The 140985-nt window shown below is 47.4% G+C and overlaps 4 protein-coding genes and 1 pseudogene across 14 annotated transcripts; 3 read left to right on the top strand and 2 right to left on the bottom strand.

Moving 5' to 3' along the window:
- Positions 1 to 5974: 5974 nt before the first annotated feature.
- On the bottom strand, positions 5975 to 6290 carry LOC127188503 (elongin-B-like). The gene has a single exon (XM_051144939.1). The coding sequence runs from the start codon at positions 6284 to 6286 to the stop codon at positions 5975 to 5977; it is 312 nt and encodes a 103-aa protein (XP_051000896.1). The 5' UTR covers positions 6287 to 6290.
- A 9852-nt stretch (positions 6291 to 16142) lies between these two features.
- Positions 16143 to 27453, top strand: LOC127187505 (cytochrome c oxidase subunit 4 isoform 2, mitochondrial). Its single transcript, XM_051143491.1, has 4 exons — positions 16143 to 16249; positions 18107 to 18271; positions 22085 to 22216; positions 27233 to 27453. Exons 1-4 carry the CDS (start codon positions 16150 to 16152, stop codon positions 27367 to 27369), a joined length of 534 nt encoding a protein of 177 aa, XP_050999448.1. The 5' UTR covers positions 16143 to 16149; the 3' UTR covers positions 27370 to 27453.
- A 10743-nt stretch (positions 27454 to 38196) lies between these two features.
- Bcl2l1 (BCL2 like 1) lies at positions 38197 to 89948 on the bottom strand. Of its 7 annotated transcripts, none has more exons than XM_051143486.1 (3): positions 89800 to 89948; positions 87646 to 88321; positions 38197 to 39183 (listed from the first exon to the last, which is right to left on the bottom strand). In XM_051143486.1, exons 2-3 carry the CDS (start codon positions 88207 to 88209, stop codon positions 39046 to 39048), a joined length of 702 nt encoding a protein of 233 aa, XP_050999443.1. In that variant the 5' UTR covers positions 88210 to 88321; positions 89800 to 89948; the 3' UTR covers positions 38197 to 39045. The 7 variants fall into 7 exon arrangements, with proteins under 7 accessions (XP_050999443.1, XP_050999442.1, XP_050999444.1 ...); XM_051143485.1 differs by having other exon boundaries at positions 89686 to 89833; XM_051143487.1 differs by lacking the exon at positions 89800 to 89948 and adding an exon at positions 89461 to 89550.
- An 8350-nt stretch (positions 89949 to 98298) lies between these two features.
- On the top strand, positions 98299 to 98397 carry LOC127188766 (uncharacterized; annotated as a pseudogene).
- Positions 98398 to 99968: 1571 nt separating this feature from the next.
- Tpx2 (TPX2 microtubule nucleation factor) lies at positions 99969 to 137638 on the top strand. 5 transcript variants are annotated; one of them, XM_051143483.1, is made up of 17 exons: positions 99969 to 100120; positions 112227 to 112399; positions 114288 to 114410; positions 116450 to 116576; positions 117692 to 117823; positions 118699 to 118824; positions 122670 to 122791; positions 123519 to 123670; positions 125531 to 125699; positions 128329 to 128467; positions 129758 to 129974; positions 132037 to 132132; positions 133092 to 133268; positions 134220 to 134366; positions 135305 to 135416; positions 135985 to 136172; positions 137452 to 137638. In XM_051143483.1, exons 2-17 carry the CDS (start codon positions 112294 to 112296, stop codon positions 137557 to 137559), a joined length of 2241 nt encoding a protein of 746 aa, XP_050999440.1. In that variant the 5' UTR covers positions 99969 to 100120; positions 112227 to 112293; the 3' UTR covers positions 137560 to 137638. The 5 variants fall into 5 exon arrangements, with proteins under 5 accessions (XP_050999440.1, XP_050999436.1, XP_050999435.1 ...); XM_051143479.1 differs by lacking the exons at positions 112227 to 112399; positions 116450 to 116576 and having other exon boundaries at positions 99975 to 100120; XM_051143478.1 differs by lacking the exons at positions 112227 to 112399; positions 114288 to 114410 and having other exon boundaries at positions 100007 to 100120.
- Positions 137639 to 140985: the final 3347 nt, after the last annotated feature.

Here is a 140985-nt window from a genome sequence, read left to right as displayed (position 1 = left end):
TGGCCACTTCCCCCGCCATCCAGGCACACTCTGGCTTCCACATTTCCCTCTCTTCCTCTTTGGCCCGAACCCAGCCCATCTGGAGGCCGGCTCCACAGCGGCCTGGGAGCGTTTCCATCAGCTGGGCCCGAGGAATGCGGAGCTATTTAACCTGAGCATCCCCAGGTGTACGGAGGCGCCTTGCTGTCTGGGCCCGCCGACTTTGGCACGGCCGCGCTAGACAAACAGCGGCCGCCCCCGCCCTGCCCCTCCACCCGCAGCTGCAGCCCGGCCTGGGAACGGGGCGGGGGCCTGCAGCTTGCATAAGAGGCACCAAGGAGGGGGCCAGAGGCCACCAATATGTGTGCATATCCCAATTGTGTGTGTACCCCAGACCAAGAACCAGAGGCCACCAATGTGTGTGTGTGCATACGCGCATGTGTGCGAGTGTGTGCGTGTGTGTGTGTGTGGTGTGGTGTAAAAGAGAACCTCAAACGCAAGGCCAGAGGCCACCAACGTGTGTGCATATGTATGTGTGTGTGTGCACAAGCCAAACCCTCCTCTTTTGGAAATCATTAACGTCTCAGCCCCTCCCAGACATTGTGCTGCTGGGAGCAGAGCACAGAGTGACCAGGAAGCGCAGGGCTCCTTGGGTGCTGGACTCAGGGTCTCCTTTATCTTATTTAACAAACACACAGTGCTGAGCATTTGCCAGGCCTTATCCTATCTTGGGTCTTAGACAAAAGGCCAAGAAGTGATTAGGCACTACACTAAACATTTAAAAACATCAACTTATTTAACCCCTGAGTAGCCCAATTCAATCCTATGTTCATTTTGGTTACGCTTAGCCTTGAGTGCTGAGCCATCTCTTTAGCCCCTTAAGCTCATTTTAATAGCAACAAGAGTAATGATTGGCTAACCTCTTTGTCAATACTGGAGAACCAAACCGGAGCCTTGAGCACACTAGACAAACACCCTGAGACCAGCCACATCCCAAGCTCTTGCTTTTTTTTTTTTTTTTTTTTTTTTTAGACAGCATCTCACTCTGTAGCCTGCCCATATGTAAGCTGGCCTGAAATTACATCCTCTGCCTCTGGGATTGCAAACTGAGCAGGAGGATCAGGAGTTCAAGGTAATCCTCACCTACATAGCAAATTTGAAGCCAGCCTGTGGGCTCAAACAAGAACAAAATCTGACAGGAAAGGTAGAAATAGCCCAGGCTCTCTCAGTGCTGGGCGGTGGTGGCACAGGCCTTTAATCCCAGCATTTGGGAGGCAGAGGCAGTCAGATCGCCAGTTCGAGGCCAGCCTGGACAGCCAAGACTACACAGAGAAACCCTGTCTCAAAAAAAACAAACAAACAAAAAACAAACAAAAAAAAAAGATGTCCTGGGTCAGGTTCAGTGTAACCTGCCTTTGGGAGGACACAGGTGACATAGCTAGACATAGGTCTTAAAACCAGGTGGAAACCAACTAAATTCTATGGGCAATCTGGTTCTTTCTGGAGAGTGAGACACCATGACGCTCTGATGTGTACATGCACCCTTACCCCTGCTGCTTACACACGTACAAGCCCACTCCTGTCTGGGCCCTGAGCAAATCATCCAGGCACAGTGTTGCTGCAATGCTGGCTCTCTGCAGGTGCTGCTGTACCCCTCCCCCAACAGGTGCTGTGCCTCTGAGTGTTAGCCTAGCTCCTCCTACCCTCTTCAATGCTTCTGACACTGAGGCCAACCTTAGACCTTGTTTGTTTGTTTGTGTTGTTCTGTTCTGTTCTGTTTTTTGGAGACAGGGCTTCTCTGTCTAATAGCCCTGGCTGTCCTGGACTTGCATTGTAGGCCAGGCTGACCTTGAACTCACAGAGGTCCACCTGCCTCTGCATACCAAGTGCTGGGATTAAAGACATGTGTCACTATGCCTGGCAATGGCAAGTTTTCTTTTTCTTTTCTTTTTTTGGTTTTTAAAATTTTTTTTCTTAATGCCATTTTTTGTTTGGTTGCTTGCTTGCTTGGTTTTTCTTTCTTTCTTTCTTTCTTTCTTTCTTTCTTTCTTTCTTTTTTTTTTTTTTAGCCAAGGTCTCAGTTTGTAGTCCCAGCTGGTTCTGGAACTCACTATGTAGATCAAGCTGGCCTCGAACTTAACAGAGATCCACTTGCCTCTGCATGCAGGGTCCTAGGATCAAAAGCATGTGTCACCACACCTGGCTTGTTTTGTTTTTGAGACAAGGTTTTGCTTCGTAGCCCAGGCTGGCTTTGAACTCAAGGTAGTTCTGCCTTAGCATCTCATTGCTAGGATTGTAAGTATGTGCCAGCCAATGCATCCAGCAAGAGTATGTACTCTTACTAAACAGAACTACCAACCAAGGAGGATTACCTAATGCCCAGGGTCACATAGCTGGGTTCCCAAGTGGTAGGCAGACCTCAAATCCTGCCCGGCTGGTGAGTCACAGGGCCAGGCAAGAGCTGGGTGAGGCTGGGGTGAGGACCTACTTTCCTGGAAAAGGAAGGGAAGAGGAAACCAAGGCTAGGAGGAACCATGGGGGGTGGGGGGGGAGAGGAGCGCCGGGCGGGGGGAGGGAGGGAGGGAGAGCCGGGAGAGTGAGACAGGGAGGAGCAGGGGAGCAGGGGAGCGGAGAGGAGCTGGCATGGCTCCCTTATCTCTCTGACCCCACCCTAGCTGGCTCTGCTTCCTGCCCCCAACTCTTGCAAAACCTCCTTCCCAGAGCTGCCCCCAAGAGAGGTGCCCCAGGCCCCTACAGGGTTGCATCAGGGCCTTGTGCAAGGAGCGGTTAGGAGAGGATGAGAGCATGGCCGTGGGCCAAGAGGGAAGCAGGAAAGCCAGCCCCGGTGCCGCTTCTGACAGGCCGTTTGCTTCTTCCGCCCGCCTTCCAAGCATCCGAAGCTTTCTCTCCACTGCTCGGAGAGGTCCAGGCTACGCTATAGTCACTTCTCCCTGGAAATGCTGAGAAGTCCCAACCGTTACTTATGCTGTAGTTAGAAAGCTCTTCCCATGCGCAGGGGACAAGCTTCAGGAACTAGGAATTCCGACGAGACTTCATACCTAGTCTGGGAGTTACATTCTTAGCTGGAGACTGACAGTGAATGAATATGCTCACAAGCAGCCAGAGATTTGTTTACTCTGCAATTACCCAAGAAGCTTGCATTTCAAGGCTCCTCATTCTCCCCCCAACCCCCAAGTTTCTCCTGTTTTGCCCTCAACCTCAGAGATCCACCTTTCTCTACCTCCCAAATGCCACCACTGGCAAGACTCCTCACTTTTTCATTTCGGTTTTTTGAGAGAGGGTTTCTCTGTCTAGCCTTGGCTGTCCTGGACTTTGTAGTCCAGACTGACCTCGAACTCACAGCGATCCACCTGCCTCTGCCTCCCGAGTGCTGGGATTCCAGGCATGCACCACCACACCCGGCCGCTCCTCACGCTTAAGAGTTTGAATTTCACAGGTTTCTTTATGGGGCTTGTAAAATTTGTATGTTGTGTTCTTGTCAGAGGCTCCACAAACCTAGGTTGTGCCCTGAAGACGAGGAGAGGAAGACAAAAGAATCACGTTTTTGTGTCTGTTGTATTTGTATTCCATTCTTGGGTTTGAGACCCTCAGGATCTCTAAGCCCAGAGTGGGATGGGGAAATTTCCTGAGAGATAAAGGAGTGCGCCCTCCCTCCCTCCCTCCCTCAGCAGCCTTCCGACACAAGCATGGGCTGTGTGGACTCAGGTTTTTCTCTGGCCACTCGCGCCCCCTCTCGGAAGAACTGGAACTGCGCCCGTAGGGGCATGAAACCTGCCTGGGTCCCGCAATTAGAGAGGGCCTGAACCGTGGCGGCCTCTAATGGACTGTGAGAGTATTAAATTATTAAATGCCTCTCTCTCTCTGTGTGTGTGTGTGTGTGTGTGTGTGTGTGTGTGTGTGTGTGTGTGTGTGTGTGTGTGTGTGTGTGTGTGTGTGTGTGTGTGTGTGTGTGTGTGTGTGTGTGTGTGTGTGTGTGTGTGTGTGTGTGTGTGTGTGTGTGTGTGTGTGTGTGTGTGTGTGTTTCCTCTGCCTGGTTTATATGCAGCCTTGGCTGTTCTGAACTCCCTTTGTAGACCAAGTTGGCCTTGAACTCACAGAAATCTGCCTGCCTCTGCCTTCACTGGGTGCTTGGGCTACAGGCATGCACCACCACACCTGGCAGGGGGACACTTTCTCTTCAAATCATAACACAGACTCTGCAGGGCTAATGGTGTATGTTGGGGTGGAGCACATGCTTTTACATGTTCTAAGCCCTAGGTTGGAGTGAGGTTCAGCACAGAAATGAGGCAAAACAAAGTTAGAACCATTTTTGTTTGTTTGTTTGTTTGTTCGTTTTTTCAAGACAGGGTTTCTCTGTGTAGCCTTGGCTGTCCTGGACGCACTCTGTAGACCAGACTGGCCTCGAACTCACAGTGATCCACCTGCCTCTGCCTCCTGAGTGCTGGGGTTATTGTTGTTTGTTTGTTGAGACTAGGTCTCACCATGTAGCCCTGGGTAGCCTGGAACTTGCTATGTAGACTTGCAGAGATACACTTGCCTCTGCTCCCAGGCCCTGCTCCAAAGTTTTTTGTTTGTTTGTTTTTTGTTTTTGCTTTTGTTTTTGTTTTTTTGTTTTTGGTTTTTCGAGACAGGGTTTCTCTGTGTAGCCTTGACTGTCCTGGACTCACTTTGTAGTCCAGGCTGGCCTTGAACCTACAGCGATCCACCTGCCTCTGCCTCCCGAGTGCTGGGATTAAAGGTGTGCACCACCACGCCCAGCCTAAAGTTTTGCTTTATTGTTGAGGTAGGGTCTCAGTCTGGCCTCGATGACCTGGAATTGATACTATAGTCCTGGTGGCCTTGAACTTGAGATGACTCCCCTGCCTCAGCATCCTGAGTTGGCTCAGGGCACTAAGTTGGGGGTTGTTTGTGAGAGATCATAGCAAAGGTGACCTGTTCATTTGCTCACTGTGTTTCTGTGCCTAAAGTAAGGACTCCCGACTGTTCTGCCTGCTGCCTTGTGTCCACTGACTGACACAAAGTCGCTGCTCCATAAACGTGTTCTGTGAAAGAAGGCAGACCCGGGGTTTGAGAGATGGCTCAGAGATTCAGAGCACTGGCTGCTCTTCCAAAAGTCCCGAGTTCAATTTCCAATTCCCAGCAACCATATGGTGGTTCACAACCATCTATAGTAAGATCTGGTGCCCTCTTCTGTACATAATAAATAAATTGGTTTCTCTAAAATCTTTTTTTGTCTGTAGACTTTTTGCTCATATGGCAAGACTTAGCAGTTGGAAAAGCCAGGCAGTGGTGGCACACACGTTTTATCTCAGCATATGGGTTAAGGCAGGCAGATCTCTGTCAGGCCAGCCTGGTCTACAGAACTGAGTTCCAGGGCAGCCAAAGCTATACAGAGAAACTCTGTCCTGGCATGGTGGCATACCCCTTTAATCCCAGTACTTGGGAGGCAGAGGTAGGTGGATCGCTGTGAGTTCGAAGCCAGCTTGGTCTACAAAGTAAGTTCAGAACAACCAAGGCTACACAGAGAAACTCTGTCTTGAAAAACAAAACAAAACAAACAAAAAGAAACCCTGTCTTGAGTTTCTTGGCCAAAAGACTGGCCCACGTGGGACTGGGTTTTTTGTTTTGTTTTGTTTTTTTGGCTTTTTCGAGACAAGATTTCTCTATGTAGCCTTGGCTGTCCTAGACTCGCTTTCTAGACCAGGCTGGCCTCGGATCTCACAGCGATCCACCCGCCTCTGCCTCCCGAGGGCTGGGACTCGTGTACCACTACCGCCCCGCAGGACTGGGTTTTCAATCCTAATTGATTAGTGTTCAGTTTGGCCAAACAACAGGACGGTCTTGCAAGCTTTCTGAAAAGTGAGCAATAGAAAATCAGCCAGGTAGACAAGCCAAATCTTTTTTTATTGGGGGAATGGGTCTCTAGGGGGTGGGCCTGGGGCCCTCACTGCACAGCTTGTTCATTAGCACTGTTTCAAGAGTCCAATCGCTTCCTCATATCTGGAAGCTCTGGAGGGCTGGAGAAGGGTTCAATGCACAGGGCTTCAAAGGCACCATCTGCTCGGAAGGCCAGGCCCACTGTGGCTGGGGCCTGTGGCTGTGCGGTCTGGCTGGTGAAGCCACACTTGCCCAGAGTTTTCCTGTCATCAAGGAGCTGGTTGTCCTTGTACAGTCGCTGCTCGTCTGGCGGCCGCTTGAGGATGCCCTCGACGATGCGCTTCAGCTCCAACACGGTGCTCGACTCCTTGGCGTCCGTGAAGATGGTAGTTTTGTGGTGCCGGATCATGAGGAACACGTCCTGAGGACGGCGAGCCCTGATCAGTGCTATTTCCTCGGCCCCCGGAGCCCCCGCCGGCCCCGGCCCCATGTCGCCCCCACACCCCCCGCGGCCCCATGCCCCAACTCCCCACTGCATTCCCTTGCCCCCGCGCGCCCACTCACCATCAGGGTTTCTCTTGTAGTCCTGGCTGTCCTGGGACTCGCTTTGTAGAACAGACTGGCCTCCAACTCGCAGAGATCGGCCTGCTGCTGCCTCCCAAGTGTTGGGATTAAAGGCTTGTGCCACCACATCCTGCCAGACCTGTCTATTTAAGACGCAGACCTGAGCTGGGCGTGGTGGCACAAGCCTTTAATCCCAGCACTCGGGAGGCAGAGGCAGGTTGATCACTGTGAGTTCGAGGCCAGCCTGGTCTACAAAGTGAGTCTAGGACAGCCAAGGCTACACAGAGAAACCCTGTCTCCAAAAAACCAAAAAAAAAAAAAAAAAAAAAAAAAAAAAAAAAAAGCCGGGCGTGGTGGTGCACACCTTTAATCTTAGCACTCAGGAGGCAGAAGCAAGCAGATCACTGTGAGTTTGAGGCCAGCCTGGTCTAAAAAGCAAGTCTAGGACAGCCAAGGCTACATAGAGAAACCCTGTCTCCAAAAACCAAAATAGAAGAAGAAGAAGAAGAAAAAAAAGAAAAAGAAAAAAGAAAGAAAGAAAGAAGAAGAAGAAGAAAAAGAAGAAGAAGAAAAAGAAGAAGAAGAAGAAGAAGAAGAAGAAGAAGAAGAAGAAGAAAAAGAAGAAGAAGAAGAAGAAGAAGATGCAGACCTGCCACACAAGTGTCCAGCTCCTTATCCAGCTAGGTGGAGTTTTGGACAGTCCTGAAGAGATCCTGGCATTGAGGAGAGGGGAATGTAAACTGTGAACATCTGCAGCCCACGAGCCGTGGACGAGGGCACTGACAACAGCGCTGCTTCCAACGTGCTGTGTAGACCCTCACGACATGCTCTCCTGCACCCTCCTCTTCGTGTTTTGACCTGCAGACTTTGGAGAGAGAAAAAAAAAAACCCTCAATGTTTGCCAAACCTCCTTAGGGAACCAGGTCCAGTTTGGGGGCGCTCACTCACAGGCACCCCTGAGGCTATGTTTGGGTTTGGCGTAGCCTTCCAAAAGCTTCCCGAATCCAGGGTTTGGTCTTCAACTACCAGCACAGCTGTAGGGGTGACTCGAACCCAAGGCCGTGCTCATCCATACCTTAAGCTACTGCCACCACACCTGGCTTAGATTTATAGTTTGATGATGACATCATTACAGGGTGATATAAGAATAGTAGGTACTTGGCCAGGCATGAGGCGAACACCTTTAATCCCAGCACTCGGGAGGCAGAGGCAGGCTGTGAGTTCGAGGCCAGCCTGGTCTACAAAGTGAGTCAAGGACAGCCAAGGCTACACAGAGAAACCTTGTCTGGAAAAACAAATTAAAAAAAAAAATAATGCCGGGCGTGGTGGCACACGCCTTTAATCCCAGCACTCGGGAGGCAGAGGCAGGCGGATCGCTGTGAGTTCGAGGCCAGCCTGGTCTACAAGTGAGTCCGGGATGGCCAAGGCTACACAGAGAAACCCTGTCTCGAAAAACCAAAAAAAAAATAGTAGGTGCTGCCTGGTTGGAGAAACTATGTCACCGAAGGATGTGACACTGAATGGCATATCTTGGACCTGATCCCTTCCTCTGTCTGTCTGTCTGTCTTCTTACTGGTTGCTATGCACTGAGGGCATCTCTAGCCTGACACTGTATTCTGCTGCACCATGGGCCTATAATAGTGGAGCCAAGCTGGGCGTGGTGGCGCACGCCTTTAATCCCAGCACTCGGGAGGCAGAGGCAGGCGATCGCTGTGAGTTCGAGGCCAGCCTGGTCTACAAAGTGAGTTCTAGGATAACCAGGGCTACACAGAGAAACCCTGTCTCAAAAAACAAAATTGTGATAAAGATGCTGAAGTGTAGCCCTTCACGGTTGATGGCTTCTGGTGGGGGTGGGGGGCTGGAGGAGGCCTCAGTTATCTTGAAGGGGCTGGACACTGGGGCAGTCTGACAATGCTCCAATGAGGATATGGGCAACACAAATTGGACTTGTCTTTTGTTTTGGCTGGGAGAAGGAACAAGGGGGGGAAGGTGGACCTGGGAGGACTGAGAATGGAGTGTGATCAGGATACATTGTATTCTATTCCCAAATAATTAATACAAATATTATGGTATGGAAAAAATATATGCCTCTGGAGTTTGAAAGGCAAGCGTCTTCCCCCACCTCTGCAGTTCATTTGTTTTGGGCTGAGGTACGGTCTCACTACTCCCAGGCTGGCCTTGAACTCCTCCATCTGCTTTTGCATCCTGAGTGCTGAAGTTACAGGTGACTCATAGCTGGGTACCCTAGCTCCTAGAGACAGGCACTCCTCCGGGATCCTAGAGACAATCCTCCGAGGTCCTTCCAACTCAGGTCCTGCAAAGCAACTCCTCGCTGCACGTTACTGCCTCCCCGCAGTCACGCTGCACTCTCACCTCCCCGGTCCAGTCCACTTGACACAAGAGACCCTCTGAGAGCCAGGCCTGTGCTGGGGACCTCAGGGCAGTATCTCACTTGACACCTGCTCAGCTCAGTGAGTGCAGAGCTGGAATCACCCCATTTTATGAGTGAGAAAGCTGAGGTGCTGAAGGAAAAAGTAGCTCTGGGTGGTATCGGGTTGACAAGTGCACTTCCAGATCAAGTCACTATGGTTGGTATGACTATGGCTTTTCTTGCCTTTTCCTTCTTTTTCCCTTACGTCTGGGGGTCTGGGCACACTCCTGTCATGGTGCACGCATGTGGAAGTCAGGACAGCTTGCACAAGTCGGCCTTCTCCATTCACCACGTGGGTCCTCCGATTGGCAGAGTGCCTTTACTCGATGAGCCATCTCCAAAGCTCTTTATCTTTTGAACAGGGTCCTCTGTTGCCCAGCCTGGCTTCAGAATGAGTAGCCTGGACTGTTGGCTCTGTTTTTTTAACAATTAAACTTTATTATACAACCCAACTAGCTTACACAAGAAGGAAAAAAGGTTAAAGGGACAAAAGACTGAACCTTCCGGTATCCGTTCCACGGGACGGGTCCATAGGTGTCTCTCTGGCCCGCATGCTGGTCCGGCCTGTTCGCTGCTCCACACACGCTCAAGCCCTGGCTGAACCTGTTGTTCTCTCCTCCCCACCTGCCTGAGTCACATGGGAAGGGCGGTCTACTTCTCTCCTTGAGGGTCAATTAGAAAAACAATAGCCCAGTTGGGGTTCCCAGGTCTGTTTCCTGAATTTCAAGCCCAGGATGGCTCCACTCAGTTTGTCACAAGGTATTCATGGGGTGCCCCAAGGGTAAAGCCTGCCAAGACTGCTTCCACCTGTGACAAAGCTTAATCTTTCCCAAACTGGACCACTTAATGAAACCCTGTCTTAAAATAGAAAGTCCAAAAGATGGACTCAGTGGAAGAACACTTGCCTAGCATGTGCAAGGCCATAGGGCCAAGCTCTAGTTAAGAAGGCAAATCGGTGTGTGTGTGTGTGTGTGTGTGTGTGTGTGTGTGTGTGTGAAGTATGGAGACATGCGCCTAATGCCCCATGCCAGGGAGGCAGACACAGAAGGATCCCTGGGCTTGCTGGCCAGCCCAGCCCAATCAAGAGACTCCAGGTTCAGTGAGAGACCCTGTCTTATAAAATAAGGTGGAGAGTAATAATGGAAGACACCTGCTTTCAACCTCTGGCACACATATGAGCATATGCTCACACAAATACATACATGCATACATACATGCATATACCTCACAAATTAAAGTAGTAATATTTGGGGCTGGAGAGATGGCTCAGTAGTTTTGTTTTGTTTTTTTCTACTTAAAAAAAAAATTTTTTTTTTCCGAGACAGGGTTTCCCTGTGTAGCCCTGGCTGTCCTGTACTCACTTTGTAGACCAGCCTGGTCTTGAACTCACAGAGATCCACCTGCCTCTGCTTCCTGAGTGCTGGGATTAAAGGCGTGCCCCACTGCATCTGGCTCTAGAATTAACTTTTGAAGAACAAATTGTGCTGGAGAATTTCTTCCTGATTTTCTTCTGAGTTTGTTTGAGGTAGAGAAATGCTTTTGTTTGTTTTTGAGGCAAGACCTCCCTATGTAGCCCCAGTTGGAACTCGTTGATATGTAGATCAGGCTGGCCTTGAATTTACAGGGATATACCTATGTTCGCCTGCCAAGTGCTAAGATTAAAATAATTCTAGTACCACCTTCCTCAGGCTGGATTCAATTCACTTTTGTTTGCTTGTTTATAGGCAGGGTTTCTCTGTGTGGCTCTAGCTGTCCTGGAACTAGTTCTGTAGACCAGGCTGGCCTTGAACTCAGGGATCTGTCTATCTCTGCTTCCCAAGTGCAGGGATTAAGGGTGTGCACCACCACCACCCAGCTACAACTCACTTTTAAATGGCTCATGGGCCAGAAGGTCTCTAAAGAAATTACAAAATAATTTGAACTGAATTAAATATATAAAATAACAAAATTTATAAGATGCATCTAAAGCCAAACAGTTTTATATTATCAAATGCCAATTTAACAAAAAACCCAAAACAACAACAACAAAACAAACAAACAAACCCAAAAAGCAAAGGTCGCCGGGCGTAGTGGTGCATGTCTTAATCCCAGCACTCTAGAGGCAGAGGCAGGCAGATTGCTTTATAGGCCAGCTTGGTCTATAGAGCCAGTCCAGGACAGCCAAGGCCTGTCTCAAAACTCTGTCTCAAAAAACCAAAAAAAAAAAAAAAAAAAAAAAAAAAAAAGAAAAAGAAAGAAAGAAAAAAAAAAAAGAAATGATTCCAGCCCTCAGGCAAGTCATTGTGAATTCCAGGATATCCAGGGTTACACCAAGAAACTCTGTTTCTAAAAACAATGAATGAATGAATGAATGAATGAATGAAAGAAAGAAAGAAACAAAAAAGCTTTAAAAAATATTTATTTATTATTTATATACCTGCATGTGTGGCCACACCTAGAAGAGGGTATCAGATGTTATTATAGATGGTTGTGAGCCACCATGTGGTTGCTGGGAATTGAACTCAGGACCTTTGGAAGAGCAGTCAGTGCTCTTAACCTCTGAGCCATCTCTCCAGGCCCCAAAAAGCTTTTTTTTGGACAAGGTCTTTCTATACAGCTTTGAGTGTTCTAGAACTCGCTATGTAGGGCAGGCTGGCTTTGAACTCACAGAGATCCACTTGCCTTTGCTTCCTGAGTGCTGGGTAAAGACATACCCCACCACATCAGGCTTAGCTGACTCTTTCTACAGGTGTCCCCAAGACTGAGCTTTAGTGCCCACAGAAAGAGGACAAACCCCTCCCTCCTTCCCTCATAGATACTGGCAAGAGTACAGTGTCCACATGGAGCGTTCCCTACTCTGGTGCCCGCCAGGCATTTGTTGTTGTTGTTTTGAAGTCTCATGTAGCCCGAGGATGGCCAAGAACTTGCTATGTGGCTGAGGATGACCTTTAGCTCCCTATCTTCCTGTCCCCACTCCCAAGTACCCAGGTCACAGGAGGGCACCATAAAGACCAATCACATCAGGAATATCCCAGGCACATTCACTCCCTGGCTCAGGACCCCAGAGTGACCTGATGTACAGAGAGTCTGTCACAGGTCCAGGACTCACAGAGGATGCTCTTCGATGGCCCTTCAGGCACTGTGAGCCAACGTATCTACCATGCCGGGTGGAGGGGGTTCTGTTTTCACTCTTCTCCTTGGCCCCGCACAGAGCTTCCAAACCAGATGTTCCTCATCAGAGCCTCCTTCTACATCACGGCCTGGAGTTCCCACAGAGGCTGGTGGGAAAGGACAGGGAAGAACAGAGGGTCATGTTCCTCCTAAGCCTTCCCTTGGGAGGCCCTATGGGAGATGGGAAACTGAGACCCAGAAATGGCACTGCTCTCCCAAGAGCCCACAAAGAAGCGCCTCTTCCTAACACAGCCGCCCACCCATTTGGGAAGACTGAGAACATGCTGGGTGGGGTGGCAAGGCCCTAGGTTCCATCACCCGCGGTCAGGACACGGGTGTGGAGCACTGTTGCGGGGAACTGGGCTGTGGCAGGTAGGATGTGAGGATGTGAGGTGTGCTTCATCAAAGCTGCAGAATAGAGAGTCTTCCTCTGCCTCCACCTCCAGGGCCTACTCCACACCACACCGGGTCAGTCTCCAAGAGGGAAGGCAAGCCCTTGGTGTCTCTCAAATCTAGAAGTACCTTGGTTGGAGGGGAGGAGCAGCTCTCAAGAGTGACCACTAGCACCTTGCAGGACGGCACTTGGTGCTTGGTGGAGGAAGGGGGGGTATTGCAATCCCAGGTGCATCCTGCCTAATGCTCTTTCTAGCATCTTCTCCTGATGCTTTGCAAGCTTATCTTTTCCTGAGGACTAGACCCCTTCCTTTCAGTAAACTGGCTTGGACAGGCTACTGGAACCCTGATGGGTTCCACGCCATGGACACAAAACCAGGATACAGCCATTCCAGTGCACAGTGGAGCCACAGCCCATGCCTACCAGTCTACTGGCAATCCTTGGCCTCCCTACCTGAACCCATGCTCTCCTTGACTTCCACAGTCTTTCCACTCCTGGCCTTTGGTCACTTCTCACTCTCTATTTTAGGTACTGGAAATTGAACCCAGGGCTTTGAGTATGTTGGCCAAGCACCACTAAGCTGAACCTCTACCCACACACTCTCCTCCTCATCCAGCCTGCCTCCTATACTCTTCCCAGTCCATGGCAGCTTTCTTTCTGCTCTGGAACACACTGGGGTTGGGTTGTTCTGCCTCTGGGTTCCAAGAGGCATTGCCTCTGCCTGGAACTGGACTGTGAGCCTGTAGGAACGGGATCGAACTGTTCGGTCTTGTCACTGTAGACTGGTAATGAATGCAGTTGCACTGGGTCTCAATGCATTCTTTTCTTTAAAAAAAAAAAAGAAAGAAAGAAAGAAAGAAAGAGGAAATAAAAGAAAAGAAAGTGAGAGAAAAAGAAGAGTTTTGTCTTGTGTTGAGTGCTGGCATCCAGCTGCACATGTCTGGGCTGCAGCACCCTGCTCTCCAGCCCCTCTAACCCCGCTTTGTTTTTCTTCTTGAGGCAGGATCTTTTCATGTGGTCCTTGCTGGCTTGGTAATCAGTATGTAGCCCAGGCTGGCCTTGAACTCTGTGATCCTCCAGCTTCTGCCTCCTGAGTGCTGGGATTATAAGCACATGTCTCCATACCTAGTTCCATGCCCCCCTTTTAAGAGAGGTCTGACTTTGTAGCCCAAGCTAGCCTTGAACTCAACAGCAGATAAGAGCACTTGCCGAGCACTCTGACAAGTTCAATTCTAGACCCATGATTCCTAGAAATCATCCTGTGTCCTCCTGCACCCTCACTATGGCACATGCATGCCCACACTCAGATACACACACACACACACACACACACACACACACGCACTATGGGGATGCACACATACATACAGTAATAATAAATGTATTTTGTTTATTTATCTTTTTTATTGTTATTGTGTTTTCTTTTTTTAAAAAAGGATTTATTTATTTTATTATGTATACAATGTTCCACCCGCATGTATGCCTGCACACCAGAATAGGGCATCGGATCCCATTATAGATGGTTGTGAGCCACCATTGGTTGCTGGGAATTGAACTCAGGACCTCTGAAAGAGCAACCAGTGCTCTTAACCTCTGAGCCATCTCTCCAGCCTTTTGTGTGTGTGTGTGTGTATGTGTGTGTTTTCAAGACAGGGTCTCTCTGTGTAGCTTTGGCTGTCTCAGACTGCTTTGTAGACCAGGCTGGCCTGGAACTCACAGTGACCCACCTGCCTCTGCCTCCCGAGTGCTGGGATTAAACTGCTTCACTGACACAGTATCAACAAATAATATTTTCTTTGCTTGCTTTTGTTTTTGAGGTGGTGCCGCACTATGTAGCTTTGGCTGGCCCGGAACTAGTTATGTTGACCAGGCTGGCCTCCAACACATAGAGGCTTGTCAGTAGATAATTACTAAACATAGCTGAGGTTTTCCTGGTAATGAAGTATGCTATCCAGGGAAGAAAGCTGTATGAGGTAGGAACCAACCTTTGATCTCTGTCATGGAAGAGAAAACTAGAGCTCAGAGCTATTAGGCCATTTGTTGAGAGTCTCACAGCTCAGGTGAGAAGTCCAGGGGAGGCTTAGAGACAGTGTCTTGTAGCAAAACCTGTCCTGGAGCGTTGTGATTCTCCTAGCTTCACTTCTGAAATCCTGGCACAGCTGGTGGCGTGTGGCTGAGGGAGGCTTTCCCTGCTCCCTTACCACACCTCTCTCAGGGTGGAGGGCAGGAGGAGCGCCCACAGCGGTACTTGAAGGCTGCTTGGGGTAGGAGGCCAGAAGGCTAACAAGATATTGCAGTCACGCTTTTAATTTCAGCCCCACGGAAGTAAGGTAGCTCAGGTCTAGTCGCCGCTTCTATAGTGAGTTCGAGGTTAGCCTGGATTACACGAAACTCTGACTCAAAACAAAACCAGAGAACAGTCTTGGTGAGATGGCACAGAGGGAGAAAGGTGTGGCGGCAGGGACCTCCTCCTGCTCCTCTGTCAGCTGGGAGTCTGCGGTTGGGACAGGGCGGGCAGTCACAGTCCCCACTCTTTTCCCCCCGCGCCCCTGGGGACTTGGTCCAGCAAAGCGACAGAGGCGGGACATTCCCACGCGGGGGTGTCGGGTGGAGGCGGGGCGTGCTCTGGTCCCCTCGGTCTGGTTTGCCCTTCCCTCCCGGGCATTCAGCAGAGCAGCAGCTCTGGGTAGCTTTGCCGCCTCCATCCTGCAGTGTGAGTCCTGCCGGAGGGAAGGGTGGGGGCGTGGGGGTGTGGGTGGGGTTCCTGGCTGCCACCTTGAGCCTCTGCCCCATCACCGCACAGCCCTCCCTTCCTGGGTTCCCCCACTGACCCATTCTACTCATCCTCGTTCATTTTGGGGGGTGGGGTGGGGTTGAGGCAGGTTTTCTCTGTGTAGCCTTGGCTGTTCCATCCTGGAACTCACTCTGTAGACCAGGCTGGCCTCCAACTCCCACTGATCCATTCTAATGCTGGGGTCCTAGTCCCGGGCGTTCCTTCTCTCCCATGAAGTGGAGTCTCCTCTTACCAGAGAGTGGGCTGGCTCTTCTCCTAGAAGTGCTGCCTCTCTCACTCCTGGCTCAGTTTGGTCCTTGGCCTCTAAAACCCCTGGGATGCCAAACCTTGCACGTCCCAGAGTGATGGCAGAGAGCAGCCTGCCCCCTCCTCCCGCGGCAGAGCAGGCAGAGCGCACGTAGGCAGTCAATTAAGGAGACCTTAGAGCAAGACACTGAGCATCTGCTTAGAGACCTGGGCCAATGGCCCTGCGGGGAGGAGGCTCAGGATTTTTCACTGGGGCAGACAATTAATGGGGCTCCCAAGTTGGCTGATGTGAGACTCTCATCAGAGTGGAGGGCCCCCAGTCCCAGACTGTTCAGATCTCACCCGGAGGCTTGACTTCCTCCCACTTCTCTTCTTTAAAATTTTTATTTATTTTTATTTTATTTTATTTTTTTCTTCTGACCATCTGCATATCAGATGTTTACATTACAGTTCACAACAGTAGCAAAATTACAGCTATGAGGTAGCAACAAAAATAATTGTACAGTTGGGGGTCACCACAACGCGAGGAACTATATTAAGGGGTCACAGCATTAGGAAGGTTGAAAACAATTGGTCCAGAGGGCATCCCCCCCATCTACTCCCATGGTGGTATTAGACAAAACCGGAAGGGTCACGCCCACCTCAGTAGCAAATCAGAGTCTGGCTGGGAGGCAGCGTAGTGCAGAACCTCGCATGTCTCCCATCCTGCAGATGCTTTCCAGAGCTGTCAGGAGTCTGGCAGTGAGGACAGGCGGACTCGGAACTCGAGGGACCCACAGCCCGGGAGGCGCTGGTAAGTCTCAGAGCCCAGTTCCCAGCCCAGCTCCAGAGCTCTGACAGGGAGCCCTGATAACTACCTCACATCACGTCCTTTGATCCTGCTCCTGAGTCATGGCCATGCTCCTGCAGCAGACGAAGCCCACTGAGGAAGGAGAGAGTAGACCCCTTCCTTCTGGATCTCATTAGAGCCTGGCTCCCACACCTGAGACCTCTAAGCCTTTGTGTCCTGAGGGAGTGGGTGCTACAGGACGGGGAATTCTTCCTTCCAGACCGTGGTGTCAGGACTGGTCAGAAGAAAGAGGTCTAAAGCCGATAATAGGAGGAATCTCCAGGTGCTCAGTATGTCAAAGATAACATTTGTTGATCCATTACAACCCCAGCACTTGGAAGACTGAGGCAGGAGGATTACTGTGGGTTAGAGTCCAGCTTGGGCTATGGAGTGAGACTGTCTCAAAAAGCCAAAACTACAAAAAAAGAGGAAGAAGACTCAGAACCAAGACTGCTCTGAAGTTACTCTCCTGCCTCTGGGGTCAGCAAGCAGGGAGTCTCTAGTGAGATCCTCCACTTCCTGGTCTTGCTCAGGGCAACCGGCTGTCTGCACAGAGCTGAAGCCTACTTACCGAGGAAAGCCTCTAGAGAGGCTGAATACTAGTGTGACAGGCCTTCAGTGATTTAAAAAATTTATTATTAGCCAGGTGGTAGTGGACACGCCATTAATCCCAGCATTTGGGAGACAGAGGCAGGCGGATTGCTGTGAGTTCAAGGCCTGCCTGGTCTACAAAGTGAGTCTAGGACAGCCAAGACTACACAGAGAAACCCTGTCTCGAAAAAACAAATAATAATAATATATATATATTATTGCTTGTATGTACAATGTATGGGCATTGTATGCATACAGTATATATAAAGGGCACACTACACCCTGCTTGTAGAGGTTAGAGGACAACTTTGTGGACTCGCTTCTTCCATCTTGGCATTGGTTCTCAGAATTGAACTCAGATCATCAGGTGACTGTGACAGCCTTTGCCCCCTGAGTCATCTTGTAGGCCCTTTCTTTTTCTTTTCTTTTTTCTTTTGGAGACAGTTCCTCATGTGCCAGGCTAGTCTGGAAATTGCTATGTGGCCGAGGACAACCTTGAACTTCTAGTCTTCCTGCTTCTACCTCCCAAGTCCTCCAAAATGGTGACACAACAGGCATGTTCCACCGTGCTTCGTGGTGCTGGGAGTCAAACCCAGGCCTTCTCACACCCCCAGGCTTCCTGTCTACTAGGCCAGCACTCTACCAACTAAGCTAGACTCTTGGCCCCTCATCCCTCAGAGGCCCTTTGGATGCACTATCTAGAAGCTTCCACTGAGGTATGAGGCAATCTCCCTCTGTTGCCCGTATTTTCTAGATGAGGCTGTTCAGATATAATTGTGCACAGTGACTTGAGCGTCCAGCTGCAGGACAAACCCAGCCATCTCAGAAGCCCTCTGAGCGCGTGCACAGCCGTGCACAGCCATGCACAAGGTGCTTTATAGTTTGCACGGCAGTTTTGCCCGGATCTCAGTTCCCTCTTAAGGCCCTCCTCACCCCTAGAGACAGCCTTACTAAGGCTTAGCTCTCCCCAGAGTACACAAGGTTTTGCAGCACAGAGGAGGTGACCGGCAGCCCTGGCTGTGCTTCTTGCTTCATGGCACAGTGTATGCGTCTGTCAAATCATCACATCATCTGGCTCAGAGTAACATGTGGCCAAGAAGCCAACAACTCACCTGAAAGCCTTAAGCTGGCACACAGCGAACAAGAAATGTATCACCTGTGATTCAATCAAGGTTAAAGATAGGTATCTCTCAGGCAGTCTGGACACAGCTCCCTCCCTTGTCCCTGCAGCTGACAGCCATCGGAGGATGTCCCCCTATGTTGACTGCTATGCCCAGCGCTCCTATCCCATGCCGAATGAACCCTTATCCACAGAGCTCAGTGAGGAGCAGCAGGCCCTGAAGGAGAAGGAGAAAGGCGACTGGGCTCAGTTGAGCCAAGCAGAGAAGGTGGCCTGTAAGTATTGGGCCAGGCAGGTTAACTGGCTGGAAGGGAAGGGGAAGGCAGGAATGGGGGAGGGGCGGGGAGTCAACTCCCCCTTTTATTCACTGAACCTTCCTGTGGAGATCCCTGGACTGACCTCACAGTGTGAGGCAGGATGCATATACAGCTAAGGTGGGAAGTCTCTCAGGGAATGCAAACCCAAAAGAAAGATGGCGTTCCCCAGGAAGACTTACTGGGGAATATGAGTGACAGGGTGAAGGGTGTCACAGCAGCAGGTGTGGAGGGCCCTTATGTAACTAAGTGGGGCACAGAGAGGCAGCTGAGGTAGGCAGGGAGCATGTAGCAGGAAGGCTGTGTGGCCCTGGGCTGACCTTGGCTATCTGGAGGCTATTTGCCTCTTTCCGGGGACATCTTTTAATTCTGGGGGTGTTGATGGACAGAAGATGGCAGGCATGCACACTCACTCTCTCACTCTCTCTCTCTCTCTCACGCTCTCTCACTCACTCTCTCTCACTCACTCTCTCACTCTCTCACTCTCTCTCTCACTCATTCACTCTCTCTCTCACTCTCTCACTCACTCTCTCTCACTCTCTCACTCTCTCTCACTCTCTCTCTCACTCTCTCTCACTCACTCTCTCACACACTCTCTCTCACTCTCTCACTCTCTCTCTCACTCTCTCACTTTCTCACTCATTCTCTCACTCACGCTCTCTCTCACTCTCTCTCTCTCACTCTCTCTCTCTCACTCACTCTCTCACTCTCTCTCTCACTCTCTCACTTTCTCACTCACTTTCTCACTCACGCTCTCTCTCACTCTCTCTCTCACTCACTCTCCCTCTCTCTCTCTCTCTCTATCTCTCTCACTCTCTCAGTGTCTTACAGCATCTACTACAAATGCAGACCCTGACAATATGGTTGGGAACAAGCCGGGCTATGCCCTTGCTTTGTAGACTTACATACTCAGCGCTCTGCCTGGCTCCTTTTTCTTCCCTCCACACCCCCCACCTCCCTCCAGCTCTCCCCAACCTCCTCCTTCCTTCCTCTCTGCTCTCTTTCCCTCTCTGTTTCTCCCTCCTCTCCTTTCTTCTCCCACCCTTCCTTCTGTCCCCCTCCCTTCTATATAAGAAAGGAAAAGCCCCTGTTTCCGTCTTTACCCAAATGTCACCACTCTAAGGATGTCCCTGTACCCACCATTAACTTGCCAGCAGCTGGTCCACAGTCATAGGAAACTGAGGCTCAGGAAGATGAAATTGCTGACCTGGCCACACAACTTAGAGTTACTAGGTATTGGTCAGGACTTGTTCCCACACAGAGGGCACCAGGACCATACACTGCCACACCACACACCCTGGGACGGTTGGTGGGCTACAGCCTCAGAAGGACGCCGGTGCTCTCAGCACACATCAACTGGGCCTTGGACCTCAGGCCATTGGGTTCCCTCACTTTCCGCACATCTCCTTCTTTCTCTCTACTCCTGCCTGATGGAGAATCCCTGTGGCAGCCAAACTGCCCAACCCAAGACAGTTCTGCCCAGGAACCAGTGCCAGCTCTAAATTTCCTCCATACAGACATTTCAGAGCTATTTAAAGTACAGAGAAACACTGTTCACATGGGCGATACTCTTTTTTTCTCCCCCCCCCCTTTTTTTTCCTTTCCATCTGAGGAGTAAAAATTACTAATGACTTTATTGTAAATAAGACACAACCTCAAATTTATACAAAACAAAGCCTTCCTCAAATCCAATCTGTATGTATCAACAGTGCAGAATCATCATTTGTTGAGTCAAAATGGTGACTCATAACAGTGTAGACTCATCTATAGATTTTAATTCACAAATATATATGTACACACATATCTATGTGTCTTGTGTATGACAACTATATGAAAATAGTCTCAAAAATATATATATTTTGAGACATGGTTTCTCTGTGTAGCCTTGGCTGTCCTGGACTCCCTTTGTAGACCAGGCTGACCTCGAACTCACAGAGATATCCCTGCCTCTGTCTCCCTGAGTGCTGGGATTACAGGTGTGTGCCACCACAGCTCTTAAATAACTGCAGGAAGGAAGGGAGGGAGAAGGCAGGAAGGGAGGGTCAGCATCTCTTCTGATGTTCTCCTGACACCAGGTCCTTGCCATAGAGCCATCCCTTGTCCCCTCTACTGCCTGTTCACTCTGTAACTGTTGACGCACGCTGTGGCATCAAGCTGGGTAGCAGGCCACGATAGCCATACCAGAGCCTAGGTACGCATCTAACTGTGACTAAACTTCAACCATTACTAGAAGGTGCACAACTCAAGCAAAAATAAATCTTTAAGCTGGCAAGGTGACATACGCTTGTAATCCCAGCCCTGGGAACGGCTGAGGCAGGAGGATTGTGGGTTCTTTTTGTTTGTTTTTTCAAGACACGGTTTCTCTGTGTAGCCTTGACCGATTGTGGGTTCAAGGGCAGCCTGAGTTGTGTAGTGAGATTCTTCTCCAAAATAAACCAATGTTTTACAGTTTTAAATGCATAATAGTACAAAACAGAGCCTCTGTGTGCAACCAGTGATCTACATGCTGGGGAAGCTCGCTGACCAGAGCCTTTGTTTGCCCAAGGGTCTGGGGAGAGTGACCTCTACAAAGTAGATAAAACTCTCAGTGTGTGTGTGGGGGGGTGGGGGTAGAAAAATCCTGGTAAAAATTTGCAACATTAAAACTTGTTTGTATGCCTCTGTGTCAGAAACCCACCCTCCTTGTTCAGTTAGAATGGGCCCAAATCCAGCTAGGCATGGTGGTGCATGCCTTTAACCCCAGCATTTGGGAGGCAGAGTCAGGCAGATCTCTGAGTTCAAGCTCAACCTGGTCTACAGAGTGAGTTCCAGGACAGCTAGAGCCACACAGAGAAACTCTGTCTCAAAATAAAAACGAAATAACTAACCCCGCTATCACCACCCAGCAACTTTAATTTCAACTTGACTTTCTCTGTTTGATTTCCTAAACTTGGGTTCAAGATCTCTGAGAGGCTTTCTGAGCCTCCCTAATAGAGGGAGCTCGCTCTCCTATCTCCACCTCAGCATATTTGGTGTCTCCCCTCTTAGGTTCCACAAGGGTAGGAATTATCATTCAACGTGGTCACCACTGTGCACAGGGTTGCCATGCTCTCTGTATGCAGAATGTACTTTATAAGAATCTGATGGAGGGCCAGGCATGGTGGCAAACACCTTTAATCCCAGCACTGGGGAGGCAGAGGCAGGTGGATTCCTGTGAGTTCGAGGCCCGCCTGGTCTACAAAGCAAGTCCAGGACAGCCAAGGCTAACACAGAGAAACCTTGTCTCGAAAAATGGGGGGGGGGGGGGTGAGGGAGGAGGAAGAAGAAGAAGAAGGAAAAGAAGAAGAAGAAGAAGAAGAATCTGATGGATGAGCCGCCTGTGGGGGTGCAGCATTCAGGAAGCAGAAGTAGGAGTGAGAGCCTACCACACAAGCAAACAAAAATGGGTTGGTGTACTGGGGCGATAGCTCAGTCAGTAGTGTCTGCCATGCAAGCATGAGCTCATGGGCTCAGGGTATAGCAAACACCCTACTGTAATCCCTGCCCTGGGGAGGCTAAGGCAGGAGGCTCTCCCTAGTCTAGACCAACCAGTGAACTTCAGGTACAGTAAACGATTCTTAGCCTTCACAGTCACACGCATACATGTCCTCGTGCATACACTTGCACACACACAGGTTGAGTGAACAGCCTATGGTGCAGGAAGGGGCAGCTAAGGGTTTCAGGGGCCAACAGCTGGCTCCAGGCTCCTTGGCACGGTCATGGCTGAGTCCTCTCCCACACACTGCCTGCCTGCAGTGTACCGGATGCAGTTCCATGAGACCTTCGCAGAGATGAACCATCGCTCCAACGAATGGAAGACGGTGATGGGCTGCGTCTTCTTTTCCTTTGGATTTACGGCTCTGATGATTTGGTGGGAGCGGGTCTATGGTAAGTGGAAGGGTCCCACGGCTGTAGGCCACGTATGCCTTTGTGCCCATAGCCACTGGCTGAGCTCTCAAGGGGACCATGTTTAGGACTCATCTGCAGGCTTCTGAAAAGGCTCCACAGAGGGAGGGTGAAGAGCAGAACATAGCCACCTAGTGGGGAACGGAGGGAGGAGAGCTCTTCTGGGCGCTGCTGGTTTTTTCATCTGCAAAATGCTCAGAGCCAGCTCTCTGGGGTTCTCATGAGGATTTAATGAGGAGGCTGTAGGTTCGAGTGGGTGCAGAAATGGCGGTGCTGTGGATCGCTGTGAGTTCGAGGCCAGCCTGATCTACAGAGCGAGTCCAGGACAGCCAAGGCTACACAGAGAGACCCTGTCTCGAAAAAACAAAAAAAGAAAAAGAAAAAAAAGAAAGAAAGAAAAGAAAAAGAAATGGCAGTGTTTCTCATTGCTGGTCTTTAACCACTTATTTTTTAACATATTACCTTCAACAGTTGGAAGGCATGGATCTATTGTCTTTTTCCTTAAAAAAAAAATTTTTTTTTTTTTTGACAGGGTCTTACTATGGAGCCTTAACTGACCTGGAACTTGCTATGTAGACCAGGCTGGCCTCAAACTCACAGCCATCCACCTGCCTCTACCCCCCGCTAGTGCTGGGATTAAAGGCTGACTTCAGCCTTAGGAGTCTCTGTCCTGAGAGGCAGGTTAGGTGTGAGGGAGCACTCCTCTCTAGCTTTATTCCTTGGTCACAATAAAAAGCCAGTGAGACAATCCAGGCCAGGATGGGAGCTCCACGGCCCCTTTGCTCTGTTACACTAACAGGAAGGGAGGCCGGATGCATGCGCTGACATACAAGACAAGGTTCTCCAGGGCCAGCCTTTTTTGTTCATGTTCTATTGGCTAGAGATGAGCACGCGTCCTTGCTTAGCTATAAGGGAAGCTGAAGCTGGGAATCCCCCCCACCACCTTATTTTTTTATTTTATTTTTAATGTTTTGAGTTTTTCTTCTTCTTCTTCTTCTTCTTCTTCTTCTTCTTCTTCTTCTTCTTCTTCTTCTATTCTGGTTTTCGAGACAGGGTTTCTCTATGTAGCCTTGGCTGTCCTGGACTCACGGAGATCTGCCTGCCTCTACCTCCCTAGTGTTGGGATTACAGATATGTGCCTATGTGCCCAGATTGCTTGTGCACTCTCTGTCTCTCTGTCTCTCTCTCCCCTTCTTTCCCTCTCCTCTCCTCCTCCCCCCCCCCATCCTGTCCCCTCCTCTCCCTCCTCTCCTCTCTTCTCTCCTGCAACGTCTTGCCTGTGGTGGTGGTGAACATCTTGTCTTTAATCCCAGCACTCAGGAGGCAGAGGCAGGTGAATCTCTGTGAGTTCGAGGCCAGCCTGGTCTATAGAGTGAGTCCAGGACAGCCAGGGCTACATTAAAAAAAAAAAAAAAAAAACCCTGTCTTGAAAAATTAACCAACTAACCAAACAAACAAATTCAAGGTGTTACTCATTTTTTAATTTTATTTATTTGTTTGTTTGTTTGTTTTTGCCTGTCTTTGCCTCCCAAGTGCTGGGATTAAAGGTGTGCACCACCACCACCTGGCTACTGAGACAGGGTTTCTCTGTGTAGCCTTAGCTGTCCTTGACTCACTTTGTAAACCAGGCTGGCCTCAAACTCACAGCGATCTGCCTGCCTCTGCCTCCCTAGTGCTGGGATTAAAGGTGTGCGCCACAATGCCCGGCCTACTCTTTTTTAAAAAATGCATTATTGAGCTGGGCGTGGTGGCGCACGCCTTTAATCCCAGCACTCGGGAGGCAGAGGCAGGCGGATCGCTGTGAGTTCGAAGCCAGCCTGGTCTACAAAGTGAGTCCAGGACAGCCAAGGGTACACAGAGAAACCCTGTCTCGAAAAACCAAAAAAAAAAAAAAAAAAAAAAAAAAAAAAAAAAAAATGCATTATTATTATAATTTATTAACATGACATCCTGATTATAATCCCCTGGCTCTTATCTTCCTGTCCCCACACTTCCTCTCTTTTTCATTCTTTTCCCCTCCCCTACACCTCTGACAGGTGGGGTTCTCCTCCCCCACCATCTAACCACAGCCTACCAGGTTTCATCTGGAGAGCCTGTATCCCCTTCCTCCGTGCTCCCACAGGGCCTCTCCCGTAAGGGGCAATGAACAAATCAAGGGCATCAGAGTTCCTGTCAGAGGCAGTCCCCTGCTCCCCTCCTCCCCCTGCATCTTCCGCTTGCAATGTTGGTGCATCAGTTTGTGCAGGCTCCCAAGGTCCTCCTCTCCAGCCCAATGTGTTAGCCAGTGCTCTGTTGCTGTGAAGAGACACCATGAACACAGCAACTCGAATAACAGAAAGCATTTGACTGAGGCTTGTTTACAGTTTCCGAGCGTCAGTCCATTGTCATGGTGGTGCGCAGGCTGACATCGCTCTACATCCAGATCAGCAGGCAGCAGGAAGAGTGGCAACGGCCTGGCTTGGGCTTCTGAAACCTCAAAGCCCACCCCTAGTGGCACACCTCCTCCAACAAGGCCATGCCTCTTAATGTTTTTCAAATAGTGGCACTCTTAACTAAATATTCAAATATATATATGAGCATATGGGAGCCATTCTTTGTAGAGGAATATTAATTCTAAACATGGCTGCTCTGGCAAGAGATCACATCCAAAGATTTTCTAGGTCTGTATAATCTGGCTGGAATACAAACATGCCTTTAATCCAGGAGACAGAGGCAAACAGATCTGAGTGCTGGTATAGAGGAAGTTTCAGGTAAAGAAAAGCTTAGGCCCAGATGCGGTGATAAACTCCTTTAATCCCAAACAAAAGTAAAGTTAGTTTGTACAAGGAAGCACCACGCTTTTGTTTGTTTGTTTTTATTTTGTTTTGTTTTGTTCTTTTGAGACAGGGTCTTTCTGTGTAGCCTTGGCTGTCCTGGACTCCTTTGTAGACCAGGCTGGCCTCGAACTCACAACGATCCACCTGCCTCTGCCTCCCGAGTGCTGGGATTAAAGGCGCGCGCCACCACGCCCGCCTGGAAGCACCATGTTTGACAGTGATGTCTAGGCTAGTGTACATAGCGAGTCCAGGACAGCCAAGGGTAACACAGAGAGACCCTGTCTCGAAACACGCCCCCTCAAAAAAATAAAAATAAAAAATAAAAAAAAAGGAAAGAAAGTGATGTCTAATTGAGTGGCAGAAAAAGGAAACGAATCAGAGAAAGATTTGACAGAATAGGGTACGCCCAACTCTCAGGAGAAGAGAGAGGAAAGGGAAGCTACTTAAGAGGCAGTTTTTACCAGGACAGTAATAGAGAGATGGGTTGCAGAGAGAGAGAGAGAAGGAGAGAGAGAGAGAGAGAGAGAGAGAGAGAGAGAGAGAGAGAGAACTCAGATGAAGACAGAATGAGCCAGAAAATGAGAAGAAGCCAGAAGATTAGAGGAGACTGCTGAGTTAGTCTGAGGCCAAGCAGAGCAATTCCAGGCCAAGAGAGAAGCCAGATTGTATAAGTCAGCTGGGAGAAGAGTTTGAGCCAGAACATCTGAGTTGAGCCAGCCAACCAGAACTCAGAAAGAACAAGTAAGGTGAGCTTATTAACCAGTAAGTCTCAGAAACTGAAAACATTCTAGGCCTAGGTTAGATTGTACAAAGGCTAGAAGCTTCCAGGACTAGGCCTAGGTTAGCAGAAGGAGGCAGTAATCCTCCCAGACAACAACTGAACAGGAGAATAAAAGTTACTTTTACAGCCGGGCGTGGTGGCGCACGCCTTTAATCCCAGTACTCGGGAGGCAGGGGTAGGTGGATCACTGTGAGTTCGAGGCCAGCCTGATCTACAAAGTGAGTCCAGGATGGCCAAGGCTACACAGAGAAACCCTGTCTCGAAAAAAAAAAAAAAAAAAAGTTACTTTTACAATTCTTGTTCAAATCACCATACCCAGGCTGGTGTGAAACTCAGTAAGTAGCCTAGGTTGGCTTCAAATTTGCAGTAATCATCCTGCTAAAATCTCAAAGGCAGGCTGGAGAGATGGCTCAGTGGTTAAGAGGGAGGCCATAGCCAGAGAGATGCCCAGAACCTCACAAATACGCACACTTCACCCCCAAAGCCCTCTAGACAGAACCCACTCCTGTTGGTGAGGAAGATGAGGCTCAGAGAGGTGAAGCAACATGTTCAAGGCCACACAGTGGAGCAGGGGTGGGGCTGGGAGTGACCCAGGTAGTCCTCAAGTCAGTCTGCCCTGGTCACAGAGGACAGTGAGGAAACAGACTCACTGTGAGGAAGGAAGGAGCTGCAGTAAGCCTAAGGCCCAGCTGGGAGCAAAGCCCTGGCCCTGGCTTTTCAGCAAAGTCATGAGAGCCTGGTGGTGCACATCGTTCATCCCAGCACTGGGTAAGCAGAGGCAGGTGGATCTCTGTGAGTTTGAAGCAGCCTGGTCTTTAGAGTGAGTTCCAGGACAGCCAGAGCTACGTAGTAAAGCCCTGATTCAAAAAGAGAGATGAGACTGGAGAGATGGCTCAGTGGTTAAGGGCACTGTCTGCTCTTCCAGAGGTCCTGAGTTCAATTCCAAGCAATCATATGGTGGCTCACAACCATCTATACCCTCTAATGCCCTCCTCTGGCATGCAGGTATACATGCAGATAGAACATTCATATAGCTGGGCGGGGGTGGCGCACGCCTTTAATTCCAGAACTCAGGAGGCAGAGGCAGGCAGATCATTTTGAGTTCGAGACCAACCTGGTCTACAAAGTGCTACATAGAGAAACCCTGTCTCGAAAAACAAAAAACAAAAACAACAAACAAACAAAAGAACATTCATATAAATTAAAAAAAAAAAAAAAAAAAGACAGAGACAGATAGAAACAAGGGTGTGTGAGAGCCTGGAGATAGCAAGGAGAACACCGCTCAGTGCAGGGAGCCCTGACTGTGCGGCTGTAGACCAGGGCTCAGAGAGAGAGCGGAGGAGGGTGGGGTTGGCCATGGGGACCTGGGCTGCCACTGTCTCACTCCTGCTCTCCCCGCAGTGTTTCCTAAGAAGGTTGTCACCCTGACGGATGAACGGAAGGCCCAGCAGCTCCAGCGTCTCCTGGACATGAAGAGCAACCCCATACAGGGCCTGTCTGCTCACTGGGACTACGAGAAGAAAGAGTGGAAAAAGTGACCAGCATCACATGACTGTAGCTTGCCCTTGCAAAACCACCCTGTGCAGACCCCGGAGCCAAGGAACACCCTCCTCTCCTCTCCTCTCCTCCCCTCACTCCTCCTGTCCCCTCCACTCTCCTCTTCTCCAATAAAACCGCTCTGTTTTCTGCCTGCAAACTCTGCTTTGGACTTAACCAGTGAGATGGGGGGAAGGAACACGTCACGAAGGGTTTCCTGGAGACATGGGTTGGGGCTGGGCATTAGGCAGGATGGAAGCGAGGAGGCATTCAAGGGAGGCAACAAAGGCAAGAACACTCACTCAAGAGCCAGACTGTGTACGCCTTTAGTCCCAGTACTCAGGAGGCAGAGGCAGGCAGGCATCTGCGAGTTCAAGGGCACCCTGGTCTACAGAGAAACCCTGTTTAAAAAAAAAAAAAAAAAAAAAAAAAAAGATGAAAGGATTCCAGGCTCTGTGTATACAATGTGCTGCAGTGTACACAACAAAATCCTTGGCTTCACGGAGGCCTTTCTTCTATGGAGGCTAATACAGAACTGAATAAGAAAAAATGGTGAGAAATGTTGTGTTGTAAGGAGCAAGTGCAACAAAGAAAGCAGGATAATTGGAGTCTGGAAGCAAGTGAAGAGTCTCTCTATTTGTTTTTGTTTGTTTGTTTTTCAAGATAGGGTTTCTCCGTGTAGCCTTGGTTGCCCTAGGCTCACTTTGTAGACCAGGCTGACCTTGAACTCACAGTGATCCACCTGCCTCTGCCTCCCAAGTGCTGGGATAAAGGCATACGCCACCACACCCGGCAAGGTGAAGAGTCTCTTAACGGACATGACTTCTGAAGAGGGCAGAGTGGAATCAGGAAAGAGGCCTCAGATGGAAAGGGGAGGGTGTGCAGTGTGAGGCTCGTGCAGCATGAGAGTCTGAGTTTTATTCCTGGCACTGAAAATGAAAAAAAGAGGAGGGGAGGGAGGAGGGGAAGGATAGGAAAGTGGAGGAGGGAGAGGGGAGGGGGAGAAGGGAGAGGGGTAGAAGAAGAGGGGAAGGGGGAGGAGGAAGAAGAGCAGGAAGAGGAGGAGGAGGAGAAGAAGAAGAAGGGCAGTGGTTTTGCACACCTTTAATCCCAGCACTCAGGAAGCAGAGGCAAGCAGGTCGCTGTGAGTTCGAGGCCAGGCTGGTCTACAAAATGAGTCCAGGACAGCTAGGGCTACACCCTGTTTCGAAAAACAAAACAAAACAAAAAAGAAAATACAGACTAACAAGTGCAGAGACCTTTGGGTGGGATCTGGCTTGCCAATCTGAACTTCAAGGAGGCCACAGTGACTGAAGAAGGTCCCCGAGAAGAGAGAGGGAGGTGTGTTGGAAGAGAGCTGGTCTGGCCTTGGGCTGAGGAGCAGGGGACACAGGGAGGGACCCACCAGATTATGTTCCAAGCAGGATGGGGGAGCCTTGGTGTTTGGGGCCTGTGAGAAACAGGTGCCAAGAAGGAATTAGTCATGTGAAGAGATTTGGAGGGCAGTGACTGTGCGGGATGGAGATGTGGGTAATGAGCGACCCTGCGTCTGACACTTGGGGAGGGACGGCAGAGCAGGGGCGCAGGAGGGGGCGGGGTGGCCTAGAGCGTCCTGTTTCTAATTCAGAGGAACTACCCAGTGGTTAAGATGGGCCGACTGGGCTGGGGATACAGCTGAGTGATGGAGTGTTTGTGGAGCATGTACAAGACCCTGGGTTCAACTCCCAGTATTACCAAAAAACGAAACACAACACAACACAACAACAAACAGAGCCTCATTAATACAGAAAGAGATCAAACTTACACCCTAAGGTCACAAAGACACAAAGGGAACTTTAAAAGTTCCCCAGGGGAACCCCAGGGAAGCAGAGTGCTCCCCCGTCCTAGGGTCCAGGTTTCTTAGGAAAATGGATGTGGAGAAGTGGCATGGGTGCTTGGCCACAGCTGTTCCATAATTACGGGGCAACGGGACAACCGCAGCTGCAGGGGCTGAGGCTGGTGGCCGGTGGAACTAGGGCATCTGCCAATGTGAGGTCCAACGTGGGCAGCCCCTACCCTGGGAGGGCTGCAGGGGGCCTAGAGGGCGCTGACAGCTACTCCGCCCTGTGGTTGGGGTGATGATCACTGGACAAATACAGGCAAGAAACTTTCTGCCCACGGTGTTCCCTCTGGCGCCCTCTACCGGCAAAGATTGGCATCATCATCCCCTGAGAAAAGGCGGGAACTACGGGAGGCCCAGCAAGCCCTCTTCCCCTCACTCTACCCCGTTAATGTCTGTTCTTCCGTTCGTTCATTTTCGTTTGAGATAAGGGTTGCTTATGTGGCTCGACCTCATAGCGATCTTTCTGCTCTGCCTACCTAACACTGGGGTTACAGGTATGAGAATCTCAATCTGCTCCCCCGCCCCCTCCTCTTCCTCCTCCTCCTCTTCCCTCCCTCCTCCCCTGCCCTCGCTCCTCACCTCAGCCTTTTTTGTTTTTGTTTTTGTTTTTCGAGACAGGGTTTTTCTGTGTAGCCTTGGCTGTCCTGGACTCACTTTGTAGACTAGGCTGGCCTCGAACTCACAGCGATCCACCTGCCTCTGCCTCCCAAGCGTTAGGATTAAAGGCGTGCGCCACCCGCCACCTCAGTCTATTTTAGCAGGGTATTTCTATATAGGCCAGGTTGGCCTCAAACTCATGATCCTCCCATGTCACTCTTCTGAGCTAAGGTGTGAACTTGAAGCTGAGGGGTAGCAGTGTGCTAGCTGGCATATGGCATCAATAGACAATATTGAAGAGATCAGTGGGAGCCCCAGAGAACCAGTCGAAGAGTCCTGCTTTGGACAAGATCGACCCACTGCTAGCAAGCCCATGGGTTAGTCCTTAGCTGGGGGCAGCCCAAGCAGACAATGATCAGGAACATGGCATTGATTTGAAAGCACAAGCCTGGGGCTGGAGAGATAGCTCAGAGGTTAAGAGCACTGGCTGCTCTTTCAGAGGTCCTGAGTTCAACTCCCAGCAACCACATGGTGGCTTATAACCATCTATAATGAGATCTGGTGCTGTCTTTTGGCCTGAAGGCACAGATGCAAGCAGAACATTGTTTTTTTGTTTTGGTTTTCCAAGACAGGATTTCTCTGTGTAGCCTTGGCTGTCCTAGACTCACTTTGTAGACCAGGCTGGCCTTGAACTCACAGCAATCCACCTGCCTCTGCCTCCTGAGTGCTGGGATTAAAGTGTACATCATCACGTCTGGCTGCAGGCAGAACATTGTATACATAATAAGAAAATCTTAATAAAAAAAAAAAACAAAAACAAATCCATACACTACCCTTCCTTTTGTGCGCCTTTGGGTGGGATCTGGCTTGCCAATCTGAACTTCAAGGAGGCCACAGTGACTGAAGAAGGTCCCCGAGAAGAGAGAGGGAGGTGTGTTGGAAGAGAGCTGGTCTGGCCTTGGGCTGAGGAGCAGGGGACACAGGGAGGGATCCACCAGATTATGTTCCAAGCAGGATTGGGGAGCCTTGGTGTTTGGGGCCTGTGAGAAACAGGCCTTTCTTTCTCTCTCTTGCTTTCTTTTCTTTGTTTGTTTTTGTCTTGCCATGTAGCCTGTAGCTTGTCATGTAGACCAGGCTGGCCTCGAACTTATATCGATCTGCCTTCCTCCACCTCCCAAGTGCTGGGATTACAGATGAATTCCACCAGTCCTGGCTTCTGAAGACAGATCTGAGCAGCGTACCTGCACCCATTCTCACCCCTCACCCCCTACCACTCCCCCCACATACGGTGAAGGATAGATTTAGGGAAACAGTTACAACAATATTCATCCAACCAACAAATCTGTATACCAAGTATGTCCTAGACTCTGGGGCACAGTGAATGAGGCTTCCTACTAGGGCCGTTAATTCTGGAATTGTGAATCTGACAGTCTGCAATGGGAAAAGGAACATTAGCCAGATGGCCAGTCTAGTAAATCCGAGTACAAAGGAATGGCAACGAAAGAAGCCAAGTGGTATCTGGATGGCCAATCAGGGGCTTAGTCTGGAGGGCTTCCCTGAGGAGGCGTCCTCCATCACAAAAGATGAAAGGCGAAAGAGGCCAGGTAGAGAGAGAGAGTACTGCGCAAGGGCCCCCTGGCTGTCCTGGAACTTGCTCTGTGGACTAAGCAGGCCTCAAACTCACAGAAATCCACATGCCTCTGCCTTTGCCTCCTGAGTGCTGGGATTAAAGGCATGGGCCACCACTCCAGCCATGTTTGTTTGCTTTCTCTCTCTCTCTCTCTCTCTCTCTCTCTCTGTTTTTCGAGACAGGGTTTCTCTGTGTAGCCTTGGCTGTCCTGGATTTGCTTTGTAGACCAGGTTGGCCTCGAATTCACAGATACCCGCCTGCCTCTGCTGGGATTACAGGCATGTGCCACTATGCCTGGCTGAGAATGTGTCTCAATATATAGAATCTAACAAACCAGCCCAGAACACAACAGACCCTTGGCGTGGAACCTGTGAAAATAAGATGAGCTCATTTAGGAGCAAGACAGGCAAAGCTGCTGCAATGCTTCCTTGTTATTATTTCTTTACTTATTTTTATGCGAGCTGAAGGTAGAAGCCAGGGCCTTGTATATATGTTAGGCAAGTGTTCCCTCCGTCCCCCGCCCCCCCCCCCCCCCAAGCTGGCAAACCTGATCTACTGGGCAGAAGGGACTCTACTCCCAGAGGTACCCTCCATGGAGGTAGCGACAGGTTTTGGCTTGACTTCTGGGATTATACAAAAATCTGATAATTATCCAACAGTGCCTGGCAGGGTTTCTAAAGGTGTTTTCCTTCCTGTGATAAAAAATTTTAGCCTTGGGGATGGAGGGATGGCTCAGTAGTTAGGAGCACTGGCTGTTCTTTCAGAAGACCTGGGCTGGATTCCCAGCACCTGTGTTGCAGCTCATACCCACTTGTAGCTCCAGTCCCAGGAGATCTGATGCCTTCTTTCGGTCAGCACTAGGCACACACATAGTGCACAGAGACATACATTCAGGAAATACACCCATATACACAAAACAGTAAAAAAATAAAAGAATTGGGCGGGCGTGGTGGTGTACTCGGGAGGCAGGGGCAAGCAGATGGCTGTGAGTTCGAGGCCAGCCTGGTCTACAAAGTGAGTCTAGGCTACACAGAGAAACCTTGTCTTGAAACACCCCTCCATGCACCCCCCCAAAAAAGAATTCTGGCCCTTCTTGTTGGACTAATAGATGGTGACTTAATCCAGGAACCACCCAGTCCCTCCTGTGGCTGCAGCCATGGGCCTCAGGGTTTGCTCTGAGCTTGGGATAAGGCTGAGGAACTAATTGCAGCTGCTGAAGATGCCAAGCAAGCCCATGGTTACCAAGAACAGGATAGAAGAAACACCCGTCGCTCCAGTGAGCATCGCTCTGGTTAGCATTGCTCCAGTGCGCATAGCAATAGGCTGCATTAACTTTGTGTTTCCGTTTGAGGGAAAACATTTTCTTAAATGATCAACTGTGTCCACATCAGAGGCAGGCAGAGTCTGATTCGCTGGGGAGACGGCAAAGGAGACAGACACCATGAAGACAATGGTTCAGCCTCTGCCTCCATTGCACTGTCCCTCAGCTCTAACAGAGGTGCCACACAGGTGGTGGCACACGCATCTGATCCCAACACTCAGGAAGCAGAGTTCAAGGCCAGCATGGTCTACAATGCGAGACCCATGCCAGACAGAGCTACACAGTAAGAACCTATGTCAAAACAAAGGAGAGAACCCCCCCCCCCCACCTCCTCAGGCAAGAAGCTAAAGAGGAGAGACGAGGGTGTGTGTGGGGTGGGGGGTGGGGGGGATGCAGCCCGGGGGTGGGGTGGGGGCGGTAACTTTCTTGTTTAGCATGCGTGAAGCCCTGGGGTTGATCCACAGCAGCTGGGGCAGGAGGATCAGAGGTTCAAGGTTGCCAGGAGGTGGAGGCGCACTAGTTCGAGGCCAGCCTGATCTACAGAGTGAGTTCCAGGACAGCTAAGGCTATTGCACAGAGAACCCTGACTCCCACCCCCCCCAAAAAAAGTTCAACACATAGGAAGTTACATGAGGCTCTATCTCAACAAAACAAAACCAACAAGAGAAAAAGGTGGTGGTGGTGGGGGAGAAGGCCAGGAATTCCATAATTCCCCTTGAGGTCACACCCCCAAAGACTTAGGGACTTCTGTTAAGTCCTACCTCCTAAAAGTTTCATTACTTCCTACCAGCACCACCCTGGGCACAGGGCCTTTGATATGCGGGCCTTTCTTCTAGGGCCATCACCAGAGCCACAGTAGCTGGCCACAGTCTTCCCTGCCTCACTTTACCACTTCAGGGGGATCCACAGTAAGGTGGTTTCACAGGTTAGTCTGACAACTCTGACGTAGTGGCTACTTGCCAGGTGAGTTCTGGAGCATTTCATAAGCACTGCATCTGTGATACCACCACACATGGTGGGTGTGAGCATCATGCTACCCTCTTGGGATGTCACCATCCTGGGATGAACCTAGGGCCTTGCACAGGCCAGCAAGCGCTCTATCACTGAGTTCTATTTCCACCTCCACTCCCACTTTTTAGGGAGAGGCAGTCTTGTTACCTAGTTTAGGCTGGCCTTGAATTTGCAATCCTCTTGCTTTAGTCTCCCAAGTGCTGGGATTACAGGTATATACCACCAAACCAGCCCCCTCCCTCTTATTTATCAGGTAAAGAACCCTGGAACCTAGAATGAACAACTCACCCCAGGCCATCTGTTGCAGACTAGCTCTCAGACACACTCTGTTCTGTCCTTGGGCTTTGCTGATCTCCCTATGAAGCAGGCACAGAGAAAGGTTCTTCTCTTCTGGCCACGATCTTCAGTGGGTAGCTGTGCAGTGTGGCCGTCGGTGAGGACCACTCATTTGCTGTTTTTTTAAAAATATTTATGTATTTATTATGTATACAACGTTGTATCTGCATGTGCAACTGCACACCAGAAAAGGGCACCAGATCTCATTATAGATGGCTGTGAGCTACCATGTGGTTGCTGGGAACTGAACTCAGGACCTCTGGAAGAGCAGCCAGTGCTCTTAACCGCTGAGCCATCTCTCCAGCCCGTTTTATTTCTTGGTCTTTCTTTTTTGGTTATTCAAGACAGGGTTTCTCTGTGTAACAGCTCTGGCTGTCCTGGAACTTTTTGTAGACCAGGCTGGCCTCGAACTCAGACATCACTTTCCTCTGCCTCCCAAGTGCTAGGATTAAAGGTGTGTACCATTGTGCCCTGGCTAGTTATTTCTTTAAATTATTTTTACTACATCTATTTATTTATGTATGCAAGCATGTGAAGGTGTGCAAGTGCCACAGCACATGTGCAGGAGTGTGTTCTCCCCCTCTGCCTCCACTGAACTCAGGTTGTCAGGCTTGGCAGCAAGCACCCTTCCTCAGTGAGCCATCTTGTTCCTCTGCCCTGTAGGATTTGGATTTGATGCTCTTTGTTGCAATGCAGCTGTGACAGCTTTTGGGATTGGGATGTTTGCTTTTTACGTTAGTCCAACTTGAGTTTGACTTGTGACTTCCTGAGCAGGGTTACTTCCTTCTGAGCGGGAAGTGCAAAAACCCTGCAATCGACAGGCCACTCTATCAAGTTTACATTACTTTCTATGTATTTCCAGAAAACCCTATTTTTACTTTACACCCACATTCTTATTTTTTTATTTTTGGTTTTTTGAGACAGGTTTCTCTGTGTAGCCTTGGCTGTTCTGGGCTCACTTTATAGACCAGGCTGGCTTTGAACTCAGAAAGATCCATCTGCCTCTGTCTCCCGAGTGCTGGGATTACAGGAGTGCACCACCCTGTCTCGAAAAAACAAACAAGTCAGGGGCCTAGTGGCTAGTCCTTGGGTCTCTTCCTTCCACTATATGTGGTCCTGGGACTTGAACTCAGGTTGCCAGCAAGCATCTTTACTCATAGAACCATCGCTCTGGCCCCTCTTAGGAAATTTCCTGCATGACTTGCTAACTTTGAAAACCTGTTCAAGTAGTTAGCACTCAAAGCTGAGACAGAACTGCCACAAGTGAGAGGCTAGCCTGGATGAGTCAATCCCACATCAACCCAGGCTTCAGGGTGAGATCCTGTCACAAACATGCAAGGAAGGGTTGAGGGTGTGGCTAGTGACCTAGCATGTTCCAGGCTCAGGGCTGGATTATCAGACCACCAGAAATGAATAATTTAGCTAAACAGAGAAACAGGCAAGCACGTGGGCTCTTTGTCTCAGCTCCGTGTGGTGGTGCAGGCATGCTGTGGACACACAGCTGTCTCAATGGGAGCGTGTTAACAGTGTTAACAGATGCATGCTGAGGGCTGTCCCTCATGGCTTCCATCCAGTCAAAGCAGAGACGAGGGAAAGAGGGCTCTAGCACAGCACTCCAGGCACAGGTCCTAGGAGACATTCAGGTAGCTAGCCATCCTGGGCAGATGATGCTCCAAATTCTGGGGCCTGGGGAACTAGAAGAGGTCCGTAGGCTTGCTGTTTGTATGTGTGCTTCACCATTTCTCAAATGTCATTGACAAGTAGATTTGGCTGGACATGGTGGTGCACGCCTTTAATCCCAGCACTCGGGAGGCAGACGCAGGTGGATGTTGTGAGTTCGAGGCCAGCCTGGTCTACAAAGGGAGTCCAGGACAGCCAAGGCTACACAGAGAGACCCTGTCTCCAAAAACCAAAAGATTTGGAGCTCATACCTATAATGTGAGCACTCAGGAGGTGAAGGTAGGAGGTCATTCTTGTTCTAGAAGATATTCTGGGCTACAAGAGACCCTGTCTTGGAGTGTGTATGTGTGTTTTGAATGTATTTACGTGCACCATGTGTGTGCCTGGTGCCATTAAAGGCCAGAAGAAAGTGTCAGATTCTCTGGAACTATAGTCATAGACAGTTGTTCATATGTGAATAGGGCACAATTTAATGGAGGGCAACTTTGGGCTTACACTACAAGTATTTCATTGAGAACATGGAGAAATAAATATTACATCAATGGCTGGGAAGCATCCCTCAGTGTCAGAATGTTGACTCAATCTTTAGCATCATGCCCCGCCCCAAAACAAAAAAGCCTCCTTTTTTTGAGACAAGGTTTTACTCTGTAGTTATAGCTGGCTTTAAAAACCTTTAATTTATCTTAGCACCTAGGAGGCAGAGGCAAGACATCAATCAATCACTGTGATTTTTTTTTGGTCAGTGTGGTCTACATAGAGAGTTCCAGGCCAGCTAGGGCTACATAGTGAGATCATCTCAAAACAAAAACAAACAAACAAAAACAACTTTATTTATGCCTTTTCAAGACAGAGTTTCTCTGTAGACCAGGCTGGCCTCGACCTCAAGAGATCCACCTGCTTCTGGTTTCTGAGTGTTGGGATTAAAAGTGTGCTACTATGCCTGGCTTCTGTGCCATTTTCAAAAAAAGATTGTTTAAACTAGGTTTTATGAGACAGAGTTTGTCTGTGTAACAGCCTTGGCTGTCCTGGACTCGCTTTGTAGACCAGGCTGGCTTCCAACTCAGATATCCACCTGCCTCTGCCTCCAGAGTGCTGGGATTATAGGCGCAGGCCACCATGGCCAGCCAATTTTTTTGTGTGTGTGCATGTCTGAATAAATATGCACGTGTGAGGGTACACATGCTTGTGCATGGGCAGAGTTGAGAGAGGGTCATATCCCTTGGGAATTTCATTTATTTGGGGACCACTCAGCTTATGAGATGGTGCTGTGATCTAAATTCTGCTCCTCAAGATTGTCATCTTTTCTCTAGAGCCATCTCTGAGACCTATCTTAATAATGTTACCTCAAGTCTGGTCATTTTATCTCTCAGGTCTGTCGTGCCTTGCCAGCAGCTAGTGGCTTTCTCATGGAAGCCCTAAGCCAGCCAGCACGTCCTCCACACCCACCTTCTCCTTTAGTCTCAAAAAGGCAGGTCTGGGCTGCAGCAGGGCTCAGGATACTCTTGTCCACTGACCATATATGTGACGGTCAGGCTCCCTAGGACACCAGCTCCTGACGGTGCCCAAGTACTACCCCTACTCCCGTCAATGTAAGAAATGTGAAGAGCAGAAAGAAGTGTGGGGCTGCAGGAACTGTAAGGCACCACCCCATGCCCAGGGCAGCAGAGCCGGAGCCCACCAACTCTCCCTTACCCATTCGGCGCAGTGCAGAGCCAAGGTTGTGGTTCACAGAGTCGACACCGTTTATTACTGAACTGCACTTTCACCTTCACACAAACTATTTCAAAGAGCTGGAACAAGTGTAGGGTGAGGGAAAGGAGGGCCAGGTGCCCCTCAGAAGCCAGGACCCCCCAGTGGGCTTCCCCGGGCAAGGGCAGGGAGGGAGCATCAGGCTGTCAGTCTCTGGGCACCAGCTCTCCACGTGCACGCGCACAGCAAGCCAGCAGCTCCTCACACATAAATACAGACACGCTTAACAAAAATAGTATATCATCTTCACAAGGAATAAAAACTAGTCTCGAATATGTACAGCAGAGAGCCCGGGGTAGCCAGAGCTGAGCTGGGACCCCCAGGGATGAGACAGGCCAAGGGTGGAGCAGAGGAGAGAGAGGCCTGAAGGGCTCCTGTCAGGCCACAGTGACCGTGGCAGCCCTGCTGCCCAGGCTGGATGGGTGCAGGACACAATGACTGAGTAGGACAAGCCCGTGCAGTCCCCCTCACCTGTGCACCAGCCTCTTCTTCCTGCCCTTCCTGCCTGAGGTAGGGAAGGCCCTCGGGCTCTCACAGCTGCTCTGTATAGCTCCCCTTCACTTCTGGGCTGAGCCAGAGTCCCTGGCCCCTGGGGCCAGCACCCAAGGCAAAGTTGCCACAGGCCTGATCTTGCAGGAAGTGAGGCAGCTGAAGTCATTAACAGCTCTGGGGCACCTATCTTGGGCCCAGTTGGTCCCTCAGTCATGGTCATGGGAGCCAGGGGAGGGGTAAAGAAGGATGGTGCTAAGCTGCAAGAGCCAATTTAGCTCTAGCACGAAGGACTTTCTGCGGCTAAGCCCCTCCTTCTGGGTGGAGCTAGCCTTCAGCCAGAGGCCTCAGGAGAACATTCAGACCTGGGGTGGGGGCTTTGGCCAGGCTACAGCCTGGGAGGAGGTTCTGATCCTTGCCTCTTTATCCCATCAGCCTGAATTTCTAATTAGTCAAAAGGGGCCTCTCAATGGCTCTTGGGGTGGAGATGGGAAAGGGGGGTTGGGGGTGGGAGGAGGGCCCAGGGACACAGTAGGATGGGAAATGATCAATTCTGAGGCCACACACATCAAAACCAAGGCAACCTAGTCTCTTTCTGGGGAAGAGATTTAGAAAGCTCTCCAGCTCCCTGTCAGAAAAGCATTCTTAGGCCGCTCAGGAGTTACAAGGGTCCCACCAACGAGGCAGGCCCTCCTTCCTCTAGCACACCCCTTCCTACTCCTGCCAGCCTCCAAGGGGCCGACTTGAGGGAAAACCTTGTGAATTTTGAGGCCAAGGGAATTGAGATGTGGGGGAAGGTGGCTCTCACAGAAGCATGGTAGGTTCTAGAAAGCTAACAGCAGGGGACTCGGTCTAGGCCCAACCCTATGATGGGGGAGGGGTGTGAGTTGCATGTAGTGGTTCTCCTGGTAGCAATGGTGGCTGAAGAGAGTTGTGGTGGGGGAGGGTGAGAGGCGAGAGGTGAGTGGGTGGTCAGTGTCTGGTCACTTCCGACTGAAGAGTGAGCCCAGCAGAACCACACCAGCCACAGTCATGCCCGTCAGGAACCAGCGGTTGAAACGCTCCTGGCCTTTCCGGCTCTCGGCTGCTGCATTGTTCCCGTAGAGATCCACAAAAGTGTCCTGTAGGGATGGAGAAGAAAAGATAGAGGCGATGAATCCTTGCACAGAACGGGTAGAGAAAAGTGCGCCTCCGTTGCAATGGCCATGCTTAGTGAAAAATCCATAGCACTAGTGCCCACCACGGCCAGAGAAACGGTTAAAGGCTGCCCTCTGAACCCCAGCTGGGGAAGACTAACCTAATGCTCTGCTGAGAACACAGGGGCCCGAGACAGTGCATTCTGCCTCCAGAAGCAAGAGCAGCTTGGAGAGAAGACCAGCAGGAACTAGGAGACAACCAGAGTACAGGAGGTGGGATGGGGCAGTATCACACAGCCCTAGAGTACAGGAGGTGGGATGGGGCAGTATCACACAGCCCTAGAGTACAGGAGGTGGGATGGGGCAGTATCACACAGCCCTAGAGTACAGGAGATGGGATGAGGCAGTATCACACAGCCCTAGAGTACAGGAGGTGGGATGGGGCAGTATCACACAGCCCTAGAGTACAGGAGATGGGATGAGGCAGTATCACACAGCCCTAGAGTACAGGAGGTGGGATGGGGCAGTATCACACAGCCCTAGAGTACAGGAGGTGGGATGAGGCAGTATCACACAGCCCTAAAGGCTGAGTGGAGGCCAGCAGGGATGTCAGGTTCTCACGTGTCCATTGCTAGACCACAGGGAGGTGAGGTTCTCAGAGCAATTCCACTGGAATTCAGCTAGTGGTCTTGGGACTTTCAGACTGGGAAGGCCATTCCTGTCCCCACCCTAAGGCTGTCAGCCGGGGCCCAGGAGGAGGTAAGCGACATCTCTCTGCCACGAAGCTTAGTAATCAGGGGGGGCACGTGACTCAATGGCACAGCCAACCCGTGGAAGTGATAGCCTTGCATCCAGCAGGCTGCACTAGGCTGTCTCTTCCTCATGCAGCTGGGGCTGAGAGGCAAGGAACCCAATTAAGGTCACTCTATTTGGTCACTGATAGAATAAGAATCCAAACAGAGCTTGGCCCCTAGAAATAAGTGTTCACTGGGTATCAATGGAACGACAGAATTGAATGTTGACTTTAGAGCCTGGGCTATTGCTTCTATGGGGCTATGTCAAACTCCATCTGGTCCCAATTGGCCAAGTGGAGGTTCCCTTGATAGGACTTTCATCTCCAGGTGGCTCTGCGCCCTACATCCCAGTGTGCTCACTCAGGATGCAGCCTGGTCCATCTCCCCCCACCACCTCGAGAAAAGGTTTCTCTGTGTAGCCTTGGCTGTCCTGGACTTGCTTTGTAGACCAGGCTGGCCTCGAATTCACAGAGATCCACCTGCCTCTGCCTGGCTGGGATTACAGGTGTGCTCCACCGAGCCCGGCTTTATCTACGATATCCACCATCATGCACCCCTAGGCCATGCTCTGTAGAGGACTGTTCAGAAACCCTGACCAGATCACTGCACACTGCATGCAGTCCTCCACTCTAGCCGCTTCCTGTACTTAGCAGGGAGTCTCTGCATCCCAGTACATAGCAGCAGGAGGGCACAAGCTCTGAGCAGATTGACGGGGAAGATCAATGTTTATGATGCTGTAGGAGAGGCAGCCGTGAGCCGTGAGCCCTTATGGCAAAGCTCCCCATCCACGTAGAGAAAAGAACCAGAGGCAGCAGACAGATGCAAAGTCCCTTCCGACAACAATGCCCCCAGCTCTCCACACTCTACATCTTCCCAAGGTGTCCTCACCTCCCTCCCCATAGCTGTAGCCCTGTGAGTCTCTCTGCCTCCCTCACTGGCTATATGGTCTTTTTGTGGGTGCTCCTGGCCACACTGCCTAGAGCACCCACATTTCTGTCCACCCCTACCTTGTTGTAGTTTTTTTCTCAGCATACTCTTCTCCTCATCCACCCCTTTTCAGGAGACAGGGACTGGCCCTGAATTCTCAATCCTCCTGCCTCAGCCTCCTGAGTATTGGGAGCATTGTGGTTATAGGTGGCTATGCTTTGCTGTAATTTGCCTTCTGTACTAGATATGTCCAGTGAAGAGCTCAGATCCTGTCTTGTGATTACAATAGGGTCCGGCACAGAGCTGGTGTGCCATGAACGGTCATGCATTGGCTGACAAACATCTGTGCACACAGTCCAGCAACATTAAAACGGAGCCTGTTAGGTTTTATGTCTTCTTCTTCTTCTTTTTTTTTGTATTTTGAGACAGTGTTTCTCTGTGTAGCTTCGGCTGTCCTGGAAATTACTCTGTAGACCAGGCTGGCCTAGAACTCACAGAGATCTGCCTGCCTCTGCCTTTCAAGTGCTGGGATTAAAGGCCTGTAGCACCACACCCAGCAGTTTTAGCTCTTTCTTTTTCTTTCTTCCTTCCTTTCTTTCTTTTCGAGACAGAGTTTCTCTGTGTAGCCTTGGCTGTCCTAGACTCACTTTGTAGACCAGGCTGTCCTAGAACTCACAGAGATCCGCCTGCCTCTGCCTCCCAAGTGCTGGAATTAAAGGCGTGCGCCACCACACCTGGCCATAACTCTTTCTTTCTTTTGGTTTTTCAAGACAAAGTTTCTCTATGTTATCTTGGCTATCCTAGACTCACTTTGTAGATGAGGCTGGCCTCGAACTCATGGTGATCCACCTCCCAAGTGCTAGGATTAAAGGCATATGCCACCACGCCTGGCTAGTTTTAGCTCTTTCAATGAGATGTGTTCCTTATGTGTGTGTGATGTTGGTGAAAACAAGCCTACAGGTCTACCAGTCAGATAACAGTGACACATAGCTATGAGGCACAGCTTTAATGCCAGTACTCAGGAGGCAGAGGCAGGTGGATCTCTATGAGTTTGAGGCCAGCCTGATTCACTTGGTGAGACTCTGTCTCAAAAAGGACTGACCACTGAACACACAGTTCTGTGTCATATGTAGTAGTACTTGTTAGTGGTAATAACTTTGTTGTTTTTGAGTGTTCTGACACTTATAAGAAAAAGCTCAGCCGGGCGTGGTGGCACATGCTTTTAATTCTAGCACTCGGGAGGCAGAAACAGCTGGATCTCTGTGAGTTCGAGGCCAACCTGCTCTTCAAAGTGAGTCTATGACAGCCAGGGAGACACAGAGTAACCTTGTTTTGAAAAACCAAACCAAACCCCTCACCACACACCAGATGTGGAGGTGCACGTCTTTAATCCCAGCACTCGGGAGGCAGAGGCAGGCAGATCTCTGTGAGATCGAGGCCAGCCTGGTCTACAAACAGAGTCCAGACCGACCAAAGCTACACAGAAAAACTCTGTGTCAGGAGGGAAAGAAAACCTCACTATACACAGATGGGTGAGTTAGGATGGTAATCTACAGCCCTTCCTGGTTTTGCTGCCTCTCTGTGCTACACCATCATCTCTTGTGCTATCCTCTAGGTGTGTTAAGTACACTCCAATATTCACAACAAAGTGGCCTGATGACATATTTCTGAGTTCATCCCTAGGAAGTTAAGCAACACGACTGCATACAAGGAAAGCAAATATATTGCACGTCTACTAAGCCCCAGGTATTGCTCCATCTTCCCTCTGGGCCCTCAGAGGTAGGCCAGAGTCTCATTTCCCAGCAGAGGTAAGGTGCCTGAAGCTCAAGGAGTGGAACACATTAACTAACAGCAGAGCCAACTGCGGGGAGGGGTGCAGGGCTGCTGCGCCTTACAGAACATGCGGCATGGATGAGCCCCTGAGGTTCATCTTTAGCAAATCAGAGTGCCTGCTGCTCCAGTTTCCATCTGCTGGACATGTAGAACTGTCCTGTTGCAATGCCATAGGGTTTTGGGGCAAAGGAATGGTGGTGGGGAGCTGAGAGCCATCCCTGTCTCATCCATCTTGGCTAGCCTCTGTGTGAGAAGAGAACTCTTAATGAAGACAGAGGATGCAGCACAGTTGCTAGGGTGCCTGCCTAGCATGGATGAAGCCTTGAGTCCCTGGTATCTTGCACATAACTGGTATGGTGGTGCATGCCTATAACCCCAGTATGAGAGAGACAGAGGCAAGATCACAGGTTCAAGGTCATTCTCAGATCTATGGGGAGTTTGAGGTCAGCCAGTTTAAGTTGGCCCAGGTAAAGCAACGAAAAGATGTGTGACTAGAGCCCTGGGCTGTGGGAGGCACAGGAGAAAAGAGGCCACAGCTACAAGTGTTGGTTATCTCAAGGGCCACAAGGAATCGAGGATGCTGGAGTGACAGCCAAAACAGACAGCCTGGCTCCCACACTGGAACTTTCCTGAAGAAGAGGGCTGACAGCCACAGGAAATTTTCAGCTCTGGGGCTGGGCTGGAGTAAACAGGCCCTGTCCCCATGAAGGCACAAAGCGTTCACTGTCCAGGAACAGTCATTCCAGGGTGGAGGGGCACAGAGAACAAGGCACTGACCACTCCTGTCTCTGTTCCTACTCTGCATTCTTGGCCAGGGTGAGCTTGCTCAGGGCTCCTTCCTTCTCCTTGGGGGAGCAGGGCTTTCAAGGGCGTGGGTCCTGGCAGTGGCTTTTGCAGAGAGTTGAGCAGAATGGGGCGTGCTGTTCCAGGGGCGGGGGCAGGAGAGGCTGTGGTGTGGGTATATTTAGCCCAGGTTCACACACACACACACACTTGGAAACAAACAGCCATTTTCTCAGCGGGCGGCTGCTCTGGGTAAATAAACAGGACTGCTGAGCTCCCAGGTCTGGAAAAGCAGAGATAAGACCCCACTGCTCCTCAGGGTTCGCACTGATTTTACTACACAGTGGGCAGGGGACTGAAGTCATGGGTGTTCCCAGAAAAAGCTGGCGAGAAGGCCTCTTGGACTCTGGTTGGGCTAGAGTTAAGTGAGACAAGTCTCCCTTTGGAGTTGACGGCTGCCTCAGAGGAGCATGTGGGAGTTTTACGGTAGCTGGGGACACAATGGCTAATAACCTCCACAACAGCTACGGACTCCCATGCAAGCAGAACAAGCAGAGGGTCAGCCCACAGCAGGTCTGCAGCAGATCCTAGACTAAGACTCCAGTTTCCTAACTCACTCCAGGATAAGTCCAGTCTGGGACTCTTTACAGGTGTTTCCCTCCAACATCACAGGGCTTCCACACACTCCAAGGGCCCCGAGTTCTTCACACCTTTCTTCCTAACCCAGTCCACGAGACCCCACTGTGGTGCCCCCTCCTCCCCGCTCAGCTCCCCACAACTCTGAAATGATCATCTCTTGTGTTCCAGGGTCTCTGCACATTCAGTTACAGCACTAATGTTCACAAATCCCCTGCCATGTTTCAAGTCCAGCCCTGAAGCTAGGCAGTGAACAGGGTTCCGGGAGATGTTTTATGTTCTAGTACATTCATTTTGTTTGTTTTTGAGACAGGGTCTCTCTGTGTAGCCTTGACTGTCCTGGACTCACTTTGTAGACCAGGCTGGCCTTGAACTCACAGGCACCTGCCTCTGGTTCCTGAGTGCTGGGATCACAGGCATGTACCACCACACACAGCTCTTCAAATACTTTCTTAGCATTGAGATTGCCTCCAAGGGCTGGAGAGATGGCTCAGCTGTTAAAGGCTAGGCTCACAACCAACACACTTCTTAGATAGTCCAATTGTCTGTGGCTGTATATAGGGCATAAAAAGTGTTTTCACTATGGTATTTCAATTTCATGGGAAGGCACTTAGCACAAAAATGTCTAAAGAGATCCTTGAGGGAAGGTTTGAAAGAAAAGGGAGTGGGATGGGGTAGGGATGGAGAGATGGCTCAGTGGTTGAAAGCATTGGCTGTTCTTCCAGAGGACACGGGTTTGACTGCTAGCAGCTAGCTACATGGTAGCTCACAACCATGTGTCTAAGGTAACTCTAGTTCCAGGGATCTGATGCTCTCTTCTGGCCTCTGTTGGTACTACATGCATGTGGTGCACAAACATACATTCAAGCAAAAACCTATACACATAATATAAAAAAGCAAGAAGAAGAGCAAGTATTACAAAAAATAGTAAGATAACTTGGTAAATGTCGGGGCTTTGAAGACAAGACTTGAGAGTACATGGTGTGGGTAGAGGTGCCAGGGTTCTGTAGAGGAGGCCTCGATGATGAGCCAGGGCAGCCATAGAAGGATTAGGTACAAAAGAGCATGCTCCCGGAGCTGTGGATGGTGCTCAGTGACAGAACACTTGCCTGCCATACTTGATGTCTTGGATTTTTTTTTTTTTTAATTGACCTTTCTTTTATGTGCACTGATGTTTTGCTTGCATGTATGTTTATATGAGACTGTCAGATCTTGGAGTTACAGACAGTTGTGAGCTGCCATGTGGGTGCTAGGATTTGAACCTGGGTTCTCTGGAATAGTGGTTAAGAGTGCCTTTAACCACTGAGCCATCTCTCCAGCCCCGATGTCTTGGATCCTATGCCTAGGACAAAGGGGGGGGGGGATCACGTACCACCATAGGTTCTAAAGGTACAAAGACCCTTGGCAGGAAGCCCCTATCTCTATGCTGGTCTCCCCTAACAGTCTTGGGGGTCAGTCCAAGCAGGACCAAGCCTAAGCCAGACCTTGAAACCTAGCTCACCTAATCAGGTATAGATGGACTTTAGACAGATCTCTGCCCAGAGGCAGCTAACTGAATGAGTCAACTTCTCACTACAACTCACGTCAACACCGAAGACATCACAGTGACATGATGTCTGGACGAAGGGGTTCACCAGAGGCTGAATGGGCCTGTCTTCCCTTTCTTCTCACTCACCTCTATCCATGCTTCCTTCCCAAGTGTGACTATGAGTAAGCATTCCATCTCTCCGGTCTCTAGTGGCCTCGTTTGTTAAACAATGAGAATAAAACCATCCACTGACAGAGACCACGCACTGAGCACTGAACCCAGAGCCTTGCACATGCTCAGTGCTTTCCCACTGACCTGTATGTCTTCTTCTTTACTTTCTCTTTACGAGATGGGGGTCTCACTATATTGCCCAGGTTAGCCTTGGATTTTACAGGCAGCACAGGCTACCCAGGAGCTAGAGATATTCCTGCCCTAGCCTTTCAAATAGCTGCAGTTATCGAGCTGTGCTGGTGAGTTCTGGCTCTTTTTTGGGTATGTGCCAGTCTGAGCTAAAGCACTTTCCCTCTGCTGGCCATAGTCCCCAGCCCATCCACACTCCCATTCACGTGACAGATGATTCCTTGTCCCATCTCCCCAGCCTGCTTCTCGCCTGTTATCTCTAGAGCCTGGCAGAACATTTGGAATGTAGTAGGTGCTACAGGGGACTTTACCGCAGATGAATGAATGAATACTTGTGTTTAATGCTCTTAATAACCTTGGCAAATGTTAATGTGGAGGCTCTAGGTCACTCAAGATTCTTCCGTAAGTGGTTATGGGCTTGTCATTCTTATTCATTCTGATTTCCCATCCTGCCACCAGCGTCTGCTATTATCTAACCTAAGAAGACCTAACCTCACCTACCCCTGTAGTGGCAGCACATGGCACTTTTCTTCAGAGCCACCTTGCGAGGTGCTCTGACTTGCCCTTTCTATATAGGTCAGCTCATCAGCTGTCCCCACATACTGTCACTGAGTACCACTGTTGCCTACTAGGGCTGCAAATTTGTAGCTACAATTAGGCTGAGCTCTTCTTGCTCACTTTCCAAAGAACAGACCTTCTTCTGCCCTGATAATAGGCCATGCTCATGTACTCCTGTGAAGGAAAGAGATCTGCATCCTAAGTTCAAGTAAACCATGGCTCAGAGTCATTAAGAGATCTTGCCAGGGGCTGGAGAAATGGTGCAGTGGTTAAGAGCACTATTTGCTCTTCCAAAGGACCCGGGTTCAATTTCCAGCACCCACAGCAACTCAGAATTGTCTGCAATTTCAGTTCTAAGGGATCTGACACCCTTACACCAATGCACATAAAATAAAATTAATTAACTTTATCTTCAAACAAGAGTAAGCTGGTCTAAAGCTATCAGGCAAATGACCGAGTCCCACCCAGGCAGCTGAGAGGTGCCCCAGGGAAAGGATGTGCCAAAGACCAGGGAAAGTGAAAGCTTTCCATCTTGGCTTCAGTGAGGAACAAGCAAGCTCCGGTGCCAGACGGTGCTTCCTTCCTCCTGGGGGACTCTGGAAAGCCACCAGGCCTGTGCCCACTGCTTCCTTCCTGATCGGTTATTTCAGGAAAGATGTGGGTGGAGAAGAGGAAGGGGCTTCTAGAAGTGACACTGTGCCAGAAATGGTGGCAGTGTGCCTTTCCCTGGCCTTGGCACAGCCCTGTATGGATAGGCTGAGTCACTTGCAGAATCACCTTCTGCTCCTAGCCTCAGTTTCTCCCAGGGAGAAGCTGATAAATGCCAGCTGAGTAAACAAGCAAGGCCTTGTTAGGAGGGTGGGGGTGGGGAGGCGGCACACAGAGGCCTTATCTCTCTCTTGGCAGGAGTGTAGGGCAGCGCTGGGAAGGAGTGAGGCTGTGGCTTGACTCCACTTCCCCTGGCATTCCTGGGGAGCTTTTGACCTGCGTGATGTGAGAGGAACATGTTCTGTGTTACCCTGAGGAACAGGACTGGCTGTGGGCACAACGACAGGCAGCTGCCACTGCTGTACTGGATGGTGTGGAGATCAGGGGAGGCCACTGCTCAGTGAAGCAAGGCGATCTTCTGAGGGCTTCTTGGCCGAGGGTCTAGGCCACGTGAGCGTCAGGAAATCTTTGGGGACATTTTCACATCTTCCTCTAACTCTGTTGGTCATCTGTCAGTCTCTTCTTTCCTCCCCCTTCCCCCACCATTTAGTTCTAAGAAGAGGAGCCTGACAGATGTGCTCATTTCTCAGAACAGGAAGCGGCTGTGCAGGGAGGAGATAACACCTCGCTGGGGAATGGAGAAGTATCCGGCAGAGCAAGAGAGGCCTTCCATCTGCCCAGCTTTGAAACAGGCCACTCAGCTGGGCAACAGGAGAGCATCACAGGCACTCTCTGTGCACTGGAGTTTGCAACCACCTGCTCCCAGAGGGCGGTGACATGACAACCAGTATTCATTAGTCCAGTGCCTTGAGTGTAAGAAATCACCCAGCCCTCACAACAGCCACGAGGAGTGTAGGGCACGTTGCGATCCCAGCACTCAGTGGAGGCTGAGTCAGTTCTGCCAAGAGTTTGAGGACTGCCTGGTCTACACAGTGTGCTCCGGGCCAGTCAGGACTGCCTGACACTCTCAACAACAAAACCAAACAAAATCCTCAAGAGCAAGCGCTGTTCTTACTCTTTCTGTCATAGACAAGGATGTATGTTACAGACAGTGACAGAGGAGTAAAGAAGCACGGTGTCCCCAGGGTCACATCACACATCTGAGGGGAAGCTGGATCCTAGCAGCCTAGTTTCAGAGCCCAGCAAGTCACTGCTCTGTGAGGCCTTTTTTCTCATCTCAGCCATCTCAGCATGGTGACTTCCTACCCGCTCTCAAATAGATGATAACAGTCCTCTGAGCTCCCAGTGTGTGTGCGTGCCCTTATATACGCACGAGCACATGCACATGCCTGCTAAGGAAAGAAAATGGCGTTGAATCCCCTGGATCTGGAGTTACAGGTGGCCATGAACTGCCTGCTAAGGGGTCCCAAGAACAGACCGCTGGCCTCTGCAGGAGCAGTGAGCTGCTGAGTCATCACTCCAGCCTAAGAATGACATCCTAACATTTGTATCCTTTGCATGCAATCCCAATACTACCAACTCTCTGATGGGGTCAAGGATGGACTGTCATGGTCACAGTTTGTCCCATGTACATGGTCTACATGAGTAGGAAGTTACCGTCTTTCCATAGCAGTTTCTCCTCTCTGTGTAGAACACTTGACATCTGAGCAGCTGCACTGGACAGCCGTTCTTTGGAGGAGCATGCACTTCTACTCTCTAAGGCTGGCCTTGGATCTGTTCTCATCTTTGCTGTTCCAGCTGCCAAGGAAGGCACCTGGGGGCAGAAGCAGCTCTGCCAGCCTCTACTGGCCAGGGCCAGTTTCCCAGCAGCTTGTTTCTTCCCCTGTGAACTGGAGGTGCTTCCCGGATAAGAACAAGCTGGGCTGTCAGAGCATAGAGCACGCAGGTAGCCAGCAAGTCTGGCATGTAGAGTAAGATATTTAGTTTTGAACATCTCATCTATGAAATGGGATAAAAATTTACCTCAATTCAGATTACTATGAGGATTCACCATAACACATGTGAATTGACACAGAGTAGCTCTGAGGAAATGTTAGGTACAACTACTGTGCTCACTATGAGCCAAGGCGGCACAATTTGAGTCTGGGTCTTCCCATGGGCTGTGAAGGAGGGAGGGAGGGAGGGAGGGAGGGAGGGAGGGAGGGAGGGAGGGAGAGAGAGAGAGAGAGAGAGAGAGAGAGAGAGAGAGAGAGAGAGAGAGAGAGCGCGCGCGCGCGCGCGCGCATGTGAGGGTGTGCGTCTGTTTGTGTGTGTAGGGCCAGGCTGCTTACATGCCATACTGTTCTCCCTCAGGTTCTCTGGCATACTAGTCTCCTGGCCCAGCCTTCTCCTATCTTAGGCTCACGGAGCACATCTTCAAGGAAGCCATCTGCTTACTTTTCCATTTGTCCATTAAGTTCTGGTTTCTGGGCCTAGGCTGGTGCTTGGTCCAGAGAAGGCGCTGACGAGAATAAAGGCCAGTTGTCTCCCTCTTCACTCCCATCTTTCTTGGCAACAGTACAAAGAAGGCCTTGCAATATCAAGCAACTGGGCAGGAAGCTGGCACTCTCCAGACACCAAGTCCTCAGAGGCTCATGCAGAAGGATGGGAAGGTTGTGGGAAAGTGCTAGAAAAGACATCTTCCATGAGCCTCTAGTCCCAGCACTTGGGAGGCAGAGGCAGGTGATCCTTGAGCTGGAGACCAGCCTGGTCTACAGTGTGAGTTTCAGGCCAGCTAAGACTACAAGTAAGACCCTGTCTCAAAACAAACAAGCAAGCACACAAGCAAACCCACCAACAACCATCTTCTGTGGGGCAGTGAGAATGCTCGGCAGGTAAAGGTGCCTGCTGTCCATGTCTAACAACCTGAGTTCAATCCCAAGAACTTACATGGTGGAAGGAGAGAGCCAACTCCCATGCATGTGCTAGAGTACTTGTGCCCCACCACCTAAATATATGAATATATAAAAAAAAAAGGCATCTTCTGCACTGTGCTGGGACAACCGGGCAGGGTCCACAGCAGCCTCTCCTGCCTCCTTCCCAGGTCATGCCTGGCCTGGGGCTCAGTCCTGGCTGCTGTGGAAGAACACTGGGCAGAGTGGGTTTTTCTTCCTAGCTCCACTGCTAGTTTGCTTGAGGTAAATCCACCCCCGGCTGGTGTTTCCCTACCTATAAAGTGAAGGAGAGGCTGAAGATGGGGCTCAGCAGTTAAAAGCACTTGTTGTTCTTGCAGAAAGCTCGGACTCAGTTCCCAGCAACCACATGGTGGCTCACAGCAATCCGTAACTCCAGTTCCAGAGAATCCAACTCTAGTGTCCTCCTCTGACACCCAAGGGCACCAAACACATGCGTGGTGCACAGACATACATGCAGTTGAAACACTCATACACATAGAAAAATAAACCTCAAACAAACAAAGTGAAAGCGATTACATCACAGGGATTCTGCAAGGGCTACTGGGAAGGGGAAAAAAGTAACTCACTTGGGTCCTTTCAGGGGCATCCAAAAGGCCAAGTGTCCTGTGTTTGAAGATGAGAACCAACATTCTGGGGGATGTGCTGCTGCAAAGGGGTCTGTCCCTCCCCTACCTCACAGCCCAGTGGCTTTGCTCCCATCCTGAGGACTGCAGGGGAAGAGGACAGTGGCACATCCATGAGGCAGGGCAAGCTCCCAAGTGGTCAGACATTGCTCAAGCACTGCAGCCTTCACCTCTTCACCCCAGCACTGCCTCCAGCTAGTCGGGACAAGTCCGGGGTATTTTCAGCTACCTTTATCTGATCAGAAATGCCTGGAATTCCACAGGCTGAAGGCAACCAATCTGGAGGATTATGCAATGGGTACAAATCTCTAAATCGCCCTTCCTTCCTGCACTCCCCCTCTGCTACATATGAATGCACCCCACTCTTCAATTAACCGGAACCTTAGAGGTCCTCACGGGCTCCATGCACCACTGGCCAGGTTCTTCAGGCCCCTACTGTGCAGAGCTACAGGACACCTATCAAAGACCTGGGGCTGCAGACACTCAGGGAAGGGCCACCCAGAGGTGTGCTGTTCAAGGGACTGATAGGAGTGAGTAGCTAACTATCCGCTGAGGCATATGGATTCCTCAGAAATCTTAGTGTTATGATGTATGGCCCCTGTGTAGGTCAATTTATCTCAAAAGATGAACACTGAAATCCAGGGATATCCCCAGAGACCTCCAGACGTAAGTCAAAGCCTGACTTCTGGGGCAAAGACTTTTCACTCGCTGAGCCTGGTGTTCTGGTACAAGTGAACAGCTGCACCTACTCCACAGGCACAACAGCAGAATTAAACAGTCCTTAGTATGTGCTCGGTACATGCTTTGACTCCAGCTAAAGATGAGGGGCACTTTTCACAGAGTCTGTTAGTTTTAGTTTTATTTATAACAGCTAGTATCCCTCCCTGAAAAGTCTTACTATATATACCTGCTGGTGTTGAATTCATTTTGTAAGCTGACCTTGAACTCCAATGATCCTATTCCCTTGGCCTTCAGTGTTCAGAGTACAAGCAGGTACCACTACAAGCTGAGAGTTCTTCCTTTTGCTGCCCTTTTCCATACCCATTGCTCTTAGGCTTGGAAGTTGGAGGTGACTTTGAGACAGAAATGCAATATGCTCTCTGGTTTTCTGGGCATCTCAAGAGATCATAAAGGAAGGACATGTTAACTGTGCTCTGCTCTACCCACCACCCATCTGTAGAGGCCCTTTTTGTAAGCCAGGCTGCCTGGAGTTAGTTGCAGGAAGGTCCAGACAAGCTGCCCTGTTTATCCCTGGGCCTTCATTTATCCAATCTGTATTGTATGCTGGGCGTGGTGGCACACGCCTTTAATCCCAGCACTCAGGAGGCAAAGGCAGGCGGACTGCTTTGAGTTTGAGGCCAGCCTTGTCTAGAAAGTCCAGGACAGCCAAGGCTACACAGAGAAACCCTATCTCAAAAAAACAAAGAAACAAAAAGCAAAAATAACAGAAACAAAAATAAAAACAAACCAATCTGTATTATATCAGGGGTTGAGCACTGATGAGCCGAGGCAAAGCAGTGGGCCAAAGTCCACTGTGCCTGAGCCCTGAGCATCCTCTGTCTAGGCCTGACACATCTCCACTGGAAAGATGTTGGATCAAGATTATGCATGGGCTTTAAGACAACTAGAGGTGCTAGGTGTGGTGGTGCACACCTTTAATCCTGGCACTTGAGAGGCAGAAGTAAGTGGATCTCTGAGTTCAAGGCTAGCTGGTCTACATCAAGGACTACACTGAGAGACCCTGTTTAAAAACGAAACAGAACAAAACCAAAACACAGGTCAGTCTTGGGGCCAACCTCTGTCCCCAGAATGTAAGAAGTAGAGTCTCAGGGAAGGTGTGGCTAGGCAGGGCAGCAAAGCCTGCTTCAGGCCAGGAGAACCCTCCTTGTGCCAGGCACAGAGCTGGCAGTTATATAGAGAACAAAGGCCAGAAAGGCTTGAGGGGCCTAGTGGGGCAGCTTTGTGGGGGGCGGGCACGCACAAACGTGTAGGTGAGGTCCATGGAGATCAGACAGCTGAGAGCAGAAATGAAAACAGGCTGGGTCCCAAAGGGCGGCAGCTTTAGCTCTGTAAACACCAGACAAGCAGAGGGTTCAGGTGCAGGTCTGGGGACCCAGCTGAGCTCAGCAGGAGGATGGGACCTCCCCAGTCTCCTCTATCAGTGATGATAACAGTAAGCTGAACAGAAGCCACAGACACGCCTGGGCAGAGCCATCTTCTCAGTCCCACATTCCAGATGGTCTTTTCTGACCCTCTGTTTAATCCAGCCAGCTCCACCCACAAGCCCTTGATGATCCTATCCCTGTTTAGAGAGGGGCATCCCTTCCCTGCCCCATGGCTCTCTGAGAACATGGCTGCAGGTGCAGGAGCAAAGTCAGAGCTGCTGTAACTGCCAGGCCAGCAGTGCCTGACCTACATCTCCATGCTTGGTTGCATGAAAGAAAATACCAGGGCTTTCCGTTATAGCTGTCTACATGCAGCTGGTTCAGGGAAGCCTGAGCTGTCTGAAGGCCTGTGGAGAGAAGGGCAAGATGGCCTCCAAAGTATGCCCTGGCTTTGGGGACTTCTATAAATTTCAGAGATTAGAATCCCCCTTCTACCAAGGTCTCCACTAAAGCTTTCTTCTTTTTCTAATATATTATCCTTATTAAGAACACACACACACACACACACACACACACACACACACACACACACACACACACACACGCAGGGGTGGGGGGAGGGAGAGAGAGAGAAACAACCAACCAACCCCCTAACAGTGTAAAGGCCTGGGCTGTATAAGACTGGAAAGAAAGAAAGAAAGAAAGAAAGAAAGAAAGAAAGAAAGAAAGAAAGAAAGAAAGGAAAAGAAAAGAAAAGAGAGAGAAAAGCTGACAAAGCTTGGCTGTGGAAAGGACCTGGTCAGGAGACATGGGTTTTCTCTTGTTCAAGTGTGGCACTCCCCGGCTAGAGCCATTTCAATTAGGTGGGCTTTCCTTACATACTTACATCGGTAGATGGACCAATGAGCTCAGAGCTCTCACTCTGGTTCCAAAGCCCTATGACCCTTCTCTGGGAATTTTGCTCCCCTCAAGGGAATGGTAGAATGTAAAAAAAAGGACTGAGGTTTTATGTTAAAAAAAAAGAAAGAAAGAAAGAAAGAAAAGAAAAAAAGGTTTTATCTGGAGCCAACGAACTCATGAATCTTAGAGAAGAACCCTCTACCACCCCTTCACAAAATCAGCACAACTCCTAACTACACTCTAAACACCGGCACGTCTACAGCTGTGAACCCTCACTCTCCTCACACAGCGCCACAGTTGGTCTAAATGTGGAGAACAACCGAGCACTAAAGATGCATGGCCTCAGTGGATAAATCTGCAACACCAACCCCACACCTAAGCCTTAGGGAGCACTGTGGAGGGGACTGTGTTAAGATTTTAAGGCTGGAGAGATGGCTCAGAGGTTAAGAGCACTTTCTGCTCTTCCAAAGGCCCTGAGTTCAATTCCCAGCAACTACATGGTGGGTCACAACCATTTATAATGAGATCTGGTGCCCACTTCTGGTGTGCATGCGTGCAAGCAAGCAAAACACTGTATATGTAATAAATAAATAAATCTTAAAAAGAAAAAAGAAAGAAAAAAATCTTTCTAAAAACAAAGAAAAAGACCCTTTCTTAAAAAGAGAGAGAGAGAGAGAGAGAGAAATAAAGAAAGAAAGAAAAAAAGAAAGAAAAAGATTTTACAAGTCAGAGGACCAAGAAGTCTGCCTCGAGAGTATGTCCTAGAAATGACAGGGCAACAATAGGGCTGCCTACATAAGGCCTGAACCTATGGGCATGCTAACATGAAAGGGGGAAATCCAACCTTAGAAAAAGAACCATGGGAATCCATTGCTGAGGGACGGAAAACTGTAGTCTTTTTCAGGGAAGTGTTCCTTACTTGGTTATCTGGAACTAAGTGGTCATCCCTGAGGTCATACACATACAAGCAACACTAAACAGACTCAGCAGATTGTACTTAGATTGTTATGCATATATTACATATATATGTGCAACAATAATTTTTAAAGGATTCATTTACTTATCATATATACACAGTGTTTTGCCTGCATGTACACCAGAACTCATTATAGATGGTCATGAGCCACCATGTGGTTGCTGGGAATTGAACTCAGGACCTCTGGAAGAGCAGCCAGTGCTCTTAACCACTGAGCTATCTCTCCAGCCCATGCAACAATAATTAAAGAAAAAGAGGCCAGCTGGGCCATGGTGGCCCATGCCTTTAATCCCAGCATTCGGGAGGCAGAGGCAGGCAGATCGCTGTGAGTTCGAGGCCATCAGGGGTCTACAAGGCGAGCCCAGGATAGTCAAGGCCACACAGAGAAACCCTGTCTCGAACCCTCCCCCCCCCCCAAAAGAAAAAGAAAAAGAAAAAGAGGCCATGAATTTGCAAAGGAGTGAAAGGGGACTACAGAAGGGTTTGGTGGAAGGAGAGGGAGGAGTAAAATGATGTCACTTTATTTTAATTTAAAAGTTGGGGGAGGGGATAGAAAGATGGCCCTGTGGTTAAGAGCATTTGTTTCTCTTATGGAAGACCTGGTTTGTTTCCCAGCACCCACATGGTGGCTTCTAACTGCCTGTAACTCCAGTTCCAGGGACCCATGCCTCTTCTGACCTCCATAGTTCCTGCACCTACATGGTGCACAGACATATATCCAAGGGCACACACATATAAAACAAAATTTTAAAAATTAGCAAAAAATTTTTAACATTGAAAAAAAAAATCACCCCTTGCCATGTGTGTGGCGAGCATGGTGGAAGTCAGAGAACAATTTCATGGAGCTGATTCTCTCTCTCCACCTCATGGGGGCCCAAGGGTGGAACAAAAGCCAGACGCCTTGGAAAGAACATCAAACAGTAAGGAAAAGCACATGGGGTAGAAGGAGAGCTGACGGAAGCCTGGGACCTCTGTGATAGAGAAAGAGTGGATGATGGGAAGCTCAGTGGTTAAGAGGACCTAGGTTCAATTCCCAGCACTCAATGGTGGCTCACAGCCATCTGTAAGTCCAGTCCCAAGAGGTCTGCATCCTCTCTGGCCCTGTGGGCACTTCAGAAACACATGGTGCACAGACATACATGCAGACAGAAAGCTTATACATATAAAACAAATACATTTAATTGAAAAAATAAAGAAGCCAGGCATGGTAGGGTAGCCTTTCATCCCAGCACTCAGGGACACAAAGGCAGGCAGATTGCTGTGAGTTCAAGGCCAGCCTGGTCTATGTAGTCCAGGACAGGCAAAGCTACACAGAGAAATCCTGTCCTGAAAAACCAAAAAAGAGGGCTGAAGAGATGGCTCAGGTTAAGAACACCACATGCTCTTCCAGAGGACCAGAGTTCAATTCCCAGCAACCACGTGGTGTCTTCTGGCCTCCAGGTATAAAGCAGTCACATACATTAAATAAATAAATAAATCTTAAAAAAAAAGAAGAGTAAATGATGGTCTGAACTGAGTTTTATTAGTATTTGTTAGTATTAGATCTTATAACTTGTTTTGTATTATTAGGCCTTTATTAGTATTAGACCTTTTAACCATTATTTAACTTGGCTGACTTCCCATGTTCTCGTACAGACAATGAGGACAAAGAATACACCTTTAGGGGTAGTCTGCTTACCCTGCCATGTACAAGGTCCTAAAATCCACTCTCAGTACAACAAGAAAAAACACACCCTTCAAAAGAGCTTCACATTTCCCAAGCACGGCTGTTTGGAGACTAAAACTGACTGTGCGCCTACAGCACCCTGCATACTGTAGGACTCAATGTAACAGCAGCAGTATTTAGTAGTATTTGTCATTAGTGTATTAGTTATAGATGGGCCATTCCTAGAGACCCTCTGATGGTCAAGAGATTACTTAAAGCTCCCCATAGTAAAAAACCTCTGATAGCAGAAGCTGACAGAACCCTAACAAGATTTGGAGACTTTCCATGGAGAAAGGCTGGCAGCTCAGCATGACCACTATGGGCCATAGAGGATATATATGGCCTTCTCCTGGAAACTCCATAGATCCTAGGTGTGTATTCATGTTGACAGTTACCCTCTCAAAGCCCAATTCCTCATCTGCCATGCAACTCCACTGCCAAGTGTTACTCCACCTGAAATACACAGCACGTTTTACTGGCCAGGCATGGTGGTACATGCCTTTAATACCACAAGAGACAGAGGCTGAGCCAAGAAGACACAGGCCAGTCAAGGCTATATTAGTGAGACCATCTCAAAAGCAATAAACAAACAAGGAAAAGTTTAAGAATAAATAAATAAAGACTGTAGGTGCTAGCCTGGTGGCCCATGTCTTTAATTCTGGCACTTGGGAGGCAGAGACAGAAGGATGTCCATTGAGTTCAAGGCCACACTGTCTATATAGTGAATTTCAGACAAGCCAAAGTTTCATAGTGAGACCTTGTCAACCAACCCTCCACTTCCAAAGAAAAAAATTAAAAAGTAGGGGTGTGATGCTGGAGAGGTGGCTTAGCTGTTAAGGGTTAGGGTTGTTCTTTCAGAGGACCCAGGTTCAATTCCATGGACCCACATGGCAGCTCATAACTGTCTGTAAGTCCAGCTCCAGGGGATCTGACACCTCCACACAAACATACAACCAGAGGGGACGGATACAAATTTACATATAAATAAATATTTTTAAAATGGGGGTATTATATGAGAATTAATCTGGACTTAATCTTTGCTTTCCACCACTCAACTAGGTAGGCCAGAAACCCTGGTACACATATGTCTTCTGTTTTTCTTTTCTTTTCTTTTCTTTTGTTTTCCCTCACATTTCTCTATTGGGTGGTTGAGTGCTATGGTGGCATGCAGCAAGTTTCACTTGACACTTGAAAATGTTATTTTGTATCCCTGTCATAAAGGAGCAGCACCAAACAAACCTCGCAAGGAAGATGCATGTGTAGAGGAAAAGATGCTTGCTGTTCCTCCAGAGGACCCGAGCTTTGCTCCCAGCACCAGTATCTGGCAGCTTACAAGCATCATCTCTTCTTTTGAGACAGGGCTCTGTGTAGGCCTGAGTGTGCTGGAGCGTGATCTGTAGACAAGGCTGACCTAGGGCTCAGATCTGCCTGCCTCCGCCTCCCAAGCGCTGTATTTAAAGGCGTGTGCCAACAAATCTACTTGTAGTGATTTATTCCCTACAGCTGTACAACATTCACAGATGGTCTAAGAAACATATAAGGCTGTTAGGTGAGTATCATAATCTCGGGGGGTGATGGGGAATGCAGGCATCAAGCTGCATGCCTTGTAATCCTAGCCCTTAGCAGGCGGAGAATGGGAGGGGCATCACCTGAGCTGCAAGTCTGAGGTCAGCCTGGACAACACAGCAAGACTCCCATCTCAAAAACCAAAACAATACAGAAATTAATAGCAATATTGGTGTATAAATGTTAACCATTTTTCCCAGTTGTGCAGGGATAACTAACACACAGTATTAAATAAGACCTTATCTAGGAGGGTTGGTTACAGAAATTAAAAGTATTTTCTAAGCAACAAAAACAAAACAGTGACAAAAATGAACCCATCACTGAGGTTCCACAACTATTAATTCAGTGCCAACCTGATGCCATCTGTTCCTCCACCGCTCTCTATCCTGTGGTACTGTGAGGCAAATCCCAGATGCACTTCAGTATGTTTCTGAGAAGTAAGGAACATTCATGACAAATGTTATGTCTAAAATTTGAACCCTGCCCCAACCAAAATCTTGGAAAGGTTTTTTAAAAAAAATTTTTATTTACTTTTATTTTATATGCATTGGTGTTTTGCCTACATGTATGTCTGTGTGAGGGTGTCAGATCTTGGATTTACAGACAGTTGTGAGCTGCCATGTGGGTGCTAGGAATTGAACCCGGGGCCTTTGGAAGAGCAGTTAGTGCTCTTAACCGCTGAGCCATCTCTCCAGCCCTTGGAAAGGTTTTAAATGTGGTCAAAACTCATTCCCAGAAAGGATGGTTTTGCTCAGTATGAGGGGATGCAGTGTATGTAATAAGCTCTAAGCACAACTGAAGTCATAAATGATTTAGATTTACAGCCAGTTAAAAAACACTGAACTAAAGGTGTCCCACCAACAAAAGCACTGAAGTAATGAGGGGTGGGGGGAGAATATATGTGTGTGTTCCAGATGTATTATGGACTTAAATGTTGAAACTATCAGAAGAGGGCTGTCAAGGAGGCTGGGGGTAGGGAGTGGGATAGGACCCATGTGGGGAGAATAGACTCCTGAAAGTTGTCCTCTGACCTGAACATGTACACACAAAACATATAGACGCATCTATAAAACAAATCAATTTAATTTGAAAAGTTAAGAAATATTTTAGGAGCTGGGCGTGGTGGCGCACGCCTTTAATCCCAGCACTCGGGAGGCAGAGGCAGGCGGATCGCTGTGAGTTCGAGGCCAGCCTGGTCTACAAAGTGAGTCCAGGATGGCCAAGGCTACACAGAGAAACCCTGTCTCAAAAAGCCAAAAAAAAAAAAAAAGAGAAATATTTTAGAAGAAAATATAGACAATGTCTTTAGGCATCACAAAGAAGAAAGAGAGCTTACTAAGATATAATGTTATAAACCATAAAGGATTCAATTCTATTAAAACACTGAATGGCTTGCTGCACTCAGGAGGCAGAGGCAGGCGGATTTCTATGAATTCAAGGCCAGTTTGGTCTACAAAGCGAGCCCACGACAGCCAAGGCTACACAGAGAAATCCTGTCTCAGAAAACCAAACCAAACTAAACCAAACAAAAAACAAACAACAACAACAACAACAAAAAAAACCCCACTGACTGGCTAAGAGCACTTACTACTCTTGTAGGACCTAAATTTCATTTCCAGCACCTACATTAGGTAGCTCACAGCTACCTGTAACTCCAGTTCTAGGAAACCTGATACCTCTGGCCTCCGAAGGCACCAGCACTACTCATTTATAGATACACACAGACACATAAGCATACACGTTAATTAAAATAAATCTTTAAAAAATTCTAAGTATAAAAAGATAGCGCAAAAAGAAGTCAGAAACTTTAAAATGTTATTATAACATGAGCAGACAAAATATTAACATTCAGGGTAATACAAGGAAGCCTACAATCCTTAGGGAGACACAGACTCTGTAGATGTGAAACAAAGATTCCACATGTGTTTTAAGAGGAAACATGAATGGCTAGCACACACAAGAAATCTCTCAGCCTCATTTGTAATCTTAAAGATGCAAATTAAAACCACAGGATGCATGGCAGGAGTGGGGTGGTGGCCGAACATGTCATTAATACCATCACTTTGGGGGGAGGGGCAGAGACCATATTGGTCTACAAAGTGAGTCCAGGACAGCCAAAGCTACACAGAGAAACCCTGTCTCAAACAAACAAACAAACAAACAAACAAATTAAAAAACAAAACAAAACAAAAAAATGATACCACCTCACACCAAACAGATCTGTAAGAATTTACATCTGAACAGATCAAAATTAGCAAAGAGGGACATGACAGCAACAATGTAAACTCACATAAACCCATGGAAAAAAATTCAGTATTACCTTCCTATCAATGATTCCATACCATTCCTGAGTATACACTTGACAATCATCCTGAAAATGTGGTTCAAGGGCCTGCAGCAGCAGGAGCAACAGCTGAGAGCTTGACAGCTACTCAGGGTCCAAATCAGACATGTGCAGACTCTGAGGAAGAGTGCTCACACCCTACGCTGTATGCAAAGCCTACAGGTGATCCTGATAGGCTGCCCTAACAGAACTGCCGCCCCTGGAGAAACTTCTGAAGGTGTATGCATAGAAGCGCAGGGCACACACAAAGTGCATGTTTGAAATAGTGAAAACAGGGGACCCAGGAGCCCGAATAACCACCACCAGAACACTGGACACATACCTCGAGACCTAATCACACAAAATGGGGATGCTGAGCTGGGAAAGTGGCTTATGCCTATACAATCCCTGCACTAAGGGGGCTGAAGAAGAACTATCATGAGTTTGGAGCAAGTATGGACTACATAGTAAGTTTTAGAAGCCTGGATTGAAGAGTAATACCTTGTCTCTTAAAACATTCTTTAAAAAATAAAACAAACAAAAACAACCTCCCAAAAGAAAAATGGATAAACTATAGCTATACATATAACATGTGTGGATCTCAATGCTGAATGAAAAAAAGCAAACTACATAGGAACACACACATCTGAGTAGAGCTTACAGTCATGGAGAAGGAGAGTCTACATTGCTTGTGGATATACACTGAAGTTCAGGAACTCCCACTCCTAAATAAGCTGCTGGAGCATGCTGACTGCCTCAAGCACTGGGGGACAGCAGAGGAGCGCAGGGAGGGCGCTACCTTCCCTGTAAGCTGAAGGCAGACCGTGCAAAAGGAAAACAAGTGTCATGAACTCACTCCCTGGCAATCTCATAGCCAGGGAAACCAAGAAGAGCTGACCACAACACAGTCCAGACACATTTCATCACAGGCTCCCCCATTTTCTTCTGTGGGAACCTCAGGTGCCGACAGCCCACACCTCTCTCCTATGAATCCCTAGATCTCATCATTCGGTATTCGTGTTCCTTCATGCCATGCCCGCCCCTGCACAAGCAATGACCTTGTAAACGCCACATACCATCTCACCTCTCACTTACCCACTGATTTTTATCCTCAGGAGAATTAGTATTGGGTGCCTATGACAGGAAGAGTAAAGAGGACTTTATGGTACTCTTGAATGTTAGAATTTGCTTTTTATGTACGTTTGTCCAATCATCTATCTATCTTATTATTGTGTGTGTGTGTGTGTGTGTGTGTACTCACACTGCTGCACCTGTGAAGGTCATAGACTAAACTGTGGGGATCAGTTCTCGTCTTCTACCGTGTGGTTTCCAAAGAGGGTGAACTCAGGTCGTCAGGCTTGGTGGTAGGTAGCATCTGAGACATCTAACCAGCCTATATGCTGATATTTTAATTTTTAAATTTTATTTATTTACGTACTTTGGTTTTTTTCGAGAGAGGGTCTCACTGTGTAGCTCTGACTGCCCTGAACTCAGAGTTGTTTTGTTGTTTTTTTTTTAAAGGATTTACACATACTTCCTATTCTTGAAACCATACGCACGCATTAGTTGTTTTCTGTTGCCAGGCAAGTGGCTCATATGATACAAAGCCCAGCACTTGGAAGTTTGAAGCAGGAGGGCTGCTATGAGTTCAGGGCCAGTCTGAGCCATATATAGTAAATTCCAGGCCAATCTGGACTAAAAAATGAGGTTCTGTCTCAAAAGACTAAAACCAAATAATTCTCTGCTGTGTTTTTAATAAATTTATTTTACAAAACAACTCCCAGTATAAAGGAACACTAAAACAAATACTCCAAGGGAAAACTGCAACCATAGCTGACTACACGTGTGGGAACTGAAGGGTTAAGCTACTTTCTCTGCCTAGAAGATGGGAGGGCCAGCAGCTGGGCCACAGTGGGAGTTCCTGGCTCCAGCTGGCTTCAGCCGGGATCAAGCTCCACGCCCAGGAACTGGCACCTGGGGGAGGGGTCTGGACAGGTGGTACCTATAGTCCCTGGTGACCTGATCTATGTGAAGGGCTGGATCCAATCAGATGTGGGTCTCCAGCTAGAGCTCCTCCCGCTGCTAAGGAGTCTGAGGGTGGCAGCCTGAAGGTGGTGAGAAAGGGGATGAGAGCCTAGGTGGCAAAATGCGGGTGGAGAAGGAAGTGGGTGGGCTGGGCTGAGATACCAGGGGAGGCTGCTGGGATTACCACCTGCTGAGAGTGAGATTAGGTTTCTTGGGAAGGGCTCTTCTATCTAATACTCCCTTGAGAGCTGTCTCCCGGTGGCTTTTCTCTGCTGGACAGATGGTGTCTGAGCTGTCTCTTGGAGGGTGGGCTTCTTAAGGGAATGGTGGAAGCGGGGTGGAGCCCGCTGCCCGCTCCTCAGAAGCTTGTTAAGCCTAGGGACTCCCTGCTTTCCAACTCCAGCCTGTGCTCTTAGTCAGACCTTATTCCGAGTCAGGCAGTGCCCTCCCTGAGTCTGTCACAATTTACTCCCATTTAATTTTTACATCACCCAACTGCTTAAAGCTTAGACACAGACAATTGAAGAAACTGAAGCTTGGTAAAGTTAAACACTTGCCCAAAGTCAAAGAACAAGTAACCAACACCTGAATGCAAGCAGTCCAAGGCCACAGCCCCAGCAGAAAAGCATTGTTTGCTATAATTTATTCTTCTATATGGGAGCAAGTTCCTCCTTGTTCAGGCCAGATACCTGGACGCTTTCTCTTCCCTCCTTCCTCTCACTAGTCACCACCAAAACCAGTACATCAAGCTCTGACCACTGCTCGCCATATCTGCCGTATCTCTACCGTGGTACAGGCCACTACCAGCCCCTTGTTCCTGCTCTTGCTTCATTCTCTATAGAGCAGTGGTTCTTTTTTTTTTTTTTTCTTCCTTCCCCCGAGACAGGGTTTCTCTGTGTAGCCTTGGCTGTCCTGGACTTACATTGTAGACCAGGCTGGCCTCAAACTCACATCGATCCACCTGCCCCTGCCTCCCTAGTGCTGGGGTTAAAGCCGTATGCCACCACATCCAGCTTAGAGCAGTGGTTCTTAACCTTCCTGATGCTACAACTCTTTAATACAGTTCCTCATGTTGTGGTGACTCCAACCATAAAATTATTTTATTGCTACTTCATAACTGTGATTTTGCCTCTGTTATTGAATCATAATGCAAATATCTGATATGTCACCCCTGTGAGAGGGTTGTTCAATCCCTAAGGGGGTGGGGGGGGAGTCACAACTCACAGGTTGCAATCCTTGCTCCTGAGTAACCAGAGAGAGTCTCCTAAAACCTAAATTGGATCTGGCTATTTCTTGGCTCAAAAACCCTCCATGCGAACTTCCCACCTGTTGACAGAATAAAAGCAACATTCTATGTGGCCCTATAGGCGGGCCTGGCTGCAAATTACTACTCAGGCTCAATTTCCGCACACTCCTTGCTTTACTGATATTAACATATTTGAGGTCTTTTTTGGACTGTTTCCTCTATTTCAGTATTCTTTCCCCTAATACTTGCATGGATCACACTTTATTGCAACCAGGCCCAAGGTCACCTTATCAAAGGCCTTCCTGACTGCACTAACTACAACAGAAGTCTTCCCCCTGTATTTTTTCCTGGGATCCTAAATACTACCTGACATGTTAATTACAATGTACTAGGATCTTAGAATCTTTCTCTCTTACTAGAATGTCAGTTGATGACTGACGTATAGCAGGGACTCTGTGTTTGTTAATGAACAAATGAATGAATGACCAACATCCCTCAGGAAATGACTCACTCCAGAGAGGAAGGCTGTCTAAATACTCTTGGCTTTTTCTTAGCCTCATGACCTTCGGTAGCCCCAGAGCAGTGGTCAATGTCCTTCCCTGTTACAAAATGTCCTGGGCACATATCATCATCGCTGTGTCATCCCCTTGTGCTTGCAGGCATGTGTACACACAGGGACATGGGAGTTGGGACACAGGACTGGTTCTGAGAGGGAACGAGTGTGGGCACTTTAAGAGACCAGGAACAGTGAACTCTATGCACTTGTTGCTGTCCTGCCAAGGTCCCTACACTACACATTTGTAATCACAGCGTTCAGGAAGCTGAGGCAGGATGACTAAGTTAAGTTCAAGGCCAGCCTGGGCTATCTACCAAGATGGAGTGAGGGTGGAGAGAAAGTTAGTGGAAGAATTTGAGTCAAGGAGTAACAGCTTGACCTACAATTTTAAAAGGTTCACATTTGCTGTGTGAAGGGAGCCAGGGCAGAGCAGGGAGACGATGGAGGAAGTGGCTTCCTTGACTCGTGAAGGGGAGAATGAGCAATAGCTGTGTAATTCCTAGCCTAGGTCTGGCTATTTCCACTGCAGAAAGCACAGCCTGCGTTCTATTCAAATTTTCTCATTATGGCACCTGGTCTGTTCTGCCGATACCCTGGTGAGGTGGGCGTCAGCAAAATTCACATTTTGCAGAGAAGAAATCTGAGGCTCTAAGACACAAAGTTCCCTTCTAAAGATTACACAGCAAATCATCAAGAAGGTGACAGATGCTGGCAAAGAAGTGATGAGAGAGGAGCCCTTATTGACTGCTGGTGGGTATGCAAACTAGTACAGCCATTATGGAAATCACAGGAGGTTTCTCAAAAATTTAAAAATAGAGCCACCATGTATCACCCTACTTCTGGGCATCTATCTACCCAAAGGACTCCATACCCCACCGCTGAAATCCTTGTGTACCCACAGTCACTGTGCTCTACTCACACTAACCATGGAACCAGCCTATATGCCCACCAACACAACAATGGACACTGAAAATGTGTATTTTCTAACTCACTAGCAATCAGTCAAGACACAGATACCTGTTATATTTTAAAATAGTCTTTGTTAGGATTCTGCTTCAGCCTGCCTACCTCTGATGTCACTGCCTACCTGCCCTCCCCAGTATATAAAAGGACAGATCCTCTTCGTGGCCCTCGCTCCCCTTCTCTCTCCCTTCTCTTCCTCTGTCCCTGGTCTCTGTCTCTCTCTGGGGTACCCCTCCCCTCTTTCCTTCTCTCCCCATGTTCATTTAATAAACCTCATATATTCTAATATCTGGCATCTGGTATCTTATCATTTTTATTAAACATAAAAGCCTTAGTTAACCTGGGACAGGGCAGGTATCAATCCCCTAAACTACTTCCCAAAGGGATACCTGCTCCAATCCCATACCATCACTTCTAATAATTTCTATCAGGCTACCTCCAGTCCACAATCCCAAATATTTGCTAATTATCATCATCTGGGCCAAGTCTCCACCCACGCCAGCCATGTGTTTCTCCTCTACCTTCTTCCTCTCCTCTCCTCAGCTCTCTCTTCCTCCCAAGATTCTCGGTCTCCTCAAGCCTATCCCATTTGCCCTGCCCAGGTGTGATGGCCTTTCATTGGTCAAAGAGGTTAGGCTCTTAGGCAAGGTATAGGTGGAGCACAGAGACAGCAAGCAGTAATTAGCATCAAAATACACCAGGCCAACCTCCAGCAGTAATATATATATAATACAAACACACATATATGTGCACACCCACACAGGCACGCACGTACATCAGGTCCCAAAGAAACCCAGGACAAGACTCAGTCCGTATCTATCTATGGCTACTCCCAGCACTTCTCACCCTGTTCCCCTTCCCTAAACCTCTCCAGGCCTCTCTTCACCCCCCACCCCTGCCCCAGCTTCTCATTCCTATATAAACCTGCCGTTGTGGCCATGTGCTCTGTTGGTCCTTGGCTCTTGGTTCCCTCTCTTAGCCCTTTTCTCTTCCTCTCTTCCTGCCTACCCCTCTCATGGTCCAGTTCACTCTGGAGTCTTCCAGATACCTCTGGCTGTACTCTCCCCTATACATTCATATATGTATAATGTACACACATAGACACACACACATTTTTAATTTTTTTTTTTTTTTTTTTTGAGACAGGGTTTCTCTGTGTAGCCTTGGTTGTCCTGAACTCACTTTGTAGACCAGGCTGGCCTCGAACTCACAGCAATCCACCTGCCTCTGCCTCCCAAGTGATGAGATTAAAGGCATGTGCCACCATGCCTGGTTTACACACACGAATTTTATTCAGTCATAAAGAAAAATAAAATCATGAACTTTGCAAAGAAACTGATGAATCTGGAAATTATCATATTAAACAAAGTGACACAGCAAATTGCCAGCCTTCAACGGTGCTCTATTTTCACTTGATAGACTACCCCTATCAACACCCTATATCCCCCAAAGCCTCATCCCAGCTTACCCAATGGCCTGTCTCCTGTCAAGAACATATCAAAGGGGCTGCCACCACTGAGTGCTCCTTAGGTGCTGGGTGCCCCATTCTGTTGCCCAAATTCATAGATCATGCAATCCTCCTGCCTGGGCCTCTCCAGTAGCTAGGACTATGTACCTATGTTACTGCACCTAGCTCTAAATGCTTCTAATGTGATCTCTCATGTGCCACTCGACTGACCCAATGAGTCATCAGTGTGACAGACAGGCAAAGTCATAGGCAACAAGTTAGTATGATGTCTTACGGTCACAGAACTAACTCATCCTCTTGTCACTGTCATTGTATGTCCTCCCCACTTGTTTTGCTTTTGATTGGATCTTAATATGCAGCCAAGGCTATCCTGGAATTCACTATATAGCCCAGGCTAGTCTCAAACTGGTAGCAATCCTCCTGTCCCAGTCTTCTAGGTGCTGATATTATAAGTATGAGCCACATAAATAATGATGATGATGATGATGACGGCAATAACACTTTTTAAAACTTTAAATTATGTGTGGGAGTATGCGCATGTGAGTGCAGGTACCTGTGGAGGCCAGAAGAGGATGTAAACTCCTCTCAAGATGGAGTTGCAGGTGGTACTGGGGAGTGACCTGGGGTCCTCTGCATGAACAGGAAGCACTCTTAACAGCTGAGACATCTCTCTAGCTTCCCACTTCTTTCTTTTTGAAAAAATATACTTAACACGGGGACTGGAGAGATGGCTCAGAGGTTAAGAGCACTGACTGTTTTTCCAAAGGTCCGGAGTTCAATTCCCAGGGACCACATGGTGGCTCATAACCATCTATAATGAGATCTCGTGCCCTCCTCTGGCTCACATGCAGGCAGAATACTGTATAAATAATAAATAAATGAGTCTTTAAAAAAAAAAAAAAAAAAAAAAAAAAAAAAAAAAAAAAAAAAGAAAAAATATACTTAACATATTTTTGATTATTGGATCAATGGCATTGTGGTGTTGCTCCACTCGGAAGTATACAAGTTTGTTTGAATCCTCCTAATCAAACTCTAAAAAGTTTAAATTCAAAATCCAAATCCACAAATAAATTTTGTTTGCCCATCTACAGTGCTGGCTTGAGCTTAGGACTTAGGCAAAAAGAGACAGAAAGATCAAGAGTCACAGGGTTAAATGAAGGCAGAAAAGAAAACCTTTGTGAGACTCCTCTTGTCCCTCCAACAACAACAACAACCCAACAAAAACCCCAAAACCTTTTACACCTGGCATGATGGCATACACCTAGAACTCCAGCACAGAAGGCCATGAGTTCAAAGCTTGCCAGGGTTACAAAGTGAGACTATGTGGAGGAAGATGATGAAGGAAATGCATCTTTTAGCTACTTTGTTTTATTCTATAAACAGGATCTCACCAGGCACTTGGGAGGCAGAGGCAAGCAGATCTGTGAGAGTTCAAGGCCAGCCTAGTTTGTCTCTCTCTCTCTCTCTCTCTCTGTGTGTGTGTGTGTGTGTGTGTGTATCTCAAGTTCAAGGACAATCAGAGCTACATAGAGACACCCTATCTTAAAAAAAAAAAAACCAAAAACCCAAACCAAACCAAAACCAAACCACCAACAACAACACAAACAAGCAAAACAATATGGTCTCATTATGCAGCTCTGGCTGTCTTAGAACTTGCTATGTAGTCCAGGCTGGCCTAAACTCAGACACCCACCTCCCTCTGCCTGTCAAGCATTGGGATTAAAGGCGAATGCCACCTGGGCTACTTGCTAGCTCTTAGAACAGTGAGCACTGCAACTTATAGCCACGGCCCTGTCGACAGGTGGAACTCCCATGCTCTAACTTTATTCTGGAGAGACTTGCAAAGCAGGAAGGGGCAACGACTTTCAGTTCCCGTAAGTCTACAGCGACAGCTGATTCAGCTGGATGATGTCACCTTCACAAACCTCCTGACTAGCAGCTGAGAGGGAAAAGCAGGAAATTAGAGGATACTGAATGGCTAAGTTCAAACATGCCTGTGGCAAAGCCTACAATAACGCAAAGCCCTGCAGCATCCCTCGAATCTCAAGACGCTTCTCGCCCAACCCTCTTCTGCACAGTCTCAAACACAGTGGCAACAGCAACAGAGAGAAGCCTGGCTTTGGGGCAGACCTGTCTGAGTCCAAATCTAGGTTTTGTCTTATACAAGCTGAGGACCTTAATTAGCATGTAACTTCATCTCTCTGGGCCTCTGTTTCCTCACTGGAAAGAAGGTAGGACCACTTACTACTCAAGAATATGCTTGTAGGCCAGAGCTGGAGAAGCAGAGAAAGTGGACGCTTACTTGGAACCTGTTGGCGAGGCAGCCTAGCCTGATGAGGACAAATGATGGAATCTGTCTCAAAGGACGTAAATAACATTGCTGAGGATGACACCTGAGGCTTTGTCTTCTGCCCTTCAAAGGTATCCATGTGCATACACACAAAACTGCACATACACATTAAAAAAAAAAAAAGACATTTTAGGGATATGTGACAAAAGGAATACATGTAAATTACTGAGTACAGCACTTGGTACTTGGACTCCTACTATCTAGAACTCCCGCCGCGTCTCCCTCCCCACCAAAAAAAAAAAAAAAAAAAAAAGTAGGTTGAAAGAACACTACTATTTTTTTTTTTCTTTTCTGTTCTTTTTGGGTTTTCGAGACAGAGTTTCTCTGTGTCATCCTGACTGTCCTGGACTTGATTTGTAGACTAGGCTGACCTCAAACTCACAGAAATCCACCTGCCTCTGTCTCCCAAGTGCTGGGATTAAAGGCGTGCACCACCACCACCACTGGGCTATTTGTTGAGACAGGGTTCCTCTGTGTAGTCTGGATGTCCTGGACTTGTTTTGTAGACCAGGCTGGCCTTGAATTCACAGAGATCCACCTGCCTCTGCCTGGGGTTACAGACACGTGCCACAGATCCAGCAAACAATATTAATTCTTAGTAGCTTTTGTTGTTGTTTTTAGACAGACAGGGTTTTGTGTAGTTCAGGTTGGCTTCCCATGCACTATGTGGCTGAGGATGATGAGGAAGAACTCCTCTTCCCAAGCACTGAGATTAGGAGGCCCATAGGCACTACACCTCACTTTATACCAAGTTCTAAAAGGCTGCTCTGGCTCCAGTGTTGTTGAGGCAGGTGTGATTTTTGCATGGTCTTGATCTCCTGCCTGTTGTCCTATCCTTCTAGACACTCAGAAACAGGACAAGAAAGATATGAAACAACTGCAGAAGTACTGAGGAGATAGGAGTGATTTCTGCCCTGGTCAAAGGGAGGGAATCTGTGGTGCTTTGCTCTGCAGGTAAAGGGAGCTCCTGCTCAGGGAGGAGTGAGAACCCTAGGCCACTGTGTTGTTTCTGCCTCCTTTGTGGGAGTTTTTGCCAATGACACAAAGCTCTGGAATGCAACCCCCCTCAACACATTGACACTCACAGGTGTGCATGCACGCACGCACACACGGACAGACAGACAGACACACACACACACACACACACACACACACACACACACACACACGCGCTCGCTCTCTCTCTCTCTCTCTCTCTCTCTCTCTCTCTCTCCCTCTCTCTCTCTCTTCCGTTCACAGAAGCACAGCTGTACTTTGCAGTCCTCCCAGGATCTGTTGGGAGATAGCCTACAGGAAATGGTCGATAAAGAGCTACTGATTGATTAATGAAGAGAAGGAATATTCTCCGCCATTAAGCAGATATTAATGAGTACTATCTATGAGTGCTGCCTTAGTCTCTGGGGTTTGAGGTGATTAGGATGGGTATTTTTTTCTGAGTTCAGAATCAGCAGAGAGGGCTAAATCGAAGAACTACAGTGCTGGATACCACAGTTACAGCAGCAGCATTTGCTAGTCCCCCACGCACCCACAGCAGGACAAAGGGCTTCTGAGGCAGACTGCTTGGGGTCAGAGCTTGACTTTACCACTCACTGGCTGAGTTTCTGTGATCAGTGTCCTTCTCTGTGCCTTCGTTTCCCACCTTAAAATGAAATCAAAAGAATAATTCTTCCTGGTTTGAGGTTTTTGGTTTGTTGTTGTTGTTGTTGTTGTTTTCTGTTTTTGTTTTTTTGAGATAGTGTCTTCTGACCTGAATTCAATTCCTAACATTCATGTTTGAAAAGCCAGGCGTGGTGGCATGCACCTGTAACAATATTACATGAGAGATGAAGACAGGCAGGTCCCTGGGGCTCACGGCCAGCAGTTTCGACTAAGTAGCAAGAGACCATGTCTCAAAATAAATTAAAGTGGAGAGTGACAGAGGAAAAGTAGTTGAAGCCAATCTCTGGCTTCCTTAACATTTGCACACACAGACAAGTGCACATATACACATACACACCTACACAACACACACAAATATAACATACATGAAAGAAAAAAAGTGCAGCTACTGTCCAGCGGTAGTATGTGATAACACCCAGACTCAAACCCATTAACTGCAATTCTTTTTTTCTTTTGGCTGTCCTGGACTCGCTTTGTAGACCAGGTTGTCCTTGAACTCACAGTGATCTGTCTGCTTCTGCCTTCCAAGCGCTGGGATTAAAGGTGAGCACCACCACATCCGGCTATTAACTGCAATTCTACTCCATGCTTTCAACTAAAGCAATTTCCTTCTCATAAAGATTCAGCACCAGGGACCAGAGAGATGGCTTGGCAGGAAAAATGTCAAGATGGCGCATGTCTTTAATCCCAGCACTCAGGAGGCAGAAGCTGGAGGATCTCTCTGAATTTAAGGCCAACATGGTTTAAAAGCAAGTTCTCGGATAGCCAGAGACTACATTGTGAGACCCTGTCTCCAAAACCAAAATGTACTTGTCACACAAGTCTGATGACTTGTGCTCAATGCCCCAAACACACATAAAGATAAGAGAACAGCTGGGCGTGGTGGGTGCTATTGTTTAATCCCAGCACTCGGGAGGCAGAGACAGGAGGATCTCTCTGAGTTTGAGGCCAGCTTGTTTTACAGAGTGAGTTCCAGGACAGCCAGAGCTACACAAAGAAACCCTGCCTCAAAACAAAACAAAACAAAACAAAAACCCGCAAACAACAACAATAAAACTGACCTCTGGCCTCTACACACATGTCTAAACACACACACACACAATAACAATGATGATTCTCATAATCATGATAAAATAAAATAGAAAACAGTGCCTGAAACAACAGAGCCTCACAAAGAAAGACAATTATCAGGTCATTCTCCCTGGACCCTTTCCAATATAGATACCAAGAAGCCCAAAGGAGTCGAGACCTCTTTCACCCTGAAGGGCTCAAAGGGTCTGATGTCAACTGTAGGCTTTGTTCTGAACTTCCACACACTACTTCAGACATTAATATGGAACCTTATCTTCTACCTCCAAATCAGAGCCCAGGAAGTGCCACAGGTGCAATCCACCTGCATGGACAGGCAGGTGGGACGGACTTTTGTCTGGTCCTAAACACCTTTCGGTTTCACCACTCAGCCACCAACCTGGGGCCTCATATCTGCACCTGCTGCTGACCCAGCCCCAGGAGGCCTGGAGCTCTAGACTTGGGTTTCCTCCCTGGACCCTGTCCTAAAGGATCATTTCTGAGTGACTCCCTAAAGCCCTCCCTAGCAATGGTACCCTAAGGGTTCCATCTGAATGTGGGTGCTGTGAGTAAAGGGAGCAGATGGAGCACGGGTAGAACAAGGGGTGGCTACTCGTGTTCTGAATCAGAGGTGAGTGTGGGGTGAAGCGTTCTGTGCCCTGGACTTTATATGTAAGTGACACTGCTCTGAGCTGGGTCAAGCTCCTACTAGTGCCCTAGCTGGACAGGCAAGGACATCCTGGGATTAGAAGCCAATAGCCATTTCTACTTCTCATTTGAGTTACGCTCAATAGTCTGAGCTTCCCTGATAATTTCATGGCAGAAGTCAACCAATAGCCAAATCAGTGAGGGACCAAGCTACACAGAGAAAGAAATTATAAAGACCTAGAATTTGGTGAGCTTATTCTCTATGAGGCAGGATACAGAGCACTCTCCGTACAGCAGCCATCACTAGGTGGTAGGCCCGACAGCAGCTGCTAAGACTGAGTAAGATGACCCTGTGCTCAGTCAGCTTAGCGCTTCCTCCTTAGTGGACCCCTCTCCCCAACAACTCCCCAGTGAAACTACCTGCCTAGAAAGAACTACTTCCCCTTTATAGATGTCTAGGCTTAGAGAAGTGAGGTTGTCCAAACTCATGAAAATAGGGAAATATTAAGTCAAGGTTTCTTTCTATCTTTTCTTTTTTTTCTTCTTTTAAATGCTTGCTGGTTCCGTGAATGAATGAATGGTACAGATATCTATGGCTGTGGCCTTAATCAAGGATGAGCAACAAGACCAAACATTTATAGTTCTTAAAGTGCTTTTTCACTTATCGCCTCCTTGAGCCTCCCTGCCAGCTCAGGAGGGAGGCAAAGCGGGTGTTATCTGTCTTCAACATATGAGGCGACAGGCAGAGCTTAGCAAGAGGCCTATGGCCACTGAACAAACAAGAAACGAGGCCATCCCAGAAAAACTCCACAGTATCCACAACACATAGTTTAGTTATACAGAGATGGACGCACCCACTGTGTGCTAGGCATGCTCCTGTACACTTTAAGTGTTCAACTCATAAATCTTCCAGTCATCAAATATGAGGGGTCTGCCATCTAGGAGAACCTTGGCCAAGATTAGAGAAAATACACACCATGGCCAAATGCCTAACCAACAACATAGGTTAAGCTGTATACAAGTTCTGGCTTGAGGCCCTGGTGAGGCATGTGGGGGCGAGTGTGAAAGTCAAGGTCCTAGATTTCCTAACTCTCGGGCCAAAGGCTAGCCACATCTTCTGCAGTCCAAACACTTGCTCTCAGAAAAGTGGCTCCTTTAACCCCAACACGCTGGTGGCAGAGGCAAGCAGACCACTGTAAGCTTGAGGCCAGCCTAGTCTATATAGTGAGTTCCAGGACAGCCAGGGCTACATAGGGCAACCTTATCTCCTCCACCCCACCCCCCCAAAAAAGCCAGGCAGTGGTGGCCCACGCCTTTAACCCCAGCACTCGGGAGGCAGAGGCAGTCGGATCACTGGGAGTGAGGCCAGCCTGGTCTACAAAGCAAGTCCAGGACAGCCAGGGCTACACAGAGAACCCCCATCACAGGGAAAACCCACAACAACAAAAGTAATTCCAACAACAATCAAAGCAACTTAATCATGCGTGACAGCACCCAGACAACAGTGAGAGCAGCCACTGTCACGCTGAGTGGTTACTATGCCAGGCTCCATGCATCTTAACAGTTGTTTTCAGGCTCAAAGTGTTTCCAGAAAAGCACTATAATTTATTATCTCCTTGCTGTTTTTCTAAAAAGCATATTTATTTATTTATTGGGTGGTGCAGCCCTTGTTTGTTTTTCCCCAGATAGGTCTCACTCTATAGTGTAGGCTGGCTGTAGCCCAAACACTTGCCCTCAGAAATCAGCCCCTTTAGCCCAACACTCTGGCGGTCTTGATGGCATTCTTCCTGCCTCAGCCTCCCAAGTGCTGGGATTACAGGCAGGAGTTACTATGCCCTGCTACTGTAGCCAACTCGTTAATTATTTACTTTTCGTTAGTTTGAGACAGGGTTTAGGCTAGTTCAGAACTCCTTATTCAGTCACAGATGACCTAGAACGTCTGATCCTCCTAAATACTGAGTTTCAGAACTGTGTTACAAAGCCTAATTAAGTGCAGTGCTCGGACTTCCTGCATACTAGGCAAACACTCTACCAGGTGAGCTAACTCTTCAACAGTGATCACCGATTTTCCTCCAAGGAGAGTACCATAAACACCAGAGAGCGTGGAGGCCTCCAGAGACCCCAGAACCTTTCTACTCATCCAGATGTAGTCTCAACCAGTTTCTACCTGTTTTGAAACAGGGTCTCTGTGGAGACCAGCTGGTCCTGAACTCAGTTTTGTCACATCCTCCCCAGATAGCTGGTTTTACCATCCTACTGAGAGAAGAAAAGAAGAGGACTTATGTTCAAGGCAACAGCAGTTTCTCCCTTTATGTCCCTCAAGGAGTTTGTAGCGTCTACTGGCCATTCACCCCCCCCCCCCCCAAGGCGTGGACTGTGAGGCTTCTCCCTGGGCTTGGCAGGAGGCATAGCAGAGAAGCCTTATTGACTGTGTCCTCCCTTGGGCAACAAGCCTATGCATGTGACAAGGAGCATATACTTCACATGGAACTGCTTTGGGGACATTCCAGGGTACCTTTTGGACCCAAGAAGTCTCAAGGATGAGAGACTGGCACAGCCCTGAACTGCAAGCTAAGCTAACTATTTCTAAGCATTGTAACTAGGTCATCAGGTTCCTGGAGAAGCCAGCTGTGCCTGGGGGTGGGGGGTGGGGGGAGGGAAGCTTTGTAGCCTACTATGATCCCTACTTCCCCTCAGGCCACACCCTCCTCGAAATCTGCACCTGCTCTCGGGCTGACCCCTCCCCCTAGTTGGCACAGCTGTCCTGGCTCCCAAGGCCCTTCTCTGCCTTCCTTGGTGGGAAGGCCCTTCAGGAGGAGACACCTTATTGTCATCTGAGACTTTCAGAGGAGCTAAAGAAGTAGCCGCCTCTCTGGAGGGTAGTTTTGCTCTACCAGGGCAGCAAGAAAGCTGGGCCTCTCTGGGACTGCCAGGGTTCCTTGCTGGCAGTCACAGCAGGTGGCAGGAGACAGGTGATGTTTACCCTACAAAGGCTAGAGTTGCCAAAAGGCTTCAATCAATCCTTTGAATCTGCACCTGGCTCTGAGCCCCAAATAACAACCAGGGCAGCCTACCTGATCTGTAGGTCCCAGGTGCCTTTTGACTTTTCCCTCCCTGCAGCTCTGCCGGCTGAGTCCCAGCTGGCAAGGGCTTCTTTCTCCCAGTGGTTACTGGAGACCTGACTGAATCCCATGAGTGCTCTGGTCTCTCCCCTCCGGGTCCATCATTACCATCAGCTGCCCTCAGTCCTATGCCCCCAGTCTCTACTTCCTTCTGCTTGACCAGTTTTACCGCCAGCCAAGATCCTCCTCAGCAAAAGCCGTGATAGCTCACCATCTCCCGATGCACCCTTCAGATTTGGCTGGCTGGTTTTAACCCATCTAGCCTGTCCTAGCCACATTCCTTTCACCTATTTAAATCTTTCATCCATTGAGCTGGGTGTGGTGGTGCAAGCCCATAATCCCAGCTACTGGGGAAGGTGTCACAGGAAGACTGAGTTCAGGACCAGATGGCTCTACAAAGACCCCGTTTCAAAACAGGCAGAAAATGCTGGGGCTATAGACTAGACTGAGGGAAGACCGCTTGCACAGCATGGTTAAGGTCCCGGGTTCAACCCCCAGCATCCAGAGCAGGAAGGAGCAAAGAAGCCTTCATGTTCACATCTTCCTAACAAGTGAGAGATAGCACCAAAAACTGAGTCTACCATACACCTGGCAGAGGGCTGAGTGGTCTACACTCTACAGAGTCACTCTCTCAAAAAGTATTGGCCATTGTCACCTAATTCCAAACATTGTGCCAGATGCTGGTAATAGAGGAAAGCTTTCAAGACAAAGGCAAATACTCTGGGAGCTTACATTTCCCCGAATTAGACAGTAAACATGTAAACATGAGTAGCCTCTGGGGAAGCGATACTTATGTTGAGACCTGAATGATAAAAGAGTCCTAATCAACCTGAGGCAGGCAGCGTGCCTCCCAGCAGAGGAAAAGCATGGAGCCTCTGAGGAAGAGACCCATTACCATTATCTTCATTTTACAGATGAGGAAACGGAGACCTCAGCACACAAAGTGAAAAGGCTATGGTTACTTAAGCCTCCAGTGACTTTCCCCCCTCTGACCCCTTCCCCTGGGGGTGCAAGAAGAGTCTAGACTGGCTATCTGGTTGGCCTGGGGCCAGGTGGAAGGTGACGATGCAGAATGAGGGTGGAGGCCTCCGGGCCAAGTAATCTAATGGGTGGTGATGGTAGGAGTGGGACCATTTGGCAGAGGCACAGGCCACCTGTAGGATGTGATCAGTGGTCTGGCCTCCTCCACCTTTTGAGTCTACGCCACAGATTTGGCACAAGTGTTTGGGGCTTACTCCCGACTCAGATGTGTTTGCTTCCTCAGGGACTGACAGGGCACTACTACATCTAGGAGTAACAAGCCTCCTGTTCCCTAAACAGACCCTAGGCAATCCCCTGCTGAAGCCTGGGCACTGTGCCAGGTATTCAGGATAAAATAAACCCAGGTCTGCAGAAAAAGCAACAACACAGTGCCATAAGGATAGACTTTGGCACAAGGCATGCTGTCAGGCTGTGCTCTGCCTCTTAGAAGATGTGTCACTGCGGCGGTCTCTGAGTCCTGGCTGTGCCCTCTTCATACCACAGCAATGTGGAGACCAAATGAGACAATTACGTCAAGGGCATAGACACAGCACCTGGCCCAGAGCAAGAGCGCACTCCACACACACAACGCCTGCTATTATCCCTAACAACACACAGGCATGCACTTTCTCATTTATGCCTGGCTTACAATGGCAAGGTTGGCGTTATCTTCTCAGGTTTGTGGAGTTGAGAATTGGAACTTGCTTCACAAGAGTCCAGGGTTTTCTCTACGTGTTTGTTAAAAGTAATTAATAAATACCATTTTGGCCTGGCCCTGAAATATCCCTCAGAAACCTATGCGATAGCCAGGCACAGTGAGTGACATATGAGCGTTAGCCTAGTACTTTCCAGGTAGAAAGAGGGCTGCAGTAAGTGCCAAGTTAGCTTGGACTACAGAAACAAAACCCCCCAAATCTCATGTGTTAAAGACATGGTCCCTAATGCAACAGAGGGCAGGGGGCAATGATGGGTTCACTGACTGACTGGGATCAAACCATTTTATTCAGAGACTTGAAGGTGGGGAGGGGTTAAAAAGGTCTGGTCAACCTGACATCCTCTTTTCTTCACTAAAGAGCAGATTCATAATTTAATGTTCTATTGGGCAATGGGGGAAATGCTGGGGGGAAGTAAATTGCTAGGGGCATACAGTGACGTGTACATTCTTTTCCTAGCTCCCTCTCTCATGCCTCTTGTTTCCTTGCTGCCATGAAGTAAGCAACTCTGCTGACCACTCATAAATCAGAGACAATGGAGCCTAGGGCCATGAATTGCAAGTTCGGAAACAGTGAGCTAAAATGTCTGGAAGCTGAGGGGACAGACAGATGATCACACAGACTGACTGAAATGGCAAGAAGGACACTAGCCAGTCTCATGGTATGAAGCACTGAGACAGAACAGGAGGCACACAATCTCTCCCTCCACCATAGTGACATCTAAGGCATTCATTAGCTTTACTTATTTAAACTAAACGAGTCCAGCTTTCGGAGAGGCAGGCAGCACAAATAACACTAGGGTAAAAGCCAGACACAGGAGCAGGGCATGGTGGGGCATGCCTGTAATCCCAGAAAGTGAAGGGAGGAAGATCAGGAGTTCAAAGTGATCCTCAGCAACCTAGTGAATCTGAGGCCAGCCTAGGATACATGAGAGTATCTCAAAAAGCCACCTGCCCCCAACAAAACAAAACAAAACAAACTCCAGGCAAATGGACTTTAAGTCTGATATGCATGTCACTCTTTGTTTTTATTTCCTCCCTGGAAATGAGGCTGAAAGCACCCACTTACCTGGAAATGTGAGCAAAAGGTTTGGTCCATTAGAAAACACTAACATGTACACAAACTGTCATCTGCAGATTGCTACAGTGGTGCAGTTTTGGAAGCTACAGATTCCGAACTGGAATCCCAGCCCCTCCAGGTACTGGCCTGTGAGGTCTCAGCAGTACCATTTTTCTCTTAGCCTTGGTTTTTTCTTAACCACAAAATGAAGATGGTACCTACTTTGCAGGCTGTTTCAAGGATGAGAAATAAACAGCCTAAACTCTAACAAGGTAGACCTGGGGTCAAGTCCTGACTCTGCCTCCTGTTATGCCTTTCAAAGTTCAGCTAGCTTTCCTCCCAAGCTTTGCCCAGTACCAACTGTGCTATGCAAACAGGCGGCTTTACTCCTGTGCCTCAGTTGTGGAAAAGGACTAATAATAGTACCTACTTCATCGAGTGCTGCTGTGCGAACGGAATCAATTAGTACTTGTAGCGCACACTGAACAATGCCTGGCATAGAGTAAGCATTCAATAAATGTTAGGTGCTATTAATAGCAATGCTAACAATAATACTAATTACCAAGCGGAATAAGAGGGAGGGGTTGCTTAGTCCTGGGACATGGGCAGCCTATGGAATAATTCCACAGAAGTGCCTGCACATTTCTCTGGAAGCAAGCTTTCAATCTGTGGGAGACTCTCCTGTGGAAAGGGCACGGAGCTAGGCTCCTAGGTCCCTGTCCCACTGACCAGGGGCCAGCCTCTGGGGAGGCAAGTCAGGTTCCTCTGAAGGGACACTGTGTTCCCAGTGGTTGTGTTCCAGGCGCTGCCTGACTCTGCCTTGGAGAACAAAGGCACATGTGTGTGGCCAGGGTGGAGGGAGGGGACTGTTTCCCTTTCAAGAGCTGGAACAAAGGATCTGAGGCATAGTTGAGTGCATTCCAATCCCCTCCCAGGCCAGCTCCCATTCTTCAGATGACTGTCCAACAAGGTTCTCCACCTTCAGCTTCCTCCTGAAAGGTGACTTGGGAAGGGTGGGGGGGGGGGGGGCGAGCTCTGTCACTCCGCCCTGTCATCAATCTCCAAGAGACAGGATTTTAAATGCAGAACCTTGGATACCTCTCTTAGCAACCTTTGTCCTACGCCCGATGGGTAGGGACCTCTGGGAGAAGTCAGTTCAAGGACGACACAAGGCACTCCAAGTGACAGGTCTAAAGCCCTGTCCATGAAGAGTCCATAACTGACGAAGCCGAGGAGACAGGCCAGGAGTTCTTTCAGACTGACCCCACAGTCTAGCGTCAGGGGCAGAATTACTAGAAAGACATCCCAGTCCTAAGGGGGAGGCCAGCAGGTTGGAGAGAGAGACTAGGTGAAGAGGGAAGGGAATGAGAGCAGAGAAAGTGACTGAAAGAGGAAAGGGAGGGGCAACAAAAAAAGTAGGGGGGCATGCCTCTTGGGACATTACTTTCCAGTTTCCACACTCTGCAGCAAGAATCTGGCTGCTGGGCCGGGACAGGAAGAAGTCATTGCAATGGCATTTCCTGAAGAGCACGAGAAAAAGCTCTAGTTCCGAGGGGAACTCTATTCCCCTACCCAGAGAACTCTGTAGTTTGGAGCCAGTGTAGGCCTGGCCTGATACTCACTAGGGATGAAACCAATCAGCACAAGGTCCCAAAGGTGGTTTCTCTCTACAGAAATAGTGACTGAAGGAGCCCAAGGATCATAACAGCACTGCCTGGATGACTGTCACTATTCTGAACACTTTAGGGCCAGGAACTGCCTTTCTGAACCTTCCCAACAGGTCACATGCAGGTGACCAGTGAAGTCACTAATCTCTGAGCCTTACTGCTTCTGTGACGTGGAGACAGCACTGTCCTGACCCCCAATCTGCACGGCTAAAAGTGTCACAAAGACAAGGTAGGTAGGCAAGTGCTCTCTAAGCTGGAATGTGCTCGTCAGTGTGCTCGAGACATCACCCTGTCATGACATGTGTCCTGGACAGGCAAAGACCACTCTAAAATAACTGCCGTGAGCCAGGCATAGTGGCACATGCCTTTAATCCTAGCACTCAGAGGCAGAAAGAGATGGATCACTGTGAGTTCGAGGCCAGCCTGGTCTACAAATGGAATCTAGGACAGCCAAGGCTGTTACATAGAGAAACACTGTCTTGATAAACCTAAAAAATAAAAAAATAAAATAACTGCTATGAAATAGCCTTCTTGGTGAAATCTGGCACAGGGCTAAAGGCCTGTGAGAATCCAGACTCGTAGGATGTCATTCAAGATCCTATCACGAGGGAGAAACTGAGGTCTAGGGATGAAGTGATGTGTTGACAGACTGAATACACAGAGCTAAAAGAGTATATTTTGAATCTTTACTCTGAGACCAGGGAGAGCTTGGTCCACCAGGGTATAGACACACTAGAGTTCACACATGACAGAAGGCTGCCATGAGACTGCGCTAATGGGTAACTATAAAGAAAAGGCAGAACGGACTCTTTGTGAATGAGCCAAGAGTTCCATGGTACATGACATCAATATGCTGTCAAGCTCGGCATATTTCAATATTTTACCATTGTGCCCAAGATTCAGGGAGGTCAAAAAAGCTTGTGTGGGGGTGGAGGTGGGTGTTAAGATTTTAACTTAGACAAGCTGCAGCTTTTCAGGCAGAAACAGAAGAATAGAAGAGGGCCGTCTGTAAAGAATATCTGTGGAGAAATGTTTCTGAAAAAGAGTTAGATTTTTTTGTTTGTTTGTTTGTTTTGCGAGACAGGGTATCTCTATGTTAGCCTTGGCTGTCCTAGACTCACTTTGTAGACCAGGCTGGCCTGGAACTCACAGCGACCTGCCTGCCTCTGCCTCCCGGAGTGCAGGGATTGAAGGCGTGTGCCACCATGCCTGGCTGAGTAAGAGTATTTAAACCCAGGAGAAGGGCTACAGCCCAGTCTGGCCTTGAATTCACGATGTAGTCTGTACTAGCCTCAAACACAAAGCAACCTTTCCGCCTCAACCTCCCAAGCACTAGGGTTACAGCCATACACCACCATGCCCAGCCTAAGAGCTTATCAGCCCTCATTCTATCTAGATCTCCATATGGCTTCCAACTTGACTGGATGTACCAATTCCATGTCTTGTGGAATACCATGAACAAAGTTGGTTTCCTCTCCCATCTCCTCTCACTACCTCTACATCCACTTAAAGCCAAGATGCTTTCTCACCTGCCAGTGGCACCAGCTTCTTCGCAAGGTGAAGACCTGCTTACACCCTTACAGAATTCTGAGCATTACCTACCTGCTCCAAACCTACTCTTGGCATCTAAATCACTCCAAGCCGAAGCCTCAACCTGTCTTGTAGTGCGGGTGTGCTCTCATCCCAGCCTCCTGTCCCGTAGTGCCCGTGTGCTCTGACCCCAGCCTCCTGTCCCGTACTGCCCGTGTGCTCTGACCCCAGCCTCCTGTCCTGTAGTGCGGGTGTGCTCTCATCCCAGCCTCCTGTCCCGTAGTGCCCGTGTGCTCTGACCCCAGCCTCCTGTCCCTTCAAGCTCTTTGCCCTTATTTCCCACCATGCTGTTCCCTGCTGCTGCTTCAGCCAAACTGTCCTTTTGCCACCCTGAAAATGCCAAGCATCTTTCCACTCTTCTGCTTGAAAAGCTCTCTATATGGACCCACAGTGAACTATCTCCCTTCCTTCAGATCTTGGCTCAAATATCACCACCTTCAGGTATCATCCTTTGTGTGTGCAGCATACTTGAAGCTGGTAATTCCGAGAAATCCACACTCAGAGAGTACACATAGGAGTAATCTGAAAAGCTGTTTTCCTTTCTTTCTTTCTTTCTTTGTTGTTGGTTTTTGACACAGGATTTCTTTGTGTAGCCTTGGCTGTGCTGGAGAAAAGCTGTTTTCTATAGAAACATCTACAAAAATATGTCTGTTACAAAAGTATTTGTATCAGCTATTGAGTTGTTCTACAACTTTTATTACCTAAGATATATTATGTGAATGGCAAGACAGTATTTACTCCCTGTACTTCACAGCTCAGCTTCTCTAACTTGAATAAGCCCTGTCTATCCCTTCCTTCAATTTACTTACTTACTTACTTATTGGTTGGCCTCCCACTCAAAGGTCTGCCTGCCCCTGGCTCCTGGGTGCTGGGATTACAGCGGTGTGGCTCTGCACTCAGCCTCCTATTCCTTTCTGCAGCTTAGGAAGCTACATGAGCTCAATCATGAATCTAGTCCTTCTTTTTGTTTGGCTCTTGTACACCCATGAGTTATCAGAATGTTTGGGTTTTCTCCTGTTAATTTGTCTTATGTCAAGTTAATTCACATTCTAGCCAAAGAACCTCAATAGGTGAGGGGTGAGCTATATTTCGGTACATCTTGGTGGTTCACTTTTTTTGATCACTCTTAAAGTTTCACTCACTTATCTGCGTATTTATTTACTGGGGATGGGGCATGCCATGGCACATATGGAAGTCAGAGGTCAACTTGCAGAGTTAGTTCTTCCCTCCCACTATGTGGGAGCCAGAGACCTAACTCGGGATGACAGCATGCACCTTTACTAGCTGAACCATCTTGCCAAGCCCTTTGAGTACCATTTTTAAAGTACTGCTCCACCGTGCCTTGCCAGGCATTCTCTAGGAACCAATCTGCCTTATTTTCCTTATTTTCTTCAGAGTACCTACTATCAGCTGATGTATCACAGACAGACAGAGAGAGACACACATAGACACACACTGGAAACCAAACTTTCATCTTCTGGAATAGCAGCAAGAGCTCTTAAACATTGTGCCATCTCTCCAGCTCCCAAGGCACACAGTATCTATGGACTGCTGTGGCATATGCACTCACTCCAACATTGACTAAAATGTCATACAATTACGTATGTGTGTGTGTGTTTGCACTCAGCTTAGCTTGTGTGTGTGTGTATATATATATATATACATACATACATACATACATACATACATACATATATATATATATATATATATATATATATATATATATTTCCCAGTGCCTAGGGGGCTCAATAATTTGGTTAGAGGAAGCTCCCACCATTAATATTCTGGTTTGCTAAGGTCTTTTCCTCAGATTCTCTGGGTTGAGATAACCAATGTGAGCAAGATGTGGACTATACCTCAGCTCCTGAGAGAGTACAGCTGTTAGAAACGCCTTCTCTGCAAAACTTCCTTTAAGCAAAATGCTGGGGACCTCATACATAAGATGAATAACAAACTGGTGGCAATTTGTCTGGATCTCTCCTTCCCTAGGTGAAACAAAACCCCAGGGGACTATCTTTATCACTCCATGCCCAATGGAAGCGGGGAAGACACACTGTGAGTTGCACAGGCAACAGAGGATCCAGAGTGAGTCCTGCAAGAAAAGAGGAGGAGACCTAAGGAGGAGCCTCCAGGCTGGGGGTGGAGACAGCAGTCTTGGTAGACCAAGGTTGTTGAGGGTGCTGTTTCTATTGCAGAGCAGATCACTGGTGATTACCCTTAAATCTAACCACACGAAACCCAGACAAAACAGCAACTGCAGAAAAGCAAGACTCGATGTAGGCTGAGGGCTGGGGAAAACCAAGAGGAGAATGGCACCCGAATCCACCAGCCTTAAGACAGGTGTCTGCTAGGAGAAGGTGTCGGCTAACAATACTGCTTCACTCAGCCCAAACAAAACTGGTGGTTGCCCACAAGAAAGTCAGGAATTTCTCCAGGTTCCACTGGGCCCTAAAAAGTACCTGGGTAATTTTCAAGCAGAAGGTGAAGAGCCCCATGTGGCTGCTGGGGACATTGTTTTAGGGAGTCTGGAAAACCCTGTGATGGCAAAAAGACTTTTAAGAGCCACTTAAAAAAGGATACTGAGAAGAAGTGGGTGCTCCAAGGGGGAGCCCCTCAGACAGTTCTACTTCATTTGAGACCTGAACGAGATTACTAAAAATTTCTGTGCTGGGGTTTCTGATGGGGCTTCCCCCAAGAAAACCACAGAACTGCAGAATTTGCAAATGGAGCTGAGGTGCATCAACTAAGCACAAATTCATATCTGTGTCTCACTGAAGAAGCCAGAACAGGTAAGAAGAGAGCTGCAGCTTGGGAAAGGCCAACTAGGTGTTCTCCCCTATAATGCTTGCTCTATGCTCCTAGCAATGGTGACTCCATTGGGCAAAAGGGGATCTCCAGGGCTGGCTATACCAGTGACTGGCCCACTTGGGGCCTCACCCACATTCAAAACACCCCACCCAAAGTTTCACCCACTGGGGGCTAGGTCTCAGTGAACTGGCTAGTTTCTTGAGGAGTAACTCCAGGGGGTAAAGTTCAGAGCCTTGAGGGAAGAAGCTCATTCTGGAGAAGAAGTGTGTCTACCCTACAATTAAGGTTAGGGAAGGGCTTGTTTTCTGGCAGCTGCGTATCATTATTCCATTTTACAGGTGGGAGAATCAGAAGACAAGAGACCCAAACAGGTTCAACATTTTTCAGGTGACTCAGGCAGGCTGGTAGTAATATGGCCAGAGGCTGGAGCATCCTTAGAGCATCACCCCACAATTAGCAGAGATTCTGGGGCAGGCCATCTCCCCGCAGACATGCCACTCTCAGTGATTGACAAGGCTGAGATTTTAACAATGAAGCCCATCAAGGCTGGGCAAACTCCTGATGCCACTCAACACTTGCCACGCCTGAGCTTTAAGAGGGCCACCATCTGAGGTCTCCACATATTTGGGAACCTGCTGCTGCTGATAAAGACACTGTTCTCACTCACCTGAACAATGCCACAAGTGCAGCAAGAAATGAGCACCTTCTACAGGCATGCTTTCCTCAGTCCAACAGCAGCTGGTATTCTGTGGCTGTCTGTCTGGATTACTAGTTCCTGAACAAGGTATGGACAGAAAGGATTTGGACTCTGAAATTAGGCCTACCTCAATTTAAATTTCACACGCAGACACATAGTTGGCTGAGAAACATTTCAGCTCATTTAGCTCCTGGGAGCTTTATGTGGAACCTGGGAATAAACTGACCTACCTCGGAAAGTTACTGTGTGGAGCGTATGAATGACCACATATTTCCGTGATGGAGAGAGAGCACTGAAAACACCACTTGCCTTATAGTAGCTGCTCAGTAAATCGGCTACGTTGAAATATAAAACACAACATGAATGTATGAGGCGCTCAAGTTACTCAGGAAAGGCAAAGTTCTTTTCCCTTGGCTAAGGACACTAAATTCAGCGCATACCCTGAGCGAGCCACCGGGACTCTGAGAGTGGTGGCTGCAGCCTCCAGCAAGTTTGGGAATATGCTGCTGCAGCAGCGTCTCGCAGCTCAGAGAAGGCTGTGCCTAAAAGGAAATGGGCAGGTACCTTCTTCCACCGAGGCTCAGATAACACTCAGTGGAATGTTCTTTACCCCCTGGTCTTCGGGGAAGAGTACATGCCCAGAAATGGTTCTGCCGTAACTGGCTCTTCCGCACCCATTCCCTCGGCTTACCAAGCAGAAGTAGCAGGTTACCAGGTATGTTGCCCAACAGGCTCCAGAAAGTCTTGAGTGGAGAGACACTGGGAGGTGGAATTTTAGTCAGTGGAGATCTATTGAACTTGCCCTAAGCTGCTGCCTGAGATAGATTTAGCATTTTTCCAGGTTAGTGAAACAAGACACGCAATAGTGAGCAACTGGCAACTGCAGAGGCTGGCGGTCCAGCAGGTACCTCTTCCTTCTGCCTACGGTTTGTAGCTGGCACGGGCCTACCTGGTATTCGGACCACTAGCTAAAGACAGTGGGCAAGCAATAGAGGCAGAGGGCCCCAGTCTCCTTGCAGATGCCTCAAAGGGTGTGTCTGAAGGGCAGGAATCCTGTCCCTCCTGTCATCAGCTGAACAAATATTTGCCCCAAAAGAGAATCAAAGCAAGAATGAACAGAAGAGGTCACAGCACAAACCAACAGGAACTATCTAATCATTCATCTCCCCAGGGAGCTCATTTACAGATTGGCTTTCAAGGTTGGCAATCCTTAGCTCAAGGGAGCCCACCTTTACCTCAGCCAACTCTACTCTGGTCATCTGACCTCTACTGACAAGTGACCTCCTTGCCTTTACACAAGCTACTGACGGGCAGGTAAAGTTTCAAAGAAATGGGAAACTAGAGACAGGATGGGGTCCCTGGGCAAACCCAGGAGGTCTCTTTCTCAGCAGTAAAGCAAAGTGCCTGCCCCGCCCTAGGCCCAGCCTATGGACAACTGAATTCTTGACATTCCGGAGTCCATGGTGCATGGCCCTTCCACCTCACTTCCTCCAATGGATGACTTATTTTCACAGCCTGTCCATTTTCTACATACTCTTGAGGAGACAGAACACGTCTCAGAAGCCCAAGCTCCCTTATTCCAGAATGGAGTTTACTCTGAAGGGTGAAAACTGCCTACTCCAGTGGCCACTGGTGAGGGAGCTCTCACCTCCATCTCACCCTGACTAGGTGACAAGCAGAAGGATTCTCTGAAGAAAAGGGACTCACTGGCGTCAGCCTCTGTGAGTCACAGTGGTCTGCTAAGCAAGGCAAGCTGGCCACATTTTTCGCCCCAGAAGGTAAACCAGCCTGTCCAAGATCACATGGCCAGTTAAGTGACAGGGCCAGGACTCACACCCACATCCAGTCTGTCACCAAACCTTAATTTCCTATGGAGCCTTACAGACCAGGTTCTTGCTCTGCCAGCAAACAGCTGCCTCAGTAAAGAGGCCCCAGGGCCCTGACCAGAAAAGCAATAGGCAGAACAGCTGGAGATCCCCACCCGATCCTGGGGCAGTGAGGTGCAAAGTCCTGGGGCTCAATATATGACACAGCAAGAGCTCCACAAACAAACCAATCATGCAGAAAGTTGCATACCTTGGGGAAAACAAACTTAGGGCCACAGCACAAACACAACCAGCCCAGACCACTTTCCTTTAAAGACAGACAGCACTCAGGCACTCAAGCCAATGGGGCTCCTGCCTGGCCAAAAGGTCTGAGTGCTGTGCATGCAATTACCCTGGGCCTGAGGTCACCGGCCCTTCAGATTCTCCATGTACCGTGTTCTTCACCCCAGCCAAGGTGACCCATGACACAAGGGTGGGCAGGACGCAAGGAGAACTTGCCACTCATAGGTTTTAAACCAAGGAAACAGCCCGTGTTTTTCTTCGCTGAGAGAGAAACTGGAACAAAACTATGAAACTGTGGGGCCAGAATGAAAGACGAAGGTCCTTCAAGAACTGGGTCGTCTGTATTTTCAAGGCTAACCTCTTGTTTCGATAGCAAGCCAGGAATGTCTCCGGAACAATCAACAGCCTCAACAATCATGCCATGCAACAGAAAGAGACCGACAGGGGCAGTTGGGATTCACCACAGAGAGGAGACACACAAGGGGCGTGGCTCTTACCCAGCCGCCGTTCTCCTGGATCCAAGGCTCTAGGTGGTCATTCAGGTAGGTGGCCATCCAACCTGCGATCCGACTCACCAATACCTGCATCTCCTTGTCCACGCTTTCCACGCACAGTGCCCCGCCGAAGGAGAAAAAGGCCACGATGCGACCCCAGTTTACCCCATCCCGGAAGAGTTCATTCACTACCTGTTCAAAGCTCTGATATGCTGTCCCTGGGGTTATATGAAGCTGGGATGTTAGATCACTGAACGCCCGCCGGTACCGCAGTTCAAACTCATCGCCAGCCTCTCTCAGCGCTTGCTTCACTGCTGCCATGGGAATCACCTCCCGTGCTTCCAAGCTGCTGCTGTGGCCAGTGGCTCCATTCACCGCCCGGCTGTCCGCCAGGTGCCAGGATGGGTTGCCATTGACGGCACTGGGGGTCTCCCTCTCTGATTCAGTTACTTCTGGGGCCTCAGTCCTGTTCTCTTCGACATCACTAAACTGACTCCAGCTGTATCCTTTCTGGGAAAGCTTGTAGGAGAGAAAGTCAACCACCAGCTCCCGGTTGCTCTGAGACATTTTTATAATAGAGATGGGCTCAACCAGTCCATTGTCCAAAACACCTGCTCACTCACTGGGTCTGCTCTGTGTTTAGCGATTCTCTTCCAGGATCCAAAGCCAAGAGACGGTTCTGAAGAGAGAGAAAGAGCTTCAGGAGAAAAATTTTAATATGCATGTCATTTACCTTACAACATCCCCCCCCATTCCTCCTCCAGGTACCAGAATTGGTTTCTTCGTGGCTCTTAGGAAGGTCTGGGTCCAGGTTCTAAAGGACTTCAATTAAGTCAGATTGAAAGGACCAGCAAGCTTTGAATTGTTTCATCAGCCTCTTTTTACTACACCCACCCACCCCCTTTTTCTCCGAAATGCCTTTCTCAAAGGCATACAACCCCCTTCCTCCCCACCTACATTCAAATCTATCTCCGGCGACAGCTAGCAGGTGCAGCCCCCCGGAAGATCTTTTGTATCATAGGTCGGGAGGAGGTGGTTCTGGGTCGCCGGTAACTCAGCAAAAGCCCCGGCCAGAGGGATCGTGCGACCTGGTAGGCAAGCCCAGAAGGAGACCAGTTGCGAAGCTTAGGAACCCTCGCTTGCTTTTTCCATCGCCCAGATCGAGAGCGGCCTCTCTGCTCTGCAGCCTCCAGCCACCCGGGAGCCCAACCCCCTCGCTCAAGCACGCCCCTTGGCTCTCCGCCTCCTACTGGGAGCCAGGAGAACTCTCCCGGAGGTACGGGCTTAGTGTAATTCCGCCTCCCCCCCCCGCCCCCCCCCGCCGCCCAGCTTTCTTTCTTTCTATTTAAGTACCAGCCCTGGATGAGGCTTCCGAAACCCTAAAGGGACTTCTCAGTGAACCTCAAGGTTTCGCGCAGGGTCGCGGGGAGGGGAAAACGGCCTCGGATCTGCGATCTGATTTCGGAAAGACCACCCCCGGGCCTTTCCGAGAGGCTGTATGCTGGAGACCCCCCACAAACACCGCTGGTTGTTTCTGAATTTCCCAAAAGGCCCTGGACAGGGCGTTGGGGGACTGCCAGATCCTCCATTCCGCGCCCGGACACAATGGCCGCCGGCACCCCGCACAAAGACGGGGGTGAGAGGGAGGCGCTGCGCCCCGCCACCGGCTAGGAAGAAGGGTCGAGGCTCCCACGGCGGAGACCTCGTTTTCCTGAGGCCGGGCCCAAGGCGGCCTCCTGGAGCCCCCTGCAGGGCTCCAGGGGGCCGCCGGCTGCTACGCGCAGAAGCCCCGGGTGGGTGGGCTGAGGCCTCGCTTACAGCTCGCGCTCCCCCGGGCCGGGTACCCGCCGAGCCACCGCCCCGTTGCTAGGCAACCGCCTTCCCTCAGGGGCGCCCCCTAGACCTCTCCTGGAAGGAGGGGTCTCGCCCCCGCGGCCCGCCCCAGCATAGCCAATCCGCGGGCCGAAGCGGCACGGAAGCGGGACGGCAAAGGCTCCCATTGGGCGCAAGGCCTGTCAGGCACAAGGGAGGCGGCGCTCTCACCTGCGAGCCCAGTGAGCCGTGGGGGGCCACATCCCCCCTTCATCGGCCTGGTGGCTTCCAGACGCGACGGCGCTTCGCGGCTGAGTTGTACACCGCGGACTTGGGTCGGCCTACCTGGCTTGACTGCTCGCGCCGCGTCTCCGAGAGAAGCCGGCCTCAGTTTCCCCTGAAGAGACCGGGGGAACTTGCAAGCGCAGCCACTTCCGGTGCCGAGGCAGCGCGCGCGAGCCCGAGACGCAAGAGGAGTGCGCGCCAGGAGGGACTGGCTTCGAGACGTGGGAAAGGGCGCCCCCTGGCGACGGATTTGAGGAGTCGCAGGCGCATTCTGTGGTTCTTCTATCTTTCCGTTTTTTATACTCAAAGAGCACTTTTTCTTGGGTGTCCAACATCGGACAGGTTTCTCAATTTGTGTATATTGTCCTTAATTGTAAAACTGGTAGCAGCATTGACCTCTCATCGAGTGTGCATCAGTTATCACTTGAAAACCCCGAAGAATAGAAAACCTTTAATTTGATTGGATCATTGAAGACAACTGTCTCTGTTTTCGTGAAGATTATACCTTAGGAATGGAGACAGTGTCCCAATAGGAAAATACACAAAAAATATATTGGAAAAAAAAACTAATCCTGACATTTTGATAGCAATGACTAAGTGAGAGTTGCTCTAGCGTGAGTGATCTTTTTCAAAATGCAAAGCTTGACTCTGACTGACCACTGCAGTAGAATGACATTTAACAGGTTTTCTGCCCAAGCTGTCAAGTTATATGTCCTCAAGATGACCTTAATTTCTGATCCTCCTGTCTCACGATTATATCCAGTTTCTATGTCGCTGGGGATCAAACGGAGAGCTTTGTGCATACCAGGCAGGCATCCTACCAAATGAGTTATAGCTCCAGTTTTTAAAAAATGTATTATTTTATTTGCTGTGTGTGTGTGTGTGTGTGTGTATAGGTGTATATGTGCCATCAGGTGTGTGTGGAGATCAGAGGACAACGTTTGGGAGTTGCTTCTTTCCAAGAGTGGAACTCAGACCTTCAGGCTTACAAGGCAAGTTCCCTCTTTTCATACAGAGTCTACTTAGGTAGCTCTGTAACTCAGGCTGCCCTTGACCTCGAACTCACTGTATTGCCTAGGTTGGTCTTGAACTCATAGCAGTCTCCCAGCTTTGCTGGACTGAGAGCTGCTGGGATCTCACCCCCTCACATGCACATGGCCACTGTTGGACGCCCAGTCTGTAACATAATACAAGCCCTCTTCTCCTCCTCCTGCTTCCTGGCTGGTGAAGGACATGGCATCCGGAAGAAGCTGCTCCTCTGTCCATCACTGGACAGTCTGGAGACCGAATCTCACAGTCTTTTGCATAAGAAGGGGCAGCATATGCTGTGGGTAACAGAGTTCATTCCACGCTTTCGGGAAGCCCCCTGTGCGCTGGGTGCTGGAGAGCCCGTGTGGAATGGACACACCAGAATTGTTTCAAATTCATTATCTTCTCTGAGCCACCCAGATCTCTCAGGTGGGTGTAACTGAGCCAGCCGGAGGAACCAGAGACTAAAAGAAACTAATAAGTTACCCAGAGTAAGAAAGACAGTGGGGGGGGGCAGGGAGGGGCATAGATATGAAACAAAAAAAGTAGGTGCTGGGGCCTGGAGAGATGGCTTAGTGGCTAAGGGCACTGTCTGCTCTTCTAGAGGTCCCAAGTTCAATTCCCAGTAACCATGTGATGGCTCACAACCATGTATAATGTGATCCTCTTCTGGCCTTGCAGGCATACATGCAAATAGAGCACTCATCTACATAAAAATAAATAAAATCTTTAAAAAAAAATAAAGATAGGTGCTGGAGCTGAATGGCCCCGGGCTGGTCAGAAACCCAAGCCGATGCTTAAGCAGCAGGATGAACTGCATTGCCGTCTCTCGCTGGGTTAAAGCGGCCTGTGTGCCCTTCACCGTTTTCACCTGTGGCAGCTTCGCCTGTTCCCACTAGCGGAGACAGCGGCTCTCACAGCTTCACTGTGATGGCCTGAAGGTTAGATGAGGAATTTGAGAAGAGATAGGGCTGAGGAGATGGCAGTAAAAGTGCTTGCCCTTAGCCAGAACAATTTGACTTCCAGCTTGGAACCTAAGTAGGAAAAGGCGAGAACTAACCCCAAATTGTTACCCCACCCTCCAACTCGGAGTACACATTACTGTTAGATCTTGGGAGCACATCTGCCTCACCCTCCTACAGCTCTCTTCTAAGGCTTGTAACAGTAATTTGTAAATAAATATGCTACTTCGTTTCTGCTTTGAGCCATAGCCAGGTCCCTTACCCCTAGAGAAGCCTTTTATTTATTTGTTTGTTTGTTTGTTTTTAAGAGCTGTCTGGCTCTCTCTCTCTCTGGCTTGCTTGCTCTGGACTCTTAGTCTCTCTTTCCCTCTGCCCTCTCCTCCCTCCTCCATAGCAGTTTTTTTACCTGTTGACCTTGAGATAATTTTCTATTTCTATGATGGTCACTCAGCTCACAGCCCTGTGGTGCTGCCATCATGTGATGCATTATACTTAATGCTTTCCTGCCATAAGGCGAGTTCAATTCCCAGCAACCACATCGTGGCTCAAAACCATCTATAATGAGATCTGATGCCCTCTTCTGGCTTGTGGGTGTACATGCAGGCAGAGCACTGTATATGTAATAAATAAATCTCTTAAAAAAAAAAAAAAAAGGATACGCCATCATTTAATCGCCCACTTCCTCCCTTTGGCAACATTTAGGTAGTTTCCAATCTTTTTCCATTACAACAATGCTATAATTAGAGCCGGGCGTGGTGGCGCACGCCTTTAATCTCAGCACTCGGGAGGCAGAGGCAGGCTGATTGCTGTGAGTTCGAGGCCAGCCTGGTCTACAAAGTGAGTCCAGGATGGCCAAGGCTACACAGAGAACCCCTGTCTCGAAACCCCCCCCAAAATGCTATAATTTGTCTAATCTGTGTTCTGCATATGTTCGCATTTGTAAGATAAAAATTCCTAGAAGTACAATTATCAGTGTTTGAGCAGATTAATCTGTTTTAACCTTAATGAATATTGGCAAAGTGCTCCATCACAATTGTACTAGCTTAGCTTGCATTAGCAAACTGTGAAGTGTCCAGTTCTTCACATTATAAAATCAGTGTGAGCAGGGCCTGGTCGCACACGCCTTTAACACCAACACTCAGGAGGCAGAGGCAGGCTGATCTCTGTGAGTTCAAGGCCAGCCTGGTCTACCAAGTGGGTACAGGTTAGCCAGGGCTACACAGAGAAACCCTGTCTCGAAAAACCAGGAAAAAAAAATCACAGTGTGTTATAAAGTGTGTGCACACGGGTACTCTCTGTGTGTTGGAGGGAACCCAAGATCTCACACATCAGATTACCTTTTATCACTGTGTTCCAACTCCAGCCTTGTCCATTTTGTTTGTCTGTTTGTTTTGTTTTAATTCTTGCCAGTCAGGTAAGTGAAAACTGAAAGGCATCTGGGCCAGGAGATCAGGAGGTCAAGATCATCCTCTGGGTAAAGGATGTTTCAGTCCAGCCTAGGCTACAAGAAACTCGGCCTCCAAATATTAGCAACATAAAAGAACAGTGCAAAACATCACAGAAAAATAATGTCATTCAATGTTACTGTGAATGAAGTTATTTGTTATGTTTGTAGTTGTGGTAAATACTGTTTGGTTTTTTTGTTTGCTTGTTTGTTTGTTTGTTTTTGTTTTTTCTGAGTCAGAGTTTCTTTTTGTAGCTCTAGCTATCCTGGAACTCACTCTGTAGACCAGATTGGCTTCTAACTCAGAGATGCCCCTGCCTCTGCCTGCCAAGTGCCATGGTTAAAGGCATGTGCCACCACCACCTGGCTGAGTTGGTTTTTCTATTCAACTTCTTTTTTTTTTTTTTTTTTTTGGTTTTTTTGAGACAGGGTTTCTCTGTGTAGCCTTGGTCATCCTGGACTCACTTTGTAGACCAGGCTGGCCTCGAACTCACAGCTATCTGCCTGCCTCTGCCTCTGCCTCCCAAGTGCTGGGATTAAAGGCCTGCACCACCACGTCCGGCTCTCTATTCAACTTCTTTTTGTTCGGCTGTTTTTTGAGACAGGGTTTCTCTGTGTAGCCCTACCCTTCCTGGAACTTGCTCTGTAGATCAGGCTGGCCTCAAACTCAGAGATTTGCCTGCTTCAGCCTTTAATCCCAGCACTGAGGGAGGCAGAGGCAGGTGGATTGCTGTGAGTTCGAGGCCAGCCTCGTCTACAAAGCAAGTCTAGGACACCAAGGCTACACAGAGAGACCCTGTCTCGAAAAACCAAAAAAAAAAAAAAAAAAAAAAAAAAAAGTGTGCCTCTACCACTTTCAACTTTTTTTTTTAAGGCAGGATTTCTCTGTGTAGCCTGTCCTGTCCTGGACTCATTCTGTAGATCAGGCTGCCCTTGAACTTACAGAGATCCACCTGTGTCTGCCTCCAGAATGCTGGGCGTACAGGCGTGTGTCACTGTGCCCTGCTATTTCTCTCTCTCTCTTTTTTTAACGATTTGTTTTTGTTGCTGGTGGTGGTGTTGCACATCTGTACTGCCAGCATTCAGGAGGCAGAGGCAGGTGGATCTCTGTAAGTTCTAGGCCAATCTGGTCCTCAGAGTACGTTCTAGGACAGTCAGGGATACACAGTGAAACCCTGTCTTCAAACAAACCAACAAACAAATCTTGTGTGTGTGTGTGTGTGTGTTTGGGGTGGGGGGTGGGGTCATATGTGAGCTCCTACCTGTAGGAGCCGGTTCTTGCCTTCCGCTATGTGGCCCCCCCGCCCCCCCCCGTGGAACTCAGGTTCTTAGGGATGGCAGGAAGTGCCTTTTTGAAACTACTGTGCATTGCAACAGACTGGTCACTACTAATGTCCTTGTTTCTATACTGGGCCCCCTCCTTCAGTGATGCTGAAATGGATGGAGGGGACCAGATCTGCCTTGTGTTTCTTGCCAGCACTAAAATACCGCCTCAGTGATTTCAGACCTCCTTGTTCATCCAGGAAGGGCATTAGAGCATCTGAAATCGCTGCACTTGGGAGGCGAAGATTCAGGCAAACTTGGACTACAATTGGCCCTATCTCATACCAAACCAAACCAAAACCTAACCCGCACTCGCCAATCCCATCTCTAAACAAAACCAAGTAGAAGCAGAGGATTCTGGGTTTTGTAGTAGAATCGTTTCAACGCGCGCCCATCTGTGCAAGAAACTACATTTCCCTGAAGGCGCTTCGGCAAGTTGTCATATTGTCCCGCCTCCTAACTTCCGGCGTCGCGGCATTTTCCTGAGGCCAATCAAAGAGCGGGGTTTGTTGGCTTCCGGCTCTCTGATTGGTGCATTCGACCGGGAGTTTGAGTTCAAATTTTCAACCAGTTGCGTCCTGGTGCGGACTGGCGGCGCGGGTTCTTTAGAGTTGGTACAAAGCGAAGCCTGGTAAGTGGTGGGGAGGTGAGGGGAATCGGTGGTGCACCGGGAACCATTCCTCCAGGTCTCTGGGTGGGGGTGGGGGTGTCCTCCGGGCGGGCCGGGACAGCCTTAACGGCGTGCGGGCTTCGCGCGTCGGTGACAGGGCTTCGCGGTGAAGTCTCAGCTTCAGAGTCTGTTTTCCTGGGAACCCCGGAGCATAGGCTGCTCCAGGCTGATAACCACTAGATGGTAACGACTGTTGGTGTTAGTGCTGCTCTCCAATTTCCGCAGCAAGCTTGTTCATTAAGCGCTCGTAGCATTTACTTTAGGGAAGGAAGTTGAGACCCAGTAGGTGAAGATAGCTCAGTTATAAAATAGCACTGGTGGAGGAAAAGAGATGTGATCGCCACTAGCTGCGTTTGTCTGAGATGTGCCAACACAACTGAGGTAGAGTTTAATTCCACTTTATTGTCTTTTGTTTAGAATTTTAAATTACTACCCTCTCCCTTTATGTCGAGTCACTACGTGTTTCTGTCTTTTTAGCTTCCTTTCTGGCATCAATACAGAGATCTGCCTGCCAGGGTCTGGGATTAAAGGCCTGTGTCACTATGCCTGGCTAGTAAGAACATTCCTGTGTGTGGCCTCAGTGTATTACAGTACCTGTCAAGTCACCCTAAATCATACTGTGTTCTCTCGGCTGGTTTGTGTCTGTTCAGTAGTATCAAGTTGTCATTTTTGGTTCAAAATTATTGTGGCCTTCAACTAACTGGACCAACTGAGTGACCTTGGGTAGTATATTATGTGCGTAGGCTAGTTGATGTTAGATACATTGTGTACACAGATACATGCCTTAGTGAACAGTTTTCTGGTATGCTTGGGGAAAATGGATGGTGTGTGTGGTATTGTGGTTCGAACCCAGTATCTTGGCTCATGATAGAGGGGGTTTGTATGTATGTGTGTGGTGACAATGATAACTATTATTGAGATAGGGCTGAAGGAGAGAGAAACCTGTTTTTGTTATGATCCCAGGTGGGCTGAAGGAGAGAGAAACCTGTTTTTGTTATGATCCCAGGTGTGGGATGGGGAACGGTCTTGTGTGAGAACAGGTGGGGTTAATCCACTAGAAGACAAACCACCTCGTGTGGGAACTTGATGCTAGCTGAAAAGATCGGTGAACAGACTCTGGGAGGAGGTATATAAATGAGCCCAAAAACCGGAAGTGGGGCCTTTGGAGACTTGGGATAGTTTTGGCTGTTCATCGTTCCACTTCGAGATGCTCCTAGAGAGAACCACTTGAGGGAAGGCTTTGGGGCTCTGGCTCCTGCTGAGGTTCCGGATTCTGGTTACTCCAGGTTCCAACAGAAGAAATCCTGCTGATTACGCCAGGAGATCGTTTCTTGGAACTGATATCCTTACAGTTTTGTTATTGTATTCTTTAATCCTCTTTTCCTATTGTTTAGGTTAGTTGGGTTGTAAGTGACATACGCTGTTAATAAGTTCGTAATAAAATATACTGGTTAAGAAAATTGAGCCTACATAGGGCCCTGTGTAGCCCATGTGGGCCTGACAGAAGCTATGTAGTATAGGCTGGTTTTTGTTTTGTTTTGGCTTTGGTTTTTCGAGACAGGGTTTCTCTGTGTAGCCTTGCCTTGCTGTCCTGGACTCACTTTGTAGACCAGCTGGGCATGGTGGCTCATGCCTTTGATCCCAGCCCTAAAGGAGGCAGAGGCAGGCAGAGTGCTGTGAGTTCGAGGCCAGTCTGGTCCACAAAATCCAGGACAGCCAAGGCTACACAGAGAAACCCTGTCTTGAAAAACACAAAACAAAAAGACAAGCTTCTGATTAGAAGGAGATTTTCCCACTTTACATGATTGATTAGGGGGAAAAAAGTCACAGATGTAGCTACCTGCTTGGGTTTTAGTTAATTGTAGTTGACAACTAAGAATAGCCATCACATGTTGACCCCTTGTCAACTTGATGTATCTACTTATGCCATTTTTATTTTTATTTTTTGAGACTCCCTATGTAGACCAGGCTGGCCTTAAAATCTGCATGCCTCTGCCACCCCAGCACTGGGATTGCAGGCTTGCGCCACCATGCCGGGCTATGTATGCAGTTTTGTTTGTTTTTTGTTTTTTTTGTTTTTGTTTTTGTCTTCATTTGTTTTTCCAGACAGAACTTCTCTGTTGTAGCCTTACTGCTCCTGGGCTTGCTTTGTAGACCAGGCTGGCCTCGAACTCACAGAGATCCACCTGCCTCTGCTTCCCCAGTGCTGGGATTAAAGGTGTGCACCACCACCTCCCGGCCTCTTAGGCCATTCTTAATTTCCAAACGAAAACAACAGCCAGGTCATAATTACACGTGACATGATGTAACTATCCTTCAAAGAGCTGCGAATGCATTATGGATGTTAGACTCGATGGCAATGCTCCTTGAGGGACATTCTTTTTGTTTGTTTGTTTTGTTTTTCCAGACAGGGTTTCTGTGTGTAGCCTTGGCTGTCCTGGACTACTTTGTAGACCAGGCTGGCCTTGAACTCACAGAACTCCATCTGCTTCTACCTCCACAAGTGTTAGGATTATAGGCATGCGCCACTAAATTTAGAAGACCTAATCTTTCTTACCTCCACTGTGGAGAAGCAATCCTGTTCCCCTCTGCTAGTCTGAACCAATTGTTATTCCTTTCTTTGCCTGATGGCTTAAGGGCATTGGAAACCCAAAGGAGCCAGGAGAAGTCTCAACTTCTAGTTCAAATGATGTTTGTTGTGGCTCCTGGCAGGAGTTCCTGGTTCCCAGTATGGAACCAAAACTTCTAGGCCAGCAAAACTTAGGGTAGAGGAAACAGGAAGCAAAAAATTTCCTAGTGGGTTACTAGGGATGATGTGCATGGCACAATTCCCTTTTTGACCCCTTGATTCCTGGCTATGGCAGAAGCTGTACCCTACATTAGATGCTGATTCAAATCATGCACTGCCTTCTGGAAAGCTCTGTCCTAGCCCTCCAGCCTGCTGTCACCTAACTGCTGCTGTAACTGTTCTCAAAAGGTCATTCCATCCTTTTCAGGCCAGATGCTTCAGGATGGTGGGGAATATGGTAAGACCAGTGGCCGTGATTGTGGGCCCACTGCTGCAAGTCTCTGGCTGTGAAGGGAGCCAGAGTCAGCATCTTCTCTAACTATCCCTGTTACTCTTTTTTTTTTTTTTAAATATGGAGCACTTCACGAATTTGCAAACAATACAGAGAAGATTAGCATGGCCCCTGCGCAAGGATGACATGCAAATCCCTGTTCCTCTTAATGGGCCCATGAACAGTGTCCATGATGGCCGGAATGGAGGTTATGATGAGCTCGAGAGCATGGCCTTCCACCCACCAAGGCTGACATGGCTACAGCTGCTGCTGAATGCCAGATCTGCCCACAGCAGAGACCAGCCCTGAGCCCCAGATATGCCTGAAGTTTTACCCACTGTGCAGGTTTCCCTTTGCTGGTATCTTTCAGGGTTGCTTTAGAAAGGAGCTGTGATGCTGTAGTTACCCACCTCTGGGTGGCACCTGCATAGCAGGCAGAACCATCACTAAAGCAGCCCCTCATCTCCCCTTCTTTGTCGTGGGGCACACCCATGAGTCATGCTTGGTAACACATGGTACTGCAGTGGGAGTAGAAACCATAGGCTTCGGGCACCTTCTTTTCTTTTTCTTTTTTCCAGTTTTTAGGACAGTTTCTCTGTGTAGCCTTGGCTTTTCTGGACTCACTTTGTAGATCAGGCTGGCCTCAAACTCACAGAGCTCTGCCTACCTTGGCCTCCCTGAGTGCTGGGATTACAGGCTGGGATTATGTAACTTGCTTATGCCTTCAGGACCTGCTTGGGCTTGATCACATACATATTATTTATATTTAGTTGATTATAGATTGCTGCTGTGCATGTCCTACTTTATAACTTGATGAGTTAGGTAACACCCCGCTCATGATGACCTAGGTCACAATGGCCCATTGTCAAACTTTCAGATTTCCACTAAGGCCCAATAGCAGGTCAAGAGCTGTCACTCAAAGGGAGAATAGTTGTCTGAGGATGATGGTAGAACCTTGCTCCAAAATCCCAAAGGTCTCTTCTGTGATTCACCGGTAGGGGCCTTCCAAAAGCTCCAAACAGCATCCTTATCTGCCACTGACACCTCAAGTACCATCAGGTCTGCTGAATCATGGCCCAAGTGGTAAAGCAACCTGCACATCAACCAGGTCCTATTAAAAGCTAGTAAAACTTGGAATAAGGGTCAAAGTAATACACCAAAGTGAGGAATTATCTAGCTCCAGAATTCAAGTAGGCCCACTAAAATACTCTACTTCTTTTTTGATGGTGGGAAGGGCTAGGTACAATAATTTATCCTTAACCTTGGAATATATCTGCATGCCCCAAACGACTGGATTCCTAACAGTTTCATTGAGGTAGAAGGCCCTTTAAATTTAGTTGGTTTTATTTCCCATCCTCTGAGGTGCATGTCACCAAGTTAGAAGTGGTTGCTACCTCCTCATGTGGTCCAGTCAGCATAATGTTGTCACTGTAGTGGACCAGTGTAATACTGTGTGGAAGAGACAGCAGTCTCTTTGTTAGGACACAAGGCTTGAAGTAAAACTGTAAAGGTATACTTCTGGCATGTTGACTAAGCAAATTGCTTCTTGTTTGTTCTTATGGTCAGGTTCTGAGAGAAAGGCGTTTGCTAGATCAATAGCAGCACACCATGTACCAGGAAATGTGTTAATCTGCTCACGCACATCAGCTTCACAGAGACCTGCCCACCCCTGCCTCCCCCAGTGCTGGCATTAAAGGCGTGCACCACCACCGCCCAGCTTGCACAGAAACATTGTGAAGTTTAACCTTTCAAATACCTTTTTCTTGCTTCCAGGTTCTTCCTGTGAAGTGTCTAATAAACTGCAAGCATCCACGAGAAGCTTGAGAGTGAGGCCGAGGTTTCTGAGGCCTGGCTGTAGGAGAAACATTAACTACAGGCCAGGTGAGCATCCACGGTGAGTTACACCCAACGGGGTAAGAGAAACATTAGCACATCAGCCTCATAAGCCTTTAAGTAACTTAAGAGTGTCTTTTAAAGCTAATACATGTCTTAGAAATTCTTTACATTTGGAAAGGAAAAAGTAAAATCACCCACTATCCTGCTTTTTAGAGAAATTATGGCTGACATGTGCTGTTGTGTTGGAGATTAAAGCCAGAGCTTCACACACCTTACCACTGAGCTAGCCTCAAACTTTTTTGTACTTTTAATTTTTATTTTATTTTGTGCATATTTTAAATCTTATTTTATTTCAGACAGTTGTGGACTATCATGTGGGTGCTGGGAACTCTACCCAGGTCCTTTGGAAGAGAGGCTCATACTTACTTATTTTCTTCCTTTCCTTTCTTCTTTTTTTCTTTTCTTTCGTTTTTTCCTTTTCTAGTAAAGGCTCTGTGTAGCCTTTGCTGTCTGAACTCACTCTGTAGACCAGGCTGGCCTCGAACTCACAGAGATCCGCCTGCCTCTACCTCCCGAGGTGCTGGGATTAAAGGTGTGCGCCACCACACCCGGCCTGAGAGGCCCAAACTCTTAATTACTGACCCAAGCCTCCAGCTCTTCTTTTTGGACTTTGTTTTGGTGTTCTGAGACAGTGTCTCAATATGTAGCCCTGCCTGGTCTGGAGCTCACAGCGATCTGCCTGCCTCCAGAGCGCAGGGATGAAAGGTGAGCGCCTCCATAACTGGCCCTTTTGGTACTTTCTATTTGGAGTCAGGGTCTCACGCTGTGCTGAGACTGGCCGTGAGCCTGTGATTCTCCCGCTTTTACCTCCTGAGTAGTTAGTATCACAAGTCTGTGCCACCATGCCTAGCATGAATGACATTATAGGTTTTTGAGTATATTTCAAGTAAAAAGAAAGATATGAGGTATGGGGATGGGGTGTACACATATAGTGTCAAATTTAGGAGACTGAGGCAGGAGAATCAGAAATTCTGGGCTAGCTTTGCCCATAAATTCAGTTCAAGGGGTTGGCGCACGCCTTTAATCCCAGCACTCGGGAGGCAGAGGCAGGTGGATCACTGGAAGTTCAAGGCCAGCCTGGTCTACAAAGTGCGTCCAGCACAGCCAGAGCGACATAGAGAAACCCTGTCTTGGAAAAAAAAAATTCAGTTCAAGGCCAGCCTAGCCTATATTTTTTGGAGATTCTGCCTCAAAACAAAAGAACAAAAAACAAGCTGTGCTTGGTGGCACATCTTATAATCCCAGCACTGGGGAGGTGGTAGCAGAAGTGTTAGGAGCTGAAGGTCATTCTCAGCAATATAGTCATTTTAAGGCTAGGTTGGGCAACATGTGATCCTGTCTCATAAACATGTCATGGGAGGTATGGGGGGGGAGTGGGGGAAGCCCTGAATGACTGTGTGCAGCTAATATGAACACACACAGATAAACAAAACAAACGGGCGCCAGGGATGGCAGTGGACATCTTTAATCTCTGCACTTGAGAAGTAGAGCCAGGCAGATCTCCGTTTTTTGTTATTTTGTTTTTGTTTTTTGTTTTGAGACAGGGTTTCTGTGTGTAGCCTTGGCTGTCCTGGACTCACTTTGTAGACCAGGCTGGCCTTGAACTCACAGCGATCCTCCTGCCTCTGCCTCCCAAGTGCTGGGATTAAAGGCGTGTGCCACCACGCCCAGCTAACCAGGCTGATCTCTGTAAGTTCAAGGTTAACTTGGTCTATATAGCGATTTCCTGGACATCCAAGGCTAAATAGAGAGACACTGTCTAAAAACAAACTCAGTAATGTACGAAACTTACAAGATGTGTGTGTGTGTTTGTGTGTGTGTGTGTGTGTGTGTGTGTGTGTGTGTTATTTACAGGAACATGAGTACCATGGTGTGTGTGGAGGCCAGAGAATAACTTAGGAGCTGAATTTTCTTTCATCGTAGACAGGGATTGAACTCAGGCTGTCAGGCTCGCACGCATCTTCCTTACCCATCAAGCCGTCTCCATTGTCCTTGCTTGTTTTTTTGAAATAAAGTCTCATAGGCTGCCCTCAAATCCACTGTGTAGCCAAGGCTGGCCTCCATCCTGCTGCTCCAGCACTCAAGTGCTGTGATTCCATTCATGATGACACCATGCCTGTCTGGGACTGGTAAGTTGCAGAAAGAACAGAACACGTTTGCTTGGCGTCTCTGGGCAGTGGTGAATTAGAACAAGGATCCAGTGTGTCCTGTGTCGACTTTTGAATGTTTGGATGGTGAGGGGTTGTTTTGGACTTTAAATTGGCCCAATCTTGGAAGCTACATAGATCTATTTCTGTAAACAGATCCGATTTCAACATAGAAGCAAATGTGGAAACAAAGTCCATTAAACTTTCTTCAGATTTAGTTTGTAAATTTGATTAATAGTCAGAACTAGATGTTGGATATGTTGCCATTTGCTAACTCTTTCTAATTTCTTATGTACAAGGGGAAAATAGAGATGGTAAAATGAAAATTGTGTTAATGTAGTGAGATCACTTACCCCTATGAAAGTAGGAGAGTGTTTGTGAGGAAGCGGCGTTGCGTGGATGGGATTATTTTAACTGATTGCTTCTAATGAAGCATTGACTTGTGTGTACTCTCTTGAATTCCCAGCGGGTTAGCTTGTGCTTTCCTCTCTGTCTCACAAGCTGAGTGGTGAGGGGCTCCAGCTTGTAGCACATCCGTGTGTTTTGCTAGGAGCTGCTAGCTTGCAATTTCAGGCCCGCTTAGAATGCGCTCTGCAGCTCCCCACCTCTTCTAAAGCTGCCCCTTTTGATTTATAGAGCTTGTCAAGGCTAGTTATTTTTGGTTTGAGGGTGAGTGAAGAGAGACGAGAGGCCACAAGAGGCTAATTTCAGATGAATGTAGAAACAGGTTACATTGCTTCTTCTGCAATCTTCCTCATGTGCATTTTTCTCCATTTATTTCCCCTTTTCACCCATTTCTTCCCCAGAAAGAGGTTTTTTGTTTTTTGTTTTCCAGCCATTGATTCTCTGTATAGCTCTAGCTACCCAGAAACTCACTCTGTAGACCAGGCTGACCTTTGCCTCCAAACACCTGGGATTAAAGGCGTGTCCCACCACCATGCCTGGTCAGATTTTAGTCTGTAGGTTTCTTTAGCTCTCACTGCTCTCAGCAGCCTTCACTGACCCTCCTTTACCCAGTTTGCTGCTCTTCCCCAGTACTCGCTTTTATGTGTTTTTAGGAAAAGAAGCCCCCTGTGTCTGTTTTTGTTTTATTTGTTTTGTTTGTTTGCTTGTTTGTTTCAAGGCAGGGTTTCTCTGTGTAGCCTTGGCTGACTGGGACTTTGTAGACCAGGCTGGCCTGGAACTCACAGAGCTCCTGAGTGCTGAGATTAAAGGGGTGCACTACCATGCCTGCCTTTTTGTCTGCTTCTTAAAAAAAAAGGATTACACATATATGTATCTTTTCAGTGTTTATTTTGGGAAGCAAATGGGCTCTATGATATGATACTGGTTTTTGTTTTTTGTTTTTTCCCAAAGACAGAGTTTCTCTGTGTAGCCTTGGCTTTCCTGGACTCATAGACCCTTGTTCTCTGGAAGAGCAGACAGCCCCAGACTTCCCCACCCCCCTCTGATTTCCTGTAAGATTATATTATTTTTCATTTCTTTCTTTTTATTTATTTAATTTTCATTTACTTATTTTGTTGAGACGGGGACTTATTTTATAGCCCTTGCTGGCCTGGATTTTGCTGTGTAGATCAGGCTGGCCTCGAACTCAGAGATCCATCCACCTGCCTTTGCCTCCCAGTGCTGGAATTAAAGTGCCACTAAGCCCAGCTTTTTATTTTTATTTATTTATTTATTTTTTCTTTTTCCAGACAGGGTTTCTCTGTGTAGCCTTGGCTGTCTTGGATTCACTTTGTAGACCAGGCTGGCGTCGAACTCAGAGATGTGAGATCTGCCTGCCTCTGCCTCCTGAGTGATGGGATTAAGGGTGTGCCTCACCAAGCCCGACTGCTAAATAATACTATATTCCTGAGAATATTTGTAGTTTTTCAGTAGTCTGTAGTGTGGTAGTTTCAGATACTTTTGAAATATGAAGCTAATTCTCTTGCTTGGCAGCTTGATTTCGCTAAGGGGGTGTGGTTGATGCATCTGCCTTTTCCCCCCTTCAGTGAAACCTATTGACAGAAACTCAATCGTGGTTAAGGGATGCAGGAAGGGGGTCTCCCTTAACCAGCTGCCCTTAGCTTTGACCTGTGCGTTATCCCACCAGGCTCCAACAGCAGACGTTCATGTTTGCTGTTTTGACATCCTAGTATTTGTTGTTTGCGGTGAGGCAGTGCTGTGAAACCATCTTGCTTTAGCAGTTACTTTGCTCTGTGTCCTGGCCCTCCTCCTCTCGTGTTTATTTTCTCACTGAGCTACATCCCCAGCCCTACTTTTGGTTTTCTTCTTATGTTTTGTCAGCCTTTAACAAAGAGGATGGGAGTTCTCAAGGGATAACTGATACATATTTGTTAATTTGCTCCCACTTTGAGCAGAGACTGGGTGATTCTTCTACCCGCCCCCCCAACCAGGGTTTCTCTGTGTAGCCTTGGCTGTCTGGACTTGCTTTGTAGATCCACCTGTCCCTGTCTCCCTGATTGCTGGGATTACAGGCGTGAGCTACTGAGCCTGGCTGAGACAGGGTGTTTTTAATTGTTTGAGACAGTCTCATTTTGTAGCCTAGGATGTCCTGGTCCTCAATATATGGGCCCAGGATGACTTCAAACGTGAGTTAGTTCTCTTGCCTCAGGTTCTCAAGTGCGGTGCCTGCTGCTTTTACAGAGGACACAGGTTTGCTTTTTTTTTTTTGAGACAGGGTTTCTCTGTGTAGCCTTGGCTGTCCTGGACTCACTTTGTAGACCAGGCTGGCCTCGAACTCACAGCAATCCACCAGTCTCTGCCTCCCGAGTGCTGGGATTAAAGGCAGCGTGCGCCACCATGCCTAGCTGAGGACCCAGGTTTGAATCTCAACCCCTACATGGTACTTCATAACCATCTGTAACTCCAGTCCCAGGGCATCTGATGCCTTCTTCTGACTTCTGTAGCTACCAGGCACACATGTGGTGCACATACTTACATGCAGGCAAAACACTCATGCAGGTTAAAAAAAAAAAGATGGGAATGGAAAGATGGCTTAGCAGGTAAGAGCACTGACTGTTCTTTCAGAGATCTTGAGTTCAATTTCCAGCATCCACATGGTGGTTCACAACTATCTATAATGGGATCTGATGCTCTCTTCTGATATACATGAAGCCAGAACACTCATATATGTAAAACACATAAATGAATATTTAAAAAAATAAATCTATACTAGAAAGAATATGTAATGTTTTGGATAAGTCAAGTTAACAGTCAATTTATGGACCATAAAAAGGGGAAGCATTATTTCTAAAAACTAACTGATTAGAAATTATTGTCAGGATGGCCAGTGGTGGCGCACGCCTTTAATCCCAGCACTCGGGAGGCATAGGCAGGCGGATCTCTGCTAGTTCCAGGAGCCTGGCTTACAAAGCAAGTCCAGGACAGCCAAGGCTATCATAGAGAAACCTTGTCTCCAAAAACAAGCAAAAACCAAAAACCGAACCAAAATGAAAAATAACAATGCAGAAATTATTTTCAGATTATCAAGAATATTTAGCAAAAATTCTAGGAATTCCACTGTTTTTTTTGTTTTTTGTTTTTTTTCCCCTTGTATCATCATTTATTTTATGTAATGGCTGATTAGGAACTAAGGACATGATTTGATCACTGTTCTACCCAGCTCGTAAAACCTCCTTGGTCCAAAACATCAAGAAGACACTCACAAGACTGCAGAGGAGAAATCCTACTGCAAAAGCCTGGCTGTGTGAATTCCACTGTTTTTTGAAGTGCAAATTCAGAGGAAAATAAATGTTGCTCAGTCGCTAGCCTCTTCAATGTAAAGGTAAACGTTATATAATAAAGCATGTTTCCAGAGAACACAAAAGCTTTATAGTGCAGTCTCTCCTACTGCATGACTCTCAGGAATATGTTGCCTTTTTCCTTTTTTGTTTTTTGAAATCACTGGGGCCCAGACAGAAGGACAGAGTCCAGTCAGAGACCAACCCCCACCAAAACACACTCTCTCTCTGCCCAAAGAAAAAAGTGATGGGCTAGATTTGAACACTTTTCAGGCGTGTGGGTTTTCTTTTGTTTTTTTAGCAGAATGCTTTGGTGGAATCAAGGTGACACCCTATCCCCACTTCTGTTTATTTGTTGATGTTGTTTCCTACTTTGCTTGTTTGTTTTTTTGAGATAGGGTTTCTTTGGGTAGCTCCAGTTGTCCTGGAACTTGCTCTGTAGACCAGGCTGCCCTCAAACTCAGAGACTGGCCTGCTTCTGCCTACTGCTGAGATTAAAGGTCTGAATTACTATCTCCTGGCTTTTTTGTTTCTTTGTTGTTGTTGTTTTGAGACAAGGTCTCATTGTGCAGCTCTGGCTGTCTTGAACTCACTGTCTAGAACAGGCTGGCTTGAGTTGAGATATGCCTGCCTTGGCATTCTTTTGAGTGCCACACCTAGCTGGAATTAGGGTTTATCGAGAGGGAGGTTTAATATAGATTTAAACATGGTATTAAGAGCTGGAGAGATGGCTTAGAGGTTAAGGACACTGACTGCTCCTCCAGAGGTCCTGAGTTCAATTCCCAGAAACCACATGGTGGCTCACAAATACCTATAATGTGATCTGATGCCATCTTCTGGCCTGCAGGTGTACATGCAGGCAGAGCACTGTATACATAATAAATAGATATTGAAAAAAAAAAAAGGGATGGGGAGGCCTGGTGGCACTCAGAGGAAGGATAGCAGGCTACGAAGAAGAGACTTGATACCCTATGAGCATATACAAGGGGAAGAGGTCCCCCTCAGTCACAGTCATAGGGGAGGGGAGTAAGGGGAAAATGGGAGGGAGGGAGGAATGGGAGGATACAAAGGATGGGATAACAATTGAGATGTAATATGAATAAATTAATAAAATATATTAAAAAAGAGAAAGAAAGATAGAAAAAAAGAACGCGTAAAACAAACAAACAAACAAAAAAGTCCATTGACTCAATGGGCGGTGGTGGCACACGCCTATAATCCCAGCACTCTGGAGGCAGAGGCAGGCGGATCTCTGAGTTCAAGGTTTACAAAGAGAGTCCAGATGGCCAAGGCTATACAGAGAACCCCTATGAGGGGGGATGGGGGGCATCCCCTGACTCAGCATCATAAGAATTATTTTAGAGAAAAAAGTAACAAATACATACAGAATATTGAATATTAGCTATAAGAATTTCTTCTAGAAGGTTGGTATTAAGAGTAAAAGGGGGCTTGAGAGATGGCTCAGCAGTTAAGAACATGGCTGCTTTTCCAGAGGAACTGGGTTTCAGTTCCTAACAGTTACATGGCAGCTAAGTTCCAGGTGAATCTTACCACATTTTCTGGTCTCTGCAGACACTACATACCCAGACATACAAGCATACAAAATATCCATAGACATAAATTAGAAATGGTTAAGAATTCCAAAATAAATAAAAGAAAAAAGAAAAAAGAGGTTTAAGTAAAGGTCAAAAAGTATCTTATCCTAGAGTGACGCCAGCATCTCTAGAGAGTTGCTGGACTCATAGTTTGTAGAGGGCTAAATGTGGTTGTGGTGTGTCACATTCCTGCCTCTTCCTTCCCCAGCTCTGCTTGTCTTCATTATAACCCTGGCTGGGAAGTGTTCCCAGTGACCTCAGTTAGCTATTGAGATCATGGGAATCCAAGATTTTCCCATGTCTTTCAGCATAGTTGTTCAAAAGAACAGAAAGTGACCTTTTTCATGCAGAGAATTTTAACTATTGCCAGAGAAATTATTCACTAGTGATTTTGTTTTGTTTTATTTTTTAAACTTTTATATACTATATATATATATATATATATATGGTATGAATTGTGCGTGTATGGTTATATAGCAAGTTTTACGCCAATCTGTGCTATATAAGTTCCTGTCCTTACCCCCACCAGCAATAACAACAAAAAACCTGGGTGTCATGTTGCATGGCTTTAATCCCAGCACTCTGGAGGCAGAGGCTAACTAATGAGTTTTTGAGGCCAGCCTGTTGTACAGATCAAGTTCCAGGCAACCCAGGGCTACATAGTGAGACTCTGTCTAAAATAAAAACAAAATCAAAACACAAGAACAAAAACAAATTAATAAATAAAAATCCAGCAGCAAAAAACAAAACAAAGACAAAGCAAAAGCCCAAACCCCAAGATAACACAAAAACAAAAACAAACAAACAAATCCTTGAATAATGAAAGAGGAAATGAAGGCAAGTGGAAAGTTTAGACTGGCATAACAGAGGCCATCTTCAGGTCAGAAGACCACGGAAAACAAACAGCAGTGTTACCTTGTATACAAACGGAGACCTGCCACTCCTAACGTGCTCATTCCTAAAGTGGGGTGAGGAGTGTCAGAGGGCATACTGCAGCTGGGAGACAGGTCCTTACACACGGGCTATTGAGCAGTTCTTTCATCTCTGGTCCTTAGCGTCATCTTCTAGGATGAGGACAGTAAGTGATGCTCTACAAGGCCGACAGATTTAGCACCTAAAACAACCTGGCATCCCTGTGTTTGTTTTTAGCTACAATTTTAGTACTGTTACGTGGTTTTTGGTAAACCCGTTTGTTTTAATGAATTATATCTATAAGCTGCAAAAATTAGGTGTTACCAGCTGGCCATGGTGGTACACACCCTTAAGCCCAACACTCAGGAGGCAGAGACAGGTGGATCTCTGAGTTTGAGGCCAGCCTGGTCTACAGATTGAGTTCCAGGATAGTCAGGGCTACACACAGAAACCCTGTCTTGAAAAATAACAAAAATCTAATGATACTTACAGTTATTTCCAATGTGAAAGTCTCATGTTTCCACACTAAGTCCTCAACTAGAATGTTGCTATAAAGAGCTAACGCTGTCATGAGCTCACAGGGAGCAGTTGTATGGTGTGTGTAATATGTCCAATGATGTCACTGTAGAAATCAGTTATTTGTTTTTGTCTGTTTGGTCTTTTGAGTCAGGGTTTCTCTGTGTAGCCTTGGCTATCCTGGAACTAATTCTGTAGACCAGGCTGGCCTTGAACTCACAGAGATCCACCTGCCTCTGCTTCCCAAGTGCTGGGATTAAAAGCATGTGCCACCACCGCCCGGTGAAATCTGTTATTTGTTAAAACAATTATTTCTGAGACACCATTAAAACTCCGAAGTACTTTCCACATCACTTAGTTCACTGAGAAATTAAAGAAATGCTGGCCAAACCACTGGACAATAATGGAGGTTGAGTGACTGAGCTCAAAATATGGTGACAGTGTTATAGTTCAGAGACATCTACTATGCACGTTGCCAGTGTATAGAGCTGGTGGTGATGGGGCTGGAGAACTCTCATGCTCCCCATATTAGGATCCCCTGACTCAGCTTTGTCCTGGACTTGCTTTGTAGACCAGGCTGGCCTCAAACTCACAGCGATCCACCTGCCTCTGCCTCCCGAGTGCTGTGATTAAAGGCGTGCGCCACCACCACCACCGGACTATAAAATTTACTTTTTATAGGCATTTAGAGAAAGGTAGGTGTGTGTTTGTGTATGTGTGTGACAAGGATTTACTATATAGCTCTGGAACTCATTAAGTAGACCAGATTGGACTCAAACTCCTAGAGATGACCTGCTTCATTCTTCTGTGGTGTGGTTAAAGGCATGCTTCAACACACTTAGCTTGAAGTTAGAAAAAAAATTTAGAGTGTGTGTGCCATGACACACATGAAGGTAGAATAGCTTCCAGGGGTCAGATCTCTCCTTTCATGTAGGTACCAGGAATAGAGTACACACAGGTCCTCAGGAGTCGTAGCAAAAGCCTTTACACTGAGACATCCCATCTATCCTAAGAGAAGGGATAGCTTTTTAAAAAAAGATTTATTTATTAAGTATAGTTTTTTTTTGCTTGCGTGTACACCTGTACACCAGAAGAGGGCACCAGATCTCATTATAGATGGTTGTGAGCCACCATGTGGTTGCTGGGAATTGAACTTTGGAAGAGTAGGCAGTGCTCTTAACCTCTGAGCCATCTCTCCAGCCCGAGAAGAGATAACTTTTATACAAACATTATTGTTATCTTTCAAGAGAGACTTCCTTTTTCTTTTCTTGAGATTGGGTCTTGCTATGTTGGCCATAGCTGGCCTGGACCTTGCTGTGTAGACCAAGCTGGACTCTAGCTTATGTAGAGTTTTCCTGTCTCTATCTTTGAGTGCTGGGGATTGCAGCCATTGTGCCGGATGCCTGTCACAGGATGCTTTCTAGGACAAACAGGCTAGGCAATTATTTGTCAGTGAGCATGGCCTTGAGGCTACTCAGACTACTTCAGCTATTTTGTTACCTAGATAGAGCTAGAGTAGGGTGGAGCCATGAGTGTTAAACTCACTAGGTTTGCTGCACACAGTGGAATGCAGTTTTGTTGACAGAGGGGCTAGGCTTGTATTTCTGACTTGTTCCTGCCTTTTACTTATTCTGCATGTTGTGGCTTCGATGTGTATGAAGTGCTTTTGTTCAAAGGTGCCTAAGAAGTTTTTTGTTTTGTTTTCTTCTCCCCCTCAGCGTTAGAGATCAAACTCACATGCTCATGTATACTAAGTTTGCTTTTCACCACTGAGCTACACCTGTGGCCTAGGAATAGAATTTTCCTAAAATATTTCTAAGGAATCAAAACCTATACTTGGCAAAACTATGTCTCACCCTGTATGCGTAAGATACTCTGCTAAGCACACTGATATGCACAACTTTGAGACTGGCTTTTGTCTTGAGAACCTGCAGGCTGCCAGGAGAAGTGATTATGGAGTTAGCTGATACAAAGGTAGGCGCTCATTGTTCTAGAGGGAACAAGGCCAACACTGTGGCGTGGAGTCATTCATAAGTAACAGGTGGACACTTGCATAGTAAGTATTTGCAGATTTAGTTGAACTTGGGTAAATATTGATAGGTGTAAAAGTTAATGATGTGTACTAGAAATTAGGTTATTAGGCAAAGCGTGCATACAAAGGTGGAGGAAGGCTTAGGAATAAGAAAATGACAGGTTGAGGGAAAATTAATAATGAATGCGGCACCCAGTACTGGATGGCATACTGTAGGCACTCATCTAACTTAGCCTTTTCTTTAAAAAGAGGAGGAGAAGCCGAGTAGCTGCCTGTAATCCCAGCACTCAGGGAGGCGGAGGCAGGCGCATCACTGTGAGTTTGAGCCCAGCCTGGTCTACAAAGTGAGTCCAGGACAGCCAGAGTGACATAGAGAAACCCAGTCTTGGGGGGGGGGGGGGAAGAAGAGGAAAAAGTTTGTACATTTATTCATCTGTGTGGGTGTGCATGCATGCCTCAGCGTGTGTATGGGGGTCAGAAGACAGCTTAGAGGAGTCAGTTTTCTCTCTTGCTACCATGTGGCTTTTAGAGATCAAACTAGGTTATAAGACTTGGTGGCAGGTACTTTTACCCACTGAGCCATCTCACTAGCTCTTTTTTCTCATTCCAAAAACTAAAGCAACCTCCCAGACAACTAACTTTAATAGGTTGACTTGAAAAAAAGCCATGGATTTACCAGATGACCTCCCCCTCAACCTGTGTTTTTTTTTTTTTTTTTTTTTTTTTAAGATTTATTTATTTAAGTATAGAAGGTTTCACCTTCATATATGCCTGCATACCAGAAGAGGGTACCAGATTTCACTATAGATGGTTGTGAGCCACCATGTGGTTGCTGGGAATTAAACTCAGGACTTTTGGAAGAGCAGGCAGTGCTCTTAACCTCTGAGCCATCTTTCCAGCCCCTCTGTTTTGTTTTTTGAGATAGGGTTTCTCTGTGTAGTTCTGGCTAACTTGGAACTCACTCTAGGCCAGGCTCATGTTGAACTCACAGAGATCTGCTTGTTTCTGGCTCCTGAGTGCTGGAATTACAGACATGCACCTGCCATGCCCTGCCCTAGATGATTTTCTAAATTGGAAATATTAAACTGAAGTACTTGGTAGGGATCAATACTTAATATTTATGTGCAAACCTAATTTGTGTAACCATTTCTTTCCTCAGAAGGCGATCTATTGAGTAGAGTGTTAGAACCCTGGGAAGAGCCTGTTCTCCTGCACTAAGTGGAGCAATGTCACAAGGCACAACTACTTACTCTTTCGATGCTCCCACTGACTTTATCAATTTTTTATCTTTGGATGCTGAACAAGAGACTGAAAATGTAGACTCCTGGTTTGGTAAGTGGCTACTTTCTCTGCTTTCCCCCCCCCATTGTTTCAGAATAGGGTTTCCCTGTGTGTAGCCCTGGCAACCCTGGAACTTGCTCTTTTGAATTCAAAGATCACCTGCCTGTGCCTTCCCAAAGTACTGCTGTTAAAGACATGCGCCACTGCACTGCTGTTTCCCTGTCATTTAAAGGGTTGGTGTCCTGTGCACTGAGGACATGTCACGAGCAGAAGAAAGGCTGGAAGGATGGCTCAGCAGTTAGCAGCACTGACTCTTTCCCAAACCAACCATGGCAGCTCACAGCTGTCTATGGCTCCAGTCTCAAAGAATCCAGTCTCCTCTTCAGACCTCCACAGGCCGCAAGCATGCACATGGTGCACAGACACATATGTGGGCGAAATACTCATACACATAAAAATAAATTAGTAAAACCAAACAAATTAAAAAACAAGATACTGCAAAAATGTACCTGGACTACACATTCTTTTCCACACCTTCTCACCCATGATTTAATAGAATACAGTTAACTTTGAACCACAGAAGTCTGTTCATATTTGAAATTAGGTTTTTTGAGACAAGGTTTCAGACTGAAGCCCAGACTGGCCTAGAGCTCTGGGCCGTCTCTCTGCCTCAGGCTCAAAAGTGCTGTGTTAACAGCTGTGAACCACCAGGCTAAACTTTTCTTTCTTGATTTTTTTTTTTCTTCCTTCCTTCCCCTCTCTTTCTTTCTTTCTTTTTTTATAATAAGATGGAAACATCATCTTTACTCATAATTTAAGATTACAATACAGTTCCACAGAAACAGAAGGGAAAAAAGATAATTCAAAAAAATACGGATTTTTGTGTTGTCTTTGGTGAATAGTTCTTCTGCAGGAGCCATTTCGCCAGCGCCCAGCTTGTAGGTGTTACTCTGACATAACCTTGGGATAAGTGAATCCAGTTTCTGATGAGGCTTCTTCATCTTATCCTTTCTCTTGTCTCCACCTTCATTAAGAGCCGTTAACATTAATATGTGGTAAGAACAAAATGCCTATTGTAGCTGCACTTAAAATACAGAGTCCAAATGAGATGGTGTCTGGTAGTTTCTTGGGAAAGGAGTTGAATGTTACTCGAGAAAGAGGGCTCTGTTGAAGGAAGGGCAGATCAGAGGGCCTGCTGTCCCAGAGAGGTCTGTCCATGCCGCACAGCACTGCAGCCCAAAGGTAACGCCAGCTGTCTGAAGGTTTCTTTTAACAAGTTTTCTTTATGCCCCAATATCCACAGAAAGGAGCCGTTAGCATATCAGTGTGATTCCATACAGAGTCTGGAAGAAAAAAAAAAAATAATTCTGAACTTAGAAAACCATCTTAGGTGTAGTGTACTTTTTCTTGTTTTCTTTCAGCTTTTCACAAGGTTATAATCAGAATTGACTGTGAGTAGTGTAGTTGTTCAGGGGCGCACTGTGCTCCCCCAGACTGACAGTGTGATGCTGTGGGGACAGATTATTTTTGTACCAGCTTTAGTCACAGCAGAGCCCAGGATAAAACTTGTTGAGAAAACTTTGCTCTTCTCCACTCTCAAACACCCCACACTCTATGAATATAAACTGTCCCTTGTGCTCTTACAGTTCCTGGTGGCCAAAATTCTTCAAGGGCAGCACGATGTGTTTACATGGTAGATAAGGCCAGATAATGTCGATGTGGCCCTCCCTGTGTCTTAACAATGGTACAGAATCTGCAACTTTTCTTCTCTGTAAGACACCCATGTTGCAAGTCTTTGGGATAGATTTTGCAGTCTGTTCCTGACCTATAATACACAGTGCTAGGCTGTGGTTTTGCTAACCGTGCTGGAAATGGACTTTACTCCCCATTTTAATATGTGATTCTCCTTTGCTTTGCTTCCTGACTGATTGTTTCACAGATGAGAAGGCCAACCTGGAGAACAAGTTTCTTGGGAAGAATGGAATAGGAGAGCCTTTTCAGGGCAAAGCTTCCCTGAGGACAGCCACGCTTCAGCAAGGCTCTGTCACACCTTTGAAGGCAGGTAAGGAGAAACAGCTTACAGGGGAGACTTGAGGGAAGCCGGTGGTGACTAGAGCTACAAATCCCAGAGACTGTCATTTTGGTTTGTTAGTGAAATGGATGACTTCAGTTCATGGTGAATGTAGTAACAAACCATGACTTTCCTGAGACAAGGTTCTGTGTGAGGCTCCGACTGTCCTCAGACTTGCCCTCTTTCCTCTACTCTCACATGCTAAGACTGTAGGCACCACCATATCTAACTGTACTTTTTTATGTGCCTTTATTTATTTGCTGTTTTTTTTTAAGCTGGTATTGTTTTTTTGTTTTTTGTTTTCTTTTTACTTTTTGCTATGCTAGCAATTTAATGTAGGGCTTTGAGAATGGTGGGCAAATGCTTTACTACTGGGCTGCATTCTAGTCCTTAGTTTATGAAATTTTAAAACAGTTTTTCTTCTCTCTCTCTCTCTTTTTTTTTTTTTTTTTGGTTTTTCAAGACAGGGTTCCTTTGTGTATCCTGGCTGTCCTGGACTCTGTAGACTGGGCTGGCCTCGAACTCACAGAGATCCGCCTACCTCTGCCTCCCAAGGGCTGAGGTTGCAGGCGTGGGCCACCACACCTGGCTTTATGTTTTCTTTTTAAACTACTGAATCCATTAGTGCTGCCATTGTGTGTGTCAGTGTAGGGCCATCTACTGGAGCAGCCCTGAAGAAAAGTGACGTTCCCTCTCCCAGCAGCTGTCGGCTGCCAGGGGTGGACTTCATGACACACTTCTTCCTCCATGCTGAGGCTTCGTCTGGCTTGATCTTGGTCTTGGTCTGGTGCATAAAATCCTAGCTATTAGGAGTTCATGTGTGCAGCTGCTCTGTCATATCTGCACAGATGCGGTCTCACTGTAGTCTTCCACTGCCTCTGGCTTTTACCCCTTATTCTGTGTTGATCCCTGAGCCTTAGTGGCAGTGGTGTGATTGCCCCGTTTAGATCTGAACAGTACAGTCTCTTATTCTCTACACCTTGACCATTTCTGTGCTAATTGCCATCTATTGCAAAAAAGAAGCTTCTCTGAGTTTTGGGTGAGGCGTTAACCTATGGGTGTAAAGACAAGTACTTAGGGGACAGTTAAATCCTGTGTCCACTTAGCAGAATAGTAGTAGTGGTAGGCTCTCCCCAAGCCTCCCTAGCCACATGTTCTTGGACCTGCTAATGGTGCCAGGTATGAATTCCATTTTCTGGATGGGCTTTAAATGCAATCAGAAAGTGGCTGGTTATTCTCCTAACATTTCTGTCACTGTTGCAGTGGTGGGCGTGTCTTGCCAGGGCAATTGTTACTGCAGCTGGCAGGGTTCACACTACTTCCCCTTCAGCGCTGGGAAAGCCAGCCAGTAGGGTTGGGGCTCCCAGGTTGATACCAGCTCGATTTTCTCCATGTTCTATGACTCAAGTGTGTGGTGTCTTCAGGGTCTTAGTGTCAAGTTCAGGGGGGTGGGGGGTGGGGCAGGGCTCAGAGCTAAGAGCAGCGGCAATAGCCTGGAGTATGGTTTTGCACGGGATCTACAGGAAACCCACTGACAAAAGCATGAGAAGAGATAACGTAAATGTGGCTCTGTACGTTCAATCTGATATCTTATGGTGTCTGGAGAGACACTGTACCCTGCTACAGGGGAACTCCATTTAAACTTTTGAATTTTTAAATTTTTATTTTATGTCTCTGGGTATTATACATCCTGCCTGCAAAGGCCAGAAGAAGATGTCAGCTTGCTTGGAACTGAAGTTACAGACAGTTATGAGTTGTCATGTGGGTGCTGGAAATGTAAGCCAAGTGTCTGGAAGAGCAGCTAGTGGTTTTAACTGTTGAGTATCGCTCTAGCCCTACCATTTAAACTTTTTTTTTTTTCTTTTTTCTGTCCTGGAACTTACAAGGTATAACAGGCTGGCCTTGAACTCCTCTGCCTCCTGAGTGCTGGGATTAATGACTTGCATCACCACCACCTAGCTAAACTTTTAATTAGTGAGTATTTTAGAACACTTCTACAGTAGTCTGACTAGGTTTTTGGTCTCTCATAGTTGAGAATACTTACTATAAAGAGACAGAAAAGGAAAATCTTCAGAAACAATCCATTCCATCAAATGACGGCTCTTCTCTGAATGCTAAGGGAGCTGTATCAGGAAATACTCCCGTCCAGCCTCAGAGGTAAGAGTTGGGCCACAGCAGTGGGTATTCCTGGTACTACTCAGATGATAGAGGAACTCCCCGGCCTTGTGTGGCAGGGCTGTGAACTCCTGTGTTCACTCAGTGATTCTGGATTGTAGCTTGCAGCTTTACTTTATAGGTAGGTGCTCATTCCTTTTTTGTTTGTTGATTTTGTTTTAATTTTAGTTTTTTGAGACAGTTTCTCTGTGTAGTCCTGGCTGTCCTGGAATCACTGCTTTGTTTCCTGGCCATGGACCTTTTTTGCTATTACTCTATTTCCCTTTTCCTGTGTTTATATTTTAGTCTTATCCCTCCCACTCTCTCTGTGTTCTTTCCCACCTCCCTGGGGAAGTAAGTCTTGGTTCCTTGTCCTTGCTGGGCAGGTCTTCTACACTCATCTATACCCAGTCCTCAGTCACAGATATTTTAGTGTTTTATTTTATTTTTTGTTTGTTTGTTTGTTTGTTTTTTGAGACAGGGTTTCTCTGTGTAGCCTTGGCCATCCTGGACTCACTTTGTAGACCAGGCTGGCCTCGAACTCACAGCGATCCGCCTGCTTCTGCCTCCCGAGCGCTGGGATTAAAGGCGTGCGCCACCACGCCCGGCTTAGTGTTTTATTTTAAAAATTGAGGCAGGTCCTCACTGTGTAGCCAAGAACTAACCTCAAACTCTACCTCTTTTTGTTCGTGTTTTTTCGAGACAAGGTGGAACTCATTCTCTTGACCAGGGTGGCCTTGAACTCGAGATCTGCCTGCCTCTGTAGGGTGTGCCACCATGCTTGGCCCTTCACTCCTAAACACTAGGATTAGAGGCATGTACCACACCCCAGGTTCATTAGCTTTCCTGAATGCTGAGAGGATAATATATTTAGTCTGTTTTGTTGGTGTTTTAAAAAGTCAATTTTATTGGTCTAAATTATAAACCACCAGCATATTTGAATATCAGACTTTTATGGTTGGAAGTGACAAATTTTCACAAACATTAGATTACTAGAGAATGGAAAAATAGATGTTTTATTGTCCTTGTAGTGGACATACTGTTACTGTCTGGAGAATATTTGCATATCTCTAGTGAATTCGTTCATCAGAAGATACGTTGTATCAATTCCACCATAGGAGATCTGTTAGACTCTCTGCTCAGAAGGAGTTGGAGCAGAAAGAAAAAAACCATGTTGCCCTTGTTGAAATGAAAGCAAAGAGACAAGCCACTGCTGAGGGTGACGGCCTGCCTAACAAGAGGATGAAGGTGTAAGTAAAGCAGTGCTTCCTGTTGCCTTGCGACTCCCTCCTGGGTGCTGGGTTTCTCTCCTGAATTGGGAGTCGGGAGTTATACAGTAAAACTACCAGGGGGTCTATCTACAGCAGGCTTGGTGTCCCTGTAGATTGGGAAACTCCCAGGCTATAGCTTTGGTCAGGGGAGCTGTTAGCTGTGTCCCTTCTGGAAGGTGCTCAGATCTTGTTTACAGGTTTGTCGTGAAGTGCCCTCCTGTGGTAGCGACCGACCAGACTGCGTGGCCATGCTTATTACTGTTTTTTAACTGGGAATGTGTGTCACTGCAAGGAATGCTCTTAGAGTGTCTAAAGAATGTGTGTCCCGCACAGAGGTCAAGACTAGCCCGCTGCTGGCTTTGGCTGGTTCTTAGCTTCTTTTTTTTACTTTGCTTGAGCTTCATTATCAGATGGTAACTGCAGTTATCTTTAGCTCTATCCATGTTCAAGAGAGTATATTGTAAGGGATGCAGGCTAGCATTCATTCAGGAAAGTGGGGCCTTCCGCAGAGCCTTTGTCTTACATTTTATCTTAGTTGTTGGGATTGTCACTTTAATCTCCCAGTTGCAGTAGAGGCTGCTGAAGCAAGAACAATACTTACTTGTAGCTGGGTCCACTGCTGTTCCTGAAGGAACAGCTGGCGTAGCTATCAGGAAGGTTGAGTGATGAGAGAATCACTGTATATCCTGAAACACCACTGGGTGCCTGGCCTGCCCACGTGCCTGGCCTGCTGGAGCCCTTCTTTCTGTGCATGAGCTGATGATGCCACTGAAGAACCTTGGGTTCAGTCATCTTGTTAGCCCCCAAAATGAGGGTGAAATTGAAATTTATTTTCTGTTCATTTTGAACTCCAGTGCTCATAAAAAGAAACCAGAGGAAGAGGAAGAAGGCAGTGTTCCAGCTACTTCAAGAAAGGGTGAAGGAGAAGGCCTGGAGAAAGCCAAGGGCAGGCATGCTGTGTCTGCTGTCCCACCTGCAAGGTAAATTCTTCCTCAGAGTAAGCTTCCCAGTAAGTACAATATGTTAGAAATAGGTCTGTCATCAAGCCAGTCGGCACACAGCCATCTGGGAAACTCTTAAAAGTTGCCTGTGACCTGAAGGGTACTGAGATGGTAAGCAGGGAACACAAGATGCTAGTTTAAAATCCACACAGCACAGGATGAGTGCAGGCTCTCACCACCTCGGCCAGGCAGGCCTCCTCCCGCTTCTTTGCCTTTACCCAGTAAGTGTACCTGATCTTAGTCGGTAATCAACTGTGGAGTGTAGTTTATTCACTTGCCAAGAGATGATTTCAAGTTTTTCTGAAAAGTCTTATTTATGCTTTCATAGATAATGGTTTTATGGGTCTTGATATTTATTGCCAGAGCCAGACATAGTTGTGCACTCTTTTAATCCCAACACTCTGGAGGCAGAGGCAGGTGTGTCGATGTGAGTTTGAGGCCAGCCTGGTATACAAAGTGATTCCAGGACAGCCAGGGATACACAGAGAAATCCTGTCTCGAAAAACAAAACAAAACAAAAAAGATACCTAGCCAGGCGTGGTGGCACACTCCTGTAATCCCAGCAATCGGGAGGCAGAGGCAGGTGGATCCCTGTGAGTTCGAGGCTAGCCTGGTCTACAAAGTGAGTCCAGGACAGCTAAAGCTACACAGAGAAACCTTGTCTCGAAATCCCCCCTCCCAAAAATACTTATCGCCAATTTTATTTCTGAAATTAAATAGCAGAAAGCTTTTCAATGCCGTCCTTGTTTTGTTTTTGTAGCATAGGCTGACCTTGCACTAGCCTAGGGTGACCTTGAGCTTGTGTTTGTTTTGCCTCCACCTCCCTGGTGCTGAGAGTTTGGCTCTGCAGCACCCCAGCTGGTGTGTGTGGCACAGGAATTTAAATTAAGCTTTGCATGTTTGTAGTAAATGCTCCCTACAAAGCTTCATGCCGAGCCCGCATCTGCCTCCTCATAACTTTAAATTGCTTCATATTGATACAATATATAAGCATCAAATTATTTTCTATTCATCTTTTGGTTTTTTTGAGCCAGGGTTTCTCTGTGTAGCTTTGGTCTCTGTACAGCAGGCTGGCCTCAAACTCATATCTATCTGTCTGCTTCCGCCTTCCAGGTGCTGGGATTAAAGGCATGTACCTCCAAACCCAACTCTATTTTTAAGTTTTGTAAATTGACTACTTATAATATTTTATGTGGTATAATGTTATAATCTAAAAGCGATGGTGGAATAGTCAAACCAAACTAGTATGTCCAAAACCTTAGACTTTTTTTTTTTTTTTTTTTTGGATTTTGGATTTTGGTTCTCTGGGTCACTCTAGCTGTCCTGGACTCACTTTGTAGACCAATTTGTCCTGGAACTCTGGCGTGTGTCACTACGCCCGGCTTAGATTTTTTTTTTTAATGATTTTTTTTTATTATTATGTATAGTGCTCTGCCTGCATGTACAGCTACGTGCCAGAAGAGGGCATCAGATCACATTATAGATGGTTGTGAGCTACCTTGTGGTTGCTGAGAATTGAACTCAGGACCTTTGGAAGAGTAGCCAGTGCTCTTAACTTCTGAGCCATCTCTCCAGCCCCCAAACAGTCCTTGTTTTTATTTTTAATTTTTAATTTTAATTTAATTTTTTTTGAGACCCAGTTTCTTGTGTAGCTTTGGCTGTCATGGACTCATTCTGTAGACCAGACTGGCCTCGAACTCACAGAGATCTGTCTGCCTTTGCCTTCCAAGCGCTAGAATTACTGGCGTGAGCCGCCATACCTGCCTGCTGCTGCTGCTGCTGCTGCTGCTGCTGCTTTTTTTTTTTTTTAACTTTACATCTTGTTTGTAGTCCCCTCCCTCCCTCATCCCTTCTCATCCCGCTGTCCTCAGAAAGGGGGAGACCTCTTCCCCGATTGTCTGACCTAAGCCTATCAAGTCTCATCTGGACTTCCTGCATCTTCTTCTGTGCCATGGGGCACAGAGTCCTGGTCAGCAGCAGCCCCTACTCCTCATATGTGGGACCACCAGGAGACTGTGCTGCCTGTCTACTACACCTGAGCAGAGGGTCTATGTCCTCACCATGCATGGCCTTTTTTTAAAGATTTATTTACTTATGCATATAAGTGTTTTTCTGATGGACCACATTTGTGGGGGTACTATGGAGGCCAGAAGAGGGCACCAGATCATATTATAGATGGTCGTGAGCCACCATGTGGTTGCTGGGAAGTGAACTCAGGATCAGAAGAGCAGACAGTGCTCTTAACCTCTGAGCCATCTCTCCAGACCTCCTTTAGTTTTTTAAACTTTTAGAAATTATTTTATTCACATTATATCATGATTGTAATCCCCTCGCTCTTATCTTCCTGTTCCCACCCTCCCTCCCTCTTCTGCCCTCTTCCCCTCCCCTAGACCCCTGGCAGGTGGGGTCCTCCTCCCCACCTGCGGACCACAGCCTATCAGGTCATCTGGATAGCCTGCATCCACAGGCCTCTCTGCCACGGGGCAGTGTTCACGTCTCCAGCACCAGAGTTCGTGTCAGAGGCAGTCCCCTGCTCCCCTCACCCCTTCTCCATGTGGAGAATGAGCTGTGTATTGGCCATGTCTTCCTCTAGTTTTGTTGAAATTTTTTTTCTTGGTTTGGCACAGACTGGTCTTGAACTTGCTGTGAGGATGAGGATGGCCTTAAATTCTTGGCCTGCCTACTTTTGACTCCCAGATGCTAAGGTTACAGACATGTTGAACTCTACTGTATGTCAGCCATTTCAGAAGCGTCTACATAACAGTTATAGTCTATGAGCATGAATATTTATATTCCTTAATTTCAGAGGAGAAAATAGGATCTGATAGGTAAATCCTTTATTTGAGTTCATAGGGAGATAATAAAATGAAATGCTAGTATTTGGACCTGAGATGTCTGAATCTTCAATGACTTGATTTCTGTCTGCTGTTATATTTATTTTAGAGTAAGTCTTTCCTGTTTCTCCAATGAGAGATAGGAAGGTGTGTGGTAGCCTGGGGGTTAAGCCTAGTTCAGCATGGTAGGAAAGCGTTGCACCCTGTGCTGCAGCCTCATCTGATTTCCTGAATTCTGCATTGGAGATTTTGTTTTGCTGCTGCTCCTTCCTTCTCTCTCTCTCTCTCTCTCTCTCTCTCTCTCTCTCTCTCTCTCTCTCTCTCTCTTTCCTTTTTCTCCTACATTGCTGGGCCTAGAACTGGCTAGGTAAGTCAGGCTGTCTTCTGATTGCAGTCCTCTGGCCTTAGTCTCCCATGTGTTGGAATTCTAAATGTGGCTTTTCTTGTCTTTTAGTTTAGTTTTTCATGTATCATAAGAGTTGATCATTGGAGGCCGGGCATGGTAGCCCATGCCTTTAATCCCAGCACTTGGGAGGCAGAAGCAGGCCAAAAAAACAAAAAAAAGTTGATCATTGGTGTGGTTGAATATGTGAGTCTTTTGTGGTGTCTAGTGTCTTGTGTAATTTTAGCAATTGTTTTCTGAAAATGTTTAATGTCTTAGTGTAAAATACCCATTTTTTTGTTTATTTTGTGTTTTGAGACAGGGTTTTTCTGTGTAGCCTCGGTTGGCCTGGATTCACTTTGCAGACCAGGCTGGCCTCGAACTCACAGAGATCCACCTGCCTCTGCCTCCGGAGTGCTGGGATTAAAGGCGTGCGCCACCACGCCTTTTCATAATGTTACCTAATTAAGCCAACATGTGTTGTTGGTAGATAAACCTTTTGGTTTTGATAGATCATAGGTTACACATACCGTCTACTCAGTAGCATTAGTCTTTGGATTACTGAACGCTTCTTTTCCTTTCTTCTCTCTTACTGTTTCTGTTTCTAGGCAGAAGGTTCTAAAGAGTACTGAAGAGCAGGAGTTGGAGAAAAGACTGAAAATGCAGCAGGAGGTGGTGGAGATGCGGAGAAAGAATGAAGAATTCAAGAAGCTTTCTCTCGCAGGGCCAGGTCACTTGAGTCTTAACTATGAGGGCTTACAAAAAACAAACATAAAAGGGGCTGGAGAGATGGCTCAGCACTTAAGAGCACTGGCTGCTCTTCCAGAGGTTCTGAGTTTAATTCCTAGCAAGCACATAGTGGCTCACAACCGTCTGTAATGGAATCTGATGCTCTCTTCTGGTGTGCAGGAAAACAGAGGACACATATACATGAAAATAAATCCTAAACAAACAAACAAAAACCTCCATCAAATTCAGTTGCAGTTAGAAGGAAAAGGATAACTGAGTGAAGAGCTCAGAGACTTGCTGTGTTCTGGCATAGCGGTATTGGCACCAAAGCTAAAGAGTCCTGCTTACTGGATGGAAAAGTACCTTGGAGTTTATAGAGCCCCCTCTTAGAGAATTTGAGTTAAATTTTGCTTTTAAAATCAGTCTACAGCGTCCATAGGGGTTGGATTTTCAGTGGTATGGAATGCTTGACTAGAATTTGTATGGCCCTGGGTTCCATTTCTAACACCACTTAAAAGCTATCAAAGCTATGACTGTATCCTATCCTAGCACAAGGGTTCATTTTCCTTACCTAGTTTACATCTGAACAAAGGCCTTCAAACCCAATAGAACTCAGACATAAACCTAGAGCCACAGTAACAGAAATACAGAAAGGATTACAGTTGCAAAGGGACTCACTAATGTTCTTTGTTCTTAGTGTTAACTGTGTGTTTTACTCTGTTCCTCAGTGCAACCTGTGAAGAAATCTGTGAGCCAGGTCACCAAAACAGTTGACTTTCACTTCCTCACAGATGAGCGAATCAAACAACATCCCAAGAACCAGGAAGAGTATAAGGAAGTGAATTTCATGTCAGAACTTCGAAAGCATCCCTCATCTCCTGTAAGTCGACAGGCAACGGTATTATTACTAATTCAGTAGGACTCAGCTGTAGCCTGGTGAGCATTATTTACACTAGGAAGGTTGAGGGAAGCTTACTCTTTGAATCAAGATAGATACAAATTCCTTATGGACTCTGTGACTGCCAACAAGTCACTCCTTTGGGAAAGCATGTTACCAAGTTGTTTAAAGATTAACATGGGACACAAAGCACATAAAGTTATGTGTGGCAAATTTGTAGAGGCCTTCTCCCGCACCTCAGGCGCAGGGCAGAAACGGGTGGGAAAGTCTGGCCTCATCTCAAATAAAAGGCAGTGGTGACTATGAATGTGAGCAGCTCACTAGTCCCGGAATGTCAATCTGGGACCATCATTGCTTCTGGTGGAGCCCGGCTAATGCACGGGACACAATATGAGAGGTCTGCCCCAAGCCCGTTGCATCAGGGAGTTCTCTCCTAGGACTGTCAGAAGGTACACACGAGCTCACCAACAGGAGCTAAACGAGGACGACCACAGTAGAAATGCTAGCATGGGTGAGGGAAAGCCCAGGAGGCCTCAAGCCTAACAGAAAACTCCTAGGAATAAGGAATGCTGACAGCTGCAGAAATGGTCTTCCCAGAAGAGCACACCAATACAACAGGTCAGCCTTGGAAACATACATACACACAACATTATACAGACTGCCTTAATCAGGGTTTCTATTGCTGTGATGAAACACCATGACCAAAGATATGAGCCACCTGATGTGGGTGCTGAGAATTGAACTCAGGTCTTCTGGAAGAACAGAAGGTGTTCTTAACCACTGAGCCCCCTCTCCAGGCCCTCCTCCTTTTATTTACTTGTTTATTTTATGTGTATGTGTGTTTTGTCGCTGTGAATGCCTGTAGATCATGCGTGTGTCCCGTTCATTAGCAGAGCTCCACCAGAAGCCATGATGGTCCCAAATCGACATTCCGGGACTAGTGAGTTGCTCGTATTTGTAGTCACCATTGACTTTTATTGAGATGAGGCCGGACTCTGGCTGGTCTGGGTCAGCCTTAAACCCTGAATTTGGTGCTGCCGCTTTAGAAATAATGTCCTTGAGTTTTGCTTCTGTTCCGATCAGTTTAATTAATGATCCAGCCAGGTATAGTGGAGCAAGCCTTTAATCTTAGCACTTGGGAAGGCAGAGGCAGATAGATCTCTTGTGAGTTCAATGCTGCCTGCTCTAAATAGTGAGTTCCAGGTCAGACAGGGCTACACAGAGAGACCTGTCTAAAAAAAACTCATGAAAAATAGATTAAAAAATTAATGATACTCACAGAGGAAAGCTGTTGCATCAGTCAGTTTGAAGTTAGGCATGGAGAGAAGTTAGGCTTCTGTCTGACCTGGAATAGCAGACCCAGCAGCCCATGCCGTGTGTGTGTGTGTGTGTGTGTGTGTGTGTGTGTGTGTGTGTGTGTGTCTTTCCCTTCCCTTTGGTTTTTTGTTTTTTGTTTTTTTGTTTTTCCAAGACAGGGTTTCTCTGTGTAGCCTTGGCGGTCCTGGACTCTCTTTGTAGGCCAGGCTGGCCTCGAACTCACAGAGATCTGCCTGCCTCTGCCTCTCTGAGTGCTCGGATTACAGGCCTTCACTGCTGTGCCAGACTCCCCCTCTCCTTGACTTTTAAGAACACTTGCTCTTGATGGGTTCCAAACATTTATGTACTTGGGGAAAACTGCATATGTACTATGGCAAAACAATCTCCTAAGTGCTATATTTTTCAAAAAGAGAAGAATGATAAAGGGCTGGTAAACTAGCTGTGAGGACTCTGGCCGAGCACCTGCGTGAGCATGTGGCTTGCGGCAGATCTCACTTAAGCTGCTGAACAACTCTCTCTTCACAGGCTCGAGTGACTAAAGGATGTACTATCGTTAAGCCTTTCAATCTGTCCAAAGGAAAGAAAAGAACATTCGATGAAGCGGCTTCTACATATGTGCCCATTGCACAGCAGGTTGAAGCTTTCCACAGACGAACCCCTAATAGATATTACCTGAGGAACAAGAAGGACGAGAGTAAGTTTCCTACCAGCACCTCACTGGCTGGAGCTGCTTCCACAGTCACTGGCACAGCAAGAGTGATTGTTGTTTGTTTCTTTGTTTTTGTTTTTTCTCTATTTAAAAAAAAAGATGTATTTATTATGTCCTGCATGTACACCTATAGGGCAGAAGAGGGCATTAGATCACATTACAGATGGCTGTGAGCCACCATGTGAACTCAGGACCTCTGGAGAGCAGTCAGTACTCTTAACCTCTCGGCCATCTCTCTAGCTCCCTCCAACACCCCCCCCCCCTTTTTTTTTTACTTTCAAGTCAGGGTTTCTCTGTGTAGCCTTGACTGCCCTAGACCCATTTTGTAGACCAGGCTGGCCTCAAGCTCACAGAGACCCACCTGTTTCTGCCTCCCCAAGTGTTGGGATTACAGGCGTGCTCCATCACACCTGGTTGAAAGAGTCAATGCTGACAAGTTTGTATAGATTTGAAGGTGAACAGATGAAAGGATTTCAATTGTTTTTGTTTTTATGAAAACAATTTCTACAAGAAGGTAAAGTCTAAAGACTCAAAACAATGTAAAACCAAGCTATCAATATGTTTTAAATGAAAATCCCACATCGTTCTATTTTACCAATAAAGACACAGGAACCAGATGCTGGGGGGAAACCTGCTAGCTCAGAAAGGCAGAGAAAGCATCCAGCTCACGTCCAGATGGAGAAGGCCCAAAAGTCTCACTAGCTCATTTGACAACCCAGGAAGAAAAGGTCAAAAACCCCAAGGCCAAAGGCTTGCTAGGTCAAAGTCCAAAAAGCCAAAGGCCAAGGAGCTGGGGTGCTAGAGAGCTAACAGCCTGAGAGCTAAAGCTAAAATCCCAAGAGTGGAAAATGCCAAAGACCCATTCTGCTCCTTAATTCCTGTCAGCTGGCTTCTTGCTGTGCCTCTTGACCTAGGGTTAACTTTATTAAATCCTGTGTCCAGGAAGATCTTAGATTAAAGGTGTGCTAGGACTCAGCCACACCAAACAAAAGATGGGTTTTTACAGTTCACAATCTGAGGGACCATATAGGGATCAAATACAATCTGAGGGATCAGTCACATTGAGATTGAGTGCATTGTTTTGCACTTTTTTAAGGTGGCCACATGAGTTGCTTTAAATGCAGTTTTTCTCTTCTTATTGCAGTGCTGGTGATTCAGCTAGGCAAGCACTCCACCGCTGTGCTGCTGTGTTCTCCTTAAATACCATTTCTTGGTTTTTAGTAGTTTTTCGAGACAGGGTTCTCTGTGTAGCCTTGGCTGTCCTGGACTCACTTTGTAGACCAGGCTGGCCTGGAACTTACAAAGATCCGCCTGCCTCTGCCTCCTGAGTTCTGGGATTAAAGGTGTGTGCTACTGCACCTAACTTAAATATGGTATTTTTAATATTGCTATTATATTCTAATATTTTATATTATGAACATAGTGAATTTTTTAATCCTCATGGAATTAAGTTCCCACCTAGCCAAGGCTTCATAATCAGACTCTGTTTAAAAAGAGAAGCCAGTGAATGAATTAGATTTGTTCTAAGTAATTATGAAAATTGATAGGGTTGTTATTGACCAGGGAAACCAATACCTCCTGTGAGTGTTTGTAATGCTCTAAATCAGTGGTTCTCACCCTATGGCTTGGGACCCCTTTCGGGGTCAAACGGCCCTTTCACTGGGTTCACCTAAGACCATCGGAAAACACATTACAATTCATAACAGTAGCAAAATTACAGTTATGAAGTAGCAACAAAAATAAATTTATGGTTGGGGTCACCATGACGTGAGGACTGTATTAAAGGGTCACAGTGTTAGGAAGGCTGAGAACCACTGCTCTAACTAATGATGTGTTGGCATGGTTGTTTTCTCTCTGTCTGCCTCTTGACTTTCTCTAACTTTCCCCAGTCGAATATCTGACTTACTTTTTTTTTTCCTTCCTCTCTTTGTTGTAGTTCTATAGTGAGGTCGCTTTGAAAGTTGAAATGTAGTGTAGACTGGCCATAAACTGATCCTTCTGCCTCAGCTTCTGAAATGCTAGGACTGCAGATGTGATCCACCATTTCACTTGCTATGAGTGGTGGCCTGGATGCTTTGATACAGATTTTTTTTTTGTGAAATTCATAAAGTTGGGAGTGACTCAGTAAAGGTCTGGTGTCTTAAAACTGTAATAAAGACATAGTGAACAACAAGTAAAATAGTTGCTGTTGTCAATTGAAAGGCCTGTGGAGTGGCAAGGGCCCTTTCAGACATGGCTCAGTATTAAGTGCAGAGATGGCAGAAGAATTTGTCTAAAAACTATCCTTCAATAAGAGTGATAGGAGGAAACTGGGTGGTGGTGCACACCTTTAATCCCAGCACTTGGGAGGCAGAGGCAGGTGGATCACTGCGAGTTCGAGGCCAGCCTGGTCTACTGAGTGAGTCCAATACAGCAAAGGCTACACAGAAACCCTGTCTTGAAAAAAAAAGATAAGAGGAAGGGAGGAAACATTTGTCAGGTTGATTGGCATAAGCTGAGTTGATCCTACAAAGCCAGGTACTCTAGTTCATCCATTTCTATCTAGTTGACTCACCACTTACATGTGACCTGGATCTTGGGGAACTAAGCAGGTGTCTGCAATTTTGTTTTACAGACTTGTTACCCTCCAGATCTACGACCAAGGTGAACCGAGATCCCCAGACTCCCGTACTGCAAACCAAATACCGTGCAAGGCCTGTGACATGCAAAAGTGCAGCAGAGCAGGAGGCTGAGGAGCTTGAGAAACTGCAACAGTAGGTCCTGCTGACAGCGTCAGAGGAAGGCTGGCAAAGCCTCCCTGCTCACTTTCGGTCCCACGGGGACAGTAGTGGCTGCTTTCCTTCCCATGAAAATGTGTGGCATGTAGTGACTCCGTAGGCTGTGTTCCTGCCTCTCTGACTGAGAGTGGGACCATGGAGGTGCCCTGGAGCATCATCTGATAAACACCCAATTCAGTGCAATGTAATGGGGGTAGCAGAGCCTCACTTTGGATTCTATTTTTTTTTTTTTTTTTGCTTTTTTGAGACAGGGTCTCTCTGTGTAGCTCTGGCTGTCCTGGACTCACTTTGTAGACCAGGCTGGCCTCAAACTCACAATGATCCACCTGCCTCTGCCTCCCGAGTGCTGGGATTAAAGGCGTGCACCACCACTTTGGATTCTAATTAAGGATAAGGTTAGTCTAGGTAGACCACACCTTTGCCTGATTATCAAAGCACCTGCAGCTTTACTCTTGGGAGAAGCTGGAACTTAGTGTAGTCAGCACTGAAGCTCATCTCCCTGGACTGTCCATGATTGTTATGATATGGGGGTGAAACCCAGGGCCCATGTGCACGCAGGACAAACACTGTGCTGTTGTTTTCAAGTAGAGCCTCACTGAGTTGCTTGGGCTGGCTGTGTAGCTCAGGTGTGTCTTGATTATCCTAGTCTCTTGCCTTGGCCTGGATCGCTGGGATTACAGACCTAGATCGTCAGCCTGCAGGGATTCATGTATTCCTAGCTAGCCTCAAAATTGCTATTAGCCAAAGGTGACTTTGATTTTTTTTGTTTCATTTTATGGTTTTTTTTTTTTTTTTTTTCCATTTTATGTTTATAGGAGTTTTGCTTGCATGTAATGTTTCTGTATCACTGACATGCCTGGTGCCCATGGAAGCCAGAAGAAGCTTTCAGTCCTGTGGAACTGGAGTTACAGATGGTTGTTAGTCACCACGTGGATACTGGGAATTGAGCCTTGTCTGGAGCAGCAGCCAGTACTCTTAACCTAAGACATCTCTCCAGCCCCAAATTTGAATTTCTGGTCCTCCTCTCTCTGCCTGCTGAGTGCTAGGATTACAGGCACCTGCCTCCATGGAGCCCAGCCCTAGCCGGGTTTCAACCATGTCATTTACTCTTTTTTCAGGAGGTGAAGAACATGGCTGTGGAGAGGATGGATTTTGTGTACATGGTGGACCATCTTATTGCTTATTTATAGGTTCTGTTCTACTTTGTACAGATTTTATCTGATTTAAAAGCATTTTGTGTTTATTACTTAAATTTCTTTGTTACAGATACAAATTCAAAGCACGGGAATTTGATCCCAGGATTTTTGAAGGTGGCCCCATCTTGCCCAAGACACTGCCCGTTAAGCCTCCTACTCAGCCTGTTGGTTTTGATTTGGAAATTGAGAAACGAATTCGGGAGCGAGAGGCAAAGAAGAAACCAGAGGATGAACACTTTGAATTTCATTCTAGACCTTGCCCCACTAAGATCTTGGAAGATGTCGTGGTAAGAATACTTGAGGTGCCCTGAGGTGGCCCAGAAGTGTTCAATTGATGCTGTGACCAGGACACCAGCGCATTGGGCTGCGGATGACAAAGAGATGCATCAGGAGTGGATTTGCTCTTAGACTGTAGGTCTAGTGAGAGAGGCAATGTGTGGCTAACATGCAGACTGATCAGAACATGTGCTGAAAAGAGATGCAGTTTAAAAGTCTTCACGTGATGGTTCACTGCCATCCATACTCTTCTGACCCGCTCTGCTGCCAGGCATGCCATGGTGCACATACATACATATATACATGCAGGCAAACACGCATACACTTTAAAAAAAATAATCCTTAAAAATGTGCAGCAGAATGAGCCTCCCTGCTGTGGGAATCCTCTAGAGGGACCTGTTATCCTCAGGAGAGAGACTGTCTGCTTCATGATAGCACATCTTCATGTTTAAATTTGTCTGTATCTTACTGTGTATTGATACCGATTCACATTAGCTCAAGCTGGCCTACAACTTACTGTGTGGCTGACTTTTTGTTCGCCCTCCCAGGTGCTGTAATTGTAGGTGTGTGCCTCCAGGCGTGGCTTCAATTTGCTTTTACAAGCTAGTCCCAAACATGTTATAACTAACACTTTCTAAAAAACCATGTTTCCTAAGTTGTTCAAGATAGAGAGGCAAAAGTAATTTTGAAAAATTACAAGTAAATATCAGCCAGGCATGGTGGCACAGATTTTAATCCCAGCACTCATGAGGCAGTCTGAGTTGAAGGCCAGCTTGATCTTTTTTTTCCTGATTGATGTATCATGTGTACAGTGCTCTGCCTGCATGTACACCTGCGTGCCAGAAGAGGGCATCAGATCACATTACAGATGGTTGTGAGCCACCATGTGGTTGCTGGGACTTGAACTCAGGACCTCAGAAAGAACAGTCAGTGCTCTTAACCTCTGAGCCATCTCTCCAGCTTTTTATTTTTATTTTTTTATTTCAGCTTGGTCTTTATGATGAGATTCTGTCTTTAAAAAATAAAAAATAAAACTAAAGTAAATATCAAACGAGTATCTTATATGCCCCATAAAGTGGCTTTGAAAAACCCAGAGGTAGGAGTATAGAGCATTTGTCTAGCATGTGGGTGCTCTGGGTTCAGTCCTGGTTATCACATAAACCAGGATTTATGGACATCTGTAATCCCAATATTCAGGAGGAATTTAAGGTCATCTCCAGCTATTTAGGGAGCTTAAGGCCATCGTGGGCTAGAGACCCTGTGGGCGGGGCACTGTGAGACTGAAGCGTCTGCTGAGTGGCTGCAGTATTGTTGAGTCGACAGGCTCCTGCAGGAGGCCTTCTCTGAATCCGAGGTGTAAGCTGTCCTGTGTGCAGTTAGCTAACATTTACTGATGGCCTTGAAGGAGTAAGATATCCCTTGGTACTGGAGATTCATGGGCTGAAACAACACCAGCTTTACAGCACGTGCAGATGCAACACGGGAGGGGAGCTTCTGACTTAAGCACAGTGAGGTTTAACAGGTACCATCAACTACAATTTTGAGCTCTCTATCTGTGAATTCAGCTAACTAAGGATGGAAGAGATAACATTTGTACTGATCACATGCAGGCTTCTTTCCTTGGCTCATATTCCCTACATAACATGGTAAGTATCCTCAGCACATTTTCATCGTGTTAAGAATTATGAACAATATGCTGATGACATGAATTATATGGAAAGAAGTGCATAGATTACATATAAATACTACACTATTTTGTTTAAGGGATTTACACATTTCTCAGTTGGTTTCCTTGAGCGGGGCTTCTTCTAGAGTCCTGGCAGTGCTGGCGGTGGAGGCTTGTGTTGTCTTGGCATAGATCTTGCGTGTGCGTGCGTGCCTGTCTGACGTTTATATGAGCATTAGTCCTTGCGTGCTCATGTGGGGATTACAGGACATCTTTGAGGCAGGCTTGTTCGGCAAGTGGCCCCTCATCCAGCTTTTATCTTCCTGACTTTTTAGGTTTTTTTAGCTTCCCAGTTTTTAGTATTTCAGTTAGACATGGGATGTCTAATTGAATTGTGTTCTTTCTAGGGTGTTCCTGAAAAGAAAGTAATTCCAGCTACTGTCCCCAAGTCACCAGTTTTTGCATTGAAGAACAGGACCCGAATGCCCACCAGAGAAGAGGAGGTGACTCCCCCAGGGAGAGGGGCCCCCCTTTTTCCTTCTGCATGACCACTCTGAGTCTTTACACTTAATGGGGCCCAGAGGCAGTCAGTTTCTTGTCTGTAAGCCTGATACGGGTGTCTGATCATCTGCCTTGTCCCTCTAGCGCACTGTAGTGGGTGGGGCTTGGCTTTCGGGATAGTGGGTTACAAGCTCTGAGAAGAGCGGGAAAAGTTAAGCATTAGAGACTCGTGTGTGAGCACTGCGATCATGCTGTCCTTGTAACATGGTCAAGAGTTCCCTGAATTATTGTCACTGTTCAGTAAGGGACCTTTAAAATTCATACCAAACAGTTACGTTGTATTGTCCTTAATACCCAAGGGTCACAAAGGTGACGATTCATGGACTGGTAAAATGTGAACTGTCATTGACCATGCTAGCTTCTTATTACATATCCCATTTTATCTATAAATATCCAGAGTTAGGGTAATTTTATAGCAGATCTCAGCATAAACCTTTTTATAGGTTCAGTTGGAACTAAAATACATGGTAATCTTATGTTACTAGCTTGAACCCAAACAACTTACTTGGTCCTATTCTGGGTTTGGCAACCATTAATTCCAGTCACATGTTGGAGTGGAGTCTGGAGTCTGAGTCAGAGGCTAAGGTGTAAGCATGCTTACTTAGCACCTTTCTTCTGATCTTCATTTTATCTGTCTGATCTCACTTAGCTATCCCAACACTCTTGTGAGAAATTTGAGGTTTTTACAGAGTAATTGTGATAGTCATTTACCAAATGCTTTTACATTGCTTTGATCCATGACGCGGCTGCTGAATTGGCATTGTCTGTCTTCGAAAGAAAAGGAAGCTAGGCCATCCAGGGCTGTGGACTTGTATTAATTAGTGGGTTTTCCCACATTCTGAAGAGGGTGAGCTGCGGGCAAAGGAGGAGTCTTGCTTCTAACCCCTAGTTTCTCTCTTAGGAAGAGGATAAGCCAGTAGTGATAAGAGCTCAACCTGTACCACATTACGGAGTGCCTTATAAGCCCCACATCCCAGGGGCAAGAAATGTGGAGGTATGCCCTTTCTCCTTTGACACCCGAGACAAAGAACGCCAGTTGCAGAAGGAAAAGAAAATAAAAGAAATGCAGAAGGGGGAGGTAGGTGACTCACCTGTGTAATTTGCAGAATACAATTCTCTGATCCCTCAAAGGGAACCTTTCCCCCCTGTTTGTTTGCTTGTTTATTTGTTTGTTTTGAGCAGTATCTGCTGTCATCATCCTGCCTCTGCCTTTCCCTTGCAGGTACTGGGATTACAGGCATGTATCACCACACCTCACCCAGGGAACTTTTTATATAAAGATACCATATATTTAAATATATAAAAACACTTTTGAATTTAAAAAGTATATGTATACTTTTTATATAAAATTACTATTAAAATCAATGCTTTTCACTGATTCTTGCAAGACCCCCCCCCGCCTATAAAATATTTATTGTGCAAGAAATTAAGTACTCTGTCTGGCACAAGGAGGCTAGTGACTACCAATTTGGAAGTATTAGGAGGAAAGCCTAGGTTTTCTTTTGGATCTAAAAAGGTCCATTGCTTCTCTGCTAGGCTGTGCTGCTTTGAACATTGACTCATTTGCCCTGTCTTTCAGGAGTAAATATTGCTTTGTCTGTGTGTCTCCATTTGCTTTCTGTTGCTGTGATAAAACCGGAAAGCAACTTGGGAAAAAAGGGCTTGTTTGGCCATGTTTTTTCAGTTGAAGTTTATTCTTCCAAGATAACCCTGGCTTGTGTCAAATTGACAAAATGCCTACCAGCATACTTGCTCAGAGGCTGTTTTGGTCTCATTTGGTTTGGGGACATTGTCTCACCATGTAGTCTAGGTAGGTGTGCTGAACTCCTGAGATCTGGGCTAGAGGTGTGCATTGCTGTGTCTGGCCAGAGTTCTTTACAGTTTCCTGTGATCAGCCTGTGTTACTCAGAGACTTGAAGGTGGGGCGGCCCTGAAGGTGTCAACAGGACCTGACATCCTCTGCGGGATAGGTTTCCTGTCCACTGATAAAAGGTCCTTAGATTGTTCTTACTCTTATATGCTCCATTAGGTGCCCAAGTTCAAGGCACTTCCTCTGCCCTGTTTTGACACTGTTAACCTGCCAGAGAAAAAGGTAAAGAATGTGACTCAGGCTGTGCCTTTCTCCTTGGAGACGGACAAAAGAGGAGCCTACAAGGCCAAGATGTGGACGTGCCAGGTAGGAATGGGGAACAGCCGGTTGGCTGGTTGTTTGAGGGTGTGGGTAGGTGAGTGGGCGAGCCTTTAGGTAGATTCTATACTGAAATCATCTGGGATGACAGATTTGATTATTTTAATATATTCTATGTAAACCAGGAGTCACATCAGTTTTATGTAAAAGGTCAGCTAATAGTTATTTTAGGTTTTATAGGTTACATAGGACGTCTGTTGGGCATTCCCCCCCCTTTCCCCCTGTATGCATAGTTGACCCTTTGGTCATGTAAAGCCTATTCGTAATTCAAGGTGCATTTGGCCAACAGGCTGAAGTTTGTTCATGCCTGCTTTAGCAGTCAGCTGGGGACTGTGAGACTCCTCAGTCAGGAGTTTCTGTAGGGTCTCACCTGTTTACGTTAGTGCTTTGGTAGGAAACAGGATGGGAGAATTGATTCTCAATAAAATAGGCTGGTTTTTCAACATGGTATGTGTTGTAGTTGCCCATAATAGGTGATTAGAGACAAATGATTGGTTATAGGTTGGTAGAATTGGCATCTAATTTTGCCACTGTCACTGTTCTCTGCTTAACCTCTAAACAAAAGTAAGCAGGATGTAATGGAGCCTCGGAGTCTAACTACTCGTTTAAAAGAAGTAGCGGGGGCTGGAGAGATGGCTCAGTGGTTAAGAGCACTGCCTGCTCTTCCAAAGGACCCGGGTTCAATTCCCAGCACCTACACGGCAGCTCACAACTGTCTGTAACTCCAAGATCTGACACCCTCATACCAACACACATAAATTAAAAAATTAAATAAATAAAAAATATTTAAAAAATAAATAAATAAAAAAGAAGAAGTAGCGGATGGAGAGTGCTGTCTTCTTAGGCAGGCAGTCCAGGATGTGTGTCGCGGCTGCAGTAGCCGTGACACACTGTATGTGGCTGGCTGACAGACTTTCTTCTAACAGCTGGAGGAAGAGCTGAAGCAGCAGAAGAAAGCAGCTTGCTTCAAGGCTCACCCAAACACCGTCATCTTCCAAGAGCCCTTTGTTCCCAAGAAAGAGAAGAAGTCAGCTGCTGGTAGTGTTCTGTGTGCTGCTCGTGCGGGTGGGACAGAATGCCACACTTTGCCGGGGCATACTTAGGGGAGAAAGGTGCTGTGCCAACAAGAGATGCTGTATCTGAGGGCATGGTAGCTTTCCTTCCTCAAGCCTAGTCTTTTGTTGCTTTTGCTGGACCCCGTAGCTCCCTTTGTGTTGTCAAGTCTGTTGGGGCAGACTGATAGAACGTGAATCGAGGCAGATGCAGCTGGCCACACCCAAGAGGGGAGCGAGTGGATGAGGGAAGGTGCTGGGGTTTCCTCCTGCATACAGAGTCTGGTTTCTCAGGCATGGGCAGTGTGGCAGGAGGTTGGGACTCTTCCTTCTGACTCCAAGTCCCTGTGTAGGAGAGTGTAGCTGCCGCACCACCCACAGCTCTTAGACTAAATGATTTCCAGAGGCCTTTCCGACTTCTCAGCATTCTGAGCCTCACTCCATCTTCTTCCTCAGCAGCTTCTGGTTGCTAGCCATGACTTTTGGGTTGGCCTACTCCTAGGGCCTTATGAGTACTGCACCTGCGTCAATATTGTCTTTGTTTCTGTTCTCAGAGAACCTTTCTGGTTCTCTAGATCAGGGACCTTTTCAACTGGCCACCGAGAAGAGAGCCAAGGAACGGCAGGAGTTGGAAAAGAAAATGGCTGAAATGGAGGCCTGGAAAATGCAGCAGTTGGAGGAAGCGAGGCAGCAACAGGAGGAGCAGCAGAAGGAGGAGCTAGCCAGGCTTCGCAGAGAGCTGGTAACTGACCGGGTTGCATGCGCGCTGACAGCCCTGTTGTCTCTCTTCTGTTTTCTGGTGGGACTGGGATGATCTATTCAGCATCTGCACTGACAGGGGTTGTGAGTGAGCAAACAGTGCAATGTCTCATAGGTTCACTTAAAAAATGAGCTGCCGTTTGTCCGTGGCTATTTTCTGCCCAGGTACCTGCCTATTGAATTTGTTCCAGTTTAAATCTGTGTCTTACAGTTGTTCTCGGTGTAGGCCAGTGGCAGTACCCTACAGCACAGTTAATCAGTGCTGATTATCACTGTGTTAGGTCGGCTCGCTCTAGAGCTAATCTTACACTCTTCAGAAGGATGGGTGGCACCTGCTTCCCAGCAGCCCTTCTTGATAATTGCTTTGCCTTTTGTTTTGGTCTGTGATTTTGTTGAGTACTAAACATCGTCAATCAAACAAGCTTAAAATTTCACTCTGGCTATTTTTTAAGATATTTTTAAATTTTTGTTTTTTTAAATATGAGCATTTTGAGTGCATACATGTCTGTGTACCACGTGCATGCAGTGCCCACGGGAACCAGAAAATGGCGTCAGATCCCATTTTCAAAAGAAATTACTATTTAAGCTGGGCGTAGTAGCACATTCCTTTAATCCCAGCACTCAGCGAGGCAGAGGCAGGCAGATAACTGTGAGTTCGAGGCCAGCCTTGTGTGCAAAGTGAATCTAGGATAGCCAAGGCTACACAGAGAAACCCTGTCTCAAAAAAAAAAGAAAGAAAAATTATTACATTTATTTTTAACATTTTAAAGATGTATTATTTTATGCATATGAGTGCTTTGCTTGCAGGTGCACATATCCACCATGAGTGTACCTAGTGCCCTGGGGTCAGAGGAGGGGGCCACATGCCCGGGGGCTGGAGCTACAGAGTTGTGAGCCACCATGTGGGTGGCTCCTCTGGAGGAGCAGTCAGGGCTCTTATCCGCTAAGCCACTCTCTAGTCTCTGGCACAAAATTTTAACTTGTAGCTTTTGTCTGCTACAGTTGAGCAAGGCCCTGTTTCTCCCTAGTAAGTTATGCTGGGGGTAAGTTTGAAATTCTTAGTGAGGGGCCCAGTGAGCAACAGTAGAAACCTGTTTGGGCATCACACTTCTCCATTTTACTGTGCTCTTCTTCCCCTTAAATTTGTAATTGAGATCTATAAACCTTTCCAACCATTTTCCTCTAAAAGACAAAAGGAAAGACTGAGCACATCGTTCTGTGGCATCCACCTAAGTGGTGACTTTGCTTTTCTTTCACTGCAGGTGCACAAGGCAAATCCAATCCGCAAGTACCCACCAGTGGAGGTGAAATCTAGTGAACTTCCCCTGACCGTGCCTGTGTCTCCCAAATTCTCCACGCGATTCCAGTAGAAGCTGCTCTCTGCGTCACATGGGAGAGAACCTTTCTCAGACCCGTATGTGGCAACGTGCCTGAGAGCTGGGGATGCCAAATTTTTTGAAAATCATTTTACACAGAGACTTTTGGAGCTAATGAGACACGACTCATTTAGGCTTTAATCGGACTTCTTGTAGTTATTTCTTTCAGACACTAGTTGCCTTTACTAGAATTTCAAGTGTTTGTTCTGGCACAGCTTTTAACTTTCCACCTGGTCTCCCACCACCACCCCCTTCTATATATGTATTTTAGCCATAAAATAAAGTCTGTGGTTTTAGTCACAGTGTAAATGAGAAGCAGCCCAGGCTGTCAGATTCGTTCTTTGTTCTGTGAGGCAGGGACCCTCCTTATGGCACTAAGGAGGACAACTGCATGGGTGCGGACAGTGTACAGAGGGGCTGCTGAAGCCCAGTCTGTACTCTTGGTGTGACAAAAAGCACAATTCAGACTGGCAGTTAAGCCTGGTCTATAACCTTCAAGGGCCTGTCCCTGTTGGCTTATGTACCCAAGCTGAGCCTCACTGGTCAAAATTGTACAACCTCCCAAAGCAGTGCCTGGCTTTTCCAGTGCTTTTGTTTTAATGTGTAGTGCGGGTGCCCTGAGAGACCAAAGATCCCTTGGAGCTGGAGCTGCGCACACGTGAGCTTCCTTGCCAGAGCCATCCTCCAGCCCTCTGAGTGCACTCTGCTGCTAGCAGATTGGATGTGGAGAGGAAGCTGAACAGAACAGGGCTCATCCTTGGGGTGCAGAAGATCCAGTTTTACCCCAGTCCTTGGGATTTTGTTGTCAATTCTTGGATCTTTCGTTTGTTTCTGGCCACTTGGTATTTTCACTCCACACCTTGATCCATTCTCCAGGCCTGCCTTCTGCAGTTCCTCCTGCTGTGTCAGCTGCTCACCAGTGCTGGTGCCGGGGGTAGCACATCAAGCACGTCCTCATGATCCTGAAAGGACTGGTTGGTTTATTGGGGTGACCTGGCTGCTCACAGGGATATAACTTTTGCAAGTGAGCACCGGTGCCGCCACCTGGGCATTCTGAAGAAGGTGGAGAGGCCCCGCCCATCTTGTTTCCTCATCCCTTCAGGCTGTATCCTAGACAGTTTCGTTTTTCCAAGGTAACTTGGAAGTTTTTCTGAACAAAGAACATACCCTGAGGTACAACTTTATACGTTTCAGCTGGGCTTGGTGGTGCATGCCTTTAACCCCAGCACCCAGGCCGACTCAGCTCGATCTCTGAGTTCAAGGCCCTGTTTCAAGAGAAGTAAATAAAATTGTCTACATTTGGGCATTTTATACATGTGCATACTTTGCACTGAATTTTGTTTTGTTTTTCGAGACAGGGTTTTCCTGTGTGGCCTTGGCTGTCCTGGACTCACTTTGTAGACCAGGCTGGCCTCGAACTCACAGAGATCCACCTGCCTCTGCCTCCCGAGTGCTGGGATTAAAGATGTGTGCCACCATGCCCAGCTCCTTTCCACTGAATTTTAACTTTTGTAAAAAAGACATTGTAATTTTAGTTGTGTGTGTGAGTGAACGTGCCTGTGTAGGCTGGAGGTGTCAGATCGCTGTGGGGACGGAGTTACAGGTGGGTGCTGGTAACAACTCACGTCCTCTGCAAAGCAGTCAACGACGCAGCAAACGAGCCAGAGCCGCAGCCTGAGTGACCTGTTTGTCGCCGTCTTCATGCCTTTTATCTCTCGCTAGTTTCCATCTAAACATATATTTTGTAATATAAATTTGAAAAAATAATTTACTGGACTTTACTAGGAAACCTGGCTAACATTTTGCTGGACAATTTTGTAAAATCCCCACCATTCGACTCTGGGTTGCTGAACTGCACAGTTTGGGGAGTGCATCTCATGATAATCATGCCTGCGCTGTGGCTTCCCGTCCTATACTTGTACCGTCAGCCTTCCTTCTGCCCACACCGCCTGGCTTTGCTATGTAGGTTGGCTACCATTTTGGTTGCTGTTTGATTCCTTTCAGGTTCCTTTCCATGGAGTTTCTGTCCCTGGGAAATAGAGCTGAGAGGCGGGCAGCTTGGAGTCAGTGTTGCTTGCTATAGCATTTCAGAGAGGAGACTGAATACACACAATTGCACAGCGAGATGGGCTGTGACTCAAACCATAGCTCAGTCCCGAGGAGCACAGCACTCGGAACTGAAGCTACTGGTTTTCAAGGCGGGTTATCTTGTTTTAAAATAAGTGCAACAGTAGGACTGCTCTTTGTCCACAAAATAATAATACATGCTGCATAGACCACATAGCTGTCTTTCTTCACCTCCTGTTCTTTAGAAATGAGCCCATTATACTGTTTGATTGAAGTGTTTTTGTGTGAGCATACCGTGAGTGATCAAGCATTGCATTCAGTCCCGTGTGTGTGTGTAAATTATACTGCATTAATTTTTGTTTTTATTTTTTAAGACAGGGCCTTTCTTTGTAGCCCTGGCCGTCCTTGAACTTGCTCTGCAGACCCAGGCTGGCCTTCAACTCGGACATATGCCTGCTTGTGCCTCCCAAGTGCTGGGATTAAAAGTGTGTACCACTACCTCCAGGTTTACTGCATTAATTTAAATTTTTTTTTATTTTAGAAAGCTTTTACATGCTGTGCACATGGTTCAAAGCTGTGAAGGTAGCAAGGTAACCCATCTGCTCAGGGGTGCCTGGTTTCTTGTACTTCTCCCCTGCTGCTCTGCGCACACACACGTTCCCACCTCTGCCTTTATTTTTATAAACACATCGCATCCTCTGCTCCTTGCTCTTTTCACTGCCTGTGGCTTTGAGTGGCGGAACACCTGCCCTACCCTGAGCTTGTGCTGGCTTCCGGAGCAGGAAGGCTCATGGGAATCTAGCAAGGTGGTTGTCGGGAAGCCCAGGGGCAGGTCTTTGGCTGTTCTTGGCTTGGCTTTGAGCCTCAGGGACTTGCTCATTATTAGCTGGACAGCCTGCTTGCACCTTTGTTTCCTGTTAGAGAAATTTAACCTGCCTTTGACCTCACTGTGTAGCCCAGGCTGGCCTTGAACTCATGATCCTGCCTTAACCTCCCAAGGTCTAGGATTACTGGTGCGTACCTCCAGGCCACCTCCAGCATTACTCTTTTCAATTTCGTAGAAGCCTCTGGGGGAAGTTTCTCAGTGCTGACAGTAGCAGTTAAAAAAGTTGTGAGCCACGTGGCTAGGCTCCTGTTTCTGCAGGGGCTGAGTTTCAGTCTGGTGATTGTGGCGGCTCCCTAGGAGCTGGTCAACACTGAAGCCCGAGCTGCCGGCGGCCTCACAGCCTGCTGGGATGCTCATTTTAGGCAACATATAAAGTTTCCTGGAGACAGGACAAACCCAGGCCTATGGAAAGAGCAGGAAGGTTAAAGTGTGTAGTACTTTGAACAGTGACGAAGGTGTAACCAAGG

This window comes from Acomys russatus, chromosome 4 (assembly GCF_903995435.1).
Source record: "Acomys russatus chromosome 4, mAcoRus1.1, whole genome shotgun sequence".
In the NCBI taxonomy this organism is placed as follows: domain Eukaryota; kingdom Metazoa; phylum Chordata; class Mammalia; order Rodentia; family Muridae; genus Acomys; species Acomys russatus.
This window is presented reverse-complemented; position numbering and strand designations above follow the sequence as displayed.

Coding starts and splice junctions, on each gene's coding strand:
- Bcl2l1 (XM_051143486.1), bottom strand. CDS start 88,209: ATGTCTCAGAGCAACCGGGAGCTGGTGGTTGACTTTCTCTCCTACAAG. Junction 39,184..87,645: donor TCCAGGAGAACGGCGGCTGG/GTAAGAGCCACG, acceptor CCATCCCTACAG/GACACTTTTGTGGATCTCTA.
- Tpx2 (XM_051143483.1), top strand. CDS start 112,294: ATGTCACAAGGCACAACTACTTACTCTTTCGATGCTCCCACTGACTTT. Junction 112,400..114,287: donor AAATGTAGACTCCTGGTTTG/GTAAGTGGCTAC, acceptor ATTGTTTCACAG/ATGAGAAGGCCAACCTGGAG. Junction 128,468..129,757: donor GAGCTTGAGAAACTGCAACA/GTAGGTCCTGCT, acceptor TCTTTGTTACAG/ATACAAATTCAAAGCACGGG.
- LOC127188503 (XM_051144939.1), bottom strand. CDS start 6,286: ATGATCCGGCACCACAAAACTACCATCTTCACGGACGCCAAGGAGTCG.
- LOC127187505 (XM_051143491.1), top strand. CDS start 16,150: ATGTCTCCCATCCTGCAGATGCTTTCCAGAGCTGTCAGGAGTCTGGCA. Junction 16,250..18,106: donor CCACAGCCCGGGAGGCGCTG/GTAAGTCTCAGA, acceptor TTGTCCCTGCAG/CTGACAGCCATCGGAGGATG. Junction 18,272..22,084: donor CCAAGCAGAGAAGGTGGCCT/GTAAGTATTGGG, acceptor GCCTGCCTGCAG/TGTACCGGATGCAGTTCCAT.